The 120,666-nt window shown below is 41.1% G+C and overlaps 2 protein-coding genes across 19 annotated transcripts; one reads left to right on the top strand and one right to left on the bottom strand.

Annotated features, from left to right (window-relative positions):
- Positions 1-17,290: 17,290 nt before the first annotated feature.
- LOC136015957 (uncharacterized) lies at positions 17,291-51,519 on the bottom strand. Its single transcript, XM_065682608.1, has 5 exons — positions 51,244-51,519; positions 50,545-50,580; positions 31,418-31,590; positions 30,266-30,406; positions 17,291-17,819 (listed from the first exon to the last, which is right to left on the bottom strand). Exons 1-4 carry the CDS (start codon positions 51,517-51,519, stop codon positions 30,271-30,273), a joined length of 621 nt encoding a protein of 206 aa, XP_065538680.1. The 3' UTR covers positions 17,291-17,819; positions 30,266-30,270.
- On the top strand, positions 51,294-120,246 carry SNAP91 (synaptosome associated protein 91). Of its 18 annotated transcripts, none has more exons than XM_065681330.1 (29): positions 51,294-51,736; positions 52,334-52,499; positions 73,181-73,323; positions 74,393-74,468; positions 76,411-76,513; positions 78,588-78,681; positions 79,840-79,951; positions 81,286-81,392; positions 82,762-82,803; positions 86,519-86,589; positions 88,140-88,167; positions 90,172-90,281; positions 91,016-91,116; positions 96,141-96,155; positions 96,301-96,471; positions 102,394-102,501; positions 103,020-103,277; positions 103,489-103,566; positions 103,674-103,745; positions 104,235-104,318; positions 105,206-105,289; positions 109,569-109,706; positions 110,984-111,133; positions 112,505-112,535; positions 113,810-113,921; positions 114,827-114,850; positions 115,688-115,771; positions 115,842-115,946; positions 118,799-120,246. In XM_065681330.1, the coding sequence occupies exons 2-29, from the start codon at positions 52,370-52,372 to the stop codon at positions 118,811-118,813; spliced, it is 2,646 nt and encodes an 881-aa protein (XP_065537402.1). In that variant the 5' UTR covers positions 51,294-51,736; positions 52,334-52,369; the 3' UTR covers positions 118,814-120,246. The 18 variants fall into 18 exon arrangements, with proteins under 18 accessions (XP_065537402.1, XP_065537404.1, XP_065537403.1 ...); XM_065681332.1 differs by having other exon boundaries at positions 52,339-52,499; XM_065681331.1 differs by having other exon boundaries at positions 51,294-51,434.
- Positions 120,247-120,666: the final 420 nt, after the last annotated feature.

Here is a 120,666-nt window from a genome sequence, read left to right on the forward strand (position 1 = left end):
TTGGTCTATTATCTCATAAATTTTTTTTTTCCATTAAATGCAAATTTTCGTAAGAAATAAATGTGCACAACTTTACAACTTTGGGAGGTGTTAATCTCTGTGCAACTGTTATTACTGGAAATTTTGCAATATTGTCCCATGAGGTGTCAAGCATCTTTCAGTTGTGATATGATATATGGGACATTTTCTGCTATAATTTGAAGGTGAAGCATCAGTCTTTAAAGAACAAAGAACAGCACAGATGTTTTTACCAACCTCTGTCCTCATCTTTGTCCAAACCTTTGGTTTTGATACAGTATTTTCTATACCGCTAATATACCTGAAAGTGGGCTTGGTTCAACATTTCTACAAAATGATTGTTTTTTTGTCAGTAAATGAGATCCAAACTATGTCCTGAGAAATAAAATAAATATAATGAAATTTTCTTATGGGAAAAAATAAATGGAACAGGACTTAATCAGCAGATCAGTCTATTCACATTACCAATGGCTGTAAAACTATTCCTTGGCTAATAAAGACCCTGCTTTTCCTGTTGGTGTTGTGTTTGGGTTTTTTTGCATCCTACTTACACAGAAAAATGCAGCACATATCCAAACAATGTAGTTCCACCGAAGCCCAAGTGCCTGGTGATTCCTGTGGAGAGTTATGTTTGGAGACCTAAAGATGGTATGCTGTTTTGTGAAGACATCCATCCTACTTCTCTCCATCACTCTGGATTTTGACTAGGCTGTAACAGCATTAAAAAACATCATTCTTTCATTTTATGGAGGAAATAATTCTTTGCCTTCCACTATTCAATTGGATTGCAGGAACTCTGGAATTAAAACTTTTTTTCTAAGGAGGGATGCATTTCCAGGAAAGAGCCCTTTTTGTGCTGTTTGGAACCTAGTTCCTGGTGACTTAAGGTTAGAGGATTTACGCAGCATCTGGCCTCACTTGGAAGGGCACAGCTCTACAGTCTGTTCTGTCAATGAGACTGAAAACCTTCAGCTTTCCCCAATTTATCCTAGCCCTGATGCCGTTATGAAAATTGTGGTCACGTGCATGTTCGGGTGATCATTGGTATCTGCTGGGGAATAAGCAATCCGTGTGTTTGTGTGTGTGGCACATGCACACCTACTTGAGGCCCCTGCATGTACATGTGGCAAGGTGTGACTCCACACAGCAGGTTGGGCTTCCTCATTTCCCTCCCCCATTGCACTCCGCTCCCAGGCCCAGGCTGGCAAATGGTGACAGATAGCATATCCACATGGGAAAGTGACACATTAAGGGACTGAGAATGTGTAATGGGATCAGCCACCGGTTACAGGGATCTTCTAAAAAAAAAATAGGAATCTCGCTTGCTGTAATGGGCACTTTAAATTCCACACATATAAGAAACGGAGACATTGGTGCTGAACACCAATCTTGTAACTTCTTTTAATAGAATGGGAGTCAGTGAAACACTGATACATCATTAATTCTGGGGCTCAGCAGAAGCGTCTGGTTGGCTCAGTGTAATCCAGCATAATGTCAGTGTTTGCTGCAGTTGGAGTGCAAGGTGCTGCAATGTGGCACAGGCAGGATTTGCCCTCTCAAGCCCCAGAAATAAGCCAAATAAGATGAACTCACTCTAGTCCAACAGCTATTGACAGAAGAGATAAAGAAAATCAATAATCGTTGTAATGTCCTGATCTGACTCCTCTGGTAATATGGTCCCTAGCAGGGTCATCTCTCCTCTCACAATGTTCCATTCAATTAAGTGTTTCTTCAGATTTATTCTTTTCCTGGCTACAAGAATAGCCATGGAAGCACAGTGGTTGTTTTTCAGTTTCCCCTGTATCTTCAAGACATCAGCACAGCATCAACCCTCAAAAAGGATGCATGCCACTAAACTGGCGATGGAGAGCATTTAACCTCTGTCAGGAGAGGATGAATTGCGAGACACAGTGATGTGTGAGCCGTACCTCTGACAAATAAGCACCTGAGAAAGGCAGCGTGAGTCCTAAATATAGCAGTGCCAGCCCTGAGGAGTGCACACTCTCGTACTGCACTGCAGGGATGTCAGAGCTCTTACACAGGCACCCGGAGATAAGCACTGACAGAGACCCTCTAGCCCTGCAGTTCCTCCCTGGCTTTTGGTGACTGATGTTATGAGGCTGTAAATTCCACCATGGCCCAATTTCAGTACTTCTTCATTGCATGCTCACATCCCAGTGATCCTTAATAATAGCATTGAACACAGGGAATGGGGATCTGTTTGTAGTCTGCCTGTCTTAATGAAGATGCAGATAAATAGCAGAGGTACCAAAGGTAAATATTGGTGTCATTTATTTCTAAAGCTGCCTGTCACTACCCTTAAAAATTACAACTTCCATTGCTTGCAACTTTCCAAATTGTATTTAGACTGTATTTTCCCATGGTAGGTTTATTCAGGCTTAGTTTAAGGGTAAACTGCAGTCAAAATAAGACAGCTCAAATCACTGAGCTTTTTCCAAGAACGATTGAGAAATGGTAGAAACATCATTCAATATAAAACATTTCTAGTGCCTTTTCTGGGGGGAGGAGTTTAAGAAATACAGGACCGCTACCTGGTTTTGGACTATGAAGTTTGCCATAACACCAGGTATTTACCTCTTTTTCGGTTTTGTTTGTTTGGTTGGTTGGTTGGTTTGTTGGTATTTTTCTCTGAAAATCCAGTCAAATTCATCCAATTTCCAGGTGTACAAAAATGATAGTTTGAGTCACTTCCTAAAACAACTTTGAAGAATTTACTTACTAAATCCTTTGACGAATTTAATCTGCCTAGGGCTCATTTCATCCATAACTGACCAGAGCTCTCTTTGCAACTTAAGCTTTGTGTTGCTGGAGGTTGGAGCAGATCTTGAAGTGAATTATCCAGACTGGGAGACCCATGTGTGCTGAGACCAGGGCATAACCGGACAAGGGCTTGGGCCCATAAGGGACATCACGTCTGGCTGACCAAAGTTGTTGGAGTGAGATCCTGGAGAAGCTGGCTCCAGTAGATGTGGGAAAGTGTAGCTTGAAGATGTGGGGAAAACTAACCAGGTTTGAGCAAGGAGGCTGTATCCAAGTCACCAGTAAGCAGTCAGGAGGAGGAAAGGGGCAAGGCAAGTCGTTGAAGAGCAAGGCTGTAGAAGGAAAGCAACAATGGCTGGAACGGGAGCTCGCAAAAGAAAACATTGAGTATGGGAAGAACAATTTGACTGGAAAAGAGTAACATGGTAATGTCAGACAGGAATAGATTGTGTATGAAGGGTGAGGGATGGGAGGAGAAACTGGGAGAGAGAAATAGCACTAATAGGGTAAGAAGACCCAAGAAGGTTTTAATAGGATAAATAGATGTGAATGACTGAGCACAGGAAGAGCTCTAAGTGCCTACAAAGGCTGAGAAAACAATCAAAAGGCATGGGACAAGTTTTTCCTGGTAAAGGACATTGGACATGGATGTCTTGGGCCCAAAGGTGGTCTGGAGAGAGGTCTGGAGCATAGAATCTGGGATTGGTTAAGAAGTGAGATGAAGAGCCAAAATTGGGAAGAGGCATGACTGAAATACTAATACATTTAAGGGGAAGGGAGAGAGGAATCAAGTTTGGGAAAAAAAACATCAGAGCGTTCAGGCTCTACAGAGAACAAACGATACATTGAATAGCAATTCAATATATTGTGGTCACCTTTTCTGATCACTGAGAGAAGGAAGGCTCTTGTGAAAAACAGAACATGGAGATGCCATTGACTGCCATAATATATATGTGCACCTGAACTGAATTTAAATCGTGTAGGCAACTATTATTCTGGCATTTTTCTAATTTTCTGGTGCTTGCTATCACAGTCTTAGTAATGTTGTTTTCACACACGATTGTCTGGGAGTGTGAGACAGATGTGTCTCTCATTTATTCCATCTGGAGATTTTGCCTAAGATCCTCCCCTTTTGATTTCCCTCAAAAGCTTACATGCATGTCTTTACATGCCCCAATTTAATATTCAAGATATAAGGGTATTCACTATAAAACACATCTGAATATTCTGTGTATTTTGTATCAGGTGATAAATTATGAGGTACAATGTTTGGGTTTGATATGAGTATAGATACTCAGATTACTACAGGGAAAATTTTCAAAGTAGATGATAGCAGATTTTGCTATGATAGGCATAAATTTGTCACTTTTAAAGAACCTGAAGATCACTATCACAGTGTTTTTAAAGCTGCATCCTAATATTTTTACCAGCTTCCTCTGCTAAACATCGTATTGATTTCTTTCCTCTTTGACCTGCAGCCAGTCTCATTATCACACATTGCATCCTTGTACACCCTGGCATTCACAATACAAAATACAGAATAACAAATCAGTGTGATATCACATCATTGAAAATTTTCTTCTCTCATCTTTTAAATTTAGTCCTGACAGAATTTTTTCATTAGTACGCTTAAAGAGTTCCACAGATCCCACTTTCCAAGTTACTGATGTGGCTTTACTTTGTGGAACAGAAGTCTCTGAATAATTAGCATTTTGTTAGTCAGCCAAGTATCTCTCTGGCCTCCAGGCATTACCGCAGCATAAATGTAAAATGTCTGGGTTGTTTTTTTTTTTTTTCCCAATACGTTTACTTCCTGTCTTCTTAATCTGGTTATTTCTCCAACACAGCAGTTCATATAATAACTTTTTTTGTTGTTGTTATTGAAAAACTTTATGGCTATTCTAGACATTATAAATTCTTGTTATTTGGTTTTTCTTATGTTCACAGAACATATATCTAGATCATCTACATCTGTATCTGTGCTGTGAATATATTATATATAAAATGTATAGAAGAATATATGTATTCTTACCATCCAAGAATATCAATATGTTACATATATATAGATGCCATGGATATATATGTTTATATATATCTATGAAATATATATTAACTTTTACCTGAATATATATGACCTAGTTGGAAACTGACAGGTAAAAAATCTAAACCTTGTCAGATATCTCTTCCTAAGTACATAGCTTTGACAAATATACGCATTTTAAAGTGATGCTGCTATTAAAAACAAATCATTTAAAATGCAAAGAGTGTTCGGAGTGTTTCTGAGCTGAAATGCAGAACTCATAATGGAAATTATTATCCTGGGTATTCATTATCTCAGCATAGCAAGAGACCACTCATATTGTTTGTGACATTAGCATTCAGCAAGTATTTAAAAATATTGTTGGACATGTGCACCAAGTAGCTTTTTGTCTGGAATAATTATTTAGATACATTGAAAGGCATATAGTTGATATTTGTTTTATTTATTTACTGATATACTTAGAGAGGATTCAGAAGACATGAATAGGGAGTTCTGGGTGTAATTTGTACAAATGGTAAATGAATGCTCTGTTAAAGCAACTTTTATACATACACATTCCTAAGCACCTTGCTGAAACAAAGCCTTTTTCCTTGAATTTGGACCTATATTAGTAATGGATGAAAACCAGGTCTATGTAGAAACTACAGAACAAGTAAGGGCTTCATTTCCTTGTGCATTTTTTGCTTTTATCAGAAAAACCCCCTCATATTGACTAGCAGCACGCTGGCAATCCAGTAGGGATTCAATGACCTCAAAAGGAAATGCAGTGGGAGTCCTGGCTGCCACTAAAACCTGCTGCAGCTTTACTTTGAAGTGCAAGGGAGTCATCCAGTTCTCAGCTGATGCCACAGTGCCAACAAACATGTACCCATTGGAGAGAGGGAAAGAGAGTATGTCTTGCCACTATAAGACTTGTGCCTGCTCAACCAAAGAAAATAGTAGCTTCATAGAATCCATCCTTTCTTTCCAGTTCTTCAAAGAACTGTAGAGCTGAGATGCCCTTCAAAAGATTGCTTACGTCCATGAGCAAGGAAACAGTGGAAGAGCCGTACTTGTTTTTCACCCCACTGAGAACAAGCTAAAAATGGTTTGAAGAAAAACTGATAGAGCTTTTGTAAAAAGATTACTATTTTTTTCCCCTTTCCTGCTGCAGCCTCTGTTCTCTCTCATTGCTCTCTTTCCATGGCAGGAGAGCAGGTGCAAGGCAAACGCTTTGGCAGATAGAGATGTTCTAGTACTATAATTATCATCAACATTTCTGTGTAAAATACCCAAGGGTTTTTGCATGCACCACACATACGAGAAGTTCCACATGGAGTTTTCAGTTCCTTGCTCTCACTTATCATACCATAAATGGTAGTAGCTTTAATCTTCTGGAAAATTCCGAACTATTTTTTGAGGGGTGGGAGGTAATAACCCCTGGGAGGTTCTGGCTTGATGAGGCTTAATCCTTGCTTGTATCCAAAATGCCCTTGGAGTAGTGGAGTGACAGAGGAAGCATCGGGAATACTCTGCAAAGGCTTAGATTTATAAATGGCCTCTGCCTCCCTAGCACACTCTTTAGGTTTGTATGTAAGGCTGACTGTGGCAGAAAGAGCAGAGGCATAAGTGTTCATAGGCTTTACATGGACATGGGATTCCTTATCACAGGCCAAGCAGCAGGACATCTGGACGGATCTCAAGGACAGAAAGCAGTGGCAGCATAAGCTTCCCGGCAGCACTTGGGGAGCTTTCTGTGTCCTCTTCTGTGCTGTGTGTGCAAACCATAGTGACAGTTGGGGTAATGGCTTCCTGAGGCAGACACAAGAAATTAGCTCAGCTTGATAGCATGCCTCGGTGAGCACTGGAACTGAGGAGATAATTTTCAATGAATCATTTACTTCAAAACGTTCATCTCTCTGTGTGTGTACGTTTGGGGTTTTTCCTATTCTTTAATGACTGTGAACAGGCTGAGAAATGCTTGCAGTTTGTTTGTTTATTTAAAACCATGGATCTCTATTCTTAATAAATCATGCGTGACCTGCTTCTGCAACTCCTAACCAAACTGAGCTGCGTCGTGGAAGTCTGTCGGCGAGATGGACAAACTCACCACATGCCTCTGCTCTCCTGTTGATTTGAACTGTGATGATTAAGTTTCCCTCAGCATTACATGCATTCATATTTTTCGGTTAAGATTTCTATTCCCTGAGCATCTCCAGTATTATCTTTAAGAGTGTTTGTTTCCATAAACCAGCACTCCAGTAAGCAGAATAAAGGCAAACAAAGAACGTTTGAAACCCCCAGCATTCAATGTGTAGTGGAAGGAGTCTGCCAGTGCTCAGGATTCAAAAAGCCCTGTCGTGGTTTAAACCCAGTCAGCCACACAGTTTCTATTCCCTCCGACTTCTTTCTTTCCTTCCCTCTCGCCCTCCCCGCTCCCGGAGGGATGCGGAGAATGTAACTCCCACAGGTTGAGATAAGAACAGCCCAGTAACTAAGGTATAACACAAATCACTACTGCTACCACCAATTATAATAATGATAAGGGAAATAACAAGGGAAGAGAATATGATACCACCCGCCGAAACGAGCCCGACCGAGAAGAGAGAGTGCTCTTCTGGGTTACTCCCAGTTTATATACTGGCCATGACGTGCTGTGGTATGGAATACCTCATTGGCTAGCTTAGGTCAGGTGTCCTGTCCCTGCTTCCTCCGGCCTCCCCTTCTCCCTAGCAGAGCATGAGAATCACAAAGTCCTTGGTCACGGTAAACATTACTGAGCAACATCTGGAAACATCGGTGTTATCAGCGCTGTTCCCAGGCTGAAAGTCAAAACACAGCTCTGCACCAGCTACTAAGAAGGAGAAAACTGACTGCTACTGCTAAACCCAGGATAAGCCCATAGGAACATTTCTAAGTGGAGGATTGAGGACAAGATGACAGGTGCAGGAGAGCACGCCAGTTGGAGTGACTCATTATTGAAAGGGTAAAACCAAAACCACTCTGTGTGCTTGAGAGAAGATGAAAAAATCCACATAGAAGACAACAAAAATTGATGCAAACAATCCAAAGAAAACTGGGCATACAAAAAGGGATTAGATCAATATTCCACATAAAAGTGGTGTTCTATGTGACTGCTGGGACTCTAAGGAAGGAGATTAGTGAATTACAACACTTAATTTTAACTGTTTGCAATAGTAAGTATCTGCTAGGAGATAATCAGTAGGATACTGTAACACAGTAGAGTACAAGTATATTTGAAGAACAGAGAATATTACACCATTAGAGGAGCTGCAGTCTTTGTTAAAGCTAATTTTCAAACTGGTAACAATGAAAATGTGGTATAAGAGCAATTTGGGCTTAAATTCCCTACCTGAGAAGGAGCAGTAATAAAACCCCAGGTGTCTTGTACTCAGAGATCAGATTGGCCTATCCAGAGGACAGCCCAATGCACCGCAAGGCAGGGTGCCAAAGAGGTAGAACCAGCCCCACTCTGCAAAGTGCCCATCCCTCTCTGCTGATGGCAAGCTCCAATGAAAGAGGAAGTTAAGCACGATAAACCCACCTGATAATCAATGTTGTACTGCTGGCGACTTGACTGGTTGGTGACAACAGCTGCAAAACACCCTCAAGATTAAAGGCTGCAAAGGTCAGGTAGGTGCAGTGGGAGACTTCAGCTGCCTGCAGGGGCATTAGGAAAAGTTCAGAGCATGGCATTATTCAGAGAGGAGAGTTTAGACAATTTTATTTCTTGTCCCAACCAGTCAGATGATCCGCAAGAGGAAAAGCCACTCTAGATTTAATCCTGAGCAGTCTGCAGCAGCTATTTCTACATACTCCTGTGGAGAAATAACTCTGTAGCAGTGAGCCCAAGGTATTCAAATTCAGTATACCTGCAAAAATGGAAAAGGCATCAACATCCCAAGTTCAGAGAAGGGAGTTACCTATAAAAGATGCAGCTAGTCAAAAGTACATTACAAGAACAAAATAAAGGCGAATGTTTTCTATGTGAGGGAGTAAGCAAGGCTTGTAAAGGCTGTCACACCTCACCAATGTACTAGTCATTATTCAAGCTATCAACAACTCATTAAGTGCAGATATCAAAATGAAGCAAAGCCCATGATTATACCACCTTGTGAGCCACTCGTGAAACTGTATCTTGAATATTGTGTGGACTTTTGCTCCGTTGATACAGTATAACTAGAAAAGATAGAGAAAGGCAGCAACTAGGAACAGAGTCTGGAAACAGCATTTGGGCAGGGGGAGGAAAAATTACAGGATTCTTCAGCTTAGAAAAAAGCTGACAAAGAATCTTTTTGAATATCTATAAATCATTAGTGATCTAGAGACAGTAACCAGCTGCTTCTCATAACCTAAGCGCTAGAAGCATCATGTAAAATTGCCATGCAGCAGGCTTAAAATTAGCAGAAGATGCTTTTTCATACAATGTGTTATTAAATTGGGAAACTCAATGCCACAGAGTGCCATAGAGACAAAAAACATAGGGAAGTTTTATAAGTATCAGACATAGATGAGGCAGGTACATCCTAGCCGTCTCAGCATCCAGTGTTGGAGACTTAATTGGACAGGTGCCTTGCCTAGCCGGGGGTAGCTGTTCTTACATTCTAACTGAAGTAATTTAAAAGTTAGAGGGAAAACCTAATCATCATTTTCTCCATTCTACCCATCAGAAAATACCCACTGATTATTGAAAACCGGGCTGGGTTCTAAGCGATAATTTTAAGATGAACAGCTACAGCTAAGTTATCATTATCTCAGGGGCTCTCATTTGTAAGTGGAAAATAAACAAGAATACCTGAAGAATACCTGAAACAAGAATAACTGAATGAAGCACAGCAGCCCCCTGTCTGGTTATTTCAATGAAGATAAACATCTTTAATTCATATGAAATATATCACTTTCAATGTGCAATTCAATTATTTCCACTTTTGCATTCTTCTGCTATAGTAGGAATATGTTAAGAAAAAGTGTAACAGTAATAGGGTTCTTTTCAGACCAATGCTTCCTCTTGTTGTAGTTGGTTACTCAGAAAACAGCAAAAATAGGGTTGTGCTTATCTGCCTTTTTGTGGTGGCTCGGTGCATTCTGTGACTTGTCTTGAGACACCAGGAACTGGGAATGACAAATTTAATGAGGCTCCTTAAGCAACAGCGTTCTAACTCAGTAAACATTAACACTTCCCCTTATGCCTGAGCAAATGCAAAGATCTGGTCTCAGCCTGGGAACAGTTCAGAGTGCTAATACAAGCAACACAACTTCAGCTATTTTTACAAATGGTCCTGAAAGGTTTTCTCTGAAGTGTTGATCACACTTTTCACACAGAACGGTGATTTTACTCAGCTATTCTATATCTTGTGAGTGGAATCTCTTGTGTGAATACATGAAATGATTTCTTTGGGATAAAAAGAGGGGTATCTGTGCTGAGAAGCCTCTAAAAAATACCCCAGCAAACTCCAATACCCTGTGTAACTGGAACTCGAATCTGCAGATATTCCCCAGTGACATGGAGTAGGTAGAATTTTTCACAGCTTCCCCTTGCCATGGTCTGGAGGGGATAGATTCACTTTTGTCCAAGTTTGTATCCAGATGATCTATATTTTACACAGATGTATGAAAGGCACATGTGCACTCAGCAGTGAAAACACGGTAAAAGAGGTTTTTTGGTTTTGTTTCTTGTGCCTTTGATTACAATGTAAAAAGAGAAAGCTGAAGGGGTTTCTAAATTGTCAGTATTTCTCTAAAAGGAAACCAAAGCACCTGCATCCATTTGCACTGGATGACATCACGCCTTAGCCTTGCTACTTGTCCTGAAATGTCTTTATTATTCCATTTCATCCAAACTGGGTGCAAAACCAAACCAAACCAAACCAAAGAACAAACCAAAAACACCCGACCCAGCCAGATTCACTTGTTGAGGTTTCGTGCTTGTTATTTTGTGTTCTACAGCCAAGTGGCAAATTTTGCGTTGCAGTCTAAAACCAGGGACACGCTTGCATCCAAGATTATTTTTCATTTGAAACACAGGATAAGAATATTATTTAAGTAAGTCTTTGAAGTTTTATGAGCACTGAAGGCCTGATTGATTCAATTAATGTTCCATTCAGTCAACACATCATCTAGTCCTTACCCTTTTCCTGATTCCAAATGTCATCTTGTTTACAAGTGCATACATGTTTAGCTATCAGTTTTTTTTGCCTATGTGAATTTCGTGTCTTGTAGGTTCTGCGGGAAAGCACGGACTGGTTTAGAGGATCCCTTTTATTTCACTATCTTTGTTTGCAACTGTGTTTTGTTTCCTCTTAGGAGTCCCACTCTCATTCATTACATTTCTTTTGTTCTCTTTTATTATCAGTCCGTGGTCTCAGAAAGCATGAGCTAAACACGAAACGCCCCTTTGTTAGTTAGTTGTCCTTATCGTTATCTTCAGAATCAGTTCCCTTTACATTTTCACATCTGATGAGCCTTCCTGAAAGTCAAAGCTGTATTACAATAAGAAATGTGGTAGACATCATGTGCACAGAAACTTCCTATTCGTATCCACAGAATTGTGTATCTTGGACTGAGCAGAAAAACGAATGCTGCAGTTGTAGGGCAAAATTCAGTGATAAGGCAGGGTGGACCATGGACTGCTCTGGCCATGTCCATTTTATCTGCCTTGTTTATCAGCTGAAGAGCAGTTAGAGATTCTTTTAAACCAGCTGGGAGATCTCAGCTGAGTTCTGCCTCAGGATATATCTGTTAACTGTTATCTCAGGCTGAAAGAACTGAAACATAGGTCTTCAACTTCCTTAGAAAATGGCCTAATCAGGACTCAACAGGCCATCCTGATGGGGAAGGGGGAAAGGTTCTAACACTCCTGAGGACACTCTGTTGTCCAGAAGAGTATTCCAGGCTTCACTGGCTTTAAGGTAGAGGAAAGCAACTTCTGAACCTGCAGAGGTGAACAGGTCACAAGAGGACAGTAGGAGTCCAAGACTGCTCAGCACACCAGCTATAGCAGCTGGGGAAATGGGTGTAAGGAGGGGGTTGCATGGAAAAAACCCTCGGGGTGTCAGGGGGAAGGGCTGTCAGACAGGGAGCAGAGGCACTGGGCTGGCAGGAGGAGAGCACAGCCATTGGGTGTGAGTGTCTAACTACTGAAACCTCTGCTGACAGTACACAAGGAGGTTGCTGACAGATGCCTAAACATAATTTATACCTATTGGCATGATTAGCCTGGGAGTAAGTTGCATTATTCTCAAGATTCTCATTCACAGGTTAGGTAGCTAAAATGTACTTTGCAGCTCAAATATATGTGTCTATTTTTCTTTTGTTTTCTTTCTTGTGCAGAAGCATTTCTGATGTTGTCTTTTTTCCTCCTTGAGAACCTTCCTTGCCAGCCATGTCACTAATACGGTGGCTCTCAGAGCTGATTTTACCTTATTCTTCTGCTTATTCTCTACATTCAGTGCAGGGTTTCTGAGTTCCCACTTTAACTCCACCTGTTGGCATTTCTTCAATATGAGAATGACCTGCTTTTTCCCCAGAGATCAGTGGAGAAAAGAAGCTGAGTGTGTACTGTCTGAATCGTTCCCCTTGTTATCTCTGCTGTTAGTATGAAACCTTTACATTTTATTTCTGTACTCTTTGTAAACATTTAGAGTGTATTGTTATAACCTCAGCAATTCTCTGAGCAGATCTGGCTGTACTTTCAATCAAGGCAATGCACAAAATGAGGCGAGGAAAGTACAGGGTTTGCAGGTACGACTACTTCTAAATACAGAGGCTGCTTGTCTTTTGTTGGGCAGCACCTATGGAGAGAATCAAGGTGAGCAGTCTTTTAGAAGATGATCATCTTTATGTCCTCTCCTAACCCGTGGAGAGTTTTAGGCTGCATATTTCCATAAAGTAATATAAAAATAGATTGAAAGTACATCCGTTGATCCAGATGTGCAAAAAGTGTAGTGGGAAATCTGCAGTTCATTGTGTTGCTCCTGATAGCCTGTATGTTTTCCTGATATGACCTTTTATTTTTTATAAAAATCTATAAGAATTATGTACAGTTATTTATGTTTTGATCTCTTTCCAATCTTTTAATAGATCAAGATTACATGCCAATATTCATAAGCCAAATCACGGTCTGTGATAATATTGATTTAACAGGAGAACAGTGGAGGAAAACAGCAATTGAGTTGAATAAGATCAAGACTTCTTCATGATGACATATCAAAACTGAAGTCACACCCTGACAAGAAAGCAAATGACATAAGTCTGATACTGAGGATTGGTTCAGCTTCCAGAGCATCCCTTTGCATTGCCATGCTAATCTGAGCAGTGCTGGTGCCTCTCTAACTGGGGGATGCTGCTCCACTGCAGATCACATACTTCTGTATGGCAGTTTGCACAATCTCTTGCAGAAAGTATAGAGCCCAGGATGAAATTTTTTGTTCATAATCTCTGATTTTGTGTGTTTCAAGCCTGAAGATCCTGACATAAGATACTCAAACCCCTTGAGCATGGTGAATGAATTAGCTTTAAGTAAGGGATGCTGACACCTCTTAAAAATGCCTGACACAGAAAAGAACAAATTTGAGATTATTTTTCTTATACCTAGAACATGCTGCTTTCTAATTCTTTTCCCTGCTTGAGAACTGAATGTTTTAGTCTTTATCCCATTTGATACCTTAGGGCTGAATCTATATCATATAAACTGAGGAAAGAGATTATACAATGTGGTTGCCTGTGTTCCTAAACCAAGAGGGGTTTTGCAGTCAGTGAGAGCAGCATCATATCATAATTCCCACGACAGATAGTGATGACAAACAGGATTACGATCTGTGGCTTAGTACAAGAAAGAAATAGTGAAAGGAAACAAAGTGTTAAGGCACAAAAGTCCTGTTTTCTTTCAGCTAGATTTAACAGGACAGAATAAAGCAATGTGCTGAGAATTTCAATTTGGGGGTCCCCTACAGGCATTTTATCCTGAAGTTTTTCATCATCTCATACTTGTCATAATCGCTACATCATCAGAGTTGGGGTTTGCTGGCTGTTCAAATACAACTACGTGTGTTACATTTTATGATACAAAGGAGGAGAAAAAAGAAATCTGAAGAATTGAAACCTCATAATAACTGAATCTAAGGTAGAAGAATAGGCCTCAGGCCTGTGATTAAATGTCTCCTAGTTAATTTTATTTGAGACCAGGATTCACAAGTATGTTGGAGCATCTGGATAACAAAAGCTGAACCTCTGTAATGTCACAAATCAGGAGCCATCTTTTTAACTTCTCAGCCATGCAGAAAGCCTCACGAATGCCCACTCAGCCTGTTCTAGTGCAGACTTATTTACACTAGACACTTCATTAAAAAAAGCTTTTTAATGATGTTTCCTCTGTGCATGTTCTGTACTTTGATGCTTATTCTCTTCTCCTGCTCTACAAGCTTGTATGTGTTAGAGATGAACACCTGGTTTTTAAACTTAATACAGCAAATCATTAGTTCAGAACCAGCTGCCAGTGAGGAGTAACTCCTGAGTTATACTCTCACATCTCTTAAGTAAAGCACTGCCCTTTAAATAAACTGTATCACGTTATAGCTATAATTCCCATATGGGTATCTCCTGGAGAAGCATCATTAAAAAGATATTATCCTTCCCATGTTCAGATCAGCTCATGGAAAGCAGCTGCCTTTGATCTCAGACTTCGCAGACCTGTCACTCAAAGCATTCTTGTGGATCAGTGTTGTTTCAGGCTGAGGTGCTGTGCTGACTACAAGTCTTACGTCTTGTTAAAAGGATCTGGGGATAAAACCTCCCTATCGTTTGTCATCTTTTGTGGCTCTTCTTAAGCACTGTAAGTTTCTGCATCCTCCACGCTAGGAGGGAGGAAGGAAGTGACAATTTGAATAGCTAATTACATTTCTAACAAGAAGCCAGGGAAATGCATCTTCTCAAAATGCAAGGTGCTTCACCTGATAATTTCATCGTCCCCTCTGCATCTCACGGAAAGAGGAACAGAGGAGCTCCCACGCAATACAAATGCATTTACAGATTTGCTTTATAATAAAAACAGTGCTTTTCCAGATGTACCCTGAAAGTTTTATTTCACTATGAATGCATGGGTGACTTGCGTTAAGGTATCTATTGAATCACTGCTTGTCTAGGAAAACTGTAATTGTCATGTATAAAAAGAGTGATCTAAAAAGGCTCAGTTGTGACCCTTACTTATTTTGAAGCTATGCAACTTTGATACTTTAACAAAACCACAGCTCAGCTGAAAAAAACATCAGGCATGGAGGACCAGTTACTGCTCCCAGCCTGTGCACGGATCCAGTGTCGGTGGACTTCCCAGGTTTTGCAGTTCCTTGAAGGGCTGGCTTGGTTCCTTTAGGATGAAAAATTCACCTTTAGTTATATGTGTATGACTATGTCAGTCTTCAGCTGCTTCATACGCTTGGCTTATGACCCAACACAGGCCAGCATTTAATCAACATATATTATCATTTCTCATCTGTACTGGGGACACAGCTACTAATTACAAAAAATAGGGGTTCATGTTTAGTATTTCCTCTTAGTATTATATAGGTTCCTTGGGAATGTGTCTCACTTCACAGGAGTGAGAGATTATATATGAATGCTCTAACATAGTGAGAATGAGTTAAGCTCACACATGTATGCCTTCAGAGGTATGTAAACTTAGAAAGATGCTGTCAGGTAATTTAAATCCAAAATGTATAATGCAGTATTTATGTATATTTGAGCATATGCCTTTTTCTCAGCTGGACATGATTTTGTTTACCTGCTTTGCTCTTGTGCACAATTTGGTCAAAGCATCGGAAACGTTTTACAAAACCAGCTGATAGCAGGAACCCTTTAGGATTTATTTTAATATTTCAGGTAAAGCAGCTGGTGCTGAGGTTCTCATCCATAGTACATGAGAACCCAACCAATTCCTGACACTTTCACATCATGCATGAAATTTGTTCTTCAGGTTAAGTGAAGGTTTCTGAAGCTTCTGGAACTGGTTGCCTAGAGAGGTGGTAGATGCTCCATCCCTGGAAACATTCAAGGTGAGTCTGGATGGGGATCTGAATAACCTGATGTAACTGAAGTTGTCTCTGCTCATTGCTGGGGAGGTTGGCCTAAACGACCTTTAAAGGTCCCTTCCAGCCCAGATTGTTCCATGATCCTACGAAGCAGCAAGCTTTTTGTCGTGATTGTTCATTAACAACAATAGTCCCAAGAAAAAACCCTGTTGCCTGTCATTGTGCAACGTGACAAGAGAGAAATAACTGAAGCGGGTTGTAGCTCATGTGGAAACTGCTGGGGTGCACTGAGCGATCCCAAACCACCCCAGCAGTCACTTGCTCAGGGTTACTGTGGCCACACTGTGATGTATCCCCAAAATTCACTCCACTAATGGATGTAAGCTAGCTGCCTATTTCCACACTGAAGGCAAAGTGATTTAAGTAATCCACTCCCATTTATGTAATTTTAAATTCAGTACGCTAAAAATTATAATTAATATTTGGTGCAATCTGAGAGCAAAATGCCCTAAAGCAACAGCAATGCAGGGCTCCCAAATCACAGTCATCAATAACATCAATAACAATTGGGCTTTCTAGGGGAAGGCCTGGCATAGGTATGATAAGTAATAACTGAATAGAAAGCAGGACTGGTAACGCAATTACTGCCAAGATACACAGTAACTGCTTTGCAATCTGCTAAGTTTTGTAGGGCTTAAATACACCCTGAAGATCAGAGTTAAGTGCTGGGGAGAGAAAAGCTGTAGAGCAGGGAGGGGAGGAAATGCACAGCGTTTCATTAAACAGTGGTTAGAATACTAAAATGCTGCTTTCTTTGCAGCTCTCTGAATGCTTAGAAAAATCATCTGGTGAATCACATTGTATCTGATCAGGCTGCAAATCCAAAACCTACAAATCACATAGCTGAAAGGAAGTTTAGTTTACAGCTGCTTCTCAAGAGGAAGAGGAAGATGAAATAGCCATGAGTGTGCTGCGGGTGTTGGTGAATGTGGCAGGCACCAAGGGAAGTGCAGTACACTGGGTACCACCAAACACTCACTGCCATAATGGCAGGGAGGGCTTCCTGAAGCAACTGCCTAAAAGCCTTTGGGTGAAGTTCTCACATGAGGCTCAGATTTTCTCTGTAGACTGCAGGGGTATGAAAGAACCATATCTCTGCTCAGCCTGTGTAGGGATATAGAAAAATATAAACCATAGCAACAATTTTTCAGCAGCAAAGATGTTTTCTTTTTCGTTTTTATGAAATTAACACAGGAGAATGCAAAGCAGTGCCTACCAGATTTAAACAGTTCAAATGTACGGGTCTAGAGATTTCACACCCAGGACTTCAAAGGAAATAGATGAAGAGATCTTGTAACTGTAAATGTATTCATTCACAATATTAAAAAGAGAGGGAAATACACAGAAGATAACCCAATAGGCAAAACATTGGAATGATTTCTATAAGACCATGGCAGCAAAGAGGTTAAAAATTACAAGTAATCAATATCATGGTTTCATGGAAGGTGGGTTTCCCCAAACGGAATTTCACTGTCTGACTCAGCTACAGTTTGAGCAATAGTGACAGTGTGTCAATACAACATATATGGATTTCTGCAGAGCATTTCTATGTATTCACATATACACAAAATATATTTATATATATCAAGATCTAAAAGCTTTTGTGTGGTGAAATTAAGAACACAAGTGATAAATCTAAATGTTCACAGACAGGTGTCATGCTAGATGACAACGTACACCTCCAGTGAATTGGGCTGGTTTTGCTGGGTCTCCCATCATTCAGTTTCTAGTTCAAGGCTATTCATCATTTGTGTTGATGACTCATATGGTGAGTCACAAAGTCTTTGCTGGCAAGATTTTGGATCTCAGAAGACTGCATCTGTAACACATACTAAGAATCAGCTACTTAGTGCTCTGTATCTGCTGTGTACATGGTCCTGATTCGGTAGGTCTAATATCTACAAAAGAAAGATCCAGTTAGTGAGGGGAGGGGAAGCAAGTATCTACACATTTTCAGTGTGATAAAATATGCTGGAAATGAGCAACTCTGAAGAAAACAAAATGGGAAAGGGAAACATGGGGAAGAAGACAAATCCTGGTGCACCACTGCTTCTGCAGCCACAAGGAAGGAGAGGTCACCTTGGGAGAGAGGTGGCCTGTGAGCGAGGAGGCAAACGTGCCCATGCAGCCCAGCTGGGACAGCGCCCTCACTACAGCACCCTTGAGAAGAAACCCAGAAATCTTTCAGAGATTGGGAAAAACCTTTTACAAAAGGAATCTGGGAGGTGACTCTATAACCATGTCCCATATGAGGAAGCTCGGGTGGTTTCATCCTTAGAAATAAGAGCAAAATGTGGTCCAGGAATTATCAGCTGAGTTCAGATGAAATGAAGCTTCCTTTGAACAGAAAGAGGAGTGAATGAGTGAACACTTTACCCAGGAAAGCAATAGGTGGTGCTCACCTTTCAGGTGAATTAGCTGTCTCCCTTCGCTTGGGAGAGAAACTGTATGTGTGTCTGCATCTGTGAAATCTGGGGCTCACCCACTGGTAGTCTTCCATAGGGAGAAGGAAATACTGCTGTGCTTTTAATGCTCATAAAATTTGCAGCTCTGCAATGGGACAATGATTATAATCAAATCTCATGCTTCAAGGCTTCAGGGTCAGGAAAAAAATAACACCCTCCATGCCACCACCAGTACATGCTCCAAATCCCTCTGGGATCTGGTAGGAAGGTCTTTTAATTTTCCATGAGCTCAGGCATGCTGAGGATTTTCTACCTGCATGTACATGTGGAGATGGTTTTATTGCCCGGGATCACACCAACCCACCCTCAGTGCTGCTAGGTTTTGGAAAATGGGTAACACTCAGCCACTGAGTGTTCATCTAAAAAACATCAGGTTTGTCTAAAAAGCATCAGGTTTGTCTAAAAAGCATCAGTTTGATATTAGGTGTCACAGGATGTGCAGAAAGGCAGGCGAATTTATCTGGCACTGTGCTTTGAACTTAATTTGTGCGAAGTACATGACATAAAATAAAAGCCAAACTGAAGCTGAAAATAATCTCCTTTTTATATGAATATTAATTCAGAGGTGGGCATTGGTAATACAGAAGAAATCAGAAATCAAAAGAAAAAGAAGTCTGAATGGCTAAAAGGAATGGAAAGGCAGATGAATAGTTCAGGGAAAGCTGTAACATAAAATTGCTATTACATTATTAAACAAACAGAAAGAAGGATAGGAAAAGGTTGTTAAATTCCAGCAGGCTCAGATAAGGGTAGTGGCCACTCCAGTCATCCCCCTCTCCTTTCTGTTTTCCTGCAGTGAGCTGACATGGATCAGCATTTTGTTCTGATGGACAGCAATGGAGAAATGTACTTTAAAGAAGACAATATACTAATATAACTTACAGAATACTACTGAACATGGAATACAGCCGTTATTTAGACGTATCACAGTAATCATGTATGACCACTGGCAAATACATTAGAAGAGAGATGCTAAGGATAATTTACATCATGGTAAGTAATATCTGGGCTTGGATACCAGCTTATATAGTTTATAATTTATTCATCTGATTAAATAAATGTTGGTTAGTCACAAGCCATGGGACTACAATAGCTTTGCCACCACAACATGGTCAGAAGTAAAGAAACAAGGACATGAAAGGTCTAAGCAACAGATGTTGCTAACACTCATTTAACAAGATGCAGCTTCTCAAAGCACATTTTACTACAATGTTGAGATGAGTTGAGCATAAGCAGAACTTGAACTAGAACAAGAGCCAGACTCCTGAAAGCTGCAGATGTAAAGCAGTATCCCTTTATGCTTCCTCTGTCCTTTTGCCTCCTAGGATGAAGACCCTATATGAACTTTTGGGCCGAGCTAATTGAGCCTTCTTTATATCCTAGTTCTGCATTTTGCGTTCAATCTTTACTGAGGAAAAACTCACAACAGAATTATTATTGATTTCATAGCTAAAATGTGCTACAGAATACACAAGGCAATCTTTGATTTCTGGAGCTTATAATCTATATTTAATGAGAAACCTGTGCTGAATAAAGTCTTGAAAATCCAAATTTGTGTTTGCAAAATAAATTTGTCCATCCTGTTTTCATATCTATGTCATACTTTCCCCTTATTAGTCCCAGAAGAAATTTCTCAGTATCGGTCAATATTCATTGACTAAAATGAAATGGAAATGTAAGGAAAGGAGTCCTCTCAGATGTAATATTGCACATCCAAATTGATGATTATGAAAGCAGACATTCAGACTCAGCAACATGCAAACTTTCTAGCCTCTGTTCTTAAGTGGAGGCACACAAACCTTCCATGTGTGCATTTAAGTTTGCATAAAGAGTAGTAGAGCTGGACCAAAGTACAGTAGCTATGGCTGGGGACAAATTGCCTACCTCTGGGTAAGTACTGCAAACGAACCTCCAGTGCAGTCAGTACACCAGGTTGCTGTTTAATCTTACTCAGTCTCTGTTTCCCCTTTCAAAATAAATGACGTGTTTCAGAGAGAAGCCTGAGAAGACCTCTGCAACACATTTAATAAGCTCTCCCAAGTGTAAAAATACTAGCTCTACCGCACAGAGAAGTCACAGCGGGGGGAAATTCAAGGTGGTCATAACTGAGGAGGAGGGAAGGAGAAGAAGGTATGGAGAGTAAGCACATTGTGCTTGAAGGCAAGCAAATGATATGAAGGAGGGTACTCTGAGAAATGCTGGAGGATTACCACTGGGATCGCGTTCAATGGCTAAGTTTGGGGAATGGGTGTGCACTCGTGCACACAACTGTGGGACACCAGCAGGTCAGGGGTGCATGTGGCAAAGAAGCTGGAGGAGACTGATGACCCTAATGGCAAGACTCCAGGACAAGAGGTAATAGTGTGAAGTGAAGTGAGAGGGACCTTGGCCTCCCATGTGGTCCGCAATGCCTGTTTTCTAGCCTCTCTGGTATGTTCATAACAGGCAATGACAGAAGCCTCCAAAGCTAGTCAACAGACACAGTCAGCTCCCACTGCTCAACCCTATGCACCTTCTCCAGAGATCCCATCTATTCAGTCATAGAATTCCAGGTTGAAAGGAACCTCAGGGATCATCTGGACCAACCTTTTCAGGCAAGCATGACCTACGCTAAGTGTCCCAGCACCCTGTCCAGCTGAACCTTATAAGTATCAGTTGCTGAGGTGAGTAGCCTGAGAGAGGACGCCTGCAACACCGGAGCGGAGAGGGGAGAGATCAGCGTCCAGGAGCCTCACCTCAGAGCGACAAGAGCCACTGAGGAGGGAGCCTCAAGTCCTCAACAGGACTTGCCCAGGACTCGGAAGCTCAGCTCCCGCGAGGGGCTGACTCACAGGGGGCGGAGCCAGGAGGCTCGGTGTCAGATTCAAACCGGCCATCAAGGGCCACTCTCGATCAGTTGCTGAGGTGAGTAGCTTGAGAGAGGACGCCTGCAACACCGGAGCGGAGAGGGGAGAGATCAGCGTCCAGGAGCCTCACCTCAGAGCGACAAGAGCCACTGAGGAGGGAGCCTCAAGTCCTCAACAGGACTTGCCCAGGACTCGGAAACTCAGCTCCCGCGAGGGGCTGACTCACAGGGGGCGGAGCCAGGAGGAGTGGCACCAGCTGGGAGTGGCTAAAAAACCTTCCCAGGGAGCGCGGCGACCAGGAGCCCGGCAAACAGAGAGCGTCGAGGCAGAGGGTCGAGGCAGTTTGCGCGCAGAGCCGGCAAACAGAGAGCGTCGAGGCAGAGGGTCGAGGCAGTTTGCGCGGCAGTTCGCGCGGGCAGGCGAGCGGGCAGGGAAGCGTTCCATCCGCCTCATCGAGAGGACTCGCCTGGAGTACAGGAGGGGGAAGGAGTGCTGAGGGACGTAGACGGATTGATTGACCAGATAGATCATGGTTACAACACGATCGAAAGCTGTAGGGAGTACTAATGTGGGTATCCAGACTGAGCCTTCCTGCAGACATGCAGCTGTGCAGGTCTCTGGCTGCAGCGAATGCCTGAGCCTGGCACTTGTATTGGAGGGAGCCAGTGACACTGCTTGTGTTCGCTGTGAGCAAATAAATGACCTGCTCAGGCAGGTGGCTGAACTGAGGGAGGAGGTAGAAAGGTTGAGAGCCATTAGAGAGTGTGAAAGTGAAATAGATTGGTGGAACCACACCCTAAGGCAAGGGCAGAGGGAAGTGGTTCAACAAGATATGGATCCCCTTCCCTCCTACCATCAGACAGAAGGAGAGAGCTTAATGGACAAGGATGGATGGAGGGAGGTTCCTCCTCGGAGAGGTAAGCGAAAACCCTCACAATCCCTTCCTCCCTCCCAGTTGCCCTTGAATAACAGGTACGAGGTCTTGGAAATTCAGGGCCAGGTGAATGGAGATGGTGAGGCAAATCTACCTAGTGAGTCACCCAGGGCTAGTCACTCACCCACATGCCTCAGAACTTCCCCAACCAAGAAGAAAAGAAGAGTAATTGTGGTGGGTGACTCCCTTCTGAGGGGAACAGAAGGGCCCATTTGTCGACCGGATCCACCACACAGGGAGGTCTGCTGCCTGCCTGGGGCTCGGATTAGAGATGTTAAAAAGAAGCTCTCTGAACTGGTGCAGCCGTCTGACTACTACCCACTGCTGGTTTTTCAGGTTGGCAGTGACGAAATTATTACGAGGAACGTAAGGGCGATGAAGAGAGACTACAGGGCCCTGGGACGGCTGGTTAAAGGGTCTGGAGCGCAAGTGGTGTTTGCCTCCATACCTGTTGCAAGCGAGGGTGAAGGGATATATAAGAAGACTCTGCAGGTTAATGTATGGCTACGTGACTGGTGCCAAAGGCAGGGGTTTGGGTTTTTCAGTCACGGGCTGCTGTATGGGACACCTGGTTTGCTGGTGACAGGCGGGATACACCAGTCCCAGAGAAAAAAAAGGGTTTTGGGGCAGGAGTTAGCAGGGCTTATTGACAGGGCTTTAAACTAGTTAGGAAGGGGGGAGGGGATTTAACTGGGCCTGTTGGGGACAAGCCCAAGAGGAACATGCTAGGGATTGAAGGATGGCGGGCTAAGGAGGACTATCAATCTCTTGTTTCACTTGTGGGAAAGGATAGCTCTTTAGACCCTGTCCCGCAGGGGAAAAAGAGTACTAGGACTGGCTCCCTGAAATGCCTGTACACCAATGCACGCAGCATGGGGAATAAACAGGAGGAGTTAGAAGTCTGTGTGCGGGCTAAAGGTTATGATCTAGTGGCGATTACAGAGACATGGTGGGACAGTTCACATGACTGGAATGTGGTCATGGATGGCTATGTCCTTTTTAGGAAAGATAGGTCAGCAAAGCGAGGTGGTGGAGTTGCTCTTTACGTGAGAGAGCAACTAGAATGTATTGAGTTCTGTCCGGGGTCGGATGAGGAGCAAGTGGAATGTCTGTGGGTACGAATCAAGGGGCTGACTGGCAAGGGTGATACAGTTGTGGGGGTCTATTACAGACCTCCGGATCAGGACAAAGGAGTTGATGAGGCTTTCTACAGGCAACTGGAAGTAGCCTCGCGACTACATGCCTTAGTCGTCGTGGGGGACTTTAATTACCCCGATATTTGCTGGAAGACTCACACAGCCAGTCATTCACAGTCTAGGAGGTTCCTCGAGTGCATTGATGATAATTTCTTAATGCAAATGGTGGACGTACCAACTAGGGGAGCAGCGCTGCTAGATTTAGTACTCGCCAACAAGGAGGGTTTGGTCGAAGTGGTGACGGTCAATGGCAGCCTTGGCTGCAGTGACCATGAGATGGTGGAGTTTAGGATCCTGTGTGGGAGGAATAGAATACCTAGCAAAGCCACAGTTCTGGATTTCCGAAGGGCCAACTTTGGCCTCTTCAGTCAACTGCTAAGGGAAGTCTCATGGGAAAGTGTACTAGGCGGTAAAGGGGCTCAAGATAGTTGGTTAGCATTCAAGGACCGCTTCTTCCAAGCTCAGGATCGGAGCGTCCCAATGAGTAGGAAGTCAAGTAAGGGATCTAGGAGACCGGCGTGGTTAAACAAGGAGCTGCTGGGCAAACTCAAGTGGAAAAGGAGAATCTATGGATTATGGAAGGAGGGGCTGGCCGCTTGGGAGGAATATAGGACAGTTGTTAGAGGATGTAGGGAGGCAATTAGGACAGCTAAGGCCTCCTTGGAACTCAATCTTGCTAGTCGGGTTAAAGACAATAGAAAGGGCTTCTTCAAATACATAGCAAATAAAACTAAAACAAGAGGCAATATAGGCCCACTGCTGAATGAGGTGGGTGCCCTGGAGACAGAGGATATAAAGAAGGCAGAGGTGCTGAATGCCTTCTTTGCCTCTGTCTTTACTCCTGCAGACTCTCCCCGAGGGCCCCGGATTTCTATAGCCCCAGAAGGAGTCAGGACAAAGGAGGAGTTTGCTTTGGTAGATGAGGATTGGGTTAGGGATCAGCTATGCAAACTGGACATCTGTAAATCGATGGGTCCGGATGGAATGCACCCACGGGTGCTGAGGGAGCTGGTGGAGGTCATTGCTAGGCCACTTTCCATCATCTTTGGTAAGTCGTGGGAAATGGGCGAGGTGCCTGAGGATTGGCGGATGGCAAAGGTCACACCAATCTATAAGAAGGGCAAGAAGGAGGACCCGGGTAATTATAGACCGGTCAGCCTTACCTCCATCCCTGGAAAGATGATGGAACAACTTATTCTTGACTCCATCACTAGGCATATCAAGGATGAGGGGGTCATTAAGAACAGCCAACATGGTTTTATGAGGGGGAAGTCATGTATGACCAACCTTATAGCCTTCTATGAGGAAGTGACTAGGTGGAGGGATGATGGTAGAGCGGTAGATGTGGTTTTTCTTGATTTCAGTAAGGCATTTGATACTGTCTCCCACAGCATCCTCATAGATAAGCTGAGGAAGTGTGGGCTTGACGATCAAGTAGTGAGGTGGATCGAGAACTGGTTGAAAGGAAGAAGGCAGAGAGTTGTGGTCAATGGCGCAGAATCTAGCTGGAGGTCTGTGACTAGTGGAGTTCCTCAGGGGTCGGTGCTGGGACCGGTGCTGTTTAATATTTTCATCAATGACCTGGATGAGGGAACTGAGTGCACCCTCAGCAAGTTTGCTGATGACACAAAACTGGGAGGAGTGGCTGACACACCAGAGGACTGTGCTGCCATTCAGCGAGACCTGGACAGGCTGGAGAGTTGGGCGGGGAGAAACTTGATGAAATTTAACAAGGGCAAGTGTAGAGTCTTGCATCTGGGGAAGAACAACCCCATGTACCAGTACAGGTTGGGGGTTGACCTGCTGGAAAGTAGTGAAGGGGAAAGGGACCTGGGGGTCCTGGTGGATAGGAGGATGACCATGAGCCAGCAATGTGCTCTTGTGGCCAAGAAGGCAAATGGCATCTTAGGGTGCATTAGAAAGGGAGTGGTTAGTAAGTCAAGAGAGGTTCTCCTCCCCCTCTACTCAGCCTTGGTGAGGCCGCATCTGGAATATTGCGTCCAGTTCTGGGCCCCTCTGTTCAAGAAGGACAGGGAATTGCTTGAAGGAGTCCAGCGCAGAGCCACAAAGATGATTAAGGGAGTGGAACATCTCCCTTATGAGGAGAGGCTGAGGGAGCTGGGTCTCTTTAGCTTGCAAAAGAGGAGACTGAGGGGTGACCTCATTAATGTTTACAAATATGTGAAGGGTAGGTGTCAGGATGATGGAGCTAGGCTTTTTTCAGTGATATCCAGTGATAGGACAAGGGGCAATGGGTGTAAACTGGAACATAGGAAGTTCCACGTTAACATCAGGAAGAACTTCTTTACTGTAAGAGTGACAGAGCACTGGAACAGGTTGCCCAGGGGGGTTGTGGAGTCTCCTACACTGGAGATATTCAAGGCCCGCCTGGACAAGTTCCTGTGTGATGTACTGTAGGTTACCCTGCTCTTGCAGGGGGGTTGGACTAGATGATCTTTTGAGGTCCCTTCCAACCCTTGGGATTCTGTGATTCTGTGATTCTGTGATCCGACACTGGGGAATCCACCGCTTCCTCGAGGATGTTATACCAGTAGCTGACTGTTCTCATTATGGAAAATTTTCCTCTTGTGTCCAGCCAGAATCTCCCCAGGAGCAGTTTGTGCCCATTACTCCTTATTTTTAACATGTGACTTCTTCTCTCTCCTGTTTACTCCTTACTCATCTTTTCCCCTAATTTTACCTGGCTCATCCCCTCCAGATGGCCCAAAGCAAGCGGATGTCTTTATAAGCCCTTTACCTGGTCTGTGAAGCTCTAGCCTCAATGGCAACTGGGCATTTTCTTGGGATCCGAGGAGGCAAAAGCCCTGGGCATATCCCCAGGGTAGGGAGGTGAAGGCTAAAAATATTCATCTTCCTCTCAAGCCTGTGATCATGTGGCTGGGAGTCACACAGTCTAATGGGCCTGATGGGAAGCTCTGTTGAGCAGGAAATACCAGCTAGGGAGAAGGGCTATTTAAGCTAAAACACTGTGTTGGTGCAGTAATGAAAAAGGATAATATGTCCACAAATTAATCTAGTTTGGAAATGAAAACCTTCCTAAGCTTCAGAGAGACACAGGAGGAAAACACTATCCTGATAACTGTTATGGGAATAAACACCAGTAATTAGATTTTAAGAGAGCTTCAGCAGTTTACAAATAGGATCACTTTATCTAATTTCCTGAAAAAGCAAAAGTTAAGCTTCATGACAGACAATCCTAAGCAACAGCCTATCCAGACTGCTAGGTCTTCAAAGCAGCAATGTTCCCTTCCCATGCTCTTTCTAAACACCAACATATTACATCTATGACTATGGTAGGGCTCTTTTTTTTTTTTTGTGCTGCTATATTAAAAAAGAAATAAATAAAAAATCACCAGGGAAGAATTAAACAGGACAAAATAGTTGTGAAGGTCAGAAAGGCTGTTTGGTTTTTGGGAGATATACAGAATCGTGTCTTGGAAGAAGAAGCTGTGAAATTACTAGCATCTCATGGCAGAGAATCTGTCTGCTGGAGCTTCCTCAGGGCGCAGCCACAAGCCATCCGCCTCAGCTGGGCTGCTCCAGCAGCAAGAAGGGATGCTCCGCTCGTGGTTGTTTGGTGCCATCTACGGCCAGATACTCGTTCGCACATCCCAGAATCATTTTAGGAAGGCAAGCATGAAGATGTGCTTTAATGAGATCAGCAACTACACTCATACACAATGCTTCTATAAATATACACCTATGGATATTCATGTTCCACTTCTCTGTCAGCTGTTGGACATTACCGGTTTGCTCCTAAGTGCTGTTAGTAGCTTCTGGTGTTTCTAAACACTTTTCAGATTAGCGTTTGTAGCCAAAGCACAATATATTAATTTGGGGTGTGGAGTTAGGAAACCTTTCTGGAGAAAAGAAAACAGCATCAGAGAAGATACAGCATCTGTTATTCTGCAAGAATGATGTATTCATTGCAGATGCCAGTTACTGTGTCATTCCCTTCTTCCTCCCATGCATCCTCAAGGACAGGCAGCAGCCAGTGCCATGGCCAGAGGTCATTGTATTGTTTTAGGGAATGCTGTCTGGCCATGCCCATGGCTTTGCAAAGACAGCTGTCATGTAAAAACCACTGAATGGGTAAGCAGAGGCCTTGGAAGCATTGTCCATCCCTGTCTGTGCTGCAGCTTGTCTGTGTGCCCACCTCTTTGCAAGCCGTGTTGGCAGCTCTGCCCACCAACTCCATTCCCAGCAGCAGATCTTCTGTGGAGAGCAGCCAGGGGCACCAGCAAGGGCATGTGCACAAACCCAGCACTGCCCGGAGAGCTTCCCTGTCTTGAGGCAGAGGTCTGTGTCTCCTCTCTCTTCCCTCTTGGTTCAGTCCCACTGTCCGACTCTTTGTGCAGAGCTGTGAGGCCTCCTAAAATATCGCTGGAGAAATATAGGGCATGCCAAGGCTAGTACCAACTCTAATTCTCTTGAAATTAGTCTTTCTTCTATACTGGGAAGGATGCAAACACCTGCATGTAGATGTCTGCATATCTAGGTCTACACGTGGGCTAAATGTCCAAATTCCTGCCATCACTGAGAAAGAGCATGAGTGGGATGCAGCGCCCATGCACAGGCATGTTGTACCATTCGAGATGTCCTTGTCTGTCTCACTCATCCACGCAGAGCTGCCACATGTGACAGTGGGACCTGGAGAAGACCCAAACTCTTCTGCAGCAGGAGCTGGTGGCAGAACACCCAAGGGATGTTCAAAAGTCTCTGAATTTTGGTTCCTTGGGTGACATGGTTTAGTGTGAGGTGTCCCTGCCCATGGCAGGGTGGTTGGAACGAGATGATCTTGAGGTCCTTTCCAACCCTAACTATTCTACGATTCTTGGGTGGTGTGTGGGCAGCGACAGGCACTTAAATTCATGTGTGTTGATCTGGAGCTGAATCCCACCAACTGTACTGCTGTCTTTTCAGAGCTGCTTGACAACACGCAACCAGCTGGTGCAGTGTCTGTATAAGACAGACCTCAGAATTTCCTCCAGTTACTCATATTATTGCACCAATAATTCTGCTGACATAATTAATGGCTGCAAGGCCAGTTAGTCAGTTTAGGTTATGGGAATTTCCACTGCATTTAAAAGAAGGATATTTTAACTGATTATTTAAATGGCCAAATGACTAAAAAATTGGCTACAGGTCCGTATTATAGTCTCAATCATCTGATGTTTACTCACGCAGCACATCTCCCGACAACATCAGTGAGGTTTCTGATGTAATACCTGAGTGAAGAAAGTGTTGCATGCCCTCAAGTTGTCTGTGTGAGCCAGAGAAAGGGGGTGGGAGATGCATTGCCATATTTTGACTAAGATCAGCTGTTTCACATTGGTAATAAAACTGCTGTAGACTACCCATGAGCCAGAATTTTAGTCAGGTGTTTGAAGGCTGAGAATTTGAAAGCCCCTCAATATTTGCACATTTACTTTGCTAATAGGTTGTAAATTGCCATGTTGGATTTTAGAAAATGACAATACCTAGAAAGAGGTATTACTTCCAACACCTGTAGGAGCCACAGGAACTAATGTTAGTTACCTAAACTGTTTAGGAGATACATATAATGGAAAGCAATAAATGTAGCTGGGGAGTACAGGGGGAAAAAAAAAAGACAAACAAATGTGTGTCCCTGAGATACAAAATATACAAGAGAAAAAAAAGCTGTCTGTAAATATACCAATAATGGGTGCAAGATCACTGAGAATTTAGCACGATGAAGCTGTGAAATGACAAAAACATAGTATCAGGACCTTTTCTTCTCGAGGTGAGTAGGTGTAACATTGCAGCAGCACTAATAAAGATTTTTGGTGGCTTTTGCAGTATCAGAAGTACAGGAAATAGAGTTGTCTGAATTTGATCAGTGACAGTAAAACTATCACCTAATAGTCTAGTGATCATAGCAATTTCCTAAGAGATCTTTTACCCAATTACCCTCTTGTTTTCCAATTTAGGCTGGAAGCAGGAGTAAGGCTGGACCTGGCAGACTTCAGTGACATGCTGTCACTCTCTTCCCTCCTGACAGAAACGTTAAAAACAAAAGGGGAAAACAAGGTACAATGAACTATAGAAATACAGATATTTTCTGTATGTCTGTCACTAAAGGGACTGTGTTGGTATGGTGGACCTGGCATTGTTCATGCTTTGAATATGGTGTATAGAAGCCTTGTAGAGGCATCTGGCTTTGGAAAATCAAGCTGATCAATATAGTTAGAGAAATGATGTTTTAAGCTTTACAAGTGCAATTACTTTAAAGGTAGTAAACATTGTGGCCAGCCTCAGCAAACTACACCTGAAATAACGGATAAGATCTTCAGACAATAGCATTGTAATACCTGGCCCTTACAAATGCATTTATTTCAGCAGGAAGAAAAGCCTTTTTTGGTTTGGATAAAGAGTTGAAGAAGCACTGAGACTAACTGAATCCTTTAGATCATAGGTCATGTTAGAAAAAGCAATGCAGAATTCATGCATCCTGGGTCTAATCATCATTTGCAATTTTATGCAAACGAAATGTGCAAGTGAATGCAATTTTACGAATGCTGTGTTGTCTTCCTTGCCATTTGGATCTCAGCATATTCATACCATTTTGCTTTAGACTGGTCACTATATTATAAACAGGTCTGAAATCTTTGCAATGTATATCTTAAAATTTATTTTCTAGATTTACGGCCTGACACCTACGTTCCTGAGATTAGATGATTAGATGGTGAACATTTTAGCTTAGCCATCTATAAGGAGTTTAGAATTTGTCTCCTTTACATGAGGGTGTTCCAATCTGAGATCAGTAGCCCCAGCAAAGACTCGCATTAGATCATACAATGGCATAACATCCATCAGCATTTTCACAATATTGATTTTAATGCAATCTGCCTTTCTTTTTACCTTTTTCACACAATAGGCCCATGCGAGGGTGGAGGAGGATTTTTCACATTGCCATAGTGCAGTGATTTAAGTTGGATGTCTTGTCTTCCCAAGCTCTGTCTCTGCTCAGCTGCACCAGACAGACCCCAGCATCCATCACCCCTGAGAAGAAGCCAAACAGTGGATCAGATCCTAAAGATTTCTGTCTCCTGAGAGGGAGCAAGAGGACCAAGCTCTGTACTTGGGTGGCTGGGGCAGAGGGGTATTCATTTAATCTTTGTTCCAGGATGTAGTTGTTGAAAACACAGTTTGTAATTTAAGGGTTATCTGAATGAAAAAGGGGTGTAACAGGGAGGGTTGATAACCTAGAACCCACTCATTTAAGTGTTTTCTTTCCATGCTTACAGGAGGAACTGGCTAAAGCATAAAATTAATCATTATTGTTTGACTATTCTGATGGCTTCACTGTGCCATAAAAAAATAATATACTAATAATAGAATAGGATAGAATAGAATATAAATATTTTATGTCATAATCTTTTTAGAGGATACTTTGTGGACTTTCTGATCAATTGTACATTTGTAGTTTTGCCTGTAGGTTTGCATTCATCATGGATATATGTCCATAGTTTCCTGAATCATGCTCATACCTTAGAAGGACCTCTTGCGTTTCATGATCCGGTGACTCAAAACACAAATCTAAATGAAAACAGGAAAATCTAAAGCACACTTTCAGTGTCGGACTGTTTGCTGTACTTGACCTTTACACCCAAAATATTTTTTAGTATGGAAAATGTCCTAGCTTTTTTAACATGGAAAGGACTAAATAACTGATCAGCCCTTCGTATGCAGGGTATGCTGCAGACAGGGACAGGAAAGAAACATTTGCAGATTTGTAACATTCAAACATGCCTTTATTAAAATAAACCAGTACGTAGCCAGCAGCCTCACTTCTGGCAAGACATCTAAATGCAGCTATACAAATAAGCCAGACTCTGAAGTTGAAGCGATAGTCAACCCTGCTGAAGCAGAAGAATCTATCTTTTCTCTTGGCTCATTGACAGAAATGTAGTCATCTCCAAAGCCCAGAATTATCCACTGCTCCCCTTCACTGAGAATGCAGATGACTTTCAATTTGCCCCATCTTTGACAGCTTCGCTTGCCCTCAATTACCAAAATTGCATCCATTCTTCTGGCAAAATCTGGACCATTAGGATCTCCCCTCTCATCTGCTGCTTTCCAAAGCCTGTGATGCAGCCCTGGTTCATGCTGTACGCAGGGTTACGTCCCAGAAGTGTTCTATAATTAGAACTGACCACACAGATGTGCTTCAAGAGACTATGCAGCTGAAATACAGAAAATACTCATTAAAAAGAAAGGAAGTTGGTTTCAACTTGCACCATTGCTGGCTTCTCTTGGCAGCTTTCCTCCACAGTATGGCACATCACTCTGCCTCCATTCATTTGAGCAGAGGTAATTAATACCTTTTCCATTATTAAAGCCTTGGGAACAGAAGATGAAACCCTGCCTTCGTTAAAGTCAATGGCAGAAGTCCTGTGGACTTCAGTTCCTTGAGTATCAGGCCAAAAGGGATCATTAAGTCTTCCTATATGTCATTGATATTGATATTGTGTTGGACTACTGCCTATCCTCCAGATGGCGTCCAAGCTGTGAATCCAAAAGGACAGAAAAACCACCTATCCTTGATGCGGACATGATCCCATGCTTAGTTACTGCCTCACTAAAAAAAAATCTGACCTTTATCCTACTAAACCTGCCCAGTTTAACATTCCAGGCACTGATATTTTATAACATTCCTTCTCAGTTTGAAGAGACTTATCCTACCTAACGTATTTTCTCCAGAAGGATGCTGAGAGACTGCGATTCAATTATTTAGTATTTTTAAAATTCTAACGTCTTTAACTACGCCAAGTAACAGCTGCAATTTCCGGCACTTTGTCAAACAAGAAACAAGAAATTGTCTTGTTTCTGTGCCTTTTGCCTGCACTGTGTCTTTCTCCTGCACTGCCCTATTTGCTAAAGATGTGTACAAAGGACTCTGTGTGATGAGGCGTTTCAATATCCACCTCACCTGCTCCACCTACAGCATTATCTTCCATGCATATTGTGTGTAGTGCTGGGTTCTCACTGTGAGCTGCTTGTCGGAGGCCTTAAACCCTCTTCTGAACATACCTCCTTTAATACAGACACAGTTTGAGTACATTGTTCCCAGATGTATAAGACTGCTTTGGGCTACATTAAAATAAGTTTTGGTGTGGTTAATAAAATAGTTCAGATCAGTGTGTGTGATAGTCCAGTCCTCATCATTGCTCATCCTTGTCCTCTGCAGATCAGGAGTGTTACAGATCTCTTACAGATCACAGAAAGCATTCTGTGGAGAGCCTCATTAGAAATATTCACATTTGGTAGTAATCCCCAAGGATAATTCTGAAGTGCTTCATTTAGCTTGATCTCAGTGCTGTTTAAATATTCTTTATTGGTATTTTCTGCTGCTTAACCATATTCAGAAAGCCAGGTGAGTGTCCTTACAAAAGTGTCTCAGGTGGCAACCACATAGCTACATTTATCAACTTAATTCAGAGTCTCATGTTAAAATGGAACATGTGGGGCCAGGCTCTTGTAGCCAAGACTCCTATGAAGCTGACAAACCTAAGGCTGTAGCAGTAAATGGAAAAGACAAAGAACTTGCCAGAAGCAGGATATTAAATACATAAAAGCTGCAGTGAAATTCTGTTTGGAGTCTGAGTCGTCACAGCTAAAGGCAAGCTCTATATATTTACTTGGTGGTATGCGTAAATACAGCTCCAAAGCCAGTCAGTGATGTCAGACATTTTACACTAACCATCAGAGCCTTGGTACCTAAACATCATGGCCAGAGTAAGGAGAAATAGTGATATTAATAAAGATATCTTGTACAGCAAGTTAACAATGTATAAAGGCTTATCTCCTGATACAATTATGCCATTATTATTACTAGTATTATTTCATAACACCACTTTGTGTTTGACAGTTCTACTGCAGCATGCTATTGCACAATACTTCACACTTCCACAGCACATTCCGCCTGAGAATCTGACCCTTTTCCAAGAATAATGAGTTGAGCTCCATGAAACTGTGCTGAAGCAGACCTTGTGTTAGTCCCAGCCTCAAGATGATGAAAGGGAATGACAGCAAGGATAAGGAATGCCCAAGGTCACTAAGAAAGTCTATGGCAGAACCGATTTTGCAACTAAATTTCCTATTTCCTTGCCTTAGGCTTTCTCTACAAGACCGCCCCTCTCCAGAGCATAACACCAAAAAGAAAATTAAAGGCCTTTTCTTAAGAAATAATTTCAATAAATTGCACTGAGATGCCCCTAGGATGCTAGCACATTGATGTACTAGAGAATGCATAGGTAGCATGCAGTAAAAGAAAGCAGAGTTTGCAAAGTCAGGCTCTCAATAGTTGGGAAGTGCTAGAATGGAGGTTGATGATGCAACTTGGTCTATTTGCATTATGGTATTTTTCTGAAGATCGTTCTCTCTCTGCACCAAATAAGCGGAAATAACTGCAGAAAAATTATATGCAATCATATCATTAAAGAGAGTTTCAGGGTCATGTAGCTGGTACAGCTGTTGTCAGTGAGACTGCTGCTTCGCTAGCTCCGGAAGTTATAAAATGTGCAGCAAATGAGACAGGGGACTGCAGGCAATTGAACGCTGCCCTGGAGAAACTGATGCTATCCCTGCCTCTGTCATTTTTAATGTTCTTGTGGCCCAACGGGAGACATCTGGGTCTAAATTAGAAAAGGGCTGAACATTCACAGCTGCATATAAAATTGTTAGCTATGATTTGAACACATGGAAAAAATCAGGCTCTGAGCTTCTAAAATTGGGCACCCAAATTTAGACAATACTTGGTAAGTCTGGGTTTAACATCCATTCTTGAGGTCCCTCTGGCTCAGGACCCGAGCCATAACATTGAGGGAAGAGTAACCTCAAAACAGAGCTGTAGGGATACATTAATTAATGTTGGTAAACAGTGATACTATTGCAAATAGATCATCATAGTAAATCTCATGAGGAGATTAATAATTCAATAGAACAGTAAATAATTGTGTTAATAATGTGTAAGTAAGACTTGAGTTTACAGAAAGTAGCATATTTGATTAGTCTGCCCCTCAGCGAGGTCTGTCCATCCTACAGACAAAATGAGGCAGGAGTGGTGTGGGAAACGGATGTGCCTGTGTCATTAGGTATGGTGTTAGTAACTGCACTCACAAATGAGCTAAATTCAAGTTACTCTCCTAATTTTGGCACTCCCTAACTTTTAGGAGTCAGGGAGTTTAAGGCTGAATAGCTCTTTAAAAACATTAACGTTCTTTTATTACATGACTCTGCATACTAAATTCTATGCATATGAATCTTTTAGTGTAATTTAGGTGTAATTGCTATACACACAACGGCAAATAGTGGCTCCCATTTACTTGCAATTTATGTGACGAGTACAGGGAATTATGCATACAGAAGGCAAGCCAGATTGCTCCTGTGAGCAGACTGTAATATCAAGTACAGACAATAATCAATAGCTCCCCTTTGTTTTAAATACATACTTTTTGTGCTGCCTGCCTTTGCTCAGGCTTATTTGCTATGAAAATCACATGTTTCTGCGGCTCCTGAGAAACTGGTATACTTTCCATGTGGAAAAATCTTTGGTCTCATGGTGGGAGCACAGGCTGTTATACATGACATATAGACTGACCGCTGCCTTCAATTACATAAGCGCTGTCTTCACAATGTTACAGAGCAAATTCCATGAGGTCCTTGACATCCCACCAGTGGGATTTGGCAGGCCGCACCCCAGGAGTGCCATACCAGGGAAAACCAGGACATGCTGACTTTTGCTAACCGATGCATGCATAGTGCGTTTCAAAATACACGTCGGAGGGATGCTAACAACTGCTAACCACTGCTCTGCTGCTGTTCCTCCACCCCAGGAAAAATCCTTGTAAGGCTTTATCACCGCAAGCTTCATTTTGCCTTTCCCCTGGGCCCTCCCCATCACAAGATGGAGTTTCTGTCAGTTTAGGGAGGCAGAAACCCTATCCCACTGTCAGAAAGCACCAATATCATAAAGCCGGAACTTTTTTTCACTGATAGCCGTCAACCTACCTACCTACTGCATTGCCCTTCAGCTGCTGCTGGAAATCCAGGCTATGCAGACCTGTAGCCAGGACAGACTGGCTGGGTAATATATCAGCGGGATGGTGTTGCTCAATGAAACACGGCATTTTGGGTTTATCTTCTCTCTACATGGCAAAGTAATCCAAGCACCAGTCGATTCTTTTGACGCCACCAGTCTGTTCTCTTCAATGGCTTCCAGGTATCAGCAGCCACTACTTCAGTCTGAGGACAGACCTGGCAGACTGACTTCCACAACACTAACAAATTATGCTGGTATTTTTACTGATTTATATCTACCCAAATGAGAACAGGAGTTTTTACTTTTAAAAATCAGGTTTTTACCCATATGCAAAATCACACAATGACAAAAACTAGAGCCCTGTTGTTTATTCCAACACCAAAACAGATACATAATATAACTTAATTCTGACATGAACTTGTAATGAAATAATCAGGTTTATATTATTTCTGTTCTAACTTCATACAGCAGATTTTAATAGTTTGGGGTTGGTTCTTTTTTTTACAGTATGAGCTTTAATTCTGGGAGGAAGGACTTCTAGCTTTAGAGAACTTTTAAGGCAGACAGCCAGTGTAGAAGGTGTATTTGGAAGCTTTCCCTTTGTTCGATTAAGACAGCTGGGAGCAATCCAGATTCAATGCAATACTTTCTTTAACCAGCTCTCATCAAATCTATTATTCATTTTTTTTTTAGCCTAGCTAAAACTGATGAGGATATTAAACTATGAAAAAAACATTCAGATGAAGGACCGACTTAATCTCTGAAAAAGCAAGAGAGCCTAGGTTAAAACTGTCACTACTAGGAGACCTCTATAATATTAAAGAGACACAATGAGAGCAAGCTAAAAATGGTATTTCAGGATTAACTCTACTTTTCTGTGTGTTTGCAGATTTGTTACAGAAGCAACTCCTACTTATGTTAGGTGACTAATCTCGTTGCAGTGTAGTAACTTGCATAAGTAAGGATTTAACTTAGCCTTTACTAACTGTTGGCCCTCTGAATTAAATTATAGTTTATTTTAATAACTCTTTAAATATATGTTGTTGTTTAACCCCAGCCAGCAACTAAGCACCACGCAGCTGCTTACTCACTTCCCCCCTTCCCCCAGGAGATTCAGAAAAAGGTAAAACCCATGGGTTGAGGTAAGAATAATTCAATAATTTAAATAAAGTAAAAGATAATAATAACAACAATAATAATAAATGGGAAAAAAAGAGAGAGGAATAAAATGCTAGAAGGACAAGCAATGCACTGTACAGTTGCTCACCACCAGCTGACTGATGCCCAGCCTGTCCCCAAGCAGCAATCTGTCCCTCCCAGCCAACTCCCCCCCAGTTGATATCCCTTTGACTATCCAGGTCAGCTGTCCTTCCTCATAGCTTCTTGTGCCCCTCCTCACTGGCATGGGACACTATGAAAACTCCTTGACTTAAGGTAAGCTCTACTTAGCAGCAACGAAAACATGGGTGTGTTATCAGCATTGTTCTCAGACTAAAGCCAAGTCACAACATTATACCAGCTGACAGGAAGAAACTTAACTCTATCCCAGTGAAAAACAGGACTATATATATATACTTAACAAGTGCACCAATTTATACTTTTGATATTTGGTCATACCAATGACAGAATGACTTGGATTTTAGAGACAGAATTCAGGAAGGACAACTATGTAAATCGTGCCAAACAAACATTCTTTGCATGCTCTGAGCACTGCCATCATAAGTGAGCCAGAAAGCAAGGATATAAAATCAATGTAATATTTAACTCTGTTGCTTGGCCTCATAGATTTTTAATTAAAAAAAAAAAGAAAAAAGCTCCAGTAAAAACATTAACATCTCCCATGTGTACACAGATTGGGTTGCATTAAAGGTTTCTAGTGCTGAACTGTTTCATAGTTGTTTTTTGATAGAAGAATTAGTATTACATCTAGCTGTGACTTCAAAACCTGTAGCAAGAATGCTGGCTAGCTGGTGATCAAATGCTACTTTGATTTATTATGGAAACATGACAGGGTAATCTGGAATGAAGTATGTACCTTGTTTGTCATCTGATAGTATATAAAATAAATGATTTGTCAGAAGGTAGAATAATATTTATTAAAGTTCACATCCTCCCAGTAGAAGCATTGCGTTTTTAAACTGAAGAACTAAGTAAGTATATTTGGCAGCAATCAAATGCTTCTTGAAGTCACAGAATGAACTGAGTTGTAGAGAGAAATATTAAATGAAATGAAGACTATTTTCGGTTATGAACGATTCTGCGCTAGCTATTTGCTGCAAGAGGGCTGGAGCAGTGTATGTAATGAGGACCTATATCTGCCACTTCAATGCAAGTTCTTAAGTAGAGGGAGGGAAATCTAAACATATTCAGGATGCTCTCTGAGATTCAAATTCTAGAACTTTTATTCACATCAAAGAATAGCTTAGCTCCTTTTACAGTCCTATAGTCAGTGATCACCTTCCATAATGAGGGACCTTTCAGTAGACATACACAGTCGCCTGCATCTGTCCTACCCGTTGCTTCCCTGGTGCTTACATGTAAGCAAACCAAATTCTATTCTTCTTCAAGGAAAGACTTTTTCTATGTTTATATGAGCTTAGAAAAGGCACCAAGGCCTACTGTGTGGGTATATCTTAATATACTTCCTATGTGTTATGCCTTCCTGTTTCGTGTAACTGTGATTTCTAAAATCTCCACCATATTATGTGTGCTTGTTTGCACACTTGTGCACATGCACACACACACACAGAGTCTCTCATTAAATTTTCTCCTGACAACCTCACCAGATGAAAGGCACTAGATCTGCAACTGGGTAGAAATGTTATTGAACTCAGCACAACGGTGTCCTTTCTAAATGTTGCAGTTTCTTTTCCTAAGATAAAATAACTCTAATTTACACTGGATAAAGATCTTAGTATTGTATTTCTCATAAAATATGACATATTGAAGTCAATTTTCATAGCAAATGGAATGACAATATTAAGGTAAAACCCTTTTACCTGTGTTATACAGGTGCATGGACAGGGTGAGGATTAATCTGTGAGGTGCCTGAATGCAAGAGGGAAGTTCCAGAAACCAATATGGAGACAGCTGAATAAATCACGGTAACTTTCTCTGCTCTAGTATTACTGGGTCATGTAACAGGAGACAAAAGGACATTGCACAAATAGGTCAGAAACCCTCCTGATAGTCTCTTCCAGGGAAGCAGCCACTACTGAAGGAGCAGATGTCCGGTTCCTCCTCCATCTGCATCTGCAAAACAGAAGGAATTTCCTCTCCCTTCTCTTTCCCCATCTCTCCCACTCAGTTTCAAGGAAGAATATTAAAGCCCATTTACTCAGGATCTGTGGAGAGCTCTAATTTTGCCCTCTCTAAAATCTCTTTTCCTTTTAAAAGGATGACCTGACATATTTCCTGCAGCTCAGCAGGTCTCAGGTTTTGTGACCTTTGGTACAGCCTGGAGCCTATATTATTGCTGAAGACTAGGTGCTCATCCTGCACTTCAGCAGCCTCTGACATTGCCTAAAAGCTGTAAGGAATTGTTGACACTCTTGAAATCCCTGGCACAAACATATGAAGACACTGGAGAGGTTCCAGTATGTTATGTGCTTTCCCGAGGCAATACTTGTCCAGTGTCCTATCCCATCATCAGAGATAACAACAGTGTTAACAGGGAAGCAAAGGCCACAGTGTTTAAATTAAATTGGTGAAGCTGGGACTAAGATTCGTCTTATATTACTTTAGATGCATACACCATAGATAGTTGTGTGTGAGTTCATTATCTGGCTTTCCTTTACTGTCAAGGAACAGAAATATGCAGGATTTATTTGATCTGTATGAAGACATCTATATTATGATAAGATAGATTGTACCTCCAAATCGCAATTTCTCAGCTAAAAAGCAGATAAATAACTCAGATAGATGTTCACATTTCAACAAACAAATCACATTCCTAGAGGTAGATCTCCACCTCTTTAAAACTGTGGCATTGCCGCAATGCCACAGTTTTAATGATGTTGGGAGTGCAAATGAGGAGTAAAACTGCACGTAACTTTGTAGGTGGTTATGGAATATAGAAACAGTCAAAGACAAAGGCATCACCCTTCTGAGTGAGAACTAGAAAGCCCTGTTTCTGCAATGATCTCATGTTGCCCAGTTACAGGTGTCTAGATTCTTCTCATTTTTACCCATGTTCTATTTTGGTTTGTTTTCCCCAGTGGTTATTTTTCTAAGAAAATTTCACACTGTTTACTCCTTTCAAGACAACACTTAGGTAGAGCAAAAAGCAGCAGGAAATTACTCCTTGTTTAGGCAACCTCCTCCCAAGAAACTATCCCCAAAGTATCCTCAACTGATTTCAAGCTGAGTATGACACAACTCATCATTTTTTCATAATTAGATGGTAAGTAGCTGGTTTTTCACATGTCCCTCAAGTGGGTGCTTGAAGCAGGTTCACTGCAGGTTTTATTACTGTTTCAGGAACATCCAAAGCCACTCTGAAATATTACATAATTCTGTATTTGCTATATATGTTACATGGAGAAGAAATGCTTAATTATACTGGCTTAAAAAAAAACACACCCGAACCAGAAGCTTCTTGTTGCTGTGGAATGAACATGAGCCAGAACCAAGTTTATGGACTCACTGCTTAGCAATCATTAAGAATCCATCTCATCCAATTGTTCAAAATCAGCACACTTCGGTGCAAAACTTAAAAGAAGGCTCAGTGAGTTTTAGAAAGAATTTTTGCTTGTTTATAGCTTTGTGTGTCAGGGTTGACAGCAAATGTTATAAATAAACCTGGCTTCCAGACCTGTGAACAGAGAAATTTAAGGAAGTTTCAATACACCTTTACAATAATGTGAATGACAAAACTGTAATAGAAAAAAATATTGCATCTGGGGTCTTCAGATTCCTGCATTTGTGTGGGATTTTACATCATAATGTGCTTGATTTTCATGAAGACTCCCGTCTTCCTAACCCCACTGTCCCAGAAGAATCATGATTCTTACAGAGCCTTTGTGCAAGGTCTCAGCATTTGTCTTAACTCAGACCACTGCTTGTGAATGAGTTCTGTTAAGATCCAGGTTCTTTTACATCTGCATAAAACACATACAGAAAATTAGTCAAATTTTAACATTTTAGATCCTGTACCTTTATATACCATCCTCTTCAATTTCATGCTTTTGTAAAGAATCTATATGAAAACTTTCTACAGGAATACTGGGCCACAGCATGGCTGAACTGTAAATCAAGGCAGACATTAACACTCCAAGATAACTAGTGCAAAGAACTGTAAGTGTGCAAGGGATGCATGGACAAAGCTTCCTGCATCTGATTTATTTGGGTAAAGAGGTATTTTCTTCCTTCAGGATTTTTTAAGGCAGTTCAATAACATTTCAAGGATGTCTAAGTGCAGTGAGAAACAAACACACTAAAAATCAGAGCATGCAGGGGTATTTCTGCATCGTCTTGTATCATCCAGTCTAAGTGCTACAAACTACTTTGGCATTTTACATAAAGGCTTATCGCACAATTTAGGCCTAGCTTCATCAATAGAGCTGAGCTATGGTGTACTTGATGCATTGCAGTGACCACTAAAACTCTCTTTGGTGCCTGATATAGGCTTGACAAACCATGATAAAAGGCTGCAGTGTCCCCGTTACTGTCATTCATGGTTGACATCAGCCATCTTTCTTACTGAGGGGCTGGAAAGGAACAGCATGACATCCATATATTGTTTTTATGCTACTAGAAATAGTTGTGGGGTGATCCAAATAGGTTTCCAGATCCTTTATGGGGCAAGAAAGGCACAAAAGTGCAGCAGCAGACTGGAAATCCAGCCCCACTATTCCATTCAGTTCTTTGTTTGCCAGTGCAGATTGTCAACAGCTACTTTTAATCTTCAAAAATGGGTGGTTTAAATTAATAATGATGCTGACAAGATCCGATCTAAATGAGTTATTCCACTTCATTACATCTGTTCTGAAGTCATTATTGGAGATGAGAATGAGTATCAAGCATTCTGGATATCAAAACTTCATAATGGATTCAATGAACTCTTCAGTGTCAGTCTTAAGAGAAAAAGAGCAGTTCAACCCTATTAAAAAATTTATTTATTTAATGATGATACCACAATTAATATACATAAAATGCACACATTCCAAGTTTAAAGGAATGGCATACACATTCTTTTTCATGAGTAGTTATCAGACAGCTTTATAATTCCAGGGAAATTCAGTGTAACTAAAAAGCAATGTCTAATCCTGCATGTTGTACAGAAAAGGCTGTTTATTCCTATGAATACTGACTAAAGAGACATAAATGCATATCATTAATTATTAAAAAGAGATATAAACATGTTAGCATTATGCAATGGGCTAGCCTCCCTTTACAGTAGTCCCACTCAAACTCATCAAGATGAAACACCCACAAATACTGAGTGTTCTGCTGTGATCTGCCAAGTCTGACACTGTAAATGCAGAAAAGATCCAAAAGTATAAACTTCCATATTCTCCACTGCTAAGTACAGCAGTAAGTCTTACTAACTGTAGTTTGCACAAATGAAAGCCACATACATATGTGGCCATGTTCCTATTAATACTATTTGTACACCAAAATATAAATGGAGTATAATTTTTATATGTATATAAATGTATATGTATAAAATACGTGTATATATATATTTATTTTTTTACTCAGCTACATTTTCCTGCCATTTTCAAACTTACTGCCTAGATATTTACTAGCAGGATTGTTTCACACTGAACAAAGATAGCTCTTTATTGGTTTTGCTGCTTAGGTCTCTAGCACTGCAAACAGCACATTAGAGAAGGTGTCTAGCAATTCCAGCAATGTGGTAAGCTCTTCCTCGACATAAAGAGAAGGCAGTCCCTGGGTGTAATACACAGTGAAGCTGGGAGGTTAAATTGACGTTTCTGAAGTATCTGGACTTCTTTGAATGGAAGACGCTGTAGAAATGAAGGCTAAGGCAAAGTACATTGTGAAGCAAAAATGTCAACAATCAATGCTAGTCAATAACAGCCATACTTTTTCTATTAGCAACACATAGAAATTAAACTCATGCTAAATCTGGACCAGTTATTGTTTTAGCCTGAAGTCTTCCATCTAAGCACTTCATATATATACACCCTCAGATATAAATAAGTAGCCCAGTAGACATGCTCAGATAGTCAGTCGCTGTCTGTATCTTGGTCATGATCCATGCTTGCTTCTAGAGGTTGTTCCTCTCTTTCAAGCATAGGAATGTGCAATTATCTATAGCCCTCTCCTCTTACTACACTTCATTTTAGACAGCTTCACTCTGGGAGTACCTGATTATCAAGCCTCCTCTCTTATCACATTCCTCCTAGAGATCATTTTTGCAAATCTATCTGCCATTTCTTGATGAAACCATGCATGCTGCATATGCAAGTGTGCATGCTTAAAAGTATCACGTTTTCTAGTTTTAGCCTTGAATTTCCCACTTTACCCCAAATATAGCACAATATTAGCTCCCATGTATGTAATTTCTAACTGAGGCAGGGTCAGTAACTTGCTCCTGTCAATCTTTTTATCTTAAAAATACACTTTCCAGATCTGCAAGATATGGACAGTACCATCGCTTTCAAAGACAGGGGTGGCACTCAGCACTTCTAGAAAACAGGCTGTCTCATCAGATAGCTAAGCAAAGACTAAAAAATATCAATAATGTTGGGCTCGTTCTTCTCATAGGCTGAATTCAACATGGCATCAGCAAAAGTTTTGCTCTTTTTCTGAACACAAAATAATTAACCGGTAATTGTTTTCGTCTTAGACTGAGTATTCTACAGCAGCAGGATAAACACAGTTTGACTTAGTTAAGGATGAAGCTTAAACACCTCTTATCGTATTTTTTGTATGTCTGTATATTTTGAGCAGTCAACATTGTGCTTACCCAACTGCACTAAACTCATAGAATCATAGAATGGTTTGGGTGGGAAAGGACCTTAAGAAAATCTAATTCCAACCCCCCTGCCATGAACAAGGACACCTCACCCTAAACCATGTCACCCAATACTTTATCTAACCTGGCCTTGAATGCTGCCAGAGGTGGAGCATTCACAGCTTCTTTCAACCTGTTCCAGTGCCTCACCACCCTTACTGTAAAGAACTTCTTCCTTATATCCAATCTAAACTTCCCCTGTTTAAGTTTGAACCCGTTACCCCTTGTCCTGTCACTACAGTCCCTGATGAAGAGTCCCTCCCCAGCATCTTTACAGGCCCCCTTCAGATACTGGGAGGCTGCTATGAGGTCTCCATGCAGCCTTCTCTTTTCCAGGCTGAACAGCCCCAACTTCCTCAGGCCGGCCTTCATATGGGAGGTGCTCCAGTCCCCTGATCATCCTCGTGGCCCTCCTCTGGACTTGTTCCAGCAGTTCCATGTCCTTTTTATGTTGAGGACACCAGAACTGCACACAATACTCCAAGTGAGGTCACACAAGAGCAGAGTGGAGGGGCAGGATCACCTCCTTTGACCTGCTGGTCACGCTCCTTTTGATGTGTCCTCTCTGGAGCTACTTACCTTGGCAAATACTCGGGGAGATATTAACTCTGATGCATGTTCTTTAAATACTATTCTTTAAATAATACTTTACTAAGGTCAGGTCCTGCACCTCCTGTGGAAATTATACTTTCTTGTGATAATGTAACAGTGTAGCCTATGAAGAAACATTACTACCATGGTTTTAAGAATAAAATAAACTCATCTGTCTACCCAGTGCCAAATCCATAGCTCTCTTTTTTGCAGTACTGATTTTCAAGAACTTGAGGACTGCTTTTATGGATTTCCTTTAAAGTATAAGCAGCTTTGATGAAATGAGAAAATCATCCCACAGCCAAAGATACAAGAAAATAAATGGGTAATGCCTCATAGGCAAGCAAACACGTCCCTGTTATGTGCACTGGATAGAACTGCTAAAGGAAGAGCTGCAGTGAGCATCAGGGTTGCACTGGGCAATGCTTGTATGCCAAATACTTTCCTGCATGATACGTGCACAGACATAGGAGTGGCCTGTTTTCTTCCTTTACTGGAATATATGTTTTTTATAAGTAATTGGTCATTATCAGACTGCACAGTGAGCTAAGGAATAGGCAGGGAAACTTACTTACATTTGTCCCTGTTAATTACAGTTCCATGTCAGGACTGGAGATTGTGAACAGCCTAAGTACAGACCTTGCTCCTGTGAGAGGCAGTGGAAAATCTCTCTTTTGGCTTGAAGGCAGCTTGAACCAAACATCCTCTACAAAAGGATGCATCTTTTGCTACAGAAACAGTAGCAACATCTACAGCTGGGCAAAACAAATGTGAGAAATAAAATCCTACCTCTGACAGATGCTCCTGACAAAGAAAAATATTTGTCCTTTTCTGCTTCCTCTTTGATCAAATGATTTAGCTGATTTGGAGAAGTAGAAAGATTATTCCCCTTTATGGAAAGAAGTCTACAGCTGTTGTCCATGTCTATCATAAGGGGATACATGGACCTCTCTATCAAGAAGACGGGGCCTCTTTACACTCTAGCACATTTTCTCAAAATTCTTTAAAGAGGACATGAAAATCAGAATTTAAGCAGCCTTGTATGGTCAGTGTCAATCTACACCATATATAGAAATGAAAATCACACCCCAGTCCTGTTGGTGGTATCCAGTTTCAAGTTGTGGGTCTGATCAGGTCTTTCCACATAGCCTTACACTGGAAGTTCAAATATGTTGTTTGCCTGCTACGACCCCTAATCCTTTTTCAGAGTAAAAGCTTTCCAACAAGTAATCCTATAGGATTTGCTTCTAGATATATGCTCTTGACTGTATTAACATGTTGGTAGTGATCCCAGTTTACCAACCAATCCAAAATCAGAAGGGCTTAGTCCTTTACATGGTTGTGACACAGTCAATATTGTGCAAGACCAATTAAATGTATAAAGCATGAAGCCCCACCGCTGAAATGGCCCTTAGGTTGCCATTGGAGGCCAATACAATCACACATGTCCTCCGATGGGTTGACAGACTCAGTTAAAGAACATGCTTCAAGCTTGGAAGAGTAGGAAGTGTGAACACACCAAGACATACCAGTCATGCTACCTCTTCAAAAGCATAGCCAAAGAATTTGGTTTTACATTACTAGACTGAGCTTTACCCTCAGAGGCCTTACCAAAATTATAATGTGCACTGAAAATACCAGAAATATTAAAAGATTATGGATTAAGTATTGCTAATACCAGAAAAAAAAATCATTGTGACATACATGTCTGCATATATAAGTTTTAACATGTCTTCATATATCTAATTGCCTAATCCTGCTTCTTCTCAAGTGAGCAGAGGTCATATTTGGCCATAAGCTATTATAATTCATAATCTCTCTCCTATTAAATACATATCTCTTTTTTTGCTTAAAACCTATGCTACTCTCAGAGTTGAAAATTCTGCTTTTATTTGACATATATCTGACATCTACTGAACCTCTGCTGAACAAACCTGTCACTGAAATTATATCTTCAGGAATTTCTTATCAGACTTTGACAGTACTTTGCTGTCACTTTACTGTGCAGCTGTGTATTTCTGAGCCTGGAGCAGCAGCAGGCAGGGCACACAGTACGTGGTTGGAAGGTCAGTCTTTAAGTTTGGATGGTACCACACCTGAACTGACTGTGAGGCAAATGCATTATGCTGAAGCCCAGCAACAACTTTCTTGTAATTCAGGTTCTTTCCACAATGCACCAAGTTCTTATTTGGTTAAAACCTGCTTCAAGCATGCCATAAAGCTCAAATAAACTGTTCACATCACCTGGCAGAGATCTTGAACAGCAGGAGGTGAGTTCCTGGCCTTGACTGGAGGCCTTAATAGCTTTTGCCTAACACTCTCTGAACATCAGCTCCTGCAGATACTGGACAACATGTAAAATAAAGACATGCTGTAAAAGCACATAATTTACTGAAAAGTATTCAGCACGTTGAAGTTACTAACAGCAGCCCCCCTTTTGCAGAAATGGACAATTTGCCACCTAGATTTGCTGCTGAGAGCCAGAGAAGTAGATGAGAGACCAGGCTTGGACTTCAGGATGGTAGCTATGCTTTACTGATTTAGCACAGCACAGGAATGAAAATGGCTTCTCTTGACAGACTTTTCTTTCTGGAAAAGAGAAAGAAAAAAGGAAAGAGAAACTTTCCCCTTTGCAAATCATTGCTAACTGCTTCTCAGCCATAGTTTGTACCATTTTTGGTGCTTCTTCACAATGTAAGATACAGCAGCATAATGCTTGCACTGGCAGAGCAGACAGAAGCCAGACAAGTGACAGATAATGAAGCAACCCTAGTTCCATACATGATGCCTATAGCCAGGACACAACCACTATTGTATTAAAATACAATTATTACAATTGTACACTTATTGCAATTATTAATACAACAGCAATGCACCATTGACAGCAAAATGCTTTGTCAGTACAAACAACAAAATAATGCACCTTAACAAAAAAACAATTGGTTTTGTTTGAACAGAAAGATTTAATGACCACAAAAGCCAAGGTAGGCTACTCTGTTGTCTGCTCCATGGACCAGTTTTTTATCGCACATGTGGAAGTTAAATTTGTACTTTATTTCAGGCAGCACCCTTCCCTCTTTGATGAAATGATGCAGCAGTGATCAATGCTTTGGGAGTTACTTTGTGTTCAAAGACAGGACCATCAACTAGGCAACGAGTAATACATTTTAAAAGTCAGTTAGTAGTAAATTATCTGCTTCTGTATACTCCAGCAATCCTGTTTCATGGCAATGTCTGTGAAGACTATCATGACTTCACCTAAGTTGTTTGACAGATATTCCCCTTCCCGCTATCATCAGCTTCAATGGAATATTAAATATTTGTATTAAAGCTGACCTGCAGACTTTGTTAAATGAACTCTTACATCTGTCTAATATCAACATAAACCTGCTATTTCTATGTAATGTATTAGAATACCAATTTCCTATAGAAGCAGTAATTTAGGTAGCTTTTGGTACACAGACATGTTTAAATAAATCTGTAGAAAAAAAATTAATGCTCGGTATAAAAGAAAAGGTTAAAAACAAGGGACAAGTTTATGTCTAGCCTACTGGAAGTGCGATATACTTCATAACTCCAGACTTTTGCATTGGAGGCTCTACCAAGATTATAAAATTAATGACCAAACCAAATATGAAATAGTGAGGAGTTTCACAGGTACAGACTTTCATGATTAGAGGACTTTTGCCCCATTCCTGATGCATGTGATCATCTCTCCCATTTCTCATCTTACTAACTTTGGTGTTATTGCCAGACCCAGGGCAAGAGCTACTCCAGCAGCAAAAGTTACCTTTGTGATGTGGATGACAGGGTTCACGAATTCATCAGTCATCAGAGGTCCCTAAGATTCTACAGGTTTTAAGGCTGTCCTTGGAAGAACCACCATGCTAGATAAGGGAAAGGAACATGGGTGGTTGCTCTGTACAGAACGGCACAACATGTGCCAGTTACCACCTCTCTGCTATCATCAACTGCATTATGCTGACTGCTCCATATTCTGCAGAACATGACTTCAGTTTGACATGGCTTAGCTACCCATAAAAAAGCCTGTTAGCTATTCTTTCTGTCATATTATTTTTCTCCCTTAACTAAATAATCTTTTTATTTTTGAAGTTCTTCACACACACAAAAAAGGCATTTCCTAAGGGATGTAATGTGTGTACTCACACCTCCTAGCCTGTCCTCTTACCACTGTGTATTGCTATTCTCTTAGATTCAGTAATTAAAGCAGTTTCCCCAGATGCAATGAATTCTTTACCTGGGATGTATGAGCACATTCAGGCTACATCCTTCTTGGGCCATAATTCTGACTGGAAAATTGACAACCGGCTTTAACTTCTCATTGGTGTTTTTTATCTCAGTAACCAAAGGGACTACTGGAACAGCTGCCACTAAGAAGGGTGAGTACAAAAGCTGAATGAATTGCTACGGACAGAAGCTGCAGAAGACCAAGTGATGAAGTTATGTTTAGCAGCAGAATGGAAACTCCTGGGTATTGCATGATTTGGGTGTCTACTGATGTTTTACAACTTCTGCTGCAGGTGATGTAGAGGCAGAATACACCCACCTGGCTCCATCAACCTGATACAAAGTCAGGAGGATGCTCCTCCTTTGGAAAGTCCTTTTCTCCCCCATCTCAGAGATAAACAGATCTATGCAGGACTGCTACTATCACTATGGTTACAGCCAGACTCTCCAGGAGCTCTGTTTGTACCACTGGTCCTGAGAGCAAGAAGAAGTAAATCAACATTGTTGGGTCTGATGCTGGCTTGGTCTTGAACAGGATGGGGTCTGAACCTCTGCCTGGGCAGTGAAGGCAGGAGGAAAGGACATTGAAGCTGGCTCTGGCTGAAGAACTGTAAGACCTGAGAATTAAAACTGGGAAACAACAAAAAAAGTGCATAACTATGGTGAGAAAACTGTAACTTGGAGTCCTATGTGCTTTACATCAGCCAAGACACAAACATCTCTAATGCAGAATCCAGGTGTGGGGTGATGAATCACCCTTTCGACATGCCTCCTCCCCTCCATGTAGGTTCCTGAATGTAAGGTTAAAACAGACATACTCTTTTTTCTCATTTCAAGTTCAGTTAAGAATTATCTTTGAGCATTTGTCTCAAGATTATTTGGTTATTTGTTGCTGAGTATGTAAGTAATGGCAAATAAATTAACATCTTAGAAGTGCTTCTGTAATTGTTATCTTGCATTTTGTTCCCTTGTGTACTGTAGATCACAACTTGGCCATCTGCTGGCTTGTAACCAACATACCGGAGGATCTCTTTATTCTTTGCATTTAAATACAGTTTGCAATACGTAAAATTAAAGTCAACAGTACAATTTGACTTATCCTTTGCTTAAATATTTTGACAATATGCAGATATAAAATGTGCTGAGTATTCACAATCATAGCCTGTGGTGATACAAATGAGAGTTTCAGAAGCTGCTGATAACAATATGGACTAGTGCAGCAAGTATCCAGACCTTCACAGTGAAGACGTACACTTGACATTAATGAAAAGCTGTATTGCTAATTAAATACTCTGCCTAGTGTAAAGTTGAAAATTATCTTGCTTGTGGTGAGTAAAGCTACTCTAAATTTCTGGTGGGTGGAATCAGCAAACTGAAACTGTGTTTTTTTCCTTCTAGAATATGCTAGTTAAAACGAAACCTTCTGGGTTTTTAAAGGCCAAGCCATTCTGAACTCCTGTCAGTGTTACCAAGATGAGTTCATTTTTAATGCCAGTAATAGAACATGAGGTTTCTGTAGATCCCAGCTTTTTCTTTCCTCTGAAATCAGTTGGCACTATGACGACAATAACAGACCAGGAAGTACAGAGATAAAAACTGCTCATGTGCCTCTGCAAAGGCATGCTTCAATCTCCCCTAAATCCCACCATTAATGATGAGTTTCTAGGAATGGAAGTCAACATTTCTGTGGTAAATGAGACGCGATTTCTAAATATTACTAAAATTTGCCTGTACTTGAACAGTAGGCTATAGTAATGCTGAGGAATACAGTGTTACGTTATCTTTCTATGCGACTCAGGTGTTTATTCTTTTGCTCAATTGAGCTGAGAGGCATAGACATGTTCTTGCTATCCGAATATGAGCATCTCACTTAATGGGACCATTCAAAGTTTGCAGACCCCTAATACTTATTGCTAACAGTCATCAATGTACACTTTACATCTTTTTTGAAATTAAATCCCTCTCCCTATTCAAGCACTGCATTTGAGAAAACGTTTGATTCCTGAAATCAAAAAGTCTCTATTTGCTCTGCAAAAGTTAAAATTAACCAATATTGAAAGCCTAAAAATTCAAACGCTTGTCTTCAATGGACCCAGGCACCGTTTGAACAGTTCCAAATTAGAAGACATTTTCCATAGAAACAGTAACTTGAACTTTTGAGCATTGTTTTAACAGGACTCCCAGGCATTCAGGCTACCTAGGACTTTAAAATCTCTTGGTTATTAGGAAAAGAAAAATAAAAAAAGAAGTAGTAAAAAAGCTGCTGTTTCATACCCTCACAGACCACAATCCCTCGTCAGTATTCTGCTCCTGGCGGAATAAAGGAAACCGATGCTGTATGTCTTTGTACACAAACCAACCCAGTTATCACTTCACACGCACTGCACATAGTTTTCTTCAGCTAATTAATAACAGGCTTTCACATCGTCTGTTCAAATGGCAGCTCCAAGTAATCCCTACCAACACCGTTCCACTTAGACCCCACCCACTTATATCACTTTACCCCAGAACTAAGTTCAGCCAATTTATGGTAATAGATGTGCCCCGCATTTCTCAGTACTCCACAGATCACTCCACTAGGCTTCGCTTACACGATAAAATTGTGGCAGTATGTCGCTCCTAGCATAGCGCTGCGCTGTAACCAACAGCTTTAGGATAGCTTAACAGAAAGCAAGCCATTCTGGGGACGTACTTCGGGTATCTTTGACAACAATAACAACATCATATAAAGATTCTGGAGAAATCCAGCGCATATGCAGCTCTAGGATCCCTTCTGTGTATTATTTTTAGAGTTAACCACAGGACCACATTGCAGACAGGGGACGTATCAGTGCCTTCGGCTCCCACCCTCCCCAGCCTCCGGGCGCCGCGGACCCTCACCGGCAGCAGCACCCGGTGGGAGCACCCCCGGGGAGCGGCAAGCGAGGTGCGGATGGGGATGGCTGTCCGGGCCGCGCCCCGCCGCACACCTACCGAACGGGCGGGCGGCGTCCCCTTTAAGAGGCGCGGCGGTGGAGGGGGGCTTTGCCCCGCGGTACCGGGCGGCCCGGCCGCACCGCACCGGGTCACCTGACTGCGCCGGGCTACCGATTCTGCGGCGGCAACGGCAGCGCCGGTCCGCTCCGCTCCTCTCCGCTGCGCTCCGTCCCGCCCTCTGCACCGGGGTAGGGGCGGCGCTGCTGCGGCAGTAGCGCGGGGATTAGGCTGCGGGAGGATTAAGCCGCCGGCTGGAAATAGCAGCAGCAGCATCAGCAGCGGCGGCTCCGGGCGTGGACGCCCAGCGCATCCCCGGCGGCGGCGGCGGCCGGAAGGGACAGCCCGCCCCGCACCTGGGGCTATCGGGGCCGGGGGGAGGGAAGGGAGGGCTGCACCGTGGGGCGCCTCGGCAGCGGGCAGCGCGGCGGGAGGCGGCGGTGCCCTCCCCGGAGCAGCAGCAGGAGGACGGGAGGGAAGGACGCACTGACAGGTCGGCCGCTGGCAATCGCTTCATCCCCTTCTCCCTTCGCCCCGGGCTGCTGCATGGCGCTGGGTGCCGCCGCACCAGCGGCGCCCCGCTTCCCACCGGGGCCGGGGGGTGGCGGTGGGGGGAGGCACCGGGAGGGCATAACATGGCGCAACGGTGCCATAATCTCCCATCGGGGAGGCGGCGGGGCGGGTTCTGCGGAGGGGCCGGGGCGCGGCGCGGCGGAGGCTCCTCCGCGGGCCGGCTCGGGGGGCGGGCGCTGCCGGAGCAGGTGTGTGTGTATGGGGGGGGGGGGTTCTTTCCCCCACTCCAGCGGCATCGTACGCTATTTATGTGCAGCCTCCTCCTGCTCCCACCGTTATTTCCCGTTCATCCTTTCCCCGCAGCATCTAGAATACCCTACGTTTTTTTGCCCCAGGCGGCTTCTAGGGAGGCAAAGGCTTACACAACGGGGCGGGGGGCTGCTCCTCGGGAGGGGCCGGGCTGCCTGAAGGCCTATTGTGCGTGTGTGTCCGTGCGTGTGTTCCTGCGCGCCCCCGCCTCCCGTCGGCGATAAACCCGGAATCTCCCCTTCCCCTCCCGTGTTTTCCGCCTCTGCAGAGCAGGCAGCAGCAGCAGCAGGCACGCCAGTCGAAGATGTCGGGTCAGACGCTGACAGATCGCATCGCAGCTGCTCAGTACAGCGTTACGGGATCTGCCGTAGCCAGAGCCGTCTGCAAAGCCACCACGCATGAAGTGATGGGGCCCAAGAAGAAGCACCTGGACTGTGAGCATCCCTTTTCTGTTTCCCCAGCGAAGGCGCGGGGTAAAGGAGGCTGACTGCCGGGCCCCTTAGAGTGCCTTTGGGCTGTCTGTCTGTCACGCTTCCAAGCCATAAGGGTTATGAGAAATCTCCATGAGAGGATGAGTTATTATTGCATTTCTTCTCTTATTGCATAATGATGCTTTTTCGGCCATTTTTCTTTTTTTTTTCCTCATGACCTCTTGCCTTTTATCCAGGAAGGCAGTGCGAAGTGGAGCAGGGGCACAGGAAGATGGGAGGGAATTTGGCACAGGGCAAAATGGACATGCACTTGTCACGGCCTACTTTAGTCAGGATTAAGCTAGGCAGAGTCATAAATGCTGCTTCAGGAGCTGGCCAAGAACTGTCAGGAGTGTGGTGGTCTCCACAGCAGGCTTGTGAAGATGTTTAGGTGATGGTGTGCTTAAATGACAAGGCACTTGGATAACACTATGCTGTAGATTGAGGAACCTATGAAGAGTTTAAAGCCTGTTGTGCTGAGGTACCAAATATGTGACAGAAACTTCATAGGCTGCCGATAGTTTGCATCACATTTCATTGAAGGTGGCTTGTGGCTTTGTATCATAGATTTATGATCTATTCTGGACTGCATAAAGCAATATTGAAGTCAAAATGTTTTGTAGAAAACAATGAGCTAGTGATGTTTTGTCTTGTCAATTTCATTTCTTTTCAACCCGCTCAACTGTCACTCCCTGCTTGGAGACACCAAGGAGTAGAATGGTGAAGGAATTTAATTAACACCATGTTAATTGCCCTTGTTTACCAACTGTGTCCAGCATTGAACTCACTAGATCAACAGCAAGTTTTACTGTCCCAGTTGAGTGTTCTTCCCGTTGGATTTTTGGGTTTTTTGGACATGGTATGAAATATCTTCAAGTAAAGAAAAGCAGGTTTTATACCAAGCTGTCCATTACTAAGTAATGCTGGTGCAGGTGCATGTTAGTACAGTTCTGATGATTTTGTATTTCTTAAAAGGAGGTACTGTTACTTCTGGAAAATGGTTCCAGATTTCAGTTCTAATAACTTCATAGCTAACCCTTGAAGTGGCAAACAGCATGTGTTCCTCCAGTATATCTGAATACTCCTGTATGTATTTCTAAGAGATGCTGGTGTGAGCAGCATTGGTTGAAGACTGACTCAAGTCTACACCGATGTTTAAATGGATCGGTGGTCTTGATATCACCATACATTCTCTCTTGTTTTCTTGTATGTTTCAAAAAATCATCGTGGTTACTGATGTCTTCTCTGTTTGGTAGCAATCAACCATTCTTAATCTGTAGTTTGTGTGTGGATTGTCCTGCTGTATCTGATGCTAGAACCTTTAGCTTAAAAAAACAGCATAGCTCATGTATTTAAAAGCATGCTGTGTCTCCGAGTGTATTTATACACACACGTGTGTGTATACATATAAATGAAAGGACTGTCTGGAATAGGCAGGATTAAATAGGCAGGTGCTATATTAAGGTCTGGAAAGGGATTGTGTTTGGATATTGATGCTAATATTGCTACTTCAGAAAATGTATGTGGGGGAGACTGAAGCTGGTAGCATTCCATGCAATTTCATGCCCACCTGCATGTAAGACACACAAGAGGAAGAGAAATTTTCATTTCCTGGCAAGATATATCCCTGTTTATTTTTCTTTCTATTTTACAAGCTGCATGTAACAGCTGAGGGTTTAACTATCTGGTGTTACAGAGAATCTTGTCGGTGGGAAATACGGACATTCAGAATTGTGGACATCAGGTTGCAGACATCCACAAAAATGAACATCAGGTTCATGCTTGAAAATAAAACAATATTCTTAAGTTCTCAAATTGGAGGCTTCCCATAACTATAAATTGAAAGGCAGTTCCGTGAACTCTGATGTATATCTTGTGGACAAGTGTTAAAATGGGCTTTATATATTGTAATGAGGGAGTAAATTACAAGTTTATCCTCTGAAAGAGCAATGCCCCGTGCGTGCAGGAGGTACTGCTATGTGGAGGTAGCTCCGAGCTACATGGCTGCCTCTCAATTTGGATGAACAACATTGGAAGATGTGGAGAAAGGAATGAAAGGTAAAACTTGCTAGTGCCTTAAGATGAAGTTTGAGTCAAGCTGTGACGGATTTAGCCAAAACTTCAGTACCAGAGAGCAGTGTTTGGAGTGATGCTTTATGAAGAGCTGTAATTCTAGTATTGGTGTGGGGGTTCTATGTCCTTGGGGAGCACCATAATTTTATTTAGCGTCATAGTGGCCAGGTGTCAGGCCACACAGCCTACCTTCCACTGCCCTGCTTAGCAACTGAGCTTTGTAAATTAAATGGAGAGATCAACTGTTTAACATGAATTAAGTAGTCATGTGAGGACAGACACAACGATGCCTGTACTCATCTCTTTTCTGCAGAAGATGTTAGTTACAGAGGGTTATGGAAAGATGATAAATGACAAGGTGTGGGGGTGGGCACTTTGTTTGGTTTTGTTCTTTTTTTAGTGAGTACGACTTAGAGGGAATTTGCCCTGAGGAATAAAAAGCATGATTTGGGTATGAGTGCATGCGTGTGAAGAAGGGACAGAACAGAATGAATGTCTTCTGTGAACAAAAACTGAGCTGCTAAGTGTTTACCTCTGTGTAGTTTTATGTACTTCTGTAGATTTCAAATACATGCATTAATATTGATATTGTGCAGTGGCTGTCCTTTGGCTGTTTGTGCTGCACAGGCTTGTCATGCAAAGAAGTACTGAAGTATGATTAGGTTGGTATCATATACAGGGATAATTGCTGGGAAATTTCCAGCAACTGCTGGAAGTAGTACCAGGTGGTGTAAAATGCGTTTCCCAAGTCCCTGTGTGGGGGGAAAATGAATGTAAATCTAGGATGGTTTGGGCATGCCGTTGCAGTTGTCATGTTAGAGCTCTGACCCTTTTGGATGTAACTAAATCACGTCGTAAAGTCACCACAGTAATATGTATTCATCTCCTTAGGCTCACCAGGTTGTGTTAAATAAATTACAATTAGATACTGCAAATGAGGGAGGTATTCCCATGAAGAAGTGGGGATTAGCAACTTGATTTTGATGCAGTGAGAAGTGCCATTGCAGAGTGGGTGACTGAGATAAATGGGCTACGTTAACAGTACATAAGCTGTGCTTATATACAGCTGGGAGTGCAATCCTAGTGCACAGCATAGAAGTTTCAATCTCAGAATTGTTCTGAAAGATGGGTTAAGGCTACACCAAGGGTTTAGTTGTGTTGGGCAAGTAAAAGGCAGCTTCCAGCCTCAGATGAGGTTGACTGGTGGAATCAACAGGGCGAAGCTTTAGAAAAAGGAAATAAGTAACTTGACTTTCAAATGTTAAAGCACAATAGATGAGGGAAAAATAGGTACACCTGAACTCAGCTCCTTTTGTAAGGGATGTTTATTAGAAATGGCGTGTCAAGCTTTCATTTAGGGAAGTGACTTGGAAACCAGTGAGGCTCTTGCATCTGCAGTTGGTTGTAACAAGTTCCTGATTCTGAAAATGATCAAACTGGCTGGGATTTTCCTTGACTTACTCTGTTGAGTGGATTGTTTTGCAGCAGGAGGAAGTTCTGGGCCGTGTATTCTAAAATGCCATGTGATGCCTCCTTACTTCCTCAAAATAATTCTCATGAGCTAGAAGGCCCTTCTGGAGGGCTGATCAAGAGCTGGAAGATTTTCATGAAATGTGGAAACAAAGCAGATGAAAATCAGGACTTGATTTTCTGTGGCTATGGAGGTGACCTGTGTATGTGTAGTAACATCTTTCCATCCTAAGTCTAATTTCGCATTTTGTATGTGGCTGACAAACAAAGGCTCTAAAAGGAAATTTATAGTCTAAATTCATGCTGGTAACTGAACTGCAGGGCTGGTGTTGGTGTTTTGTTCCTGTGTTGTCTTGCCTTTCTTCTGCAGACTGTAGGGATGACCTAACAAGTTTGAGTCATGGTAGTCTCTAGTGTTAAAACAGAACTAGCTGTTGACCAAAAGCAATGGGTTAAGCTTTTTTTCTAGGCTCAGTAACGTTGCTACCTCCCACAGGTTAGTCTTAGTCTAGTCTGTCTCATTCATGAGGAGTATGTCTTTTTCTCGGAGAGGTGGGGGTCAGTGGAGCTGTTTTGACTCACTAGATTCAGTGACTATTAAGGTTAGCTTGGATGTGTATTTCATAAGTTGTTTGTTGTTGAAGTAATCTGGGGAGCGTTCCAAGTCTGTTGGCACTCGGAGCCCTTTCCTAGTGGGAGTAGTGCAGACATATAAGTACTGCATTGCTCTGCAGTCCAGGTGACACTGTCTTCACAGCCATGGAAGTACCTTTAAGAAACTTGCCAAGAATGGAGTTCCTGTACAAACTGGGCATAATCCTTTGCACTTTACTGATGAAACTACTTTTGTGTGTCTCACTGTATCTTGTATTACAGTAATTTGTCAGGGTTTCCATGTACGAGAGAACTGACTTATTTAAAAGTTAGCATTAAAGATCGGCTGTAATATAGTGTCTTGGTTTTAATTGTCACAGCTGGGGTGTATTCTAGATTATGTACTCCTTCTTGTCACCCCAATGAATTTCTTGCACACCTGAAAAGAAAAAGTCCAAACAAGCAATTGTTTTCTTTAATTCATTGTTTGATGTTGGATTAGCACATTTGTATGTGTGTGTGTGTAAAAGGACCTGCCGTCAGTCTCTGTTTCTGTATGCTTCTTCCATGTTCTTTCCCAAAACGGGACTGAAAACTCACTTCAGTTGGAGGTATGCGGATCCCTGAATAGGAGTAGAAAGGTCTGTCATGGGTAAAGGGAGCTAATAAGGCTTTTTAAATTAGTTGATCATGAGCATTTCAATGGCATTAACTTTCAGTTTCCCCTGGCCCTATACTGTTTTTAAGGCATGTGTAGTAACGAGAGAAAGCTGTCCTTTAATTAAACTAAGACTTTGCTAACTAATAATTTTTCAAAATATGTTTGAAGCTGGGTGGAAGTTTGAATTCATGTTAAGATACAAAGGTTGAAACAGGGCAGGATCACTTGATCTTGTGCATCTGAGGCGTTCTAAGTCTTCTTACGGTACAGTGCCTAAGGAAAGTAAAGGGAGAATGAGGAAACAGAAGAGTGGGTTGACAGTGTAATATTAAACTTTTTCATCCAAACACTGTAACTTGATAAAGCTAGATTGACTAGTCCTACCCTTCCCCCTACTCTTAGCTTTTCCGCAGCTGAAGGCATATGTTAGTCAGTTTTCAGGAGTCATCAAGATCCTTCTGTTAAACGTGCTTTGTCAAGGTCATGGATGACAAGTTCTGGGACAAGTCAGGTCTTTCTGGTGTACTGACTTCTGTGGGTAGACCTCAAAAATGGAGTAGCTATATCCTTCTTTGAGGTGCTTTGTTCGTGACATGGTCAGTATGACAGTGACCACTCCATAGTTTTAACCTGATTAACTATTAAGTAGTTGAATATGTTTCATAATAGCCTCATTGTGTAACTCCTGTAGATCCTGGGTGGCAGCAATTTAACTTCTTTTAAACAAATAAACAAATGTGCAGTTCGGTTTCCTGTGGTTTGATTTGATCCATGCCTCTGGTTTTTCAGCCTGGCTCTTAAACGCTTCATCTTCTGTGTGTGCCGTATGTAGGCCTGTCCCGATAGTGAGGAGTTCTGTGAGTGGTTGGTCCATGCTTCTGTGCCTCTGCCCTGTGAAGTGCTTAAAGGTACATGTCAGTCAGGATAACTCTGAAGGGCATAGAGCATTTCGGATGCTCCTTGTCTTCCTTGATTCTTGCTGGATGGAGAAGCTAGTAGCCAAAGAGGAGAATTTGCTGCCCAATTTGTCCCCACTTCTGAAGAAATGGTAGTACAGCAAAAACACACCTGCTTCTAGTATTTTTCTGCCTGTGTTCAAGACACTGGAGACTACTTTGCTCTTCCTACCTTACTACTTTCCCCTGGCACTGGGTGTCCATGGCAAGGGATTTGCTGCAAGGGTGGCCACTGTGAGAAGAGATCAGGGCATCCTCTGTGCTAAACACAGCTGGTTCCACAACAGACCCACCACTGGACACAGCTGAGCCCATCCACCAAGCTTATGGCACCTCCAGGAAAACATACTTGAGAAAGGGCAGAAAAGACTGGACAGGCAGAGGAAGGAGGAAGGAAAAAGTGAGAAATGGCAGAAGGAACACCAGGGTCAGAGGTGGCGCAGAATGTATTCCATGGTGCTGAAGCAGATATCCCCTACAGCCTGTGGAGGAGACCCCTGTTCTCAGAGGTCACAGCTGCAGTGTTCTTCCCCTCCCCCAAAAAACCCTTTGCCATGTGTATTGAATGTACCCCAAAGGAAAGAGAGACCTTCCTCAGTCAGCTGTGGTATTGCTGAAGGAGCTGGCCCTGATGTTTCTGGGAGTGAGGAAAATTGGGGTTGTGGGGGATGACATTATATCCCTTCCCTTAGTCTTACTATAGTCTAAAGATGAGTCAGTGGTACCCATCAGTATCATTAAGCGAACATGCCCTGTTCTTTTTTGGAGCTTCTTTTCAAGTCACAGATCACAGTGTGGGTAAGGGTGGAAAAGCACAAGTTCTGCTGTGTGCCTGGGGAAATAGAGTAGTCTTACCAATGAGTGTTAGATGAAACTTGAATCTTCAACACGTGGCAGGCAGATTAGGAACAATATTCTGCCTGCCTTAGAGAGAGGAGTTTCAAGTACCATGAAAACTAAAAAGCAAAGAATGAAGCAAGCCAGGAAATCAGGATCTGAATCTTGGCACAGGACATCAAGTGTGCTGAAAGACTGGGTCATCTAGCATGGGGCTGAACCCTGGACTCGCACTAAATGATGTGGTAAAAAAAGCCTTCTTAGTAGCTTTGCAGGCAGTGATCTGTAGCACAGGGTTTTCCAGCAGTACTCTTTTTCCTCTGAGTCAGCAGTACCAGCAAGACTGCAGTGTGAAGCTTCACTGGTGAGTTGATATTAGCGTATCCTACCCCAGCAGACTCGGCATGGTTGCTTGATTTTTTGTACTGGCCAAAATTTTGTTTGGATGAGAGCTTGGTGGCTTAAATAAAATCTGAAAAAACCCCCAGATGTTGGCAATGGCTAGAAGGCAATCAGAAAACTTGGCAGAGGCTAGCTTGTCCCTTTGCGGAGTATAGTTAAGTCTGCTTTTTTGCGAGTCTTGCAAACTGCATACCCAAACTTCAAAGCTGTTTTCAATACTTTTAATCTTGCTGTTTTGATCACATTTACTTCTGCAGAGCTGCTTGAAAACACTGAAAATCAATACAAAACAAGTTTTGCATGGGTGTGCTCAGAGGTATATTCAACGGTCATAGCTGGTAACCAGTAAGATGCTTGGGTTCATTGAAAGTTCTCTTTAGATTGTGAAGTGCATTTGCTGAAGCAGTTGAGAGTTGTAGTTCACTAGGACATGGAATATGGCAGCAGTCTGGACTAGTGCCACAAATGGTATTGAACCTCAGCCTTGAAATGTCACCGTGACTGTAGGTGGAATACTTGAACAGTGTTTTCTAGGCTGCTTGCAAATGGTGCATCCACTGGGTGTCTGAGGCTTGACACTTAGCGGTAGGCACAGTGTAAGAAATGGCAGTGCTCTGTATTACCACTGACTTCCAGACCAAATCTAAATACTCTTCTGTTCTTTCTGCCTGCCTAGGATAATGTGATCTCATGCTTTATTCTAGATTCTATCTGTATCTTAACTTAGTTTAATGAAAGGGGTTGGATGCTGAAAAGTCCTGGTTTCATGCTAATGTTGTGTATTTATGTAATCTGTACCCTGGCCATTTGAGCTGAGGCAGTGTGTCGGTCGCCTTTCCTAGACTCTGTTTTTCTGCCTATTGAATTTCTTGCAGAGGAGATTTTGTGAGTACATAGAATCATAGAATCAACTAGGTTGGAAAAGACGTTTAAGATCATGAAGTCCAGCTGTTACCCCAGGGCTGCCAAGACCACCACTAAACCATGTCACTGAGGGTCTCATCTGCACGGTTACTGAACACTTCCAGGGATGGTGCTCCTACCCCTTCCCTGGGAAGCCTGTTCCAATGCCTGATCACCTTCTCTGAGAAGAATTTTTTCCTGGTATCCAATCTAAACCCCGACCCCCTGCCCCAGCACAGCTTGGGGCTGCTAACTCTTGCCTATTGCTTCTTATATGGGAGAAGAGACTGACCCCCACCTCACTACAACTTCCTTTCAGGTAGTTGTAGAGAGCAATAATGTCCCCCTGGGCCTTCTCTTCTCCAGACTAAAAAACACCAGTTCCCTCAGCTGTTTCTCATCAGACTTGTGCTCCAGACCCTTCACCAGCTTTGTTGCCTTTTTCTGGATCCACTCCAGCACCTCAATGTCTATTGTAGTGAGGGGCCCAGAGCTGAACACAGGATTCGAGATGCAGCCTCACCAGTGCCGAGAACAGGGCACTGCCCTGGCCCTGCTGGCTGTGCTATTTCTGATACAGGCCAGGATGCCTTTGGCTTCTTGGCTGCCAGGGCACAAGCTGGTTCATGTTCAGTGACTGTCAGTCAGCATCCCTGGGTCCTTTTCCACCAAGCAGCTTTCCAGCCGCTTTCCCCCAAGCTTGTAGCATTGCATGGGGTTCTTGTGGCCCAGGTGCAGGACCCAGCACTTTGCCTTGTTGAACCTCATACCACTGACCATAACCCATTGATCCTGTCCAGATTCATCTGCAGAGCCTTGGTGTTGTCCGCAGATTTACTGAGGGTGCACTCAATGCCCTCATCCAGATCATTAATGAAGATGTCAAACCATGTCAAGTGCAAGCTCTTACACCTGGGTTGGAGCAATCCCAGGCACAGCTACAGGTTGGGCAGAGAAGAGATTCAGAGCAGCCCTGCAGAGAAGGACTTGGGAGTGTTGGTCGGTGAGAAAATGAACATGAGCCGGCTTCAGTGTGCGCTTGCAGCCCAGAAAGCCAACCGTATCCTGGGCTGCATGAAAAGGAGCGTGACCAGCAGGTCGAGGAGCACTCACAATCTCAAACCAGGAGGTTGTGAGTGCTCCATCCCTGGCAGTGTTCAGGGTCAGGTTGGACAAAGCCTTGGTGGGATGGTGGGATTGCTCCGACCCAGGTGTAGGACCTTGCCCTTGTCGTGGTTGAACTTCATAAGGTTGGCATCAGCCCACCCCACAAGCGTGTCAAGGTCCCTCTGGATGGCATCCCTTCCCTCCAGCGTATCAACCGGACCACACAGCTTGGTGTCATCGGCAAACTTGCTGAGGGCGCACTCAATCCCACTGTCCGTGTCAGCGATGAAGATGTTAAACAAGACCGGTCCCAACACTGATCCCTGAGGGACACCACTCGTTACTGGACTTGTTTATGTCTGAGTGGAGCAGGAGGTTGCTAACCATTTCTTCCTGAATTATAGGCACTTCAGTCAGCTCCTCATCTCTGCTGTTGAACTCGAGGAGCTGAGTACCCTGAAGATGAATGGTGTGACTATTGAAGACTGAAGCAAAGGCAGCATTAAGTACCTCAGCCTTTTCCTCATCCTCAGTCACTAGGTTTCCCCTAATACCCAGTAGAGGATGGAGGTTCTCCTTGGCCCTCCTTGTATTAATATATTTGTAAAAGTACTTTTTATTATCTTTTATGGCAGTGGCCAGATTTAGTTCCAGCTGTGCCTTCGCCTTTCTAACTGTCTCTCTAAGTAACCTGACAGCATCCTTGTATTTTTCATGGGGTGACAGTCCTTTCTTCCACAGGTGATAAATTCTTCTCTTTTTCCTGGGTTCAGGCAATATCTCCTGTTCAGCTAGGCTTGTGGTCTTCCCTGCTGGTTTGATTTGTGGCACATACGGACTGCCTGCTCCTGTGCCTTAAGGATTTCATTCTTGAAGAGTATCCAGCCTTCCTAGACCCTTTGTCCTTCAGTAGTGTTTCCCAAGGAATTCTGCCAACCGGCAACCTAATTAGGCCAAAATGAAAGTTTAAGGTGGAGGTTTTGCTGACCTTCTTCCTGACTTCTGCAAGGATCGAAAATTCAGTCATTTTGTGATCACTTTGCCCAAGATGTCCTCCAGCCATCACATCACCCACCAGTCCTGCTCTGCTTGTGAACAGCAGATCTAGCCAGGCACAAGCTGGATCTCCCCTAGTTGGTTCACTAACCAGCTGGGTTAGGAAGTTATCTTCCACACCCTCAGAGAGCCTCCTGGATTTTTCCTTCTCTGCCTATTATGCTCCTTAGCCATTCCACCTCTTCCCATAGCTCTGCCACCGTACAGAGCAAATCATCAATCTACCAACATCTTACACAGCCATCATCTAACATCACTGTCAGGCTCTGGCACTCACTACAGCCAGATGCCTGGACAGTTACGTGCTTATGAGAGACCTCTGGCTGGGTCTCCATATCCTTTCTGGCCAGCAGAGAGGATTTGGTCTTCTTTGCTTTCTGATGAGAGGGTGTTATCCTAGAACACTGTCTCGATGACTGCTGACTGAGCTCACCTCTGCAGCCTGCTGGGCTACTGGACCCTTTCCACTCGCCCTGCCCACACAGACTGCTGTGCTTCTGGTTGCCTGTGCTCCCAAGGGTGGTGTTTTATCCACTCAAGGGCGGTGCTGTTTCTCCCAGTCATCAGAGCTGCCATCTCCTGAGCAAGACCTGATGAGGACCTGGGGCTCCCTTAGTGGCTCTTGCTGTTCAGGATCAAGACTCCTGGATACTGCATTTTCCCCATGGTGTGGTGCTGAAAGCTTCCTCTCCAGAGCTACTCACCTCAGGAAATGATCATGCTTGAAGGCCACCATGAAAGTACACCCAGCTTCTCTTATGTACTGAGAACTGCAAGTTGCTGACAGGGTGTGTCTGCACAGGGGTCTGCCTTGTGGCAGTCAACTCTTTTCTTGGTTGTAAGCCAATACACAAAATTACCACAGGTAGAAAGCAAGTTGGTGGTTGTTGTAGTTGGGCCACAAAGCTCTAATGAAACAGTTGAGCCTTGTGCTTTGCTTAGGTGGCTTTACTTTCTCAGAGCAGGAATGAAAAATAAATTATGTTCTTTGATAGTTGTTTCTTGGTATTTGGGATACTCAGTTATGGCTGAAACCCTGGTAAGAGTAGACTGGAGAGGTTGGTGTCTACTTGGCCTAAGATTGTTCTACTGTGTATTTAAAGGACCAAAGAACATACCTTTTGAAGAAAGTGTCTTAAACTTTGCTGTCCTAAAGCTGTGAGGCAAGACTGTGCCTTGACTACTGAAAGTGTAGTTGATGACTTCAGATTGACTCTTGGCTTGGCACAAGGGCAGATGACACAGTGGCAGCAGGTGCTTCCATAGCAGATGGTCAGCGGTCAACCTGCAGAGCCTGGCAAGCTCCTAGTGCCTCTGGCGTAGTTTTCTTATATTTCTTAAGTCTCTCTGATAGTTTACAGAATGTTCTAAAATGATCCTTCACAGAAGTGAGAGGAAGACATGACTGCTCAAAGCATGAATAAAACATGCTGATTTGTCGCCCACATTCCTGAAGTGTATGCAAGTTTACAAGTTTTGAAGGAGGGCCTCAAAATAAGGCAGTGATGATCGGTTATCTTGCCACAGTGCAGGAGTGCACTAGCTAGATCATACGTCCTTACACGTAATTGAAGAGCCCACAGAGATGCACTTAAGTAGAAGTTCAAACCTCTTTTAAAAGAACTCTTACTTTCACTTCTCATTTCAGAGAGTGTAGGACTTGTATGAAAGGGGGAAGCTAGCTGGCCTGTTTCCTGGCATGGAAGGCTGCTGTTTCTCATTATGTAGAGGTCAAATATAGACAAAAGCTTTAACATCTCATTGCAGCAGTTCTTTAGCAACCCTGAAGTTTTAAAACCTAACTTTTTCAAATGCAGACTTGGGTTTGGATCTTTCCGTGTGACTCTGGAATTCACAGAATAGTTATTTGGCCTGCAGCTCTGTAAGTTTTACATCTTCATCTAAACCTATTTATAGAAGAATGTACTTTCTGCTGAGGGGCAGCAAGAGGAAGTCAGCATATCCAGTGTGCCAGGGTTCTGAAAACATATACATTTTGTCATGAGTGATGTTTGATTACTGGCATCTGTAACAGAGTGCCATTTTCATATGTGAGCCTTACCTGTGACTTTCTGATATTTCATTCTAAGCCACATAGTCTTTTTAGTTTTGCTACACTTAATTTAAACTTCCAATTGCTCTGTTATTTGTGAATGGCAAGAGTATCAATACACAAAGTTTGCTGTGTTTGTAATAGGTGAGTTTAAATAACTTCCTCTTTATCAGGAAGCTCAAAGTTGCTTAGGCAATGCTGTGAGAAGCTACCTTTCAAAACTCGACTCCATATCATGCTTAGGAGCTTAACTGACTCTTCTGGGTGTTCCAGTCGAGAGATCTGACTGTACGTGAAGCTTTGCTGCCTGGATGTGAACCTCTGTGATGGATTCTAATTTCCCCATTCATCAATAGCTTGATGGGAGACTTCCACTGCCAGTGGCAAACGCATCTTCCAGAAGCATTAGTGACTTTGAACTGTTGGGTAGCAACTTAGTTCTGTTAGGTTTTTAAATATTAGTAGTCCTAACTGCATCTTCCATCTCTCAAGTAGATGTTCCAGTGAATTTTACAGAACTTCTTTTCAACATCAAGAAACCTGCAGTATATGAAAGGCTGCAGGCTCATGTTGAAGATTGAAGTCTACTGGTAGTTGATGTTAGGTTTTGGTTTGTTTTCTTTGTAAATTTCTGAGACTTAAACTCACGTGTCTGTACAGCGGAACGGGAGGATTCTCCTTTAACTGGTGTAGTAAAGGCTGCTTCCAATGTGTTTTCAGTTTCAGATCTGTAGTGGATCACAAATTGCTATTCTAGGCAGAGTTGATAGGCTAGTGATAGTTTGGCTTCTACAGGCTTATTAAGAATAACTGTTCTTCTGAAGAAATTAGATCATTTTAGGTGGAAGCATTAACCAGGGTTTGTTCTTCTTGGAATAAAAATGGAGGGAGCACAGCAACTCAGCTTATGTACCATACTTCAGCTGATCACCACTTTCTGCCAGATGTAGTTGGAGTGTAAGATCAGCCCAACATGTACAGGCTGATTAGAAAATGCTCTAGTACAGATATTACAGTAAATAACCCAATGCTGCTGTGGCAAACCTGAAATTCTTAATTTTCTGGCACAGCTGTGCTGTTCTGGCTAAAACTTGCAGTTGATCCTGTTACTGATATTCCAGGAAACACCCAAGTGATAAGAGATAGGAATTGCTATAATCAACAGGCAATGTCAGGGGTTGTTCACCCTCATGGAAGGATAAACATAGGCCACAGCTGGAATCCTTGTATCCAGTTGCAAGAGTCAGTTAACTGGATCTTACTTTTATGTTTCTAAGCAATAATCTTGCAACAGTATACCCCCTTTAAACTTGTTCTGTTGTTTGCAGCAAGACCTGGAATGCAGTGGGACTGTCACTTTAATGCTTGCATGGATGAAGAGAACAATTCTACCCCTTGAAGGAAATTGAATAAATGCCTTGAAGGCTTGGCAGAAGATTGGCTGGTGGCCGCAGTTTCATATTTCTTCTCTAAACTAATGCGTACTTTGCTTAAGGCCTCCAGGTTTGAATTGCTGAAGGAAGCGGCTTGTAGAATGAGGTCTGAGATCAGCCATGTGGGATAAAAATTCCTTTATATGCAAAGTTATTAGTCAAATGCTTAACACAAACACTACTTGTAATGTTATTAGGTTTTTTCCCACATCCTTTCCTCCTCTAGATTTTGGCATCTAAGATGCCATATTGCTATAGGATGGTGAATAGCATTTCTCAAGAGAATTGCTTATAACCATTGGTTGGTGTCCACCAAATGCAAATAGCTTTTTGTATATCTTAAATTATTGCAAACTGCAAAAAAGGTAGTACAGTGATGATTTGTGACTTAGCTACTGTTTGTCATAAGTCAATAAAATAGAGAAGTGGCACATCTAGCTCCAGAATTACTTAATGTTTCATCTTGACACAAGCAGAACTGCTCAATTCTCATCTCTGAACAGAAAAATACATGTTTCTGTTGAGTTAGTTGTAGAGCAGGATTTGGGTGGAGAAAGGGTCTGGAATGGGGTCTCTGAGTGGGAGGAAAGAATCATTAGAGCAGTGATTTCTCCTCTTTCCCCTGCTCTGCTGAACTTATTGCCTGAGACAAATTCTTTGGTATTCAGAGTAAGTGAATTCTGAATTCTGTACAAATGAGGTTTGGACAGGGGGAAGATTCTATCCTTGACTAAGGCTTTTCCTACAGTGAAGCTACTTGAAAAAGCTGTGGTGGCTGTCATCAGGAAGAAACCAGGCAGGATATTTTTGACCATGGGGCCTTTTCCCCTTTGCTTAGTGTTCTGGATTCATGCATATGAGGCTAAAAAGCTGCTTTCCTTAGTACGTTTATACTAAGGAGTTTGTCTAGCCCATCTTCTGGGTGACAGCAGGACTGTTCCAGATACTTAATTCCTGAGTAAAATTGAAGCTTTTATTCTTTTGAATAAAAAGAATAAAATCATGGGTGTTTGTAAGGCTTCAGAATCCATCCATTAAGTATATAGTAATTAATTACTAGTCTTAGAGACTGTACTTAAAACCTCAATGACTGCTGCTTACACTTGAGTTTCTGTAGCTGGCCTGAATGTCATCTTTCAGTTGTACCACTCTCAAGAAGAGAATTCCAATGTAAACACTAAAGGTAAGGCACATAATTCTCCCTCAGAGGCAGTGGAGCTGAAAGTTCTGGCAGCTTTTAAGTAAAAAGTGTTCATAGTTCAAGGAACTTGAAGGAGTTGCTTAAGGCAAGAAATTTTTTTAACATGGTATAATCACACTTTCTCCCCACTAGTTCTTAGGGAGACACCTGCCTTGGTCACACCCTTTCAGATCCAGTAGAAGACCACCTGACAGCTGGCTTTTATTTTCCCCTTTGCAGGGGAGCTGCACATGAACCTCTCAAGAGGAAAAGATGGACGTGCAAATCATTAAGGACCAAAAGGAACACAAATCCAACGTAACTGGATTAATAATGCTAATGAGCTGGGGTGATCTTTGCGAACAACTTACAGTCAAATATCTTGCCTTGATATGGTGGGGAAGGAGGGATACAAGCTGTATGAAGGCACATTAAAATAATGTCCAGCCATGTATATTGACAGTAGATTTTTCAGCTCTGTTTTCAAAACAGGTATTTGGTGAGCTGTTGTATTTAAAAAGGAGTAGTGTGATAATAAGATGATTCTAAGTAATTCTCAGTTTGAGAAACTGGAGGAAGCTTCAAGAGAAATTTGCTGGTACTTGAAGTCATCTGCCTGTCTCCTTGCAGACTTCATGTGATTGATAGAGAAGAAAAAACTCTTCTCTTCTGCAAAACACTTAATAGTATGGGTAGTATGAGTATGCCTATGAGTAGGCAGAGATGAAGAAATTGTGCATTAAAGGTTGTCTTGATGTGGGATGCAGGTGTGTGGTTCAAAGACTGATTGCTGTGACTCCTCAAACTTCAGGATCTGCAGCAAATATTTGTCCTCACAATAGGCTGAGATACATTTGGGAAGAAGGAGGTCTTTGGATTAAGGCTGGAGAGAGAAAGTGGCAGCTATTTGTAGTCACAATGACTATAGTTGCCGGGAAAGTCTTTATAGTACGTGAAAAGCATGTGCTCTGCCAAAGACTGTGTTTGTGAGTTGGCATAGGCTTGAAAGTGCATAAGAAATGTCTGGAAGAAGCTGGTCTTCAATAAAGCGTGGGCTTGCCAGGGTTAAGGTGAGATGTAGTAGCTTGCACAGACTTTCGGGAAGGAAGGAGGAGACAGCATGAATTGCTGTTCTGCTTGGACAGATTATGATGCACTTTCGTGGAGATGGGTGAAAAGAGGGTGAAAAGAGTAAACGTTAATCTCACAGATAAATTCCTGACTCTTGTTTGTGGAATTGCTTTATAGTCAAACCCAACAATATTAAAACCATCTAATGTTCTTATGAAGAATTATCATAGGAACAGAAATCAGTAACTTCGTTCTGCTTTCCTGTACTGTTTTGTGGCCAGTCTTCAATAGACCTGGAAGTTCAGCTCTTACGTTGGTTAGCTCAAAGATGTAGTAGCATCCTAATGCAGTTCTGTGTCTTGCAAGGGAGGACTTGTGCTGTTGCATGCCTATTTAACATTTTTGGTTGAGTCTTGTAAATTCTTACTTTAAGCCACTTCTTTCTATTCTTGACTAGCCTGGATTTGGAACGATCATGTTCATGTCCTTTTCTATAGGTTCAAGGCATTATTTAAGTACTTGTAAGCAAGAATAAAAACCTTGTGAAGACTGCTGTGGCATTGTAGTGAGGAAGGTCTGAAAGGGAGTTAACTGTCAGATTTGGCAAAGTTTAGGAATTGAATGTATGACACAGGTCACATGCTGAGGCTTGCATGTTAATTCACCCTGGAACAACAGCTGCTCTTAAGTTGACACCAATATCCCTCTGAACAGAGATACAGAGATACAGCGGCAGAGTGCTGCCGCTTCTCTGCGTACTGAAATGTAAATTGCTAATAATTAACTTTGAACTGGGGAATCCCAGGTCTGCTTGTTAATGGATTGAATGAAAAGAACCCAAATGAGAACAGGAAAAAAACCTGCCCAGATGAAGAACAGAATACAATCTGAAAAGGTAAAGGAGTAAGAACGGTTATTTAAAGTCTTATATAATGTCTTTCATAAAAAAACCCCAACCAACCAAAAAAAAAAAAAAAGAAAACAAAAACCCAAAAGAAAACAAGCCAAAAAAGTAACTAATAAATCTCTACCCCAGGGAGTTTTTAATGAGGGACTGAAGAACTCTGATATTCTGAAGACTCTGAAACTTGCTTGTTCTCTCGTTTTGCCTTATGAGCTTAACAAACACCAAAATTAGTCACATCTTTTAATGGTCTCTAAAAAGTCATAAAGAGCTAAGGTGTCTTAACTTACTTCAGTCTTCCTCACTGAACTTCCACTGATCTTCCTCAGTTTGGCATGTTTGCCTCTTTGTTAATGAAGGTGTTAATCATACTCTACCTTTGCTTCTCTTCCCTAATTAAGTTGCAGATGTCTTAAGACTGGGTCAAAAAGTTGGCTAGTCAGAGTTTAAAGACTGGTGACCAGACTTGGCTTATGGTGTCAACCATTTATTTCTTCTATGTACACTGGTTTTGTATCTCAAAACTTAACTAGAAGAATTGTATTTGAGTCCAAAGTATAATATAATGAAGGAACTCTAGACTGAATGACTGCTTGATATAGCAGCTACCAAAGCGCAAAGAGAGGAAATGGGAAAAGTTATGTACTGTGATTTGGCAAGTATAATTTTGTCCTACAGTAAACAAATGGATTCATATTAAGGGTATATAGATCCTCATTCTCCAACTACTTCATTTCTGTGCAAGCACATTTCTGTGCCTTCACAATGAAGGCACTTGCTGCTGCTCCTGTACAATTCTTGTTTACTTACTCTGCTTGGAATTTGTATTTGAGCTCAGTTTCTGCTTTTGGGGATTAGCCGTCAGTGTACTTGACATGGATGACTGCAGTAGCAGAAAATTCCTCAGGAAGGTACCTTTAATCCTTGTCCTACTTGTGTGTACTTCAAATGGAATCAACGTTGCAAGGTTGTTTCATATGGCTTCTGATGGGCTGTTCCTCATCTGTTACTGTTTAATGTTATCTATTTTGTGTTAACAAGATCACCTGTGACTTGCTTGGAAGACGGAACTTCATTGTCTTCTCAAAACTGTTTCTGTCCCATCAGTAGACATCTGAATTGGTATCTTTTGAAAATGCAGTTCCTAGATTTTTTCCTTGTACCTATTCTTCCCTACCACACTGAAGTCAAGCTAATTTTGCCAATTCTCATCTTAAAATATAGCTTAGCTACCAAACTCTGCTGCACAGGGTTCCTTAAAGTTAGCTACGCTTGTGAGTTGTTCCAGATGCTGACAATTGCTGTTAAGCTGAGACTCTGTGGTATAGGGAAAAGAAGCACAGGATGCCTGAATACCTTAACTTTGTGGTGTGACCTAATGGGAAACAGTTCTGCAAGAATTAAACCCCCACCTCTTTTTTTTTCCCCCCGCCTCAGATGATGAGTAAAATCTTCATGCATGGTTTAATTCTTTTCTGTGTTCTGAAAGTAGTAGGCTTAAATTTAATCATACCTCTCCACTCAGCACTCTATAATTACTCTAAAGCGTTCAGAGCTGCAGACTGAGATGCTACACCCTCCAGCAGTTTGGAGAGAAGGCAGAAATGACTAAGTGATGTTAGAAGTAGTGCTCTGGTAGTGTATAGGTAGTGCACTGCAGACTCAGTTGCCAGCACTGCTGTGTGTGAACTCCTTTGAGGTTTCATTATTTAACATCTACTGATGGGATACACAATTTATAGCACCCCTTGTCCGTAGAGAGCTACGTGCTGAAACTTAGGACTGAAAGCTTGCAAATTTGATGCATGTTTTCTTATACTAAGGGCAAGTGCTGTCATCTGCAGTAAAACCTCTGAACAGGGTAAACAGGGAGCAAGCCGCTTGTGAATTGCTTCAAGGCTTTTACAAACCACTGTCTTCTATAATGCATTAATCAGCAGAACAGAATAAAAGGATATTGGCCTGTTTGTACAACAAGATCAAGGAGAATTGTTTGGGGCACTTTGAGCTTGAGCTGCTGTCATTCAGTTGTCTGCAGAACTGCCTCCTTCAAGGGTAGTATTACTGAAGTTATAGAAATTAGCTTTACATTTCAGAAGATCTGCAAAAAACCCACAACTGAAACAAAAGGCACTGTGACAACAAACATTTTAAAATCAAACTTAGCTAACAGATCCCATTTTTGTCTTCTGTCTCATTGCAGTGAAATGTCTCACTTCACTCAGCTAAAGCTGAAGACAGCTTGCAGCTTTTATGCTCACACAAAAGACAGCTTTAAACACAAGCACTGTAGTTTTCACAGGTTTCTGACTGATTTCTTGTATCTTAAATGTGTCTATTTAATAGAAGTAAAAAATACCATAAAAACCGATTGCCACAAATTAGAAATAAATTTACTAAATTTCTGAGTGCTTCTGGTACAGCAGTGTGGGTTTCTGAACACACCACGTGGTTCTCAATAGCTGATGACACTCACTGGTCTGTTTAGACAGACCTGTCCTCTGGACTTTCCCTGCCCTGCAGAGGCAGAATCGGTAGGTTAGCAGCAGTCTGGACCTTGGCTTTCCGCTCTTAGCAGCGTTACTGTCCTCCATTATATGGGGTCGTGTTGGGCAGGGAAAGCAAGTGACCCTGCTGCACAAGCAAACTGAACTCCTGTGTTTACAGCAGGCTCGCATAGTTTAGGTGTGTGAGGATCAGTTACAGAATAACCTGTCTGCTTCTAGGGTGGAATACCTGTCATCAGTGAGTGACTTGAATAGTTGCATGAACATTTCTAGCTGGGGGAGGGGAGTGTGGGGGAAATACATAGAAAACCATTAACAGTGGTTACTGTTCTCTCAGGGAAAAGTAGAAGATCAGTATTTTCATTAGTAATACAGATAATGCTTAGTCTAGTAAGTTAAAATTTTACACATTTTTTTGCTTAGGTCTTCAGACTTTAAGCCTCAGCCCTACAATTAGGTCTGTATTCGTTGCTCTTTGTGGTGCATGAAGTTGTCTCCTGAAATCTTCCTAGGGCCTTGTTTGGCATCACATGGGTTTTGGTCATGCAGTTGCAGTATGCAGTTTCCAGCTGTGTCTCAAAACGGGTAACAGCTTGTAGATCGCTGCTGGCTGGTTAGCAAGAGCCTGTAAGCAATAGGTGGTATAGTAAATCAAAGATCCTGTCAGTAGTTCTGAGATACAGATGCTAGTGGCAAGCTTGCTGCCCTGCTGTTTGATTTAAGTACTTACCTTAATTTCATGTGCTCTTCTGTGCAAGTGTATGCCTTCCTAATGTACAGGATAGTCCGATGTCTTACCTTTTCTAGGTAAGGTGCAGTTGCTTGCAGAAAACTATTGTTCTTCAGTATAAATTAATGTTTATCCTTGCCTTCCTTCCTACTGTTGAAGAGGTTTTGATGCATGCTTGAATGTACTCTTCTGCTGTCTAGGTCTGTAGAGACTATAGGAGGTGTGCTGGAGCACACTGATTAAATTCTAATCTCTGAGATGACTAAAGTATCTTGTTTCTGGTGATACCCGGTTTTGCTGATGTGACTGTATTCAGTGTGTTTAACACGTTACTTGTAAGTGAAGCATTCAGTAATACTTATTCATCTAACCCAGAGCTAGTGAACTGCCACAATTAACTTGAAAGCCTGCAAGCAGTAAAGCCATGCGATGTTGTGCATCCTAACTTCATCTGGGATGAAGATGGAAAAAGGTCAGGACATAGCTCAGGACAGAGCTGTTGGAAAACTAGTACCATTTTATGAAAGAGACAGACCAGTGTTGCTGTCAGCATATACTAACAGTTTGTTTGGGTTTTTTTAAGAGGTACAGAGCTTGCTATTTGTTACAAGCATGGCCTGCAGCCTGGTGGGCTGACAACTTGGCCATTCTGCAGACTTTCTGGTTTTATTTGTTGCACCTAATGCTTTCTTTTTCTCTCTCTTACAGATCTGATCCAAGCAACCAATGAAACAAATGTGAATATTCCTCAGATGGCCGATACACTTTTTGAGAGAGCAACAAACAGTAGCTGGGTGGTTGTATTCAAAGCCTTAGTTACTACACATCATCTAATGGTTCACGGCAATGAGGTAAGTATAATCAGCTTTCTCTTGAGACCACATTGGCACTGAGTAGACTCCAAGCCAAAAATGTCAGAAGTGCAAAGGCATCCTTTTTGAACTAGTAAGGACCTGGGAGCAAAGGGTAAGAATGGCTCTTGATGAGGAACAAACTTAACTTTAATAACGTAGTTGGAGGCATGCTGATAATCTATCTCTTCATTTATCAGTTTGTAGCATAAAAGCAAGCAGCAGCCTGTTGCTGGATGTTAACAATTTATGTGCTCTCTGAAAACAGCTATGCAGGATTGAAGACTACCTGGGACTTTCTGACTGAGTCAGAAGTTGATGTTCTGGCACATGTGTACTGCCATCCAAATAACTGCCTTCACTGCATGAGCACTGAAATATTCCTAGACCTGTAAATTCAGCTTGGTTGCCCTTTGGACAGCCTTTTCCTTGCCCTTGCTTTTTATTGACCTGTATAGACTGGTATGTCAGCACAAAACCAAAACGCTTGCTTAAAGAGCTTTAGTATGACTGTGAAATAATTCCTCCCTGCCTGTACATAAAGTGTTTTCATACAATGAACTTTTCCAGTGTTACAGTGTAAATTTTTACTCCTGTCCTATTTTTCTGTTCCAATATTCTGATTTGCTTTCTGTAACTGTTTCAGTCTGCTAGTCCTTGTAACTTGATGCGGGGCTTGCTTGTTATTAAAACAGGCCCTGGACTGAAACTGAGAGCTGCTGGATTGAAAAGTCTGAGAGTAGCCTGGATATGCTGCTTTGTAAGCAGATAAATCTTGTGCTTCCTCAAATTTCTTTGAGAATTCACCATTTTTATTGCTCCTTCCACAATCTGGTTTGTATTTTGCCCAGAATATTTTTTTATGTATACAGTAGGATATTCTTTAGATATTCCAACTAAATGTAATTAATCTGCATGGATGAAAAAGGTTTTGAGGAAGGTGTTGCAGGCTAAGACAAAAATCTGGGTTTTCATGTGTGCATGCTGGAGCTAGACCGGTAATCTTCCTGCTAGTAGGTACAAGGCCTTCAGATACAGCCTGTGATAAGAAAATAACTTTGTGTTTCAGAGGTTTATTCAGTACCTGGCATCTAGAAACACGTTGTTCAATCTCAGCAATTTTCTGGACAAAAGTGGATCTCATGGTAAGCCTACTCATGTCTACAATCTTCACAAGATTCTGAATGAGATACTATTATTAATTTGCTCCTTTATTCATAAGATGCAAATAGTATAAAAATGTGCTGCTGTAGCCTTTTTATAAGTATCTAATGAATACAGGAGTTCAAGTAGACTGCTGAACAGCTTCAGAACAGCGTTTCTCAGTTCCTGCAAAATTTCCACTCTAAAGGTGAAACTGTACAACTCCCTTAGAACACACTTGTTGAAAATCTGGGCCGGGTCAGCCATCTCCTTAACAGTTATGGGAATTAAGGATGAAATGGATAACTTTCCGTTTATTTATTTTTTGTTTTTTCTCAGTCTTAAATGACAGTGTGGTTGCCTGGGGACCCTGCACCTTTTAGGAACTGTCTGTAAGTGTTTAACATGTGGAGAGGATGGCACCAAAAGAACTAACTGGTTTTGATTTGAGTGGTATATTTGAAAAGGTCTAGACAGAAATTAAGGAGTTGTTCCCTTTAAAGATTACAGTCTGCTTTTCTACTTCGGACTCTGGAATTAGTGAATTTTCCTGTTCCATCACTTAACAGAGGAAAAGCTTGTCTGATAGTAGTTCTGCTAAAGAAGAGAGAAAACTTCTATTTCAGCAGCTGTTGGAGAATATTAGACTATATGCAGAATGCAGGAATACTACAATAATGGGCAAAATCAAAGCAATGGCACGTTACTCTGTCTCTTAATGGAGACATGTGACACCAGAAAGACTTGAGCATCTTTTAGAAGTGGTAACACAGGGCAGGAAAAAAGCCAAACAAATACTAAACCTATGTTTGTCTTAGCAAAACATGCTATGCATATTCAAAGATACTGGTATTTGGCAGCAGTTAATTCTGTTAAATGCATGGTTTTGTGTCTTTGCCATTTACTTGAAACTTGAATTGCAATTTCATATATAATACAACATTACAACAGTGGGTCATAGGTAATGAGGGGTCAGAGTTGGTAGTGTTAAACCTGAGTTGGCAGAGATACTTAATGTAGAGAGATATTAAAGATAGTCAAAGTCGAGGGGTGTAGATTTTAACAAATGGAGCAAAGAGGGACTTGTACTGAAGAGGAGGAAGGGTTGCTTTCTGCATGCATTTCTGTAGTTTAGAGGAAGAAGCTTTGAAAGAAATACCTGAAGGATAAACTTGTAATGCTGACTGTTCAGAAGTCTTACAGGCTTGAAGGTCACTGAATTTTGCGGCTGTTTGTACAGTACCATGTGCCTGGAAGACCTCTGGTGTAACAGTTCAAAGGAGGGACTAGTCTCTATGAATGCCATCAAAATTTCTTTGTTCCAGTAAATCTAGTTAGGGGAATTTTGAAGATATAAGAGTTGGAGGGACTGACATACACGAAATAGTGGGAGCGGTTAAGTTGAAATCGATTTTTATCTTAGAAGTCATGTACTACTTAAGTAAAAACGTTTTGTTAAATTGATGTTTTACCCTGTTAATAGAGGAGTAACTAATTTTGCCATCAAGTAATGTTACCACGGAACTGTGTAGGATCCACTAGCAGGTTTTGCCAGGAACCATGCAGTGGTACCTTGGATGACTGATAGAATGAATTAGATTGGGTGAATTGATTGAATGACAGTGGTAGGTTGTTTTGGTGCAGCATTTCTGCTTTTTAGAATCATAGAATAGTTAGGGTTGGAAAGGACCTTAAGATCATCTAGTTCCAACTGCCCTGCCATGGGCAGGGACACCTCACACTAAACCATCTCACCCAAGGCTCTGTCCAACCTGACCTTCAGAAGCTGGTGGATGTCTTGTGGTACCTGTTCTGTATGTGGAGCTGTATAGTGCAACAGAATCACATAACCTTAAGGTCTCTTGACTGTATATTATTGTTTACTGAAGAACCTCCAAACAAGTGTGAAAAAATTTAATGTAAAGTATGTAACTGTTTTTGCAGGTTATGACATGTCCACCTTTATAAGGCGTTATAGTAGATACTTGAATGAAAAAGCATTTTCCTACAGACAAATGGCATTTGACTTTGCAAGAGTGAAGAAGGGGTAAGCAAAGTTTATATGTGTAAACTGAGAGTGTGCCTGACCCAGGAAAATCTAGTTTGTGGCATTACACTTAATTTTAGTGTTTCATTGATGTTGTTCTTATGTTAGAATCATAGAATCATAGAATAGTTAGGGTTGGAAAGGACCTTAAGATCATCTAGTTCCAACCCCCCCTGCCATGGGCAGGGACACCTCACACTAAACCATCCCACCCAAGGCTGTGTCCAACCTGGCCTTGAACACTGCCAGGGATGGAGCATTCACTACTTCCCTGGGCAACCCATTCCAGTGCCTCACCACCCTAACAGGAAAGAATTTCCTCCTTATATCCAATCTAAACTTCCCCTGTTTAAGTTTTAACTCGTTACCCCTTGTCCTGTCACTACAGTCCCTGATGAAGAGTCCCTCCCCAGCATCCCTATAGGCCCCCTTCAGGTACTGGAAGGCTGAATGTTCTTTGTTTGGCTGCAATGAAACACCAAAATGGCCAGGTTTCTTAAGTAATTGTAATTGGTTAAGAATTGCAGAAGGAGGAGAAAAAAGACTGTAGGTAAGTCAAATAATGAAGACTAAAGTAAGGTGGCTTGCAGAGCTGGGAGCTTTTAGTGCTAGGTGTTAAATCTGACATTAAATTGTGCTGCAGCAAGACTGTGTTTAGGACTTGGAGAAGGAAAAGTTCTGAAACTATATTTAGGGATGTTTCATTACTCTTCAGACAATTCCCATAAGAAAGATGACAGATAACAAAGGAAAACTGAAGTATACACCTGAAGTTCTTATCACACAACACAGCAAATGATTATAAACTGAACAGAATAAGGTTGTAAATTATTGTTTTATTTCCCACAAGGGCTGTGTGTTCTATAACTTGGAATTCTGAGTTGTTCATGCAGGCATCACTGCCAGGCTTTCCTCTTCTGCTGCTCAAACTGCCAGAAGGTGTAGGGCCTACTGTGGGAGCTTTGCTGTGTACCTGGATGCTATTCCCGTACTAGAGACCAGAGTAGTTACTCTTGAACCTGTCTGGAATATGAATCACTAAGAAGCTTGTGGTATGAAGGCTGGTAGCTAGTTGGATTCATATATTGAGCAGGCTTTGATCCAGAAGGCTGCTCTAGTGCTAGCATCTTAAGTTCCCTTTGTCACCTACTGCATTTAAACACTTCATGTTAAATAAACTTAAGTTCGGGTTGCTAGGATTTCTATTCCTGTCTTGCTATATGTTCCTGGAAAGGCTTTCTATGCTTGTTATTTCTGGTGCTCAAAACAAGGTGCTGCCTCAGAGTGTAGCATAAAGTATGTGGTATGCATTTCCAGAGAGGAGATGCTATACCTGTCAGTGGCCAGAATGGGGCAATACATAATGGTGATTGTACAGGTTTGTGGTATTTGAAGATAAAAATGTGCATTTGTGGACTGCTGTAAGACTATGGGTGACAATTAAGGAATGCTACACATCCATGACTTCTGTGTGATCCTGTTGGAATGATGGCTCAGGACTGATAAGGCTGGTCAAAGTCAGTGGAAGTGCTGTGAAGAAGTAATGGAATTAGTTATTATGCATGAATACAGAGGAAATAAGCTCTAAGCAAAGATTGCCCTGATTTAAATTGTCACTGAGTTGGCATGCATACGCTGTGGCACTTGATGGGAAAGAAAAACAGCCTATAGTGGGGTTTTTTTGCTGATGTGTCTGTGGTGACTGAAGAGAATGTGTTGTTGTTAGTTATTCATAACAAACTTGACGCACAAAGACTATCAGTTCTATAAGTACTTCTGTGACAGTATTTCTTGTCAAGTTATTTAAACTCTCAGTGTCCTCTTTCCATAAAGAGATCAATTTCTTGCATTCATCACTCTAGCACAAAACCTTTCCTCTCCTGCTGTGAGAGTGGCTGAATTCCTGCCAGCTCTCATGATGATGTGAGAAGCAGGAGAATCAGATAGTGCCAGCAATGGCATTCTGATCAGAAATGGATTATAGTTGCTTTAAACTTAAATTTAAACAACAAATCAGTCTGGAAGAAGGGAGAGGGGAAATGCCATGGCTTCTAATCTCTATTTCCTCTTGCAGAGCTGATGGTGTAATGAGAACAATGGCTCCTGAAAAGCTGCTGAAGAGTATGCCAATATTACAGGAACAAATTGATGCACTACTTGAATTTGATGTATGTATTGAAGCTGACCCAGCATTAACACTGGACAGTGACTTATAAATGATGTGTTGTTATGAACATTTCCCACTGAGGTAGTGAGTGAAGGATGGACCCTTCCGTGTATATATAAAATGTGCAGACTGCAGGGTAGAGGAACAGCATGAGAAATGAGGGGCATTGAGGAATGCTGACTCAGAGCTTGGAGTTTCATTTTCTGCATCAGTGAGGGGTAAAAATGGACAAAATAAGGAGACTGAAGAATCTTTTTTTCTGTCTCTTGGCAACCAACTTCTTTTTTGGTGGAGGGAAACGGCCATTAAAATACCACATGTACATTGTTTGGCATCCTCAAAATCTTCATCTGGTTTTCAGGTGTAAACTAAATTGGCTAAACTTTAATCTAGACTGTTCATAGAAATAAATGCCAAGAATGTATTTATAAAGTTATGAATGTTGGTGGGATTGTTTATCTGCCTTAAGGATAAAAACAGGTTTAAGCTGTGTACGAGGTATAGGGTAATATTGCTAAGAAGTCTTTGAAGGAATTTGTCATGAAGTTCTGCTCTTGGTGGGCAGGACACACTGCCAGGAGGAAGGAAGAGCCCATTAAAGCTTTCAGAAGAAAGTTTTAGGAGTACATGTCTCACTAATGTCTCTTTTGTTCGTTAAAAAGCATAGGAATTTTGATAGTTATCTCAGAAGAGGAGGTATTTTAATGAAATAAAGTTCTTTTAATAAATGAGCACTTATTTTCTGCCCATCTTAACATGAGAACTGGAAAGGTCTTGACATCGTTAACCCAACCGTATTATCTCATCGACCTCTGAGGTTTTGTTAAGCTCTGCTGTGAACTGACATCTTTTGTCCAGTTTCATAAAACTTTGTTAATAGCATCTTTGCCTTCCTCCTCTTCGTGATAGGTGAAGGAGTTAAGACTAAGATGCTTACTGTTGATGGGAATAGCCCTCTGCTGTAGTGAATTGTTTTGGAGTGGTGAAGAAAGCAATCCTTCATGTATCTGCTAGCTGAAACTTTTCTTTGGTTTCTTTGTTGGAAAGCTTGTATTCAGCACTTGAGTCTATCTCTAATAACATCAGATACTTGGTGCAAGCTGAAACTTCTGATTGCATTCAGTACATCTATTGTAAATAACTGGTATTTTATTTGTAGGTTCATCCAAATGAACTGACAAATGGTGTCATAAATGCTGCATTCATGCTTCTATTTAAAGATCTTATCAAACTTTTTGCTTGCTACAATGATGGGGTTATTAACTTACTAGGTAAGTAACCTGGTTGGTGCCTATATCTTGCACACCATGAGTGAGTGAAAAACAGGTTTCAGATCTATTACAGTTTTTTATTTCACTTTCATGAAAATGACATTTTTCTTGACCATTATATTCTGAAGTGAGAGAAAACTTTAAGCCGTAACCTTGTATGTTAGTGTTCATCTGAGGCTGGATTGTCATTACTCTTAAAATTGTACAGGTATCTACGTGTCATAGTATGTCCTACAGGGTTAGCAAAGCAAATTTTATTCCTTGATTGCGCTTTTAAGATGATCGTATTCTTCTTTTTATATGCTGTGTGGTGGTAGTCTGTCTGAAAGCATGACTGCCAAAGCTGGATCCCTTCCAGTGCCCTACCTTCTGTCAGCCTCCAAAGTCTGCAAGGCTGTGAGCATGTTCAGAAGCTCAGGCAGCTTGGTGTGATCACTATGATAACACACCTTCAGCTGTCCCTGCAAAAGGCTTTGTTATGAAGTCTAAAACTAGGAGTTGTGTAAACTGTGCAGGAAACATAACTGACCCTGTAGGAAATGAGCTTCGGCTATTAAAGCTTGTGAGCACTTCAGCTGGTCTATAAAGACAGCTGAAAACTGAGATTGCTTAGCCAGCGTGACTGACCTAAACTCTTGCTGCAACTAGAACAGGAAGAAACAGAGAGCATACAGAGGCTGAACTGGCAAAAAGATATTCCTGAGCTGTAAAGTTGAGACAATTTTTTTGTGTCCATGTTGCAGCGCTTTCTGTTTTTTTTCATGAAAGTAAGTCCCAGGTGCTTTGACTGATACTATAGGCACGGGAAGCTTATGGAGCAGATATAAATGAGTTGGGCATAACAATCAGATTGAGATATTGCTGTCTACTGCTACCTAAAGAGCAACTTCAGGTTGAAATACGTGGCGGTTGTTCATGATAATGGACACGAACCAACTTTAGAGAGACTCCAGTGAAAAAAGGTACCATTCTTCGGAATGGAGACAATTTGGGAGAGGATATATGGATATACGCTGAAGTATCCTTCATTACTTTAAATTTTATCTACTTCACTTGCTTACTTTTATCTTGAAAAGCCTGGTTTACATCACACAGAATGCTGCGGATAGTTGGGGTGCAATTTTCCAGTCTATATAGTTTTCAGCAGCTCAGCAAGCCAAACTTCTACATTCTGCTAAGGACTAGGAACACCACTAGGTCAGTGTCCAAGTGAAACAAAATGTTAATGGAGTGCAGCATTCTTCAGACATGATTTTCCTGAAAGCTAGTGTTACTGATGAATGCAGACCTAATGTAAGATACTTAAACTGAAACTTGCCAAATTATTTCTCTAGAAAAATTTTTTGAAATGAAAAAGGGACAATGTAAAGACGCTCTTGAAATCTACAAACGATTTCTCACTCGAATGACCAGAGTATCAGAGTTTCTTAAAGTTGCAGAGGTAAGTGATTTCCAGTCTTCTGGAGTCTGGCACTTAAGTGTTTTGTGAATTTTTTAGCACTGAAACAATATATTAATTGCACTTGTTAAGCATCTGACTCGTTGTGTATATTAATGTGAGGCAGTATAGAAGTTCCTGGGTCTGCTCATTCAGCTCTTCTAGAAATAGTTAAGCTCTGCTTAGTATTTCCGCATGTCTCTACTGTGCAGCCTGCCTCAACTTTCCTGGTAACCTAACAGATGACATGACTTGAACTATACCAGTGTTTCTTGGAAATGCTGTATTAAATGCATGTTTCTAGAACAGGGTTGAACATTAGAGGAAGATTAGGAATAAAAGCGTAATGATTTTATAAGTCTGTTCTTTAAACCTTTCCAGCCAACTACAAGTTAACTGGAATGTGAAATTTTCCTGGTTTTGATCCTTGTTATTGTCCTCTTATGTGGATAATACAAATATTACATGGTTAATTAACTCTTTTGCTGAGCTCTCATTTGTAGTAGTTGGCTACTTGGCACAAGATGCATTTATTCCATGTTTCATGCTTCATTATAATGGCCAGCAGTAATGAGCCGAATACAAAGTTTGTTTCTTTGCTAATTGCTAATTTATTTAACTATTCAGGAAAGAGCCTGCTAGACTTCTGAATGTCATAGAATGTTGGATATGAATGTTGGACTTGAGGGAGTGAAGTACTTCAGACACCTATAGGTCAGCTTTGCAGGGCAGGGGTTATAGTGACTATACTTAAGCAATCTAGGTGTAGTGCAGCTTGCTTTTCTGCAAAAGCTAAATAAACAGGTACTTCGAGGAGCCATAGAGAAGCAGCTAATAGAAGATTGCAGACTTGGACCTCATCATCTTGGTGTATTTGAAATGCTAGGAGACAAGGTCAGAACCACAAGGCAACTCAAGCTTTAGTATTTTTTTAAGTGGTGTCTCCTAGGATTTGCTTGCTGGCTGAATTTCAGAGAACTTCATTAGGATAGTCAGGTATCTGGATAGTACGTTTGGCAGTTCACTGACGTGCTGTCCTTTGGGACAACCGTGTATGGCCAGAAAGCACTGCCTGACTGGCAGTATGGAGTTTAAACTCCCTTTGCTTGTTCTTTTTGTTTTTCCTTTTTTTTTTTGTTAATGGATATTTTAATTTGTTAAAAAAAGGAAAAAAAAAAGACTGCTGCAGGGCTGCAGGTTGCTGAGGATAACTACTGGAAAGACGGGCATCTGCACTTGCTAACTTTGTAGTCTTTTTCTAAACGTAAAGTGCATTCTAGGTTGAAGAGCATACTGCAGTTCTACTTAACGTTAGTGCCTGCTGCAGTGGAATAATGCATTTACTTACATTTTACCTCTTTTATACCCACAGCAAGTTGGAATTGACAAGGGTGATATCCCTGATCTTACACAGGTAAGCTTCTCTTGTAGTCTTTTTGGATCTGTGAAATAACTAAAAGTTCTGTAATTTGGAAGCACATTGGGAGTGTAAATGTTGGTAGGAAGTTATGCCATCTAACATTTTTAAAGCCGTCCCAATTTAGAAATAAGAACTGCCCAAAGCTATTTCTGAAGACTCCTATAACTAAAATAATGTCTTTCACAATGACTTTTGACTTACAGTTGAAAGGTAGGCTGTTTTGCTCTTTCCTCTCCAAAGGATGGATTTTTTTTGCAGCTTGTAACTCAAGAGCTCAAATTCATTTTTGGTGATGAACTGCATAGAGATTGTGGTGTGACTTGCTTCATAATCTCTTCCTGACACAGTCTTGGTCCAGAGATGAAATTCAGGCCAGCAATAGCACTGCTGTCTTGGTGTAGGTACAGTTAAATTTAAATGCAGAAGTTGTGATTTGATTGCCGAACATCTCTGTTAGTATGCATCAAAACTTTTAACATCGAAATTCACTTATGCTGTAGCTGCTTAAATTCTATTGTGCTGGTCCATTGTCAGTATCACTTTCAAATTGGCCTGGGTGTCTGGCTTTGTGTTTGATGCGAAAAGGATATTTACTTGGAGGAAGAGATCCATGCTGAAGAGTTCACTCATGGCAGTTTTTATGCTAGAAGAGCAGCCTTTTGGGCATTTTGATGCTTAACAGTTATAAATCCCAAGTGTTCATAACCTAAAATGTGTGGGTTTTGAAAGCCTCTTGAAAGCCTGTTTTAAGTCAGCAGTTTTAATCTTTATGGGTTTCAGATGCTATGGGACTAAGAAATCTGTCCACTCTTTCAGCAGTGGAAAACTTAAACTTCTAACAGTGTGTGGCATACCAAACCCAATTCTGAAATAGCTGAAGCAGTATGTTCACCTAACTGTATCACAGGGGCTCTTTTTTTAACAAGGTCCAGCCAGTCATGAATTAAGTCCTTAAACCAGAAGAACTCCCCTTAGACTCAGTTAATGAAAAATGCTTTTTGGGGGGGGGGGGGGGTGTTGGACAAAATGACCTTTGAAGATCCCTTCCAACCCAAACTGTTCTATGATTCTATGCCTTTTAAACTGCTGCAGCACTTTGGTCTGCTGCTGCTTGTGTTGAGTCAGCCTGCTGGAAAGGCTGCCTGCTGGAAAGGCTGCCTGCTGGGACTGCACAAATGCTGTCCTGCATTGTTAGTCAGTGCTGCACTTGCTCAGCGACACCTTAGTTACTGCTGCCTTAGGGTCCCTTTTACCTCATGAACCATGCTTTAAAATATAATAGAATCGTTTCTTTGGAAGAAAAGTATCTACAGTGATCATCTAGTCCAACTGCCTGACCACTTCTGTGATCTTAAGAAGTCCCTCATAGCTGTATTCTCCCAAAGGCTGCTTGGGACTCACTTCCTAAGGCTAATCTGCAACATGCTGTAGATTGTGTGTAAGACCTAGGCAGTGTATTTCAGTGAGAAAGAAATAACGGTGAATAATAAAACTGAATTTCAGCTATTAAGGAATATAAAATTGCGTATAATATCAATGGTGTACTTAAATTCCTAAAGCAAGCCGTGGCAGCAATAGTAGTATTCCACAAGAAGTTGGTTGTGTTGACACTTGGTGGGTATGTACTCTGTAAATCCAAATAAATAGTCACAGTAGTGAAATACAAATTGATAGCTGTCACCTTTGGACTTGCTAGCTTGGTTGCAAAGTTCTGGAGACTGAGGAGGCATCTTGGCAGCTGAAAAGCTTGGCTCATTTTTATTTATTAGCAATTCTTAAAGTATGGCAGTTTTGCCCAAATAGCTAGCGGGGAACACATATATAAGGTTCCACCACAATGCTGACTAATAGATTAGTTTAATGTTGAAGCAGAAAAAAGATATTAAGAAGAAATCAAATGATGTTCAGTGTTGCAAATTGGATACCAGACGATATTTGGTTTCCAAATTGCTGCATCTGGGTAGAAATTTTCTGAAGCTTACTGTATGAATTCTGTGTGATACATGAGTTTCATATTATCTTGTTGGCATTTAAGAAGTGAATAATACATTGGAAAGCTATTTAAAGTGTGTAGAGGTAATTGGTAACAGGAAATAATGTATTTCTTTTTTTTTTTTAACTTAGCTTTCTGTTTGCATGTTTGAGTAGGCGCAACTTGTAACTTATACTATAGCCTTTTTGACTATGTAGAAGTCAAACATTTAAACAAATGAGGGCCTTTGCTCATCTTTTTATTCCTGAGGGAGAATGAGAGTTCTTGTAACTATGTCACTTGTGTACAACCAAATTCTTGTGCTCAGATTAGTTGAAAATTAATAAATATGCCTATAAGAGCAGCAATGGTTAAGAAGTTTCTCCACTGTGTATATATGTGGGACATACTTAAACTCAAGCCATCATTTAAGGATTTTTTTAACATTTTAAATTTCTCCATGTGTTAAGTTACCTTACTGCTCAGTATAATATCAACATTAATACAGAATCACAGAATCACAGAATCCCAAGGGTTGGAAGGGACCTAAAAAGATCATCTAGTCCAACCAAAATACACAGACGTTTAAAGTACACTTAGTTCTGCATTGGTGCTAGCAGGTACTAAGTATCCTGAAACACCCGATTTAGCCAGCTGGCTGGTTTTCAGCATACTGTACGTAGTGGGTAGTCTGTTTTCAAGCATCACAAAATGTCTTTTTTGATGCATATGTATACCCTGAAATTAAAGACATGATTTATGAAAGACACTGTAGCGAAGACTGTCAGGAATTGTGGTTGATTTGAAAGAGGCTGGTAAAGAGAATTCCCCATTTAAAGACTACCATTGATGAAACGGTAACCCTGATGAAAAATACTTGACTACTATATGCTACCGTATCTCTCAAATGTTTCCTCTTTGCTTGTTGATTTTGTAGGAGTCTTCTTATCTAGACTATTTTTATACTGCAGTAGCTAAGCATGCTGTCATTCACATTTATGACTACTTTCCTTACCTACCGCTGTAACAGCAAGTGCATGCCTGGGGGTCTTGCCTGACCACAAAAAGATTACTTAAAATAAAACCTAAAATTAGGGAGGCTCGAAAAAGCTTAGTTTCTGTAGATGTCTCAGGTTGAAATATTTCTGAATTTTGAATTAGCTGGTGGGCTCAGTGCCCTGTGCCTGGCCACCATGTTGAGAAGGAACAGCTATAAAGCTTTGTGATGTTGGGAGTCTTGAACCAAAGGTAGCTGCTTTTGGGAGAATTAGAGAAGAGTTTGTTTTGTTTAGACTGCAAATATTATCTAACCCTCTGGTCATGAAAGAGGTGTTGGAGGTCTGACTAAAAGCAAAACTGAAAGGATGACCTTGAACCTATTACTCTTGAAATAATCCCTGTGGATGGATGGCTGTGCTGCTGTTAATGTTTGCCATTGACTCAAAGCATGATGAGCAACACATCCTGGATTTAGGCCTCAGGCGCTGTTTAGTAAAGCTAAATGTTGTTTTTTTTCCTGCAAATTTGGGCATGGTATTACGTTTCAAAAGCTGCCTTTGCCTAATACTTCCAGCATGGAAATCCACTATTTTCCCAATGATGTAAATAAAGTAGCAGCATGAGCATGCGCACAGTAGACTTTCAGGGAAGTTGGTGCTAGATTTCAAAGTATTAATTTCAAATTTCAAAGGTCAATACAATGTGTTTAAAAGTGTATCTTTTCTCTTTGCTTTCTAGGCTCCCAGCAGTCTCATGGAAACCCTGGAGCAACACCTAAACTCGCTGGAAGGAAAAAAACCTGGCAACAAGTAGGTGTATATCTTGTACTGTGTATCAAGGCCTAATAATAACATTAGGAGACTGGCTGATTTTTAGGTTTGCCTCCCTTAACCTACTTTAGTCACTTAAATGGAAAATAGGCAGTAGTAAGATTAGGCTTTTTCTTTCCCTTACAAAGTCACCTTAATGGCAACCTTTCCTATTGGGTGGTTTGTTTTGCTTTGTTTGTGTATTCTTTGGGGTGTTTTTTTTTTGTTTGTTTTGTGGGTTTTTTTGGTGTGTGTGTGTGTTTTATTTTGGGGGGTGGTGGTGGTGGTTTTATTTGTGCTTTTTGGTTTGGTTTTTTTCCTTACTGGGGCAAAACAACACAATGAAGGACTGGACACTTTCCAAAATTAAGTGAAGTTAACTATGGAAAGCACCTGCAAGAAACTGTTTTTCCCTGCTGCTAGGGCTTTTGTCACCAAAATTTACTTGTTTTCTAATGGTTCTTTTTATTAGTACTTGTCATGGCTAAGTTTAGATAGGGTTAAGCTAAACCTGTGTTTTCTCTTTTAACTGTTGCTTTCCTTACAATTTAGTGAAGGGTAAGTACATATGTTTACATGTCACTTGCATGCAGACATTGTTGTGGTTTGTTTTGGTTTGTTTTTTTGGCTTTTGTTGTTTTTTTTCAAGATGGCTTCAATAGATATAGATTTTTATTTATTTATTTTTTAATCATACTTAAATTGGTGCTTGTTTTTGTGTATTTGTCATTATAGTCATTAAGTTATCTTTGATCGTTTCTGTTGTAGTTGCAGGTCTTCTAAACAGTTCTACAGCTTCTAGGACTTATCCAATTCAAATAACCTATGGGATGGATGCTAGTTTACTATGGGTGCAATTTTAACTTCAGCTCCTCCTTTCATCTCTTAGATGAAAGCAGCTCTAAAAATATGTAGCAGTATTTTCGTACCTCATAATAATGAAAATGAACAAACACACTGACGTGCGTTTTAACATTAAGGCTTTGTCAGTTACTGTTATTTGTTTTTTTGCATGAGAACTTGCAGTTTGGCCTTTCCAACTAACTGTTCCTATACTTTTAAATAGCATTAATTTAAATTAGCTGACTTTACTTAAAAGAACAGTAGACCTTGAAAATTTGCTGACACATCCTCAGAAGACTTATGCTAGATAACTGCTTCCATATTGGTGTTACTCTGCTGCTGTTGCATGATTTTATAATATGGTGTCATCTTCACCCATTAACTCCTTCCTATTGGCTCCTGTAGGCCCAAAACCAAGATATTTGCATGCATCTCTGCCTTTCTTCCACTGAGTAGAGCTTATTTAAAAGGTAGAATAATCCTGTGATACCAGTTATCTTAAAAGATTCATTTAAGATTTGAGATAAAAATTTGTATTCCTTGTCTAAAGTTGTACATGGAAGTTTGAGAAATGGGGAGGGCATGCAACTGTAGAGATCTTCAGAAAGCTTTCATGCTTAGTTTTTGGTCTTTTTGCAGGAGTTTTGATGACCAGAAACATAGTTTCCAAAAGTGTACTTACCTGAAAACCCCCTTTTTTTTCCTAGATCTGGGGCTCCTTCTCCTCTGAGCAAGGTAAATGCTGCCAGTTGCTGTATTAATTAATTCTTGTTCAGATATGCTTTAGACTGTCATAAGGGCATAAAGAGTTAAATTTCCATCTTCTAATCTACTTTTTAGACTTCGCCACCTAGGCCCTAGGTAACTGACAAAACCACATCTTTTAATGGCCTTGTAAATAATGGCCCTATGAAAGTGCTTAAGTGATCTGAAGGGCTATAGTGCTTATAATAGTGCAGGATGCTAAGCACCTTTGTCAGGATTTGATGGTCACACTTTGTGAAAAGTATAAAAGATACACTTATCTTTATCTCAACGTCTTCACCCTCCCCCCTTATTAATCCTCATGTCAGTGAGAAACTCAGTGCTGTTTCTTCTCCAATTTTAGGGCTGTATTTGCAGCTTTTTATGAGGAAGTTCTGACTCTTTTAAAACCACATTCATGTGAAAAGGCAGGGAGAAAACTTTCATCTGATATACCAAACTTCAGAATTAACTTCTATTAGTGAGACTGCTCACCTTAATTTAAGGCAAGAGTTGCCAGTGAAACAGTCTTGGTTTGAATGTCAAATAAACTAATGAGCTTTATAGTGTTAGTAATAGTTGCTCCTGAAGCATTGCCAGGTGCCATAGTTCTGTGTCTTGTAGTGGGTGTTGTGCAGGAAAAACTCAATGAAAACTTCTGAATTTGAGGGAGGCACTTCTATGGTTGATTCTAGTGAAAGCTCTTAAATTGCTTTGCGAAAAGCCCTTCTAAAAAACCCCAAACAAAACCCTCTCTTGTTCAGTACTGTAGCGGTTGGTGAGAACTATATGGTATAAGAAAGTGTTCTTACGACTTTAAGTAATCCTCTCTTCGCTGATTTACGTGAAGAAGAATTTGGACCACTTGAGTCTCAAACCTTAGTCAAGCTTTGCTGAGAGTCTAGAAAGCTTATATCCATCTCCTGCTAGAGTTGTGATGACGGGATAGCACTAGCGGATCTCGGAAGAAAATCATTTCAAATTTTCTATTCTTTTTCTCTCTTGGAAGTTGTCAGAATGGCAAAAAATACAAAACATAGGACTTGTTTTAATTTGTTAGGAAAAGAGTGAGATGCTATAACAAAGCTTGTAGTATCTTTTAGAATTAAATTGATACTTCAAGGTGACGTGCATCTTCAAGTGCACAAAGGGTTGCAATACACTCTCCTGGATGTCTGTCCTTGGTATACTTAAGGTATCTTTATCCATCATTGGAAGAGCTAATGAAGCAAAATCGTAGGTCGAGCTATCTTTTTTTTTTTATCTTCCCAAGGACTTAGCTGTTAGTACTGTTAATGGCTCTTGAAACTTTATGTAGCCTGAAGGTTTACATATACACTTTTAACTTAGTTTCTAACCATTTGTCTTCTCCCACCATTTCTGTGGAGGGAATACTAAGCTGCGGTTGTGGATGAACAGATTTTTTCATTCTGTGGACAAAATGAAGGGGCTGACTTTATTCCATCTTCAGGATGGTATTAAAACTGAGATGAGGGGGTTTGGGAGAGCAAACCATTTTCTTGGACATTGCTAAGAATCATTTGACACATGGGAGCTGTTAGTTACCTTTATTGGGATTTTTAAAAGCAGGTAAGGCAACTCCACATCACAAGTCTGAGTTAGTTGTGTAGTTGTTGGGTGAGCTTGAACCCAAGGGACTAAAGCTCATACGAGACTGGCTGCTGGTGTCTGCAGGGCTCTGAATGCATGTAGTAGGCTTTTCCTCTTGAGCCACGCACTGCTAGGTGGGGTCCTTGGTGTTTCTTGACTCCTCTACCTTTTAAAAACTTAGCCCAGTCTTTCTTAAATTCTTTCAAATGGGGAAAGAGCTTGCAATACGAAGACCTGATGTCAAAATTGGATTATTTCTTTTTTCATACTTTCAGAATTCATACTTTCATAAGTATTTAACTTTCAGAAGAATGTGAACCTGTGCACGAGTTGTTTGTGGACAAATGCTGGTATATTGAATGTATATTTAAAATATTTCTCCAGTCTTCTCCAGCCACAACTGTTACATCTCCTAGTTCTACTCCAGCAAAAACTATTGATACATCTCCTCCGGTTGATCTTTTTGCAACTTCATCTACAGCTGCTCCAGTCAGGTGAGTTAAAAAGCGTATCTGGGTTAAAAAGTCAAAACCAGAACAAACTGCTGTTGCTTATTGTAATGAGCAGAAATGAAAGAACTCTAGAGATGTAAAAGCTCTGTGCTTGAACCACAAGTCTGAAGACAGGACATTTAAGGTAAATGTTAGGTGAAGTAACTCACTGAAGAAAGAGCTTCGATTGTTTGCTATTTAAATGTTCTAAATGAACAAGACATTGTTTCCTAAGTGAATATCTGGCTGGCTTAAGTTACAGAAGTCTTACCAACTCTTTCTACCTAATGCCTATTTATTGCCTAGAAATGCAGGTTTCTTGCTTTCTGATATGGCACAATGAAATATTATAGTAGAATAGAACTATTTTCAGCTGCAGCAGTTATTTGTTCTGGTCTTTGGGATCAGCTGGGATTTTGGTTTTGGGGTTTGGGAGTTTGTTTGTTTGTATTTTTATGGTTGTAAAAGTCTCATAGATCTGTTACAATGCCATCAAGTAATGGAGGTAAGTTAAGGCCCCGTCCTGGGGTGTAATGTATTCTTGGTGCTTACTGCAGTAGAGGTGTTTATGGCCACTGCTCTAATTTTGAGACCTGAAAAAAACCCAAATCTCTCAATGGTTTCATCTGTTATCCAAACTAAGGGTAATTCCTACAATCCAGTCATTTAAAAAAAAAAAAATTGATTAAAATCAATAAATTCCTCCAATATTTAATCTCTCTTCCTTTCCTTGGCAGCTCTTCCAAACCATCCAGTGATCTTCTGGATCTTCAGCCAGATTTTGCCGGTACTGGGCAGGCAGCTCCAGCAGCCCCCGCTGGAGCCACTTCATGGGGAGGTAGAGAAACCTCACTGTCAGCATCTCTTCTTGCAGTCTCCATCTTCTTGCCTGGCTGAACTGAAACCTGGCTCTTTCACTGCTAGCACAGGATGTTCCCAGCTCACCCCCAGGCTTCTGCTGACCTGACGGTCGGGCATCTCTTTGCAGCACAAGGCTACTCCTTTTTCCAGGGATATGCATAATAGTATAAGCTGCTTACAAGGGCCTGACTGCAAAGCTGGGGGGCAGCCAGGATTATGTGACTAAAAGTGAGCAGGAAGGGGGGATGGCTGAAGGTGAACAGGTATGGTAGGCACTTTAAAACGGAAGAACTAGAACTGCTTGTATGCTTATTGGCAAGGTGAGCACAGAAATCGACACTTCTCTTCATAAAGCAAAACTCACAGATCAGTAAAGGGAGGATCAAAACATCTTTTAAAACAAAAATTCATGTAAAGCCAATGGTGGTAGATTAGTTCTGCTGCAAGTGTGATGACCTCTGACAACCCTTAACATATTTTATTAAAACCTGCCTTGTCTGCATAGAATAATAATATGAAACTAGAAGTAGAGGGCTAACTGCTTTCAAATAGGAACACCTAACCAGCTGTCTGAAATATGTGCTCTGTGGTGAACTGAGCCTTTTGTTGCAAGCAGCACTAGCAGCTGGTGATATGTAGAGGACTGCAATAAATGTAGGCGATGTTCATTCCTGTCCTCTGAAGACAAGTAATTAGGCCAGTAAATGTGATTTAACTTACACAGTTGTAACCACACTATCGTATAATCTTAAGAGATCCTGTGTGGCAGTTTAAGGAACTCATCAGCCCTCTCACAGCAGGAATGCTACACTGAGTCATGCTGGCTCTGCTGCGAATGTTAGTACTGGTTACTGATGGCTTCTGCATTCCCTGTTTCTGTTCTTAGCTTCAGTTCATTAAAGATGATACTGTATCTCAGCCACTTTATTATGGGAAGATAGCTATGGCTGTCATGTAGAACATTTTTCATACTCCAGTTTTATCTGTTGAATTGAGTATTTTATTTCAGCAGTGTCAATTTTATTTACTGAAATGTAATCCTACCCAGAAAGCAAGACCCGGGAGTCATCTATTCTAGCATGCCTGGGACTAGTTATTCTGCAATTTTTTATTGCATCCTATTTGTTTTGCTTTGTCATTTCCAAGTGCTGGAACACAAGCTTTTGAAATATTAAAAAATACTCAGGCCTTTCAGCTTTACTTTTTTAAGTAGTTGCTCATTCATACAAATTGCCATTAATATTGTAAAATATTGATTTATATTGCAAGTCATCTTTTAGATGACTTATTTGGGTTCTTTTGCTTTGCTCTTTCAGACAAAGCACCTTAGATGGGAACTTGGGTGTTTTTATTTGAAGTTGACTAGTAATGTACCTAGTCCTTTTTTTCTACAAGAGAAAAGGACAGCTAACTTCTTTCCTTTGGCCATGGTTATTGCTAACCTCATCGAATATACTTCAGACTTGCCTTTCAGAATAGCATTTTGGTGATTTAGTAAGCTTCAAGTTTGTCAGCTTCACTGCTGGCAGGAGTCCAGGTATGATGACCTGTTACTGCGCTGCCGTCTTGCTAGGGATTTTTGTGTCTTTTTATAAAAAAAACCCTCTTTTGAATTACTGCCAAACACCATGTCAGACATGCATAAGGTGAGAACTGGAATGGCTTTGGTGTGAAAATACTGAAATTTCCGTTAATGTTTCATCTGGTAATGGGAAAACCTTTGAGCTTGTGCTGAGAGTTGGGTTTTGGTTTTGTGGTTTGTTTTGTTGGGGTTTTTGTTTGTTTGTTTGTGGGGTTTTTTGGGGGGTGCTTTTTGTTGGGTTGGTTTGTTTGTTTGCTTGTTTGTTTGTTAATTTATTTACTTCAACTAAACCTGCAGGTAATCATTAAAATTGTACAGCCTCATATGTACTGCAGGGCCTTCTAGTTAGTGCAAGTGAGGCCACATCTGGAGTACTGTATCCAGTTCTGATGTAAGGGAGAGGGGATTGGCAGAGGACTCCAGGCATCTACAGCGCAGCACTGTGGAAAGAGACTGAGGGAGCTGGGCCTCTGTCATCTGGCAAAGAGGAAGCTAAAGGGGAATCTTAATAGTGGCCTACAACTATTTGAAGTTGCAGAGCAGAGCCAAAATTTTCTTGAAAAAAATAGATTATTATAATGAAGGGTAATAACAACCGATTGCAGCTTAAAAGGCTGATGGGACATGAAGAAAACATGATTTCACTTGGAGGGTAAGGCAGTACTGGAGCAGATTTTTGATGTGAGCTAGTGGACTTCATTCCTGGTGATTTTTCAAGGCCTGACTAGACAAAGCCATGACTACCCTGACCTGGTACTGGACTTAATGTTCTGAACAGGAGACTGGACAAGATGACCTTCTTTCCAGCCAGAGCTTTTGGGAGGATATGTAACAGTGCCTCTGTTGCTTCAACTTCTTATCTGCAAAACTCTTATGGCCCACAGCAACTTAACACGGGAACTTGGGAGAAAGCAGTAGTAGGGGGAGGAAGCTGGGAGAATTGCTGTGGTTCAGAATAGGTAGGAAAATGTGAATATCAAATACTTCAAGATGCAGCATCAAGCTGGCACTTTAAATGTCACATAAACCTGAGGAATATATATCACCAACAAACAGTCTTGCTTTCTCAGTCTCACTGGCAGTGTAGATTCTATGTGTTGTGGAAATACTGTATGTTCTGTGTAGTACACTGTATAATTAGTGTTATATACAGTACACTACAGCTGTATTTTGCTGTATACATAGTGTATTTACAAATACAGCATAAGTTATTTAGCAAATGATCTATAACTTGTGAAAATGTACCCTTTTCTGTGAACTGGAGATGGTCAAGGCAGGGTAGTAAGTCTCCTGCAGCATATCACAAGGTGAAGAGATAGGCATTTGGCAGGCAAGCTAGACTGTAGTATTACAGAAAAACCAGTAGGTCACATTCTGCATCATCACAAGGTCTGACCCTCAGATAAGAAAGCAAATTGACTCGAATTTCTGCTCTGAATTACCTTGCATCTGCTTTAGAACATGAATTTGCTATTAATATTGATACTTTAATATTACTATGCAATAAAGCATTGGTTTTAATCCTTCCCATATTAAGAGTAAGTGTATATTGCCATGCTGCATAATTGTGATTTCACTGTGTTGTGATCTGTGACATAACTGGGTAACAAAAGGAATAAGCTAACAAAAAGTAAAAGTTTGCCAACAGTTGCTTATTTCCAGTCTAGCTGTGAGGTGTCCACCTGGTGTGCCGTAATGAGATACCAGGGTGCTGCATTTTTAATATACTGCTACGCTCTTTCAGAGTGCTGTTTTGACTTACCGCAGCTTCTTGTGCAGTCAGTCTCGAGTATAGCTCTCCCAAAGAGCCAATAACAAAAATACCTACATGTGGTTTCTCAGTGCCTTGTTAACATATGTTGTAAAATAAAAACTTGTGAAGACTGAGCTGTGCTTGCTCAAATCATTTTGCTGCCTACATACAGACCCATAGTAAACCATCTGGACTCAGTGCTTGCTGTTCAGTGTGGATCAGATGAACCTATGACCCTGTCACATGTACAATGAATCTAGAAGCAACACTGAGCTACTGGTTGGTAAATAAGTACTTGCTGAGCCCAGGCTATTCTAACTGCAGTATAAAAATGTAATGGGCCAAACTGGTTGGTTTTCATTAGGTTTTATAACTTAAAGTTTGGGGTTTTTTATGTAGAAAAAGCTTCCTCTGAGCTTAATCTGACTGATGTCAGAGGACATCAAATTGTAGGAAAGTTTGTCATTAAAGTTGCTTCATTGGCTCCCAGAAATAGTTGACTAAGGAATCAAAGTTGGAACAGAACCAGCCTGCTTATCTTTCATACTCCTTATAACCAGTGTTAACAGAGGTGGTCTTTCCTGCATTGTATGCTTGCTTCATTACAAATGTAGGAAAAGAGGAGCTGCTCTTCTAATTTTTTCTGTGTTTTTTTTGCTAAACAGTTGTCTCAAGGCTCAGAGCCTGTCTTCCTCTCAGAATGTACTTCGGGCAGTAGGGGTGCCACATATTGCATCCTGAAGTAACTTAACACTGTATTTGCAAGCTGCTATCTGCTATGGTACCTTGGCTTCAGTGCCAGTTTTGTGAAGGGTTCTAGGGCTGATGAGTGGATCTCAACAGTTCAGTATGGCAGAACAGTAAGCTGAATTCTGTCTAGTTTTAATGACTATGATGTTGATTTTGACTGCTTTCTGTCTACTTTGGTCTAGAAAATACTTGCAACTAAGCAGAATTATCTTGAGATTCTCTTTGGTATCTGAGTATGTTCTGCTCACGCCTCATGGATTTCAATAAGCTTCAGCTATGGCTGTTTACTGTATTTATACGTGTGAGCACTGGAGTTCATTTGGGTTCAATTCTCCCACGTACACGTTTACTTGGTGGAAATCTTGAATCTGTGTGCTGTTAGGCCCAGGAACTTGCATTTAAAATTGTTTCAGTATTCTTGGAAGATGCTAGCTGTTCATAAACTTCAGACAAGTCTACCTACTTCTGGTCTTAACTCTTGTGCTGCCAAGCTAAGTGCAAGAGAGAACTAGTATAGTGATGATCTGAGCTTCTAAGAAGTGGTCCTTTGCTTTACCCTGGGGTAGTGAAACGTAGGAGACCTTCTTGTCAGCCTTTAGAGGCCACTATTTGGTTCTCTCTGTTAAAGAGAACCAGCTGTATAAGACAGAAGTGATAAATACTATCAGTGTTTGAAAACTTGCTGATTAGATATTAAGGAACTTACCCAATGTGTGAGATGTATGTACTGGTTCTGTTTTGAATAGAGCTATTAAATAAAATGAGCTTTGTCATGTAACAATAACCTCTTAAATGTTGGAAAATCAGGTGCTTAAATTGCGTTGAACCTAGACACGTCATTTAGAGCATGAGCACATGGCTAAGTTCTAATTGGTCTGTTTCTTTATTCTGCTGCATTTGAATGGACAATTACTAGACCTCTTGGGAGAGGGTGAGTAATATTTTTGATTTCTAACACTTTTGGATGTTAAGACTCCTTATAAAAAGCTCCAGCTTTCTGGAGTTGAGTAACTGTGGTCTCTTTCCCTCTTCCCCTTACTTTTCCTGTTTGATCTTCATTATATGGTTGCATATAGATAATCTGGCTGCACTTTCCGGTGTTACCTCTGAGCCACAGATTTCAGATCCATTTGCCCCAGAGCCTACTGCAACTACTGCTGCAACTACTGATACTACAACTACTTCAGCTGCTGCCGCTACAACTACAACTATTACTGCTGCCACTGCTGAAGTGGATCTCTTTGGAGGTTAGTTTGGTTGCAATAGTGCTCTGCACCAGCTCATAAGGTAGATTAAGCTATGCTGGGTTTAGCTATTATAAATAAGGCATCTAATTTAATTAACAATACCAGAGGTGTCTGTGTGTTGGATGCTGGGTGGAACAGAAAATGTAAACTGTCCAACTACCTCTTTGTTTGCTGTGCTTTTAGCTAGTAGGTTCCTCTGCATATATATAGAAATGGAAAACTGGGTACACTTAAACTGAATTACCTTATGGTTGAACAACTAAGAACATTATTTTCAGGTCCATACTGGGTAAGCAGGTATTCTTTCCACATTATTCAATAATTATGCACTGTACTATAATCCCTGGGGAAAAGCAGTTGTGCTTTCATAGTTGAAGAGGATGGATGTGGCAGCTTCCTGCCCCTTCATTACATGCCATGCTTGAGCTGTATTGTGTTTCTTTTGGATCTTACTTGTGAATACAGTATTGAGCTAGCTGAAATTACTGTTTTTCAGCATTTTTGAATCTGGGTTTTATTTCACATAGCATTAACAGTAAATTAAAGTGGCAGTGAACTTGTACTAAGTGCCAACTATACAACTAATGTAGAGGAAACAAAGTCTTACAGTTTAGCTAGGCTGTTTCAGTCTCTAATGTTAGCTGCTAACCTCATAATTAAGAATAACTGTCCCCCTATATGTTGTCAGTTTTTTTGTTACTCCCATACAGCAGGAGGCTTCTCAACAGCATGTCAGAAATTACCTTTTCTTTTCAACATTATACCAGCCCAGGTTAATGGAGAAATATTCTGATTTACAAACTATTAACATATTTAAGATCACCCGACCACTATTTTTTCTAGTTTTCTCTTCCTCTGATGCATACTTTCAGCATGACAGGACATCTAAGGAATTAGTAATTTACTTGTTATCAAAACTGAATTCCAGTATGTTCTATGTGGGGTTGTTCATCGCTTCTAGTGACAGGAGCGCTGGGTAGGTCTGATACATAAACACTTCGTCTGCAAAGGTGTTTCCTGAAGACAGAAAGTTCCCAGTTGGAAGACTTTTTAGGACTGACTTCAACAGACAACTCCAAGTTATCCCCAATAAAACTGCCAAGAAGCTGTAAGAAAGGAGTACAACTGCTACTTGCTACTTTACCCTTCCTTTTACAAAGATGGATACTAGTCCAAGTGCCTCAGGATCAGACAGTTCAGAAGCCATTTTAAGACAATTGTGGGCAGTGGTTCTGAACACCACTAGGAGCAAGAAGAGAGTCTGGTGCTGGTTACTCGCAGAAGCCAAAGCCTGTGATTATTAATACCCCTGTAGACGCATAGCATGTGAAACTTCTGGTATGTAGATGCTGGGGTCAAGCCAGCCTTGGATACAGCACTTTCAAATTGCATTATTAATTTAGCATTGATATTGGACTTAAAAAAACCCTAAATGATACTTAAATGGCTATAAATCACTGTAAACTTGCAACAGGATAAGAAAAACACCAACTCTTTCCTGTTCTTACAGTAGTACAGCAGCAAGGTGTATCCTTCTTTTTTTCAACTTTTTCCACTATTCTGTGCATGGAAAAAGGCTACTACCAAATCGTGTGTCTACTTCCATGCTTATAAAGTGGCAAAGAGAGTAACAAAGAGCTGGATGCTTTTAGTTTCTAGAGATTTAACTGATCATTAGATTGCTTAGTGGCACATATTAAGAAGTGGAGTTGCCTTCATTCTCCAATGTGGAAAGAATTTTACTTTTGCAGTATCCAGACTTCCGTGACTTGATCTCTTAATTTAAAGAGAATGTATTTTGTTGCTCAAATACTATAAATCTCTGATGGATTGTATATTAGAAGAATGCTGACTTTTTCCTGGATCACATCAGACAAAGCAAGGTTTTCTTATTTACAATAGCAGAAAATCTCTAGTTCTCAAGGAGAAAAATTTCTAAACACACTCAGCAGCAAAGGTACTTTTGCAAGTGCCTTCAAGACACCCACAGATCAGACCCTTTTAAGACCCTGGAGTCCATATTGAACTTCGATCGCTCTACTCATGTTTTAGTGTTGGGTTTTTTTCTGGGGGGTGTGTGTGTGTTTTGTTTTGGTGGGTGTTTTTTGTTTGTTTGGGATTTTTTGTGTGTTCCCCTGAAGGTTGTTCTGTTAGTGATGTTCCATACGTTCCTTGTTACTTTAAGACTGTGCAACACAAGAACTGGTAGGTTTGGAGCATTTACAAATGCTTCTAGCTTTTGTGGTGCCAGGAATGCCTATGCTTAATAAGTAGGTTTTTGGCCTTTGAGTTCTGCTACAGAAAGTCTTCAAGGTCATGTTAACTTTTTGCAGCTTGCCAGTTCTTAGTTGCTTTCCATGGTTCCTTATGGTGAGCTGTGGTAGGGGAAGGTACAGGAGTACTGATCTCAGGGGAAAGAATGTAGAGTCTTCAGGGAGTGGCTGGGTAGGGCAAGGAAGCTGACAGCTGCAGGAGACAGGCAGCCAAATTGATGGAAGAAGCAGAAGAGGAGACTCTGCGGGAATGACTGTTGACTTACTCTCTTGCTCTGTATTGCTGATACTTTAGCTGGTAGGAGCCTGCATGCTCCTTATGGCTGGGCTTTGTTTTTTAAGAGGAAAAGCAGCTTTGCATTATGTATTAATTTCTAACATGGTCTTGGAACACAGAGAAAGAAATGCTGCATTGATCCAGCATAGGCTTTTTTGAAGAATTTAATCTGATTAATGGGCAAGCTTTCAGTTACCTGGGCCAGCTTGAAGAATTCCTTATCTTGTTTCTGATAAATAAGAGAAGGCTGTTTTCAAATTCCAGCTGGACTCATTCCTGAGGGAGAAATGTAAAGGTAGAAGAAAAGCAAAATATCTTGAAATGCTGTATCTCAGTAATAGATTTGGACATGGTGTTTTTAGATGCTAGTAATGCATGTTCTTAAGTTATATTTTTTTGTATGATTACCCTATTTGCAGTTCAAATAACAAGTCATGACAGACACTGTGCAAAAGTCAGTTATTAAGCATTCACATGATATGAGTAGTAGGCAGGAGAACTATGGTTTCCCATATAAAGAAACTAAATACAACGCAATTTAAGACTTTTTGTCATTAAAGGGCTAATGAATGTCGCTTATGCTGGAGCATGCTGGTATAGCAAACTAGTGCTTTTTTAAAGAAACAGACTAAAATCCCATAATTCTTATGATTCTTTCCTAGCTCTGAGCCTGGTGGAATATTTCATGTTAACTTAGGTCAGGTTCTTCATGTCAAAAGTAATAGAAGGTGGCTGAAGAGGAAAAACCTGTGGAAAAAGAAGAAAGCACTTTTCACCTCTGCACTTTAGTTCTGTGATCTTTCCTACACTTGTGCCTTCCGTAGGGTTGTTTCACATGTTGTGTAATACATTAAATGATTATAAGTCAGCCGTATCATCCCTTACAGTGCTGGATATGCAAATACAGTGTTACTATGCTGATATGGAGGCACACAAAAGAAACAGTCCTGGTTTTTGTTTGTGTTGTTGAGGGGTTTGGGGTTTTTTTATTTGGGGTTATTTTATTTGGCTAATAAAATATGCAGTACGTAATTGTATCCATTTCTGCATATCATCCTAGATTTTAGCAGAGGGCATATGTTAGGTGCAGCAGAGCTTTTTGAAAGGCGTCAAATAACTCATTAAGCATTAACTTGAAAACCAACCAACCAACCAAATCAAACCAAAACCAAAAATAACCCAAGTCCCCCAAACCAAACAGCAAACAAAAACCCTAAAACCAACCAACCAACCAACAAACAAACAACACACCCTTGGTTCCAACTGTGAGTTGTAGGGTCACCTTTTCAGGCTGGTTTGTCTCCATGCTCATACAGATTTCTTGAACTTCTCAGAGCAAGTAATACTTAAAAATCTCCTTTAGATTCCATTATGAACTTGGGTGTTTATTCTACCTGCAATTAAACCCAAGTATATGCTGCTAAAGAAAATGATAATGCTTGGCATTAGCATGCCAAGTGTTATCATGCATGATTTATTCAAAAGCAGCAATAAAAAAGCTGGTGCCAAGCTTGCTGTTCACTTTTATCTATGGGCTGGAAGGAATGTGTGCCCACCCTAATCTAAGGCTTGTTGCACATGGAACTTCAGTAGTCTCCATATGGACAGAAATAGGTGTTACTCTGAGGCCGAAGTGGTCACAACACAGGACTAGTGAATATGTGTTCTGAAATTGCACTTTATATGAACTCTGGAGTCTGTCACTCTGGAAGATAGTTGCAAGTATTACTGACGAACTTCTGTGCTGTTAGCCTACAAACTGTGCTCTTTTGAAAGAGCCCAGGGTGACCCTCCCTCTGAAAGCTGCCGCTGTGGAGCAAACCCCAACACGTGGCCGTATTCATAGTGTATTCACATGGAGTACAATTCAAAACTCTTCAGTCCGGTTCTGTGTTAAATTTCTTCTGTGTGGTTATGCCAGTGTCTGGTGTGCATACAATACAATACTGTGATGTTTGATGAATTATGAGGGGGTTTTTTTTAATTATTTATTTTACTTGAACAACTGCCATCCAGTTTTGTTGTTGACTGCTGTTATGTGAAAAATAGAATTATATTTGAAATGGCTTATTAGCAGGCCCTTTTTGCTATTAACTCATTTTAATTCTATTGTACAAGAGTAATTGGCTTCCGTCTCTTCTGTTGAAGTTTCAATGCATGTTTTTTGAGCTTTTTAGATTAATGGGCATAAACTTGCTTTTAAAATGGTTTGTTTTCATTTTAAAATGACACTCAAGTTAAAGCATGTTAAGCTTTTTCCTGTACTAGCTTAACAGTGCAATCGCAGTATCCCCCAACAGTTGGGATTTTTTTGTTGTTGTTGTTGTTATTTGTTTGGTTTTATTTTAACTTGCTAACTTTGTAGCAGTAGAAAAATGGCCTTTATGAGCATCTTGACGTATTTAATCTTAGTTGTGCAGTCTTTTTGTGAAGAAATTGCTTGCCTGTGGGGATAGTCCAAATGGCACTGCCCATTAGGACTACTTCATGGAAGTAAGAGCTACAGATGGTGGTCTCAGCTGAGGAATAATGCTGTAAAAGTTCAGAGCGTGAAGTTTAAACAGACCACTTAGTAAGTGGCAAACAAAATAACTGTCGGAGAAAACTCAGAAGCAAGAAATTCCGAAACCCCAAATCAGTTGTTTTCCTTAACTTGACTGGTTGGCCTAGAGGTGATCCTACAAGGAGAGACAACTATTGCTGGCCAGCAGTTGAGATGAACTTTCTCAATCTGTCAGAAACAAGCTAAGTAAATATAACCTATGCATCAGGTTATGGCTTCAGAAATGTTCAATTGGAATACTCTTAAGAAACAAGTAAGTTCAAGTTCTCAGGTGTTGCATGCCTGACTTGGCTCAAAAACTAGAAATAGTAGATGCAAATCTTTGCCAATGTAATTGGATTTTTATTTGTTACAGTGCTCAAGTTTGCAAAGCACTATGCAAGCAAATTCACATGTGCAGACAAATCACATGTATTACAGGCTTTGAGCATGCAAGTTTTTAATACCTTTATTAATATCAACTTACTACCATATCTCTGCTCTTCCTTCATTAGTTAATTTTGGGTAGTACATGAGCATGCTGCTCTGAACCCTTATACAATGAGAATAATGCCTCTTACACTCACTGTATTTCCTGTGGGCAACCCAAGAAGCTCTGTCTTAAAACCCTGTCTAGAATCTGCTCGCGTGGGGCTGGGGGGGGGGGGAGACGAAGAGTATTGCGCTGCATGACTTGTCTTGCTGTCAGAATAACAACATTCATGTTGTATAAGGGGATCTACCTGTGCAATTTAACTTGGTTCTTTTACTATATTTTTCTTCTCTTTATCTTTTTTCCTTTTGATTTCTGTTCTTAAACTGCACCCAAGATGCCTTTGCAGCTTCTCCTGGGGAAGCCCCTGCAGCAGCTGAAGGGGCAGCAGCACCAGCTACCCCAACCCCTGTAGCAGCAGCTCTTGATGCATGTTCAGGAAATGGTGGGTTTTATGTCATTAGATGGTCTCTTGTTTTGCTGTTTTTTTTGTTTAAACTACATGGCAGTGTGTTTTTCTGAAATCTTCATGGTGTTTGCAATTGGTCAAAACAAACCTCAGACTGAAAAGCATGCTTGACAAAACTGCCTGTTTCCAAGTCTCAATAATTTTGTGATTATTTGGTAATGCTGATAAACAGTTCTGTCAGTGCTGAGTTTTGTAAGCAGTAACCTGCTAATCTGGATGTTCTTTTGTCATATTTCTGTCTTTTATTTTTGGCCTTGTCAAACAGCCTTTGAAAGTTCTCCCCTTTAGTAAATAGGCTGCTCAGCCTTTCAGATGGTCTTTATTTTGGAAAAACATAAGTAACGTGTCTGGATAAGTAAGCTAGATGTTAGAGTGACTTCCTCTGTGTGTGTGTTTGTGGTATGTGCATTGCCTGTAGTTGCTTTGTTCTTGACTTCCTGCCTCACTGATCCTAAGTATGCATACACATATATTTCCCCTCTCCTTTTTACAAGACCCCTTTGCCCCATCCGAAGGTAGTGCAGAGGCTGCTCCTGAGCTGGACCTCTTTGCTATGAAGCCAACAGAGACTGCTGTTCCTGTAGTTACCCCTACAACTAGCGCAGCCACTCCAGTTCCTGCAACAACTCCTTCTCCAGCTGCTGCTGTTGCTGCTGCTGCTACTGCTACTACAGCTACTGCCACTACCACTACTGCCACCACTTCTGCTACTGCCACCACCTCTGCTCCTCCTGCTCTAGATATCTTTGGTGGTAATTTTGTTTTTAACTCTTTGATTCTGGTGGATTGATCTGTCAGAGTACAGAGCAAACAAATCCATGTTGCATGCATGCTGTGTGCTAGGCTTTCAAACCAGAGAGCCTGTTAACTTCAAATACAATGTGCAAAACTTGAAAGTTCTCCTTTCAGTTCCACCTGTCAAAAATGAGTTAAAGATGTGTTGTGTTATGTTCTTGGCCTTAGATTTATTTGAGTCTGTACCTGATGCACCTGCAGCACCTAAACCAGATGCTACTCCTAGCATAGATCTCTTTGGTACAGGTAAAGAGCAAGTTTTTTCAATGCTCTGTTGCTTTGATGCTGTGCAATGATGTAAACTGTCTTGAGTGATACTTACTTCTCCTTGTTTTTTCTTGCATTTCTGGAAGATGCTTTTTCATCTCCACCACATGGAGCTTCTCCTGTGCCTGAGAGTTCTCTCACTGCTGATCTCTTATCTGGTGAGTGCTTGTTTTCACAGGCCATCCTACAGACTTCCTGGGTTTGGTTGTTTGGTTTTTTCCCAAAAGTAAAGAAAAAAAGCGGGGGGGAAAAGTAAATAATGAAAACAGCCCAACCCAAACTTCTTGCCAATTTACGTCTTTAAGCCAATATACTAAGTTGAGGGTTTGATGCTTTGGTGATAAGATGTACAGTTGCTGAAGATGCAAACCATGAAGTGGCTGACACTGAAGCTGAGTGAGTAATGTGGTTGTTGAGAGAATAAATCTGCCTCTAAGCATAGCAGAATTCTTAATAAGCGATGCTTTCTGTAAAGTACTGTGGTTTTCAGTTGCTGTGTGAGAAATGTAACCCTTTCTATTTGCAGTTCTGAAGACTGTTTAGTAACCCTGTGGTTCTAGCTGGTGTAGCCCATGTGGCTTTGAAATATTTAGCTATCATTGTTGCCTTGCTGATACTAAATATTATTTATCCTGTGCTTACTGCAGTGGATGCATTTGCAGCCCCCTCTCCTCTACCCACTGCCTCTCCAGCAAAGGTGGATTCTTCAGGTGTGATTGACCTATTTGGTGGTGGGTATTTTTCTTTCCTCACCACTTCAGAGTTGAATCACTTCATTTCTATTACCTTTGCGCTTTGCTAAAGCTGCGGGTTTCTTCTTCTCACAGCTTTTCTGTGTAGCAATATGGCTAAGACTGGCATGTCCACTTCTTAGTATTGCACAATAATGAACTGCAAATAAGCTGTCATTCATTCACTGTGGTCATTCTGTTGTCATGACACTTGCCATTCCGTTTTCAGTCAGTGCATGTATGGCTCTTCCTCAGAAGTCCAATGAAAGTTTGTTGTGTTCTTTTTCCTGTTTGGAACTCTCCACGTCACACTATTTTCTCCCAGTTCCGTTTCTCAAAGCAGCTGAAGTTTTGAGCGTGACTTGTTTCAAACTGGGTATCTGGATCTCAGGATTTTTGCTGGATTTGACAAGGTGGAAATTAGGATGAGCACAACCAATTTTAGGAGTGTTGTAGAACAGGAGCGTTGCTTAAAAGTAGTGAATTTTCAAACATTAGTGAAATATTCCTCTAGAAAGACTTATTGTGAGTCAGTAGGTTCTGGCTGGAATTATTCCCAGTTCTCATCTGATGCATTCATCTCCAAAGGGCTTAACTCTCTCGTCTAAGAATGCTGTGGTTTGTATAGGTTTTCTGAGAAGAGGCCCAACTAAAAGAAAAGTGATTTCTTTCTGCTACTGGTTTGTTGCATCTCCTTTTTTCCACCTGAATTTTGCATCCATTGTACTGTACTGCTCTGCATTAAAGATGGCCAAGCACTTTCATTTTCTTCTTCTGATGAATGAAGTGGTTATCCTTCTGTGATCTTTTGTGGGCGATAAATGACTAATTGATGCCTTTAATATTGAACTCTACCTTTTCTTGATGCTTTCTGGAATTCCCTTTAGATGCTTTTGGAAGTAGTGCTTCTGAACCCCAGCCCGCAACCCAGGCTGCTTCTAGTTCCTCAGCTTCTGCCGACCTACTTGCTGGTAATAAAGAACTTCTAAAAACTTGTTATTATGAGGCAGAACTAAGAAATGGTCATTGAAATCGTTTATGTTCCAGGGTGTAAGTGGATTCCTGCAGTGGAATAAAATACTTGTTCACAAGATTTCCTAGTGCTTTAGGTGCCTTAAATGAAAACCAGTGTTTTATAATGGAGTCTCTATACTGAAGTACAAGTTAACTTCCTAGATTATCTTCTTCCCATGTTCTCCATTTTCCTGCCTCCTGCACAAGCCTTATTTTTAATGTACTGGTCACTGAATAGGAGTGTATATATGAAGTTTCTTTGGCTGACTGTAGCAGTACTTAAGCAGTATTGCAGGCTATGCTGCTGTTCCTTATTGCTAATTCATCTTAATTTCTTGGTTGGTTTAAATGGGGCAGGTTATACACTTAAATGGTAGGAGCTTGAATGAATAATTTGGTAGTAGTCTTGCATTTAGCTAGGAAGAGTGGGGTGATGAGAGCTTTTCTGAGTACACAGGCATAGAAGTGATAGAGACGCTCTATTTATACAGGATAAGATGAGGTCTCTGCTGGTGCTGGATGTGGGATCACTGTTACACCCTATTTCAAAGGTTGAATAACTGCATCATTGTAGTCTGTATCCTACAGATAGCTTCAGCAGAACTCTGTACTGTTCTCCAAAATTCATGCTATGTCATGTATCTTAGCGGCTCTAGTGATGATACTGAACAGTTGTGACTCCACCCTGTGCCAGTTTAAAGTTTATAGAGAGCAAGATCCCAGTATGTCTTCCTCAGGTTTAAAGGAAGCTGATGCTTCTTGTGGATTGAGGAAGACTTGACTTAGTTTCCCCCATGTTTCTGAAAGGTGAATTCGTCACTAGAGTATGTTTGTATGTTCTTTCCTGAACTTCAAAGGTGATTGTTAGCTTCATTTTATACCATCGTGGCATAAGTTCTGAGCTGGAGTGATTGTCTGCCCTTTATGCATCTGCTAATCACTTTAGCTATGGTGGGTCCTGATGTCAGCTACTGTCAGCATTGTCTGAAGGTCTGTTGTGCCAACTTGGAGTGTATGAGAAATCCAACCTTGTGTATGTTTTGACTTGATATGCTCTTGAGAGGTCCTCCGTGATGAGGAATACATAATGTGAGATACTTCAGTATGTAACCTGTTCTAAGTGCTGTGAGTTGATACAGGTAGGTGCTTGCACACTGAAGCCAGCTCAGAAGAGGATACATTTTCTAGTACCTGCTCTAAGTGTGTCTGTTGCCCAGTTGTGCTGCAGGAAGGTAGAAGTAGTCTAGATGATGATGATGATGATGATGATTAATAATAATAATGTATGTGTCCATTCTCTATCAGTTCCAGTGCTGGCAAGCCAGCTGCTTAAAGTGGCACATACTGTGTAAATGCATGCTAAAGCTTTAGTACAGGCAACTTCAGGATTTTAAGCTGGAAGACCACCTGTTTTTTAAACATTGGTTCAGCAGTCTATGGATAGCTTAAGGCTGGAGATAGGGCATTAAGCAGTAGGTTCTGAAACATACCGGTCATTTGCAGTTTTATGTTATTGGTTCTGTTTCAAACCTGTTATTGGGTAGAAGCTCCTCCTGCTTATGCAAACATTGCAATCCAAAATATTTTGTCTTTATCCGTGACTAACCTTAAATTCCAGTAGGAATTATGTTCCAGATGGCTTAAACTTCATCAGTGTGCTCTCTGAATCTGATGAATCACATTAAATCAAAACCAAAATTATAAAGAGGATGTAATAAGTCTAAATACGTAAGCAGGCCTGAAGCACTTGGGGTCAATAGATGATTTAAAGACAAAAATTATTTTTGCTTTGAATATACATTCACAAGGGCCCAAAGTAGGTTTTAATGTTTTTTTGTTTTGGCAGATAGAGTCTATAAACATCACAGCATATTGCTAAACATTTGTTCATTCTAGATAATGGCAGATGTATAGCCTGCAGTGTAATCAGTTTTAAATGTAAGAGTGTCCAGAATTCATAGGGTGGCTAACGGCTTGTCCTTCATGGTTTATGAGTGTTTAGTTGCACTAAGTGTTTATATGCAAATGTTACGAGCATACTTACTGTGCATCATTGTCTTAAGTGTTCGGCTGTCAAGTTTCTAGTCTCTTCTTAGCTCACTTAACAAATAGGGTAGGGTTTTTTTCATACTCTTCTAAGCCTCTCGGCAGACAAGACTAGAACTATGCTGATAAATACAAAAATCTAGCCATTTTCCCTTCTAGATACTTCTATCCAGTTAAACTGTGTGCATGTGTATCTCAGTACATACCGTAATAGCGCATCCTTACAAGAAATAGTACCTGAATGTGTAAGCAAAAGCAAACTCAAAGTCGGGCAGTTGGGGATGTCCAGACAACACATGTAACTTGGTTGCTGTTGTTTCTGCAGACTCACTCTGGGTCTTGTACAAGCCCCAGACAACTAGGAACTTAATCTGTTAAAGCATTTTTATGGCTTCTGTGCCTGATGTTGCTGTTAAGTTGCGCAAAGCTAAAAGCTGTGGAATTAAGATCACTCAGGAAATGGGAAGGATCTAACTGAGCATGGGATCTTCAGATGGCTCCAGTGCTTTAGGAATTGCTGCAGTCGTTGTCATCCCTGTATCTTGTCAGCCTGCTTCTGGTCTGATTCTTCAGAGGTTTATTACTTTGTTTGCAGATAGTTGAATGCATGGAGCTTTGCCCTGGGACAGGTCATAGAATCATAGAGTAGAATCATAGAATAGTTAGGGTTGGAAAGGACCTCAAGATCATCTAGTTCCAACCCCCCTGCCATGGGCAGGGACACCTCACACTAAACCATCCCACCCAAGGCTCTGTCCAACCTGGCCTTGAACACCACCAGGGATGGAGCACTCACAACCTCCCTGGGCAACCCATTCCAGTGTCTCAACAGTAAAGAATTTCCTCCTTATATCCAGTCTAAACTTCCCCTGTTTAAGTTTTAACCCGTTACCCCTTGTCCTGTCACTACAGTCCCTAATGAAGAGTCCCTCCCCAGCATCCGTATAGCCCCCCTTCTGTTACTGGAAGGTGATGATCTAGGACAGAGTAAATGAGTAAATGTTCAAGCTTCTGTCCATAGGCAGAAATGGTTAGCTGGATAAATAAGGACTGTAAGGACATTCCCTGAAATAAACTGAAGGCAGTGGTAGAGCACAGGCTTGTCACTGGCTTGTGCTCAGCTGTGGCAAAATAATGCTTCCTGCAGTGATCTAGGGGAAAAATAGTACAGCCTGCAGGTTGTTCAGAATGTTTTTTGCTGTATTTGTGTAGTCACGGTTGGAGCACTGAACTCAGATCTGATCCTTTCTATGCAGGGGCAGATGGGTTAAAAACAAGGCCAAGAGACTGAAGGTATAGTAACAATGTCTCAGACATGACTGTCAAGAAGAGATTGAATAAGAGGAATGGCTTATAACTACAGAGAATTGAGAAAGTGTCAGATATCTGTTCTCATTTTAATAGTCTTTGTGTATTTAATAATTTTCCAGGGTCTGTAGATAATATAAATAAGCTTTAGTTGCAAGGGAGATCAAATTATGTGGAGGCCAAGGGAGGGATTTTGAGAACAGCCATGAGTAGGGTTTATTTACTTAAATATACGATTTATAATTTATACATTAACCTTAATCGTGGAGATTCTCCAGCCTACAAGCAGTTCACTTGTGGATGCTGTTGATCTTGCTTTGGTGTTGGGGGGGTAGGGTAGCGCAGTAGGCACTAGCTTGAAGACATCCTTATGAGGGAGACCAGAATGTTTTAAGATGGTAAGAGAGGCTCAGCTGGATTAGGAAGACAGTGTCTTCTGAATTACTGTTACAGTGGTTGATGGATGATCATAGGCTTTTCTCAAGTTAGTCCTTTTTATCTTTTTCCTGAACTTATTCGGGATTGTTGCGTTCTGCCTGTGTAGTTACTTATCTAGAATGATAGTGTGTAGTACTGGAAGAATTGTGTCCTCTGCTTGATTGGCCAGGCTCTGCAGAAGTCTAAATAACAAACATTAAAGTTTTTATTGGTTACTGATAGAATTTTAGATTCCCTAGGTCCTACCTGACATACCAAGTATGCTTGCGTACTACTGAATTATTTACATTGGTCTAGTAAGAACTGTCTCTAATCTGCTGCCTTTTATAGATCAATTTTTTTGGTTTGGTTTGGTTTGGTTTTGTTGTGGGGTTTTTTTTGTGTTAAACATAGACCAACAGGCTGACTCTAATGTCCATACCTCTCTTTTGTGGCTTTTTCAAGGCTTTGGAGGTTCTTTTATTGCTCCCTCTCCGTCACCATCCCCAGTTACTCCAGCTCAAACCAGCTTACTACAGCCTAACTTTGATGCAGCTTTTGGGTCAACAGCTCCAACAACTGGCAGTTCATTTGATGCATCAGGTGAGCCACAGGGTTTCCTCCTATGAGTTTTCTGATGTGTTTTATGTTAGATTAATTAATGATACCATATTTAGGCTCTGAGTACAAGAAATATCAGTAATTTCTTTGTTCCTTCTCTACTGGAAGAACTCAGGGTGATGTTTAGGCTGGCGTGCACTCAAGAGCTCTCTGTACCTGTTTTCTATTCTCCTATATCAGTAAAAACCACACTAGTGTGAACACCCTTGCATGTGCCTGATTGCATGAATCAGGAATTACACAAGGAAAACACTGTTCTATAAATCAAGTATATAGGCAAGTCATCTTGCTGCTGCTGCTGAAGCTGTTCTTGAGCTTGCATGGCACCTGAGTGTACACAAAACAGAGACTGGGATCATGTTCTTTGCCTGACTATGACTATAAGCTTAAACTGTCATCACTGCTATCGTTTTGTTTGCATCTCTTCCATTCTATATTTTCCATGCTGGGTCCTTGCTACAAACTTTAAATTGGTGAGTTCTGCAACTGTATAAGAAAAAATGGTTGGAGTAGTACTGCTGCTTGGTTATTTGGTTGCTTGCCAGTGCACATACTACCCCTTTGTGTCAACTTAATATTAGCATGTACCTCAAATATGGATCAGAAGACAGAATGCTGGCATGAGATGTACCAGATGGTTTGACTTCATGTGATCTAAAAAATGAACTTCTGATTTTTATGACTGGACTAACGACTGTCAGTGTGGATGGTTCTGGTTCCTTCTGATCTAATAAGATGTTAGTAGGTTGTCCTGATTCCCTGCTGCTTGTGAGTGAATAATAACATCTTGAGACTTTCAGTCCTGTTACCCCAAGATGTCAAGGTATAAGACTGCCTTTACCACAGTAATTCTGACTGGTGTTTGCTGCAAGATGTGAATTTTAAAAACATTTTTAATAAATATTGCTTGACAAATGTGTGTACATCTAACATCTTTCTAAGGATGTCTGTAAGAAAAGTACTGTCGTGTGGAATTGGTGCTGTATCTACACAAATTCAGCTCTCCAACGAATGTCCTTTTAGGCATGCCTTCCCATATTAGTTCTTATTGGTATAGCTCTTTCAGGATTACTGACAGTTGGTGTCTAGTAAAACGACATGCATGCCCTTGTTGGCATTAATTGTAATGTCAGACGATGTTTTGGTAAGACTTGTGATGTGGTTGTCTGTGATAGATTTGTCAGAGCAACAGCAAAGTGGCAGGTAGTGTTTTCCTTACCAGAGGTGCTGTTCCAACCGGATTTTCCTTTCACTTTCAGTGTTTGATGGCTTAGGTGATCTTCTTATGCCAACTATGGTTCCTTCTGGTCAATCTATAGCACCTTCAGCCACAGCAACAGTCACTGCTTCAGCAGCAAGCAAAGGCCTTGGAAGTGATCTTGATTCATCTCTTGCAAACCTAGTAGGCAGTAAGTGACAAATTTTGGTTTTGAGTGGTGTAGCGTGCAACTGTCTTACTTTTCCACAGAGCCAAATACCCGTTTATTCTAATTTGTTTCAATGTCCTTCTGTTTCCCTGGGGAGATCGGGGAAGCTATAGGCAGGAATAAGGCATGATTCAGGTAGCTTGTAGTCTGGGTTCGTAACTTGTTGCTCTTTCTGCCCAGGATCTCAGTCAAATATTGGGATCTATTCAGTAGGTGTGTTTTGTAGCAAGTGAATGTTCAAGGTACATTCAGAGGCATGTCAGACTCTTAATGGATGTGCCCTCTGGAAAGCAGAAGGATGGAAAGGTGAAAATTGTCTACAGCATCTGATAGCACTGTGCAAAATAAGCAGAAAAGCTGGTGGACACATAGCTGATTTCTTGCTTAATGAGAGGAGGAGTAGCAGTGGGGTGAGGCTTGCACAGTAGCCAGCAACAGACCTTCTCTCAGCAAGTGAACGTTCCAAAACATGTTCTTGAAATACTAACCTAGAATATGTTCTTTTTCCTGTAGTAGGAAAAGGGCTAGAGCTTTTATAACAAGAGATCAGTAGCCGCAGGCCCCCCAAAAGCCTAACAGACATGCCTAGGCTAAGGTATAATACTACTAAAGTCATAGTTCCATTCCATTGTATAAATGGAATACTGTGTCAGTATATGTAAACGTACACCAGCAAAGACCTAGCTGATCTTATGATGCCTGCTTTTCTGTTAAGTATGTGGGGAAACTACCATGCTTGGAAGTCAGCAGCAGGACGCTTAATCACTTGAAACCTTTTCTGCAAGTCATTTGGTATTTCCAAGTTTGGGGGGGAAATCAGACTTGGCAATTTGTGACTTACAGGACTTATACTGGTCATGTCAGAAAAGTATTCTTTAAAACTTAGCTTAAAACTTCTTCCAAAGAGTAATTAAGGAAACTACTTGGAGTTCCTATGTATGCTAGAGCAGATAAATCAGTGCAAAACTTCCAGGTGACATTGAGATTTACATGTATGTTTCTATATGTATGATTAACAGGAACTAGTGCTCTTATTCATGGTAGATAGTTCCGTGCTTTTAAATAACTTTGCATTTTGTAGACCTAAATTTCTTGTTACTTTTTGGTTTGCTTATGGAGCAAAAATGCTTGCTAAAGTATAAGGCATCTGCAGTGTTGCTAAGAAGTTTGTCTTAAAGAAGGGGTACATGTGGCCAGTCCTCCAATGCTGCCTAAATGAAGATAGCCAAAACGTTATTATTCTGTATAAGCCCATGTGCAATGAAACATGAGCTGTTACTTTGACATGCTTTAATTTACTAAACAAACTACTTCTTTTTTTTTCTTTTTTTCAATCTTTCTTACAATTTTCAGATCTTGGAATTTCTGGCGCCGCTTCAAAAAAGTAAGTTCAACTTTAAAAAAACAAAACAAGCAAACAAAACCACCACCAACAAACTTTTCAACTCTGCTATATAGTCTTACATCTATTTCCGTGTTTACTAAAAGTCAATGAATTCATTATGCATCCCTTCCCCCGTCCCAAAAATCAGTTCACAAAATTCTGGAAAAAGTATTCTGTTCTATACAGGTTCACTGAATAATTAAGGTTAAATGTTCCTGACATAGCTTTTAAACTTGCTGGCTTTAATCTGAGTCTTCATTATTTTTTAAATGTGTATTACTGTCTTCATACTGGATAGCTGGTTTCCAAACAACTTAACATGAACAGATAGTCCAGATACTAAATTGTGTATCTTCCCTCAGTAATACAGGCTAATGTGTAACAGTTTTGTTCATCTTTTTGCAGACGCTGGATGTGCTTATCATGTAGGCATTGGAATACTTGTAAAATAGAAAAAAAAGTTTATTCCATGCAGTGAAAATCTTCCTTTTGCAAGAAGAAATATTTACAGAATTGCATTTATTTTTGAATATACCTTCTTAATCTGATTTCTTACTTCTGTGCTGAGTCTTCCTCTGTATGCAAGACCAGTTTATGATGCGTGTTCTTCAGAATGTTTTATACCTCTATAGAGATAATAGGACATATGTATATATGTATATGTACATATATATGTATATATATATACATATATATGTATAAGCACGTAATGAGGTTTATCCCCAAAACTTAGCTTCCTACTTCATTTAAATAGTGTATCATATTCTGGATAGAGCACCCTCTAACAAAATCTGGTTTTGCAGCAGCCCTTTTATTCCATGAATGATTTGTTTCTTTTGTATCTATCAACTTTTTTCAGAACTGAATGCTTTCCTCCTTCAGCTGTCAGAGCAAGATTTCCAGCAATGAAATGACCTTTCAAAGACTTCTAGCAGGCAGCTGTATTGCCTGGCACCAGTAGAATAGGCAGTAGCAGTCCCTCTTCCAACTTTGCAAGGGTATACGCAATAATATGTTACCTTCAGTCAATACTAAGTAAAACTTCTCTTTAATTCTCACCACAAAGGCCATAACCATTTTACTGACTTCAGTATAGAGTGTATGGGTGTCTACTGCTAACAACCCTTGAAATTGAGTGGCACTAAAAGTGTAGTATCTTTCTGTTAATAACTGCATACACCATAAACTAATGTTAATGTATGCTGCAACTGGTTTTCATTTTCACTGTGGAGGTATGCAAATAATAGCTCTGTCTCTCTCCCCCTCTCTATTAGGGGAGACCTCCAATGGAACGCTGGAGAGAAAAAGCTAACAGGAGGAGCCAACTGGCAGCCAAAAGTAGCACCTGCAACATGGTCAACTGGTGGTGTCCCAAGTGGTCCATTGGTAGGTGGTCAATCCATTGATACCACTGGTATTGAAACATCAGTATTTTAGGAGACTATGCAATCGTATGTGTAGGTACTACTCCTGTCTACTTCAGCTAGAGTTTGCTTCTGTATAAATTATATGTTTGTTTCAAGTCACATTTTTAAGACTAGATTTACACTGGCATAAATAAATTGTTGAGTTGAGGTCAATGAAAAATGCACCGGCGTATGCATCAAGATGTTACACTAATGATGTTACTCTACATTAACACTTTATACCTGTGGACATTTCCAAGTGTCTGCTTGTGACACTTGTGTGAGGTTAGCTGTACAGGTCTTGCCAGCACCAGGCTCAGGTCAATTGCCCAAAAGAGAATGGTATTGGTCCAACGTTGAACTACTGGAAGGAAAGAAGATAAATAGGTTTTTCTCAAGCTTTCCTGAATTAAGTAGCTGCAGAGACTACACAGTATTCAGATCAGGTATTGATGCTGGTTAGAAATGGGTAACTTGTTTAGCAGAGTAAAGCAGTCTGTTGGAAAAGTTAAGTTTGCCCTGTAAAACACATCAGGACACGCTAACTTTGAGAGAGGAGGGTTGAATTGAGCTAAAAATCTAAATTTGGCATAAGAGCAACTTGTCATGAGTAAGTTACAAGGGTAATCCAAAGAGCAGTCGTACCTCATCACATCAAAGTTACACAGGGCATTAAACAACCTCCATTTGAAAAAAGTTGGGTTGGGAAGGAAAGGACTGACAAGGGGGAGCATGATCAGTTCTCTGCTTCCACAGCCAGATGTTAATGTGACTCTAAGCATGTTCCAGTTTGTTCCTTAACCTTATGGAAGATACAAAAAATTCCCTGAAATTTGGTACTTCATTGAACGTATTAGTTGTAACATCAACTTTTTTTCTTAATAGAAAGGCTGGGCAATACTGTACAGTGTAAGTGATTTTTTACTTTTTTTTTAATCTCTTATTGTACTTACTAAACACGAAGATACTAACAGCATCTTACCTGCGCTACAGTTATTACTGCTGATTTAAAACTTGCTAGAAGATACCTAATATGGCTGCTCTTGGACTGTCTGCCCAGCAGATAATTCTCAGGCAGTGTTTTGAATAAGGTAGTAGTGATTAACCATTTCTGTGCTGTAAGCTTGAAAATAATGGCTTCAAACTGTCTTTGCTTTACTTGAATGTGAACTATTGGATGACTTGTACTACCCAAAATTTCTAACTTCTGTAGTATCAGCCTGGTCTTGTAATGGGTTTACCATCTCATAAATAACGATTCTTTCTCGAAAGCTGGATGGGTTTGATAGCGTATCATGAAACATGGGTGTAACAATAGCAGTTATTTCTCTTAGCTTTACAATCTGTTTAAACTTTTACCAAAATGCAGTGCTGCAAGTGCTATAGTGTGTTGGCTATCAATTATGCAATTGGGATGCTTTCTTACACTACGTAGAAGGAGGAGGAAAGTACATACTTTCCTGGGCCTAATTTGAGTTGTACTTAGTAAATGGAGTCCCTTATGATGAGAATGGAGTCTGTCACCCATGCTTTCTTCTGAAGAAGCAAGCTGAGCATCAGCATAAGGACTCATTCAACTTTTTCATTCTTTGAAGCATTGTGGTTTTGAGGTTAGGTATTATCTGCTGCATAACAGCCTTACTGTCCAGAACAGCTCTGAGAATGCTGGAGACTCCGTGCAGTTTCCAGATGCTTGGTGTGTCAGAGATTCTTGCTTTTTAAGATTGTTTTAAAAACATTTTTTAGACGGGAGCCGTGCCTCCAGGAAGCGCTGTTCCTGCTGCAGGAGGTACTCCACCTGTCCCACAGCCAGGGGCCGCGTTTGGGATGGTGAGTCTCTTTTGTTATGCTGCTCTCCTTTCTTCACCCAGAACCGTACTCACACTGCATTTACTCACAGCCCCCAGCAGGTGCAGGCGTACCCATGATGCCCCAGCAGCCAGTTATGTATGGGCAGCCTATGATGAGGCCACCATTTGGAGCTGCCACTGGCCCTGGCGTACAGGTATGTGTTACTGCTAGATGAATATTGATTGCTCTCCTTTTCTTTAGAAGGTAGCTTGTCTAGATGCATCATCTCAGCTCAGTTCTAACTATAGGTCTGCAAATGACATTTCTTATGGTATGAGCTGCCTGACTTGCAGTAGATCACATGAACTGCATTGACTTTTTTTATTTGTCAGTTCTCTCGTATGAGACAAGTGGAAGAGGTTTCCTGCAGCTAACTACATCTAGATCTTGTTTTAGATGTTATCTCAATAAAAACTCAAAGCTGATGGGCATTCCTATTCTGTTCAGAGCTGGTAAAAGTTTACTAGAGGTGTACTCAGCATCTTCCCTTCCAACCAAAAGGATTCCTCAGAAAACTGTCCTTCTGCTTATGAACAGGCTTTCTCAGTACATACAACTTCATCTGTTTCAGGCTGGTAGCTTGCTGGTCTTCTGTCAGTACATAACAAATACATTCAAGTATGAATTACCATAGAGCATGTAATATTGGAGCACTCAGGATGCATGCTTTCCATAGATGCACAAATTGAAGTACTGTGGAGTAAAGGTTTTCTTCTAACTTACATTAGGGTGGAGGAGTGCAAATGAATAATCTTAATTTTTAGTCACTCTATATTCTTTTGTAAGCAATCAACCTGTAGCGAACCACACATTTTAAGTAAGGAACCACATCCCCATTGAAGTTTGTCTGGATTTTCTGTGTAGAAATGGGAAGAACTTGAAACTGCTCTAAGTGAGAACGTACTTGGTCTTGCTTTGCCTCCCATCTTAAACAGTCTCTGCACTTAAATTATCAAGAATAATACTATGGAAGACACAAACATTTTTTTCTCAGAGAAGGGTACTCACTGAGGTGCCAGGGCTGCATACATGATACCTCCAGTGTCCTGACTAAGGCAGGGATGGGAAGGAGTAAGGACAGAATGGCAGAATCGTTTGGCTCCCTAGTGAGAAGAGATGCATGGAACTTGAAAACCTCGTATTTTCTGTGGAACAACTGATGATACTTGTACCTTCCAGAGGAGGAATAGAGTATAGTATAGTCATGTCTCAAGTACCCTTTTGACTCTTATTTACATTACCAGTGTAGAGGAAATTGTACTAAAATGCCAGTCACGGGGTTTTCAGACGTGCCCTGCAGCATGGACTCTGCTTATTCTGCACTTGGTGTTTAACATCTAACAGTTGCTTAACTTCTGTCTGGGTTGATGATCCTAACACCATTCTGTCTTACAGATAGAGAGTGATTTGAAGCTATGCTAATTAGAATATGTAGTGTCTGTACTCTTACCCATTCAACCAGCCAAATACTGTTAACCTTTTAGTAAGGATGGACTCTAAACAATGCTTGAGCAAAATGGCAACATGCTGAACTTGCAGAAAAATGAGGACTTTGTATGCTTGCAGTGTGCTTATGTGAGAACCAGCTATACCTACCTAATGCTTGTGTATCCTTGTCTGCTTTGTTTTTTTCTGCCTTCCTGGCTGGCATCTGTTAGCTTTCTCCAAGCCCAACTCCTGCTACTCAGAGTCCCAAGAAACCTCCAACAAAGGACCCATTAGCGGATCTTAACATCAAGGATTTCTTGTAAACGATAAGGTATTCTGTGACTGCCTGCCTAAGCATGTCATGCTGTGGTACATGTTTGGCACACAGATGTTGATTAGGCCAGTGGATTGAATGTGACTGATAAAATTATAGCAGCAGAGATAGGTAGAAACATGCACTATAATGTGCTGGTTTAAACAGACAAACAAATTATCTGTGCACACTCTTAATTTTAGCCTGAAAGCTTGACTTTTTGTTAGTTTGTTCATTTGTCTGTTTCTCCAAAAGTGATTACCAGGCAAAGTTAACTTCAGTCTGTAACTTCCATTTTTACCTTGGTTCCATCCATGGGGTTTAGGTTTGGTTTTGCTGGGTTTTTTGTTTGCTTGTTTCTTTCTTTCTGTTTCCTGAAATTAATACGGAAACAAATAGAATCATAATAGTATATAAATACTGGGGGCAAAATGGTGCTGAATAGTCTTGTTCCAGCCTTGTAGGTGTGGAAACGGATTTGGTATCATAGGTGTAAAGGGATCAAAAGAGGAAAAACATATCCTGCTTTACAATTTTTCAAGGCGCTACTATACTGAATGCTAAGGTGTGAGGTCCTGAGCAGTGCTGTGTAGAACGACAGTGGGTAAGAACTGAGGAGTAAATAAAAAGAAAAAAATGGAGGAGGAGTAAAAGAACACTACTGCAGAAGGGAAGGAAAAGAGGCAAAGCCATTACTGTGAGGGTTTTGGAGCAGGATGTGAAGATGGCCAAGTAGATAAATCAGGTTGAATTGAATACTTAAGCCAATGAAAATACAATAACGTAGAAGTAAGGTAGGCATTTTATATTTAAGACTAGAATAATTTGCCAAGTGAGGAGAGGACGATCATTGCATATCTTTAAAGCCTTCTTCATAAATCCCTTCTCTTTCTTCCTGTAGCTTAATTCAAAGGCATGTTCTAAGCCCACTCTGCACTTGAGTTAGCAGCAGTGGATGGGATCAGGCTGCCCTTGGCAAGCACCACCCAGTCCCACTTCCCTCTTTTCCAAATTCCACCTCCAGGGGAGGTGTACCTGGTACTTGGTGGAGATGGCCTGGAGTGGCGATGCACCTTCATTGCTAGGACTCACTGGTTACAATGGGTTTATAGTAGACAGATTCATAAGTGCTTGTGGGAAGACTGCTGTTCATGGTAACAACTCCTTTGAAGTGTGAAGTGAGGAGCAGTTTTGGTGCTCTTTCTAGAACGTGCTTTATCTAACTTACTATATTGGTTTTCATCTAATATTTTCTGTATTCACAGCTGCAGTTTTTCTGACTGGATGATAAAAACATGAGTTTGGAGTCTACAAGTGGATGGTCAGAGTTTCAAAGTGAGCCACCAATACCAAACCCAGCGCTTACTCAGACTTTCTCTTCCTCCTGAAACGTGTAGCACAGCTGTGAAAGTGAACATTAGGAATGTGTACTACCTTAGCTGTTATCCCTACTCTCTCGAAATTTGTGTACTTGGGTTATTTGTGTTTTACAATTTAAACAATGGATGTATGTTTCTGATGCCTTCTAGTGCTTTTCTGAACCTATCCCACGGGGGCAGATTATGCAGCTGTTGTTTGGTGAGCCATTTGGAGCGATGTCTGTGGTTTTTGAAGGTTTCCATGTATATAACTTTCTGAGGACACCTAAAATTTCCCTAGGACTCGATTTCTCCTTAATCTGTTACAAAACATAGTGCGATAATACCAGGTAGTAAGGAAAATACTTATGAAATTGTGCGGAATACATTTCTTTTTTCCCAGTCACAGAAATCTCAATTGTCGTGGAAAAAATGTTTTATTTTTGTGGCACTGTATATGTTAAGATAATTAAAGTAATATAAAGGTAAACTTCCGTAACAAAATACTTTTTCAATGATTTACCAAGAATGAAAAAACATATCTGAAAGAATACCATATTTATTGCTGGTTTTATTTTAAAAAATCTTTTATTTTTATTATTTAAGTTTTTGCATTTAAAATTGGCATATGTATCAGTTCTTGCTAAAGGCACTGAAAATACGTAAAGAGTCAATTTCTCTCCATGTAGTTGGAAAAAGCAACCATAGTTGTGCTGGCATGAAGGGATTTCAAATACGAGAGCACTCTTTGGTATATCTGTAGTCAAAACATTACAAGTGATGTTACTCATCTCTGTTCAGTTCTTATGTACATCTCTTAATTTAGTGCTTACCTGTGTACGCCTTAGGCTAGTGTTTTCTCCATTGCCCCGAATGCGCTGTGAGTAGCTTTTGTACTATTGGTGATTAGATTTAATTCTGATCCAGAGATCCATGCCCTTTACTGTACATACTGTGTTTCTTTAATTTTTATTTGTTCTCATACTGTTTCTGCTGATGGCTTGGCGTAAGATCTTGACTCTTCAATGAGGTCACTGTTGATCAGTGTTACAAGTGGCTTGGCAGTTCTCTGTAAAAGCATATTGGGTTGGAAAGATACTCATCTAAAGTCTTTCAAATGAACTATTTAATCAATGTATGGTACCATTAAAAGTGGTTGTATCTGAATTTGCTGTAGGGATAACATACACTGTTATGGGAAAGTTCTACAAAAAGCTAATTTCAAAATGGCTCTTCTTTGTATTTCAGTTTAAAAAAAATACAAAAACCTAAAAAAAACCACCAAACCAACCCAACAAGAAACCCCAGTGCATGTGTGTCCTCTGAGATGCAATAAACACCTTGATCAAAGTAAATATCTTGTTTCCAGTTTCATGATCATTGAGATGTGCTGATCACAGTAACACACTTTGAGAGGGGAAAAATGCATATAGGCCTCAAGACTGAGTCCGCTGCCTATGGTAATGGCTTTTGCTGATCTTTAAGCGTTGCAGGAGAGATCCATACAAAGCCAGACTGGGCACAAAGCCACAAGTAAAGTGGTGAGAGGGAGAAAAGAATTCTCGACTTTGACTTATAACATCTCAGGAGGCTTCATTAGAGCTCTTTATCTCGTTAAACGGAAGTAATATTGGAACTGTGAAAGTCTATAATACTGGTCCTGATTTCTTTCCTGTGTTCCTATTCAGATAGCTTATTGAGAGGTAGCACAGCTACAATGCTACATGAATTGATTGTGCTGTAGTTCGTCTTATAGCAGGATGAAAAGAGGAAAA

This window comes from Lathamus discolor, chromosome 5 (assembly GCF_037157495.1).
Source record: "Lathamus discolor isolate bLatDis1 chromosome 5, bLatDis1.hap1, whole genome shotgun sequence".
Taxonomy (NCBI): domain Eukaryota; kingdom Metazoa; phylum Chordata; class Aves; order Psittaciformes; family Psittacidae; genus Lathamus; species Lathamus discolor.

Coding starts and splice junctions, on each gene's coding strand:
- LOC136015957 (XM_065682608.1), bottom strand. CDS start 51,519: ATGCTGCTGCTGCTATTTCCAGCCGGCGGCTTAATCCTCCCGCAGCCT. Junction 31,591..50,544: donor AGGGATTGTGGTCTGTGAGG/GTATGAAACAGC, acceptor TCTGTATTTCAG/CTGCATAGTCTCTTGAAGCA. Junction 30,407..31,417: donor GAAGAATGGATGCAATTTTG/GTAATTGAGGGC, acceptor GCTTCTTCTCAG/GGGTGATGGATGCTGGGGTC.
- SNAP91 (XM_065681330.1), top strand. CDS start 52,370: ATGTCGGGTCAGACGCTGACAGATCGCATCGCAGCTGCTCAGTACAGC. Junction 52,500..73,180: donor CAAGAAGAAGCACCTGGACT/GTGAGCATCCCT, acceptor TCTCTCTTACAG/ATCTGATCCAAGCAACCAAT. Junction 112,536..113,809: donor TCTGGCGCCGCTTCAAAAAA/GTAAGTTCAACT, acceptor CCTCTCTATTAG/GGGAGACCTCCAATGGAACG.